Here is a 144,179-nt window from a genome sequence, read left to right as displayed (position 1 = left end):
AGGACTGCAGGTGGTGAAGATCAGAGTCGAAGAGTGTGATGCTGGAAAAGCACAGCCAGTCAGGCAATATCCAAGGAGCAGGAGAGTAGACATTCTGAGTATGAGCTCTTCATCAGGATTCCTGATGCTGCCTGACCAGCTGTGCTTTTCCAGCATCACAGTTTTTGAAACCAGCTGTCCAGCCAGATGAGCTAAGCAACTCCTTGGTTAATGCAGCTAATCACTGAAACATATTCACATGTGGATGCAGGTGTAATTTAATCACAGAGTTTAAGATTATTACACAAAAGAAAAAAAAATCAGCTGGAAAGATATCTCAAAGATCAAATAAAGTGACAAACTGTTTCCCCACACTATCTGTTACAGATACTCAATCCCAAAGAAATATTACTCATTTGTCAGTTTTTTTAACCTTTACTTAAGAAACACTTCCTCTTGAACTGCTGAGTCCTTTTATTTGATGATTCCTTTCGGAGTCCATTGGCATATTTTCTCATTGCCTCAATTTTTTTTTCAGTTCTAACAACTTGAAGATTTCTATAACGTTTTCCAATTTTGGAAACTCCACAGATGAGAATCCATTTCAGCTGAGGTGACTGCACCCCTGAATTGTTCTGGAAAATTTGGTTCCTCTGCAAGGAGAAAAACTGATCTCTTCTGAACTGACCTTTGGATTTGTCAAAATTAAAACTTTGAACTTTCTGCTCTGAAATAATTTCTTTAATGTGTTCTACCTATCTATCTATCTATTTATCTATCTATCAATGATAAATTCAAAGCTTTAAACAACTTATCCATTAATACTACAGGAGTCTGCATGGCATTTGTCTGAAGTCATAAGCCTTCTCAGAAATGATGCATTTAGGTCACTGAACTAATGACATTTAAAGAAATAACTTCACAAGACTAATCAGAACCCACTTCTTTTTTAAATGTCCAAAAATGGTAGTAATATATTATGAACATAGCCAGCAAGATGATTAGAGGGAGCCTTGCCTGTGATGTGTTTCCCCCAAACTCTCATTATGTGACGTCCATTGTATATATAAAACAACCTGTAACAAGCTGTCTTTAGAATTGAAATATTTAAACCCAAGAGATGACGTTTGAAAGACTTTCAGAGATTTAGAAGGGTTTTACCGCATCTGCTCTCACAAGCATACAAAGAAGAAATAAGAAAACATAAAAGAACATAACAAAAAGTTATGATTAGGAATTCATGTTTTTTTCCCCCTTAGTCTGAGTCCAGAAAATCAGTGTTCTTTTAAGGTTCTTTGGAGTTTGGATTCAGGTTGTGTTTAACTGAAGTTTCATAATTTCTTCAAGTTGCAGACTGGGTTCAATTTTCCAGCAATAACTGCAATTTTCAGAGAACTAAACTTCAAAGAGGTGTTGGACTTGAGCCTGGAGCATGGTTTTCTGCAGGTTGTCTTGATGTTAACAGAAGACAAGATTTTTACCAAACTGATGCAGGATTTAGAAAGTTTACAATTAAATCTTATCTCAGAAACCCAAAATCTGAGGTCATATGACTATCCCTTTAATGATAGTAGACAAACAGGAGGCTGGAAGACTACAGTAAGCCAGGCAGCATCAGAGATTGGAGAAGTCAACTGTTCAGGTATAACTTTGGACCAGATGTGGGGGGAGGGGTGGTGGGAGAGTAGCAGATTGCTGAGGTAGTGATAGGTGAACCCAGGTACTGGGTACGGCCTAGTTGTTCCTTGGGAGAGATGAATCCAGTTGGTAGCTGGAAGGAAGGGTCAGTAGATGGGATGGAAGGGAAGAGGCAGAGTTGCAAAGGGAGCTGGAGGATGGATGGGAAGGTTATTTGAAATTGAAGAACTCATTATTAAGTACTCCGGGCTGTAGGCTGCCCAGACGGAAGATAAAGTGTTGTTCCTTCAGTTTGCGGTCTGAAGGTGGAAGAATTGGGAAAACAGGATGGAGTTTTTGCAGGACACAGGGTGGGCGGAGGTATAGTCCAGGTAGCTATGGAACTCTGTGGGTGTATAGTAAATGTCAGTAAACTATCACTAGACATGGAAATGGAGAGGTCAAGAAAAGGGAATGGGGTGTCTGAGCTAGACCAAGTGATTTTGAGGACAGTTGGATTGTTAACGAAGTTGACGAACTGCTCCAGTTCAGCCTGGGTGTAGGATGCAGCACCAATGCAGTCATCAGTGTAACGGAGGAAGAATTGGGAAACATTTCCGGTGTACGTACTGAAGACTGTTCGACATAACTGACAAAGGGCCCATGCAAGTGCCCATGGCCACCCTTTGGATTGAGAGAAAGTGGGACGAAATGAAGGAAAGGTTATTCAGGGTGAGAACTAATTTGGCAAGGCGTAGGAATGTATTGGTTGGGGAGAACCAGATGGTCTGATGAGGCTGTCATTGTGGGGTATGGATGTGTATAAGGACTGCACATCCATAGTGAAGATGAAGTGCTGGAGGCCAGGGAACTGGAGATTTCTGAAGAGGTGGAAGGCATGGTTTGTGTTCCGGATGTAGGTGGGAAGCCCTTGGACCAAGGGGGAGAGAATAGAGTCAAGATAGGAGGAAATGAGTTTGGTGAGGCAGGAACATGCAGAGATGATGAGTTGGTCGTGATAGTTGGGCTTCTGGATCTTGGGGAGCAGGTAGAACTGGGCAGTGTGGGGCTGGGGGACTATGAGATTAGAGACAGTGGAGGGAAGATCACAAGAAGTGATGAGGTCATGGACAGTGTGGGAGTTGGTGGCTTGATGGGCCATGGTGGGGTCATGTTCAAGGGGGGAGATAGGTCATGGTATTGGAGAGTTGGTATTCGGCCTCTGCAAGATAGAGGTCCGTCGTCCAGACTGCTTTGTCAGCAGGCTTGATGGTGAAATGAGGATTGGTGCAGAAGGAAGGGAGCACTGCATGTTCAGAGGAGATGATGTTGGAGGGGGTGAAGGGGTGTGGAGAAATGGAGTTGGTTAATATTTCAACGGCAGTCAGCAATAAGGAGGTCTTGGGCTGGGAAGAGGTTGGGAGGGGGTGTCAAAGAAGATGCGGAAGGTTGGAGGGTGAAGCAGTCCTCGGAGGATTGTTGGGAGTCTTTATCAAAGTGGAAAGCACAGACACAGAGGAAGAAGAGCTCCACGTCATGGTGGGCACAGGACTTGATGAGGTGGGGGCAGAGGGACACAAACATGAGCCCTTTCCTGAGGATATATCATTCAACCTCAGAGGGTCGGAGGTCGGTGGGGAGAGGGTGTGGTGAATATGCAGAAAGGCTCAAGGATGGGATTTTGGGGGTGGGGGGGTTCTCAAGGAGGATAAAGAAGGAGAGGGGGAAGGACGATAGCATGTGATTGGTGAGGGTTGGACACTGTGTTGGGACTGGAAATAATTGTGGGAGGGAAAGGAGAGTGGGAGGGAAAGGAGAGTGGGAGGGTGGTGGGCTGGGGGGTGGGTTGGAGGATAGTGTGAGGGGAGTGGGCAGATGAGGTAGAGAGGAGGGAGGTGAGGTGGAGGGGTAGCATAATTTGTGATGATGGACAGATGAGGAGGGAGAGGTATACTGGCTAGCTGCAGGTGGATAGTATGACCCAGATGTGACCGAGGGGATCGGAGTCCTTGTATTGTTTGGCCAGTGGGTGGAGTCCCCTCGGCTACCAAGTGGATTCATCCCTCCCATCTGTCAACCAGGTCATACCCACTACCTGTGTTCACCTGATATTACCTCACTATTACCCTACTCTCCCCAGCCCACCCTCCCTTTCATTATCTGTAGCTCCCCCTCCCCTCAAATCTGGTCCTGAAGAAGGGTTATACTTGAAACATCAACTTCTCCACCTCCTGATGCTGCCTGTTTTGCTGAGTTCTTCCAGCCTCCTGTTTGTCTACTTTGGATTCAAGCATCTGCAGTTTTGTTTTGTCTCATCCCCTTAATGGTAAGATACTTTAGCTAACAAGGCAATTTCTATGTGTCTAATTTAAAAACAATTGTTGAATGAGATAATTTTTAGGTCATTAGCTCCACTTCAGGTATAAGAGCAGCACACAATACCCTTGAAGCTTTCAGAGACAGATGAGCACCACAGGGATGAGAGTCCATTTCCTTCCACTCCAACTCCATTTTTACATTAGTTCCCTCCTCTTTTCCTCCCCTACCCTATATTTGTTATGGTTGCATCAGTCCTGATGATATTGCTTGATAATTGTTCTTTTATTATGAACCAAGAATGATTTGGTCATGGTAAATAAAATATCCCAGAGGTATGAAAGCATTCCTAAACAGAACAAATGAGAAAAGAAAAAAGCTGGGTCCTGAGGATCTTATGGCACAGTGGTAGTGTCCTTGCCACTGAGCTAGAAGGCTTGGATTCAAGTCTCATCTGCTTCACAGATCTGTCATACCTCCTCTGAATAGGCTGATTAAAAATGCCATGTTCTCTCCAACACCACTTCAGTTTAACCCGTCCCTCTTTCCCTTTCACTATTGTCGCAATGCCCCTGATACGCAGCACTTGTATTTTGTTAATTTATTTAGTGACATTGGTAATTTGGTGGTGGTTTCAATTTTTTCTTTAAAAAGCTGTGTTCTTCGTCAATGGGGACTTGACTTCTAGTCAGGGAGAGGGTGCAGAGGGAAAGATAGAAACTAGCATTTCTGCATAACTACAGGTTTACAATAAAAGCCCTGCAAATATTTTAAAGTCTTTTGCTGCCTAATTCAACATGTGAGTATCCGTGTGTTAAACATCGCCAGAAACTAATTGTTTTATGGATTTACACCTAAGGAGCCACATTTACTGCAGTCAGGAGTCAAGCAACAATGTACCCCAACCTAAAATCACATGGAGAGCTATAAGAAATGCACTCAATGAAACTCAATGAATATTGTGAATATTTCAACTCAATGAATATTGTGAATATTTCAACCTTCTGGAAACCAACGTTGTGACAGTAGATGTCTGCGAGTAACATTCAAATTTTAAACAGATTTAATGTTGAATTAGTTTTAATAAAATGGACTCGAATTATACCAAAGAAGGGATGGAATTTTGGACAAATTGAGTAAAAATTATCAGGCCACCATTGTAGGGGCAAAGGGCAGCTCCAGCTCATGATGAATTGGACAGGTGAACAACCCAAATCAGTGGAATACACAAAGAATTAGAATAGGAATTAGCTTTATTGTCATGTGTACTCAAGTACAAAAGTACAGGAGCATAATGAAAAGTTTACAAAGTCTCCCTGCATGGCGCCATCTTAAGTAAAAGTATATCATATCATTTAGAATCCCTACAGTGTGGAAACAAGCCATTCAACCCTACATGTCCACACCAACCCTCTGAAGAATAACGACCCAGACCCATTCCCCTACTACTCTACATTTACCCCTAACTAAGACACCTAACCTACACATCCCTGAATACCATGGGCAATTTTAGCATGGCTGATTCACCTAACTTGCACACCTTTGGACTGTGGGAGGAAACCTGAGCACCCATAGGAGACTCACACGGTCACAGGGAGAACGTGCAGACTCCAGTCAGACAGTCACCCAATCAAACCCAGGTCCCTGGCGCTGTGAGGCAGCAGTGCTAACCACTGAGCTACTGTGCTGCTTGTATCTAGGTACAAATCTTAGATACAAAACAGAGAAATAAAACAAAGGTACATGACCTGAGTTATTCATAGTATAAGTTATAAAAATAAGAAATAAAGTTAAAAAGATAAAATTACAGACTTTCTATAAATGGCCTCTCTAGGTCAGTACAGAGACAAAGGAAAAATTGTTAACAGATGGTGCTATTAACCTGAAGAAAAACTTTTGTGAAGAGCTACAGTTTTTTGCAGTAAACCACGAGGTAAAGCAGGCAGCACTGAGGGTTGAAGGTAGGACATCCATTGAAAAATGCCTTTCAGTTAAAAGCAAGGAATCTCTCATACCAATGATTTATGAGACATGTGGATACCTTCAAGGTTTTGTGTATTACATCACTGTGGATCCGGCAAAGAAATCAATGATTCAACATATACAAAGTACTAAAAGGAAAGCTCGAATGAGAAAATGATTGCCAGAATTATCAAAACTAGAAGTTGGATAGATGCCATCAGAGTAATAGCGAAGTTAAATGGAGGGCTAACAGTGTCCCTGGATCCCAAAGATTTGAATCAAGCAATCCAGAGGAATCACTACCCCATTCCAACACTGGTAGAGATCCAGCCTTCACTGGCACAGACAATAGTTTTCAGCAAGCTCAATGCCAGAAATAGCTATAGGAATGTGAAGCTGATCAAGAATTCTTCCCTCTTAATCACATTTAACAAATCCTTTGATCAATGCAAGTTCCTGCATTTTCCTTTTGGCTTGAAGTGAGATAGATCTGTTGTAGTAGAAAATACATAAGACCTCATGAGGATGTAAAGGAGTAATCAACATAGCTGAGGATATTCAGAACTATGGTGTAGATGATGGAGGTCATGACTATTATTGATATGAAACCATAGCAAGCAACAACAAAGCTCAGATATAGCTAAATAGAAAGATTTGCGGAATGGTGTGCATGCCAACTGAGACCACGAAACATCACAGCTATGTCTGAGATGAAAGCTCCAAGAAACAAGAAAGTTGAGAAGTTTCCTTGGTTTGATCCAGTGCACGAGCCTTTTCATGACTCATGCCAGAACACACAGAAACCTGCAACAGCTGATGACAGGAGCAATTGAGTACCAGTGCTCAGTGTCACAAGAGAGGAATTTCAATAATCACTCAGGATTAGTATGAAATGAGACAAGTCATATCTGTCAGAGAGAAATCTGTCACTCTGCAAGTTTGTTGTTATTCATTCACAGGATGACAGCTAACTAGCTAGGCCAGCATTTATTGTCCATTCCTAATTTCCCAGAGAACAGTTCAGAATCAATCACATTACAAGGGTCTGGAGTCACATGTAGGCCAGACCAGAGGACATTAGAGAACAAATGGGTTTTCTCCAACAATCTGAGTCATCATTGCACCCTTATTTTTTTGTATTTTTAGTTGAATTCAACATCCACCATCTGCCATAGCAGGATTTGAAACCAATCCCCAGAACATTACCTGGGTCTCTGGATTAACAATCCAGTGATAATACCACTAGGCCATCATCTCCTGTAGATATGTTTAAAAAAAAGAGGACTGGGTGATATCAGAAGAGGAAAATCTGATGAAATTTACATCCAAAGCTTAAACATCAGCTGAAACCAGAAATACCAACATAGTAACAGAGCAATTGGCAGCTGTGTATGGATTCCACACATAACACTGCCAGGAAAAGTTCATCGTGGAGAAAATGAGATTTAAAAATAAAATAAAGGTCCATCACCTAGTGAATGTAACACTGACGAAACTTCGCTGCATTGGAGGTAATAATACCAAAGATAAAGATGCTCTCTGTAGCAAGCAAGGGATGGCCTGATTACATATTATAAAAGGAGCCGACAATATGTCAATAATCGTCTAGTAGAGACAATCTCTCACCAGAAGATGCTGTCCTGGTACCTGGATTAGAGTTTATAAAACTAGGGGAGATCTTATAGAAACATACAGTTATGTAGGGAATAGATAAGATAGAAGCAGGAAGGATGTTTCCACTGGCAGGTGAAACTAGAACAAGAAGGGCATAACCTCAAACTTAGGGAAAGCAAATTTAGGACTGAGTTGAGGAGGAACATCTTCACCCAAAGGGTTGTGAATCTGTGGAATTCCCCGCCTAATAAAGTAGTTGAGGCTTCCTCATTGAATGTTTCTAAAGCTAAGATAGATACTTTTTTATATACAGTAGAGGAATTAAGGGTTGTGGTGAGAGGGTGGGTAAGTGGCGCTAAGACCACAAAAAGATCAGCCATGAACGTATTGAATGACAGAGCAGGCTCCTGCTCCTGGTTCTTATCTTCTTGGATTCAGAGTTCAATCAGATCCAAAATGATACAGAACAAGTTTCTTCAGGAGATATGTTGGGGGAGTTGATGGTAATCCAGTTTAGCAATCCAAAAACTCAGGCTAATGCTCTCGAGTCATGAGTTCACAATCCATTGTGACAGCTGGTGGAATTTGTATTTAATTAATTTAGAAAACTGGATATGAAAATCATCATCATCTGTTGTAAAAACCCATCTGGCTTACAAATGTTCTTTAAGGAATGAAATTTGCTGTGCCTAACTGGTCTGGTCTGCATGTAACTTCAGATCCATTGGAAGTAGTTGACTCCCAAATGGTATGTCCTCGTGAGCCAATTCAAGGGCAATTAAGGCATTGATGACAGATGCTGGCATTGCCAATGATGGTCACATTCCATGAGCTAAAAGTATGCCACATGGAATGGAGAAGGGTAAGCTCAAAGCCAGATCAGATGTGTACTGGATTGGCATCCACAAAGGCATTAAAGAATGGTGTTTACATGCAATATATGCCAGGAATGCACAGCAGAGAAATGATATTGACAGGGCTAGCCCTCAGGTCATGGCATACAGTGACAGCTGATTTATTCACATGCAGTCAAGAATAGGATCTTAACATTGCAAACCGAAAGAACGATGGAGGCTGTGAATCTGCGAGGAGTTCTGAGGAACGATCACCAAACCCGAAACATTAACTCTGATTTCTCTCCCAAGATGCTACCAGACATTGAGCTTTTCCAGCAGTTTCTGTCTTTGGTTTTAAATGTTGCAAACTAGATTCTAAGTTCCATTTATCCAAAAGGTGACATATTTGAGAGCTGTAACAATTATCTTTGTAATACAAGCTCTGTTCACTCTCTAAGACATTCCTGAATGTGTGACACTGAGATCTGATGCCCTGAATGGTTTGGGTCTAACATTGACTCATCATGACAGCATGCAAAGGAGACAGAGAGGTACCGAGAGACACATACAGTCAGTCAAGAGAACCCTCTCAAATAGTCAGGGACAAGGGAAGACTCAAATATTTTCTTGATGTCACTTTCTACATCTCTCAAGGCTGACATGAAATCACCTGCAAAATTGTTTCGAAAGGAAGAAAGTACCTCTGCTAAACAAAATGCTTCCTTCAAGTGACCCGGATCATATACGACAATAACTCACTGATGCACGGCTCGAATGAGTTTCATACTTCATAAAGCATGCCAAGTCACCACAGGAGTTACTGAATGGGCAAATTGTTCATATATAGAATCCAGTAATGAAAACCTGAAACCCAGCAAACATAACTTTAACGTCATATATTATTGAACTAAAACCAGTCACTAAATGAGAAGGAGTGAATTCCATGTTCAACTGGAAAATCAGAAAGATTGTCAACAAGGCTAATGGATCTCTAACCATAACATCACCACCATCACTCACAAGTGGTGCAACATTGATAATGTCACCAGCAAACGAAATATCAATCTTGATATCAGTTCCTATAGCACCAGTACCATCTTTCTCCACATCAGTATGCAGTTTTGCAATTCACCATAAAAAACAATGAATGTTCATACTATAGGAAGAAGGTACAACATCCTGCCATCTAAATGAATCTGTGAATAATAATTTAAGAAAAGAATACAAGCTATGATGGACTCTAAATGTTTTTAATCTCCTTTAGTTTAGATCATCCACATAAAGTTAATGATTAGACAGTTACAATGATAGAGGCATTTTAAAAAGGAACTGAAAGAAATATTGTTATGTTTTTCACAAAGAATTTATTCAAAAATTACTGCAGTCAGGTAATGAGCAGAAATGTATCAGTTCACCAGCCACACGGAGAGTTGTAAGAAGTACAATTGATGTGGTTCCAACATTTTGAGTTTAAGATGTGATTATTTCAAACTTCTGGGAATAAGAAGAGGTAACATCTAATGTCGGTGTGTTGGAGTCCATGTAAAATCCTGCACGTGCATGTTTGTGTGTACGTATGAGAAAGAGAGTGTCTGAGTTAATGTGCGTGTGTGTGTTTGTGAGATTGTGCTTGTGTGTCATTCACAACGAAGATTTTAACATCTGCGTATCATTTTCTTAATATATGAAGGTTCAGAAAAGAACAGGATTTCTTTCATTTCCACCTTAATGAAAGAGTAGACAGTACACCTACGCATTTTGTCATCATTTTATTTCAAGTCTGCAATTTCTTTAGTTTTTTTCATATCCTAATGTCTTCCCATAAAGAATTATTTATCCAAGAGAGACAAATATTTCAAAGATTTAGACAGGTTAGTAGATGTTAGATCATAAATGTAAAATCATTCAGGATATTTAAAATGTAGCTGAATGGTATAATAGGGAGGTTATATTTCTAAATGAATGAAAATGAATACCTCTGTAATTCTGGAAGACAGAGTAAAGGGGTTGATGTGGCAAAGTGAAATATCCAGACTGCACCCAGGCATTTGAGCAGCACACTCGTTCTCACAGCAATAGAAATGAGGAGATTACAACTGCTAGGCAGTAGTGTTCTTTCTTACATTGTGCTGTCTGATTTCTGATCAGATTGATCAATTTTAAACCATTCTATTCATTTCTAAACCATTTTGAGCATTTATCTTAACAAAATTAACTATTGAAAGATAGCAGAAAGGACGTCACTCAATTATTGAGAAAATTAGCAAGAGGCAAAGTCACTGGAAAGCTAGCAAAACTATTGGGAGGAGAAAATGTTGTGTCTAGATCCAAACTAGTCAAAGCAAGCCTTTCTTATTTCCAATTTCATTGTATTAACTGCAATTCCAAACAAAAATATGCAGGAATCTTTAATATATAATTGTAGAAATTGGTGCAAAGATGGCATCATCACTTATATCAATTAGGCCAAAACCATGAACAATTGTCACCTTGGTCTTTACCTCAGTAGTTGGCCTGGACAAATCTGGGTATGGTTCTACTGGTAATGTCTGCATTACAGAACTACACATGAGTAGCCATATTTCAAGAGCAAGTTGAGACTTTGCATTTTCATGATTTTTCAAGAAAGTAGAGCATCCCAGAAAAGTCTGAGTCTCACTAAAAGGATGGCTACACAGGAACCTTCCACGCAGCAACGGTTTGTAATTATGATGAATTTTTAATGTGGTTAATCCACGGGTGAATGCAAAAAATGAAATCCAAAATAATGGACATCAATCCAAAAGAATATCAGAATGGCTATTCAAAAAGCTGGTGAAATATTTGACCCTTAAATGGAGTTCATAAGGGAGGGAATTTCACAGCTTTGGGTCTAAATAAGTGTGGATGCACAAAAGACCAAAGACTAAAGAAATAACATTTTGGCATTGGGCAGGTTGGAGGGAGAGTTGTAACATTGGAAGAGGTTATGTAGAAATAATGGGAGATGCCATACAGGGATTTAAACATGAATAAAAATATTGAGGCATTTGATGACTACAAAACAGTGTAAGTCTTTGAGCTCAGTGACTCACTCTCACTTTGGTCTAGGTTAAAGTGAGCAGAGCTTTGGATGAACTGCAGTCTGCAATGATTGATGAAAGGAGAACTGAACAGGAGGACATTGACAGCATTGAGCCTGAAGGTGTCAAAGACACCTACTAATGCTTATGGAAGCAGGCAGCCTGAAATAGTGAGGAAATTGGCAATGTTCAGCGTTGGAGTTAGTCATTTATGATTTGAGTCAACACTTATCTACTGACATTTCATTATAAAAAGGGATTTGTGACAGTAGAATGTCTTCTTAATACACAGAGGTTCAGACAAAACAAAAACAATGTTTAATATTTATCATGCCCATCCAGGCACCCTATAAAAACAAATGATAATACATGTATATACTTCACCATCATGTTATTTTAAATTTACAGCATTCGCACTGTTTTGCTTCTTTCGCACCCTAATCTCTTCCCAAAGAAAATTCCCTACTTAACGAATGATAAATATTTTAAAGCAAAGACATTATAGTAAATCTAAAGTCATTAGGAATATTTAAAATGCAGCTGAATGGTATATTGGGAAGGTTTGAATACTAAATGGATGAACAATAATAGCTCTGTAATTACTTTAGTAAAACAATGGGCTGATTCAGCAATGTGACACTTTAAGACTGCACACAGGCATTTGGACAGCACACCTGGCTTTCATGTCAGTACATGTAATGACTGGGCAAAATGCACAGTATTATTCAGTTTTAAATAATTAGATTTTAAACCATCTGTCTCAGTTTGGAGAAGGAAATGGAATTGGTGATTCTGTTTGTCATCCTCATGGGTTTTAGGTGGTCATGAAAAGTAGAGACTGCTGGACATCAGGATGTTTCTATTAAACATTTTTCAAACTATTTACAATGTGAGGCTTAGCACAAGACTGAATACTGAACTGAGACTGGCTGTCATGTGGTCTTTTATTGATGATGTAAGCTGGCTGTTTACATGTTTAACATTAACCCTTTACCTTCATCTTCCCCAAGAATCTGCTTGTGTGTTATTTACATTGTCCTACATGTACTCCACAACTGCCGCGCCACCCCATGCCCGCTGGCTCACTCTTTGACACCACACAAATTTCTACCTGCATTTCTAGCTTACACCAGTAGCAACACCAGTCTCTCTGAGCTTGTTCTCAAATGTCCAAGAAACAGTGGAAGATTTATTGCTTCAGATTTTCAGTCAAAATCAATGGATGGATATTTTATGCCATGATTTTTCCCTCTTCCTTCTCCCGGAAGAAGGAGGGATCATCAATGTTCTCTCTGCTCATTACAATGAATTACTCACTTGATACAGTTTAATAGCATTTGAGATTCATGAATCTCAAATCATGACTACCATTTGGAATTCGGCACTCTGGCATGTATTTTGGAACACCCATGTATTTTGGCAGTGGGTTGAGTGAAAGGCCTTTTGGCATGGCCAGTCTTTCAATGCAGATCAATAAGTCACCCATGACACTGCTGTCTTCACCGCCTGAAGTGTTATTTGAGAGTGGGATTATTTAGAGAATGTTCTGGCCAATCTTTAAAGAAATTACCTTTTAAGAAGATAGTTGAGAACATTTCTCATTTGCTTTTTGAGTTCTTTGAATTTCTTTTGAACACTTTCTTTTTGGAGGTAAATATTTTGTCATCAATTAAATACAAGATTCTAATACATTTACGAAATTTATGTTTTCTTGTGCAGGACTTTCAACAGGAATGTGTGACTATGTATTAAATGTAATTGAATTTGTTTTTTAGAAATACTTGGTTCTGGTTTTGAACCTCATTAAACAAAATTTTTGTACCCTTGAGTGGGATCTTCACTAGTTCTTTGTGATTAAACCAAGTAATCATTGGTTTGTGGTCTGTTTCAATGATAAACCTTAGATTGAACACATAATATGAAAACTTCTCACACGTTTCTGTTGCTGCCAATGATTCCTTCTTAATTACTGCCTATCTTGCTCCATTTCATTCAATGACCTGGATACATAATAAACTGGTCTACATCTTCCATTGCCATGACAACAGATTAGAGCTCTGAATTAGTTACAGGCGTACTGAACTCTTAATTTCAACATACTTTTTTTAAAAAAATATGATGGTTACATTCAAAATATCATTGCAGAGAGATATTAAATGACTGTCTGGTTGACTCCTGTGTTGACCCATGGAATGTCACAGCTGTACAGCATAAGAGAAACTTGAAACAGGAAGACTAAAAAAAGGAAGTGACAACGAAGGACTGTATACCCAAAGTCTCTCACAACAGAAAGTCATCTCCTGCATACAAGGATGTGTTTTAACCTTTCAAGATATACAAAAAATAAGGGTTAAAAACCAACTACAACCCATGGTCTGTCTATGCAATTGGCCTGATGTAATAGTGTATAAACTACTATACTATGAAGTTTATCATTGAAAATAACTATTAAACACCTCTACCTTGCAGGTAAAGAAAGTGAAAAGTCACTTGAGGCACCATCAGCCAGCCACCATTGAAAGGAACTAAGACAAAATAATTTTAATTAACTAGCAAAACCACGAATCTCAGAATCAACTGCTCAATTACCAATATCAATTCAACAGAGACGATACACTAAACACTTGCATGTTCTAGAATCTATTCTTCAACAACAACTCTGATTCCTATATCTATTTTTAACTTCTTTCCTTTTTGAACTCCCTTCCTCTCCCTAACCTCTCAGTATGTATGCTGTGTTATTATTTCATCTTACACATTCTTTTACTGGATTACTAAATTCATCCTTTTGTTGACACAAGAAAACTTGATTAAATTTACTCCTTTTTAAAAGTGTGAATTCACTCAGCCTTGGGAGAAAGGGAAGGGATCCTTTCCAAATCAAACATGTTGTAATCAACTGAGGTGACAGATGAATGAAGAGGAGGAGTCAGTTCACCTCTCCTCGCAAACCCCCTCCCCCGACCCCAAACCCGGAACCATAATGTATTGGGGAATGTTGCCCGGACTAGTTGTTACACCATTTTACTGAATTTGAGGAAGTACAGCTCCTCATCCTGTTGATACATTTATTGCTACTCTGCTGGGTAGTTCTGGGTCAGTGTGAGCTAATATGTCTGGTGAAATTGCTTGTACCATTTATTTCATCCTTTCAAACGAGATTTGTAGATTTTCTTGCTAACATCATGCTTGGTCTTGTCTTGCCGTGATTCATTTTACTGTGTCAGACTAGTTAAGCACTTTCCTACCTGAGTCACCATTCTCACGAACCTTTGAAGTGCAAAGATGTTGTAAAGTGATGGAAAATCTTTGGTTGCTTTGGATTTTTCAGAGAAAGTGAGGACTGCAGAAGCTGGAGTATCAGAGTCAAAAAGTATGGCGCTAGAAAAGCACAACAGCCTTCTGCTCCTCGGATGCTGCCTGACCTGCTGTACTTTTCCAGCACCACACTTTTCAACTGGTATTTTTAGGCCAGATGCCTAATGCATGAATGATGTAATCTAAAAATTTGTTTGCAGGAACCCACATTTCTCGCAGAGTACACTTTACTTCTGACAAGCATCACAGCGCCGCTGTCTTCATGTTTTGTTATGGTCAAACTATGAAGGTAGGTAACCACTTCCATTCCTTTGGAGATATTGATCCCTATACTTTGAAAAATGTTGGGTGCTTATATAATGCTAAAAGGATAGGCAATTAAAACAGTATCTTCTAAATAGTTTGATGCATGTTGTCAGTACTATGGATTCTTTGTTCAGAGCTGGCTACCAGAAGACACTGTGGACAGCTATTCTGGTAAAAAGAGTCCTTTTTGCTTTTTCCAGTCTGTCATCCACAAACACCTTGAGCTAAATTTCTCTTTCTGCTTTAATGAGATCAATACAGATTCACAGTGACCCATTTACCTTTAATACTGAGACCATAACTGAATACCAATATGTTAGTTTTGCCACTGGTGAGATTAATCTTGATGCAGCAATTTCTCAATTTCTTCTTCAAAAATGGATATGGACCTTTCCTTGAGCTGAATAAGCACACTGGTTTGGAATCAAGCTTTTTTCCTTATACCCTAACCCAAACTAATTTTGGGCATTTTGCCATGAATCCTTTTGGATTTCCTTAAATGCATCCCAGTTCTGTGCCAGCTTTCCAACTTAATAGTGAACATCCTTGGTTTTGAATGAGTTGCAGTGTTTCCATGATTACTCTTCCTTTGTAATGAAATGTAACAGTCAACAGTCCCTTGACTTGGTGCTGGATGCCATTTGGTCCATAGAATCAATGGCAGATGGCTATTGTTTTAGTCACTTTCCTAAACCTCAAAGGACTGATTCAGTGTCCAACTTGATATTTGTTTTGTGTCCATTTACCATAATTTTGGCATAACAGTAATTTTCCTTGGATCCTGTAAACTCTCCCAGAAATATCACTTAGTGTTTTCAATTTCTCGAGGGCTTCACGTTTTGACCAAATTTTCTTTTTGTTTTTGAGTCTGACTAATGTTGCCAGGCAAGCAGCCTGTCTTAGCAACTGCACAGCCTTAGAACATTGAACACTGTAGCGCACTACAAACCCTATGGCCCTTGATGTTGTGCTGACCTGTGAAACCAATCTGAAATCTATCTAACCTACACTATTCCATTATCATCCATATGTTTATCCAATGACAATTTAAATGTTGGTGAGTCTATTACTGTTGCAGGTAGCATTCCACGTCCTTACTACTCTCAGGGTAAAGAACCTACCTCTGACATCTGTTCAATACTTATTACACCACATCAACTGCTTTACTCTCGTCCACCTGTTTGGTCACCTTCTCAAAGAACTCAATAAGGTTTGTGAGACACGATCTACCCCTCACAAAACTGTGTTGACTATCCTTAACCAAATTATTCCTTTCTAGACGATTATAAATCTTATCTCTTATAATTCTTTCCAACATTTTACCCACAACCGAAGTAAGGCTCACTGGTCTACAATTACCAGGGTTGGCTCTACTCCCCTTCTTGAACAAGGGAGCAACATTTGCTACTTCAGTTTTCTGGCACTATTCCTGGAGACAATGACGGTATAAAGATCAAAGCTAAAGGCTCTGCAATCTCGTCTCTAGCTTTCCAGAGAATCCTAGGATAAATCCCATCTGGCTCAGGGAATTTATCTATTTTCATACTTTCAAGAAATGCTAACACCTCTTCCTTATGTACCTTAATCCCATCTAGTCTAATAGCCTGTATCTCAGTATTCTCCTTGACAACAGTACCTTTGTCTTTTTGCCTTGACTGTTAAAAATATGATCATGGCTCTTCTAAGACACTGACTACAGTGCAATCCTGAATTAAGTTATTTTTTAACTTGCCACTTCAATACATGTCAAATGAAGCCAATAAAGAAATCTCTACTTTCCTGAGTAGAATCATAGAATCCCTACAGTGTGGAAGCAGGCCATTCAGCCCTACAAGTCAACACCGACATTGACCCTCTGACACCCACTCAGACCCACTCCCCTGCTACTCTAAATTTCCCCCTAGCATGGCCAATTCATCTAACCTGCACATCCTTGAACTGTGGGAGGAAACTGGAGCACCCAGAGGAAACCCACATAGACACTGAGAATGTGCAAACTCCACACAGTCATCCCAAGCAGGAATCGAACCCAGGTCCCTGGCACTGTGAGGCAGCAGTGCTAACACTGAGCCACAGTGCCACCCTACATGTTAAATTTTGTTCTATAATTGGACTTCCTCTATGGCTGAAATAACTATCAAAAATCCCAAGAGCAGCCTATTATGTCATAGTTTCTTCATTTATCACCCTGTCTCATTCATCTATAATGCTGCCAATTGCAGAAAAAAGTACTTATTCATTTCCACTGATAATCCTATGCGACACATTTCTGTAGCTGGTGATTAGTCAGAGACAGTTTCGCCTCTTCTCAGCTGAATGTGGGCTTTTCATGTGCTTGAGGCTGTCTGGTAAAGGGTAAAGTTTTCTCTAAGGCTTCTCTTCACGTGAGTTGCCTCCTGCACTGTCCTGTTCTCTCAATGATTCTTTTCAGTCCCATTCTTCCCATTGCTTTTTTCTCTTACATTGAGATTTGCATTCAGAGTTTTGCCTTTTCTGCAACTGGGTCGGTTGCTCAAAGCTGCCATCTGTCACCATTGTAGTGGGCTTTGGAGGGAAGTTGTGGCCCTTGGTCAAGGTCAATAGAGACTGCTGGGCACAAAGCTATTGGTAAATTTACCTTTCATGATACTATTTACAGGGCATGGCTTAGCTAGAGGCTGTATGCTGAATCATCTCTCTCCAGAAGATGTTGTCAAGTGATCTTTCACAACACTCATGATGTAGATTAATCATTTTCATATTTAGCATTAACCTTTTACACTATACCACTTCTCAAATCTCTGACTCCATATATTCTTTACATTGTCTGACAGCGATAAGGACAATGAGTTTGTGGTGGAGGCAGAAGACAATGGTTTAATGGAAGAAAACTATAGCTCATCCAAGCCTTCGCAAGCAGTTCCCCTTTACAGAGGCAATAAAATATTTGAGAGAGGTGGTGTAGCAGAGAATCATTCATGCCGAATCAGAAACTGGCCTACTGCTATTCGTCCATCTGACCATTCAGCTGGCAGTTCTGATGGGGTCTCAACAGCTTCTTACTAGATAAAGCCAGTTTAGAACATGCGTACACAGACAAATGATTTTTGTACTGTGTTTATGGAATCAAAAGGTTGTGCCCTGTTCACTTTCGAGTGTACATGGAACATAGAACATTAAACATTACAGCGTGGTACAAGCCCTTGATGGCGCGCCGACCTGTGAAACCAATCTGAAGTCCCAGAGATTAGATTAGATTACTTACAGTGTGGAAACAGACCCTTTGGCCCAACAAGTCCACACCGCCCCGCCGAAGTGCAACCCACCCATACCCCTACATCTACCCCTTACCTAACACTACTGGCAATTTAGCATGGCCAATTCACCTAACCTGCACATCTTTGGACTGTGGGAGGAAACCGGAGCACCCGGAGGAAACCCACGCAGACACGGGGAGAATGTGCAAACTCCACACAGTCAGTCGCCTGAGGCGGGAATTGAACCCAGGTCTCTGGCGCTGTGAGGCAGCAGTGCTAACCACTGTGCCACCGTGCCGCCCAAACAGTCCATCTAACCTACACTTTTCTATTCTTGTCCATCTGTTTATCCAGTGACCACTTTAACACCCTTAAAGTTGGTGAATCTACTACTGTTGCAGGCAGTGCATTCCATGCCCCACTACTTTCTGAGCTGAAAATGTGTTGCTGGAAAAGCGCAGCAGGTCAGGCAGTACCCAAGGAGCAGGAGAATCGACGTTTCGGGCATGAGCCCTTCTTCAGAAATGAGGAGAGTGTGCCAAGCAGGCTAAGATAAAAGGTAGGGAAGAGGGACTTGGGGGAGGGGCGCTGGAAATGCGATAGGTGGAAGGAGGTTGTGAGGGTGATAGGCTGGATTGGGGGTGGGGGTGGAGAGGTCAGGAAGAAGATTGCAGGTTAGGAAGGTGGTGCTGAGTTCGAGGGTTGGGACTGAGACAAGGTGGGGGGAGGGGAAATGAGGAAACTGGAGAAATCTGAGTTCATCCCTTGTGGTTGGAGGGTTCCAAGGCGGAAGATGAGGCGTTCTTCCTCCAGCCGTCATGTTGCTATGGTCTGGCGATGGAGGAGTCCAAGGACCTGCATGTCCTTGGTGGAGTGGGAGGGGGAGTTGAAGTGTTGAGCCACGGGGTGGTTGGGTTGGTTGGTCCAGGTGTCCCAGAGGTGTTCTCTGAAAAGTTCAGCAAGTAGGCAGCCTGTCTCTCCAATATAGAAGAGGCCACATCGGGTGCAGCGGATGCAGTAAATGCTGTGTGTGGAGGTGCAGGTGAATTTGTGGTGGATATGGAAGGATCCCTTGGGGCCTTGGAGGGAAGTAAGGGGGGAGGTGTAGGCGCAAGTTTTGCATTTCTTGCGGTTGCAGGGGAAGGTGCCTGGAGTAGAGGTCGGGTTGGTGGGTGGTGTGGACCTGACAAGGGAGTCACGGAGGGAGTGGTCTTTTCGGAACACTGATAGGGGAGGGGAGGGAAATATATCCCTGGTGGTGGGGTCCATTTGGAGATGGCGGAAATGACGACGGATGATACGATGTATATGGAGGTTGGTGGGGTGGTAGGTGAGGACCAGTGGGGTTCTGTCCTGGTGGTGATTGGAGAGGCGGGGCTCAAGAGCGGAGGAGCAGGAAGTGGAGGAGATGCGGTGGGGAGCATCGTTGATCACGTCTGGGGGGAAGTTGCCACTACTTTCTGAATCAAGAAATGCCCTCTAACACCTGTCCGATATCTATCACCCCTCAATTTAAAGCCATGTCTCATGCTAGCCATCACCATCCGAGGAAAAAGGCTCTCACTATACACTCGATCCAACCCTCTGATTATCTAATATGTCTCAATTACATCACCTCTAAATCATCTTCTCTCTAATGAAAACAGCCTCAAGTCCCTCAGCCTTTCCTTATAAGACTTTGCCTGCATTCCAGACAACAACTAGTAAATCTCTTCTGAACCCTTTCCAAAGCTTCTACATCCTTCCTATAATGCGGTGACCAAAACTGTTTGCAATACTCCAGATGCGGCCACACCAGAGTTTTGTACAGCTGCAGCATGACCTCATGGTTCCAAAATTTGATCCCTCTACTAATAAAAGCTACCACACTATATGCCTTCTTAATAACTCTATCAACCTGGGTGGCAACTGTCAGGGATCCATGTACATGGACACTGAGATCTCTCTATTCATCTACACTATCAAGAATTTTACCATTAGCCCAGTACTCTGTATTCCTGTTGCTCCTTTCAAAGTGAATCACCTCTCATTTTTCAGCATTAAACTCCATTTGCCACCTCTCAGCCCAGCTCTGCAGCTTATCTATGTTTTTCTGTAACCTACAACAACTTTGGCACTATCCACAACTCTACTGACCTTAGTGCCATTCATAAATTTACTAACCCATTCTTCTACACCCTCATGCAGGTCATTTATAAAAATGACAAAAAGCAGTGGCCCCAAAACTAATACTTGCAGTACACCACTAGTAACTGAACTCCAGGATGAACTTTTCGCATCAACCACCACCCTCTGTCTTCTTTCAGCTATCTAATTTCTGATCCAAACCTCTAAATCACCCTCAGTCCCATGCCTTCATATTTTGTGCAATAGCCTACCGTGGGGAACCTTTACAAAAGCCTTACTGAAATCCATATACACCAATCAACTGCTTTATCCTCATCCACCTGTTTGGTCACCTTCTCAAAGAACTCGATAAGATTTGTGAGGCATGACATATCCTTCACAAAACTGTGTTGATTATCCCTAATCAAATCATTCCTTTCTAGATAATTGTAAATCCTATCTCTTATAACCTTTTCCAACATTTTACCCACAACCGAAATAAGGGTCATTGGACTATAATTACCAGGATTGTCCCTACTCCCCTTCTTGAAAAACGGAACATTTGCTATCCTCCAGTCTTCTGGCACTATTCCTGTAGACAATAATGACTTAAAGATCAAAACCAAATGTTCTGGAATCTCCTCCCTGGCTTCTCAGAGAATGCTAGAATAAGTCCACCTGGCCCAGGGGACTTAACTATTTTCACACTTTTCAGAATTGCTAACACCTCCTCCTTGTGCATCTCAATCACATCTATCATGGTAAGCTGTATCTCAGTATTCTCCTCGTCAACGCTCTTTTTCCAGTGTGAATACTGACGAAACATATTCATTTAGCGCTTCCCCTATGTCCCCACACAACTTCCCACTACTATTCTTGATTGGCTCTAATCTTACTCTAGTCATTCTTTTATTCCTGATACACCTATAGAAAGCCTTAGGGTTTTCCAATCTTCCAATGACTTCTCATGTTCCCTGCTGGCTCTTCTTAGCTCTCTCTTTAGATCTTTCCTGGCTAACTTGTAACTCTCAAGTGCCCTAACTGAGCCTTTGTCTCATCCTAACAAAAGCCGCCTTCTTCCTCTTGACAATAGGAACGTCTTCACTAAACCACAGCTCCCTCGCTCAACAACTTCCTCACTGCCTGACAAGTACATACTTACCAAGAACATGCAGTAGCTATTCCTTGAATAAGCTCTACATTTCAATTGTGCCCATCCCCTGCAGTTTCCTTCCCTATCCTATGCATCCTCAATCTTGCCTAATTGCAGCATAATTGCATCTCCCCCAGCTATAACTCTTGCCCTGCAGTATATACCTATCCCTTTCCATCACTAAAGTGAAGATAACCGAATTGTGGTCACTGTCACCGAAGTGCCAAATCTAACACTTGGCCGGGTTCATTACCCAGAACCAAATCCAATGTGGCCTCGCCCCTTATTGGCCTATCTACATGCTGTGTCAGGAAACCCTCCTCCACACATTGGACAAAAATTGACCCATCAAAAGTACTTGAACTATAGTATTCCTAGTCAATATTTGGAAAGTTAGAGTCTCCCATAACAACTACTCTGTCATACTCGTTCCTATCAAGAGTCACCTTTGCTATCCTTTCCTCTACATCTCTGGAAATATTCATAGGCCTATGGAAAACTCCCAACAGGGTGACCTCTCCTTTTCCTTTTTCTCACCTCAGCCCATACTATCTCAGTTAACAAGTCCTCAAATGTCCTTTCTGCCACCGTAATGCTGTCCTTGATTAACAATGCCACGCTTTCCCCTCTTTTACAATCTTCTGCATTCTTACTGAAACATCTAAATCCCGGAACCTGCAACAACCATTCTTGTCCCTGCTCTATCCATGTCTTCAAGATGGCCACAACATCAAAATCCCATGTGCCAACCCATGCTGCAAGTTCACCCACCTTATTCCGGATGCTCCTGACATTGAAGTAGACACACTTCAAACCAACTTCTTGCTTGCCAGTGCCCTTTTGCAACCTTGAAACCTTATTTCTGACCTCAGCACTCTCAACCTCCTATATACTGGAACTACAATTTAGGTTTCCATCGCCCTGCTGAATTAGTTTAAACCATCCGGAATAGCAGTAACAAACTCGTCCCCACCCTCACCACACCCAGGATATTGGTACCCCTCTGGTTCAGGTGTTGACCATCCTGTTTGATGAAGTCCCACCTACCCCATACTGAGCCCCAATTATCCAGGTATCCAAAACCCTCCCTCCTGCCCCATCGCTGTAGCCATATGTTCAAATCCTCTCTCTCTGTATTCCACACCTTTCAAACATGTGGGATGGGCAACAAATCAGAAATAACAACTCTGTTTGTTCTAGCTTTAAGCTCCCACCCTCGCTCCCTGAATTTCTGCCTTAAATCCCCATCTCTCTTCCTACCTATGTCGTTGGTGCCTACGTGGACAATGACTTGGGCCAGCTCTCCCTCCCCCTCAAGAATCCTGAAAACACGATCAGATACACCATTGTAGCCTGGCACCTGGGAAGCAACACACCAACCGTGAGTGTCTCTCATTCCAACAGAACCTCCTACCTCACCCCCCCTAACTGTGGAGTCCCCAATGCTCCTCTACCCCCTCCCCTTCTGAGCAACACGGACAGACTCTGTGCCAGAGAGCTGTGTCCCATTGCTTACCCCTGGTAAGGTATTTCCCCCAACAGTATCCAAAATGCTATACTTATTGTTGAGGAGAATGGCCACAGGGGATCCCTGCACTGCCTGCCGGTTCATGTTCTGTTCCCTGAAGGTAACCCATCTACCTTCTTCTTGTACCTGAGGTGTGACTATCTTCCTGTAACTCCTCTCAATAACCCTCTCAAAGTTCATCCAGCTCCAGTTCATTAACATGGTGACCCTTACCTCTCACATTCTGCAGGAGGAACATTCAACTGCCCTAACCTCCATTCCCACTATTCTAAATTCCCAATGAGACTACAGAAAACTAAAAAAAAATAAAAACTAGTCACCTTACCAATCTAGTGCACAGAACCTTTTTTTTGGTTTTGAGGTGGTGGATGGGTGGGAGACACTACATTCTGGATTAGTGGTGCTGGAAAAGCACAGTAGTTCAGGCAGCATCTGAGGAGCATTACCTGGGAGACACTACATGAGAAGAGTTTCAGGTAAAGCAACCGCACAAATATGTAACCTCACTTACCCAGCAGTCCCGTGTTGGCTCCTGCTCAGCATGCATTCCACCTGTACATGAGGTAAATTTTTATACTTGAAATTTACCTTCTCGTCAGGCCCTGGTCCTTGCTGTTGCTCCTCCCACTGTAACCGCCGCCATTAAATGAAGACCACTGAACACACAAGCTGTGTAGTGCAGCTACTATAGGCTAAACGATCGCCCCTTGTGCTATAAAGTCGTATGAATTGAAAAAACTAATCTGCATGCCCAAGTTATACTTAAAAAGGGTGACGTGCATTTCATTTCAACAAACAATAATTTCAGATTGATGGAAACTGAAAGAACTGCTGTAAATCAGAAATAAAAATAAGAGATCGCTGGAAAAGCTCAGCAGGTCTGGCAACATTTGTGAAGAGAAATCAGCGTTAATGTTTTGGGTCCTTCCTCAGAACTTTAGGTTTATGGTCACCCGGCCTTTATGGGAGACAGCAACCTCCAAATAATCTTCCAGCTGAAGCAAAGTTTCCATCTTGAAAACCTGCAAATTAGTGCTGCCAGGAAGGTAACATAACCCCAGCCACCAGGCTTATGGTCCAAGTTCTAAAAGCCTACTTGAGAATGGATTCTCTCAAGGTCAACAAAGCTGAGAAAAAGATCAACAGAGAAGAGTTTACCAGCCCAGCACTGAATACCAATCCTGGACAAAGCATGGGATACACATTAAAGGACTCTCTGACAGGAATGTGGACATTGATGTCCCATGGGAAACCCATGTTGGGAATGTCTCCAACTGCCAAGTTAACAATACTGAATTCCAATCCATTGCAAACAGAGATCACAAGATCTGACGTAACAAACACATTCAAGGAAAGACTCAGCAAGGGTGCAAAGGACCCAAAATCCGACAAAGGCTGATTGCCAATGAGTACTTGACATGTGTCCCCCATATTTGCCAACTCCTGACAGTGCCCAAATCTTGTTCCCATCAGCTCGAATTACCATCAATATGTCAAACCCGAACTTCATGGAATCTGTGTTAGGATCTCTGACATGCCAACGGAAGGTACATAGAAATCACCATTAACCAGAAGCTACTACATCCAGCAAACTATAACCACTTTCCTAAACTTCTCAAACTAGTAACAACCAAATTTCTTATCCAGGGCATGTGAAGAATGTTCATTTTCTTTTGCACCCCTGAAAGTGAATCCCTCCTGGAAGAATATGGGCAAATTAAAGCTGTGACGATGGCACCTCCTTGAATTCATAGATGAAAGACCCATCTTTAGATGGCAGGAAACAGCAAAGAAGATAAACCGAAAGCACTGAAGCCAATTAACATGAAGCTCCTACACTGTCCAGGTGCAACAGCCAGACTAGCAGTCCAGATTTACAGAGTCATGTATGGCAGTAAAAGAGAACAGTCAGTCCATCAAGTTGATGTCAGCTTCTTGTGTAACAAATCCAGTCAGCCATCCTCCCTCACTTGATCCATTTAGTCCTGCAAATTTATTTATACATTCAAAAGTTTTTTAATTAACCTATTTTTCTTATCAACGTGCTCAGAGATGTGTCCATCCAATTTCTTTTTGAAGCCATTGATGCTTCCTATTTCCGCCACATCTGGGAATAAATTCCAGGTCATCACTCACTGCATAAAAATATTCTTCCTCACATTGCTCCGGTGTTTCGCACCCAAAACCTTAAATTGGTGACCTCCAAACCTTGTACAATCAACCAAATGGGAAGGGTATTTAAACCTTTTCCAATCTTGCAACTCTCTGTTTTATCTCCCATCAATCTCCTTTACTCCAAGGAGAACAACGTTGGGGTGAAAGGAGTAAATCTTTTCCAACCAAATGATGCACAATCTTCAGGGCCCGGAACCCAAGATGTGTGGCTCAGGGACTGAAGCTGTGTACGAGCAAACAGTGGCTGAAAAGTGGAACAAAAATAATCAGCACTTACAAGCAGTTTACTGAGAGGGTAGATATAAATATCAATTCTAATCCCCCTGTCCAGTATTGCTAACATAAGAAGGTATGAGTTTTATCACCCGTTGAGTGAGCTGACCAGATGCCCTCTTCGATAAAAGGCTCACCTTCAACTATTGTATCCCCTGGTCCAACATAGAATCCCTTCAGTATGGAAGCAGGCCATTTGGCCCTTTGAGTCCACACCAACCCTCTGAACAGCATCCCGTCCAGACCCACCTCCATTCCCTATAGGGATTTGCATTCCCCACAGCTAACCCACCTAAGCCTGCACATCCCTGGACACTATGGGCAATTTAGCATAGCAAATCCACCTAAACTGCACATCTTTGGACTGTTGGAGGAAATAGGAGCACCTGGAGGAAGTCCACACAGACAGAGGGAGAATGTGCAAACTCCACACAGTTGCCCAAGGTTGGAATCGAACCCAGGTCCCTGACACTGTGAGGCAGCAGTGCTAAGTACAGAACCACTGTGCCACCCCAATAAGCCTGATTCCAAACCCAGGTCTGCATACTGGGTAGCACGGTGGTTAGCACTGCTGCCTCACAGCGCCAGAGACCTGGGTTCAATTCCCGCCTCAAGCGACTGACTGTGTGGAGTTTGCACATTCTCCCCGTGTCTGTGTGGGTTTCCTCCGGGTGCTCCAGTTTCCTCCCACAGTCCAAAGATATGCAGGTCAGGTGAATTGGCTATGCTAAATTGCCTGTAGTGTTAGGTAAGGGATAGATGTAGGGGTATGGGTGGGTTGTGCTTCGGCAGGGCGGTGTGGACTTGTTGGGGCGAAGGGCCTGTTTCCACACTGTAAGTAATCTAATCTAAATCTAAACAAAAAAGGAACAGACATAAAACAGTCTATTGGATCTGTTCTGATGGACAACTAGATCTTGTATGGTATCTGTACTTATCACATCTGACGCATCTGCAGAGAAGTTGTTTGGCCAGGACACTCCAACTGGTCTCTCATTTCTCTTTTTGATGAGCGAATTCTAAGCTATGCTAACTATCTTGATGCTTGCAGACCAAAAGCCGTCTTGTAGTTTTTGTCTGGGTTATTTAGCCAGCCAACAGCTCTGCTACAGTCATAGCCAGTAGCAGCACTGTTGTTGTTACCAGCTGAGCCACACGGAGGCATGACTGACACTGTACAGAGTTGAAAAATGTGGTGCTGGAAAAACACAGCAGGCCAGGCAGCATCCGAGGAGCAGGAGAATCGACGTTTCAGGCATAGGCCCTTCTTCAGAATGAGGCTGGTGTTCCAAGCAAGCTGAGATAAAAGGTATGGGAGAGGGAATTTGGGGGAGGGGCGCTTGGAATACGATAGGTGGAAGGAGGTGAGGGTGAGGGTGACAGGCTGGAGAGGGGGTGGGGGCGGAGAGGTCGGGAAGAAGGTTGCAGGTCAAGAGGGCGGTGCTGAATCCAGGGGTTGGGACTGAGATAAGGTGGGGGGAGGGGAAATGAGGAAGCTGGAGAAATCTACATTCATCCTGTGTGGTTGGAGGGTTCCTAGGCAGAAGATGAGGCGCTCTTCCTCCAGGCGTCGTGTGGTCAGGGTCTGGCGATGGAGGAGGCCAAGGACCTGCATGTCCTTGGTGGAGTGGGAGGGGTAGTTAAAGTGTTCAGCCACGGGGCGGTTGGGTTGGTTGGTGCAGGTGTCCCAGAGGTGTTCCCTGAAACGTTCCACAAGTAGGCAGCCTGTCTCCCCAATGTAGAGAGGACCACATCGGGTGCAGCGGATACAGTAAATAATGTGTGCGGAGGTGCAGGTGAATTTGCGACAGATATGGAAGGATCCATTGGGGTCTTGGGGGGGGTTAAGGGGGGAGATGTGGGCGCAAGTTTTGCACTTCTTACGGTTGCAGGGGAAGGTGCCAGGAGTGGAGGTTGGGTTGGTGACAATGTGCAGACAAAACTATGTGAAAACTGACCCAGAGATAACCAGTCAGGCAAGACCTAAGCAGGTAACCCATCTGAAAGAATCATAGTTACCACGGTGGCACAGTGGTTAGTACTGCTGCCTCACAGTGCCAGAGACCCGGGTTCAATTCCCACCTCAGGCAACTGTCTATGCGGAGTTTGCACATTCTCCCCGTGTCTGCATGGGTTTCCTCCGGGTGCTCTGATTTCCTCCCACAGTCCAAAAATGTGCAGGTTAGGTGAATTGGCCATGCTATATGCCCGTAGTGTTAGGTGAAGGGATAAATGTCGGGGGATGGGTCTGGGTGGGTTGCTCTTCGGAGGGTCGGTGTGGACTTGTTGGGCCGAAGGGTCTGTTTCCACACTAAGTAATTTAATCTAATCTTGTCAAATGAGTGAAAGTGCCAGAGAAGTCTTTTTGTAAATGGGACACTGTAATTTATAAATGCCACCCCCTGCTGGTAGTTTCTGGATCATGCAACGGGTTGGCAGGAGTATGCCTAAAGTACCACAATAAGAGCAGCATTGAATTTTCTAGCCATCTGTTCATTTCAAATCTCACCAAGGGACATGTCACTTCCCAAACAGCAGCTCAAAATTCCATTTGTGAGTTCACTGATGTTCTTCACAAGAAAACAATGCAGCTTATCCAGTTTACCATGAACTCACATGTGTAAGGTGCCCCGGCTGTCAGATCTACTGCCAGCGCTGGGTTCCCTCAAGTACAAGGGACCATTGATTGCACATGAGACACTTAGAGCTCATCCAATCACATTCCTGAACAGAATGGGATTTTACTCTTAATGTCCAGCTCACTGGTGACCACAGACAGAAATTCCTGTAGGGTGTGTGCCCACCATCCAGGAAACTATCAGTTAGGTTCTACACCACTCCCAGGTTCCTCAATCATTCACTACCTGTACAATCTTCATTATTGGTTCATGGGCGCCAAGAGTATCCCCCAGAGACATGGCTAACGACCCTGGAATGTAACTCCCAGACTAATGTCAAATAGGGCGACAACACTGCCCATGTATCCACTAGGGCCATCACTGAAAAGACAGTTGGTCTTTTGAAGCTCTGACTGTAGGGTCAGGGAGGAAATGAGGAGAAAGGGATTCTGATGGAGAGAATGGGTGAGACAGCAGTATTGTCACTAGCAATTCACAGGCACAGGCTAATGCTCTGAGGATGTGGGTTTGAGTGCCATCCCAGCTGATGGTGAAATTTGAATGAATGAACATCTGGAATTAAAAGGTAGCCTTTGTAGCTATATAATCATTGTTATAAAAACCCATCTGGTTCACCATTGGCCTGCATGTGACTTGAGATTCACAGCAATGTGATTGACTCTTAACTATCCTCTGAAATAGCCTCAGCAAACCACTCATTTCAAGGGGCAATTAGGAATGCTGGCCCACCCAGTGCCACCTGATTCCCATGAATACAGTTTAAAAATGATAACGAAGGAGTCAATGATGATGTTCAGCATTTTCAGGATGCCAGGGCTGAGATGAGATAAATCAGAGAGGCACAAGAGAACCTGGTAGCGACTGGATTTGAGAGCAAATAATGTCATATTAACATATGTCACTAATCAGAACTATGCGTAGTTATGGTGTCAGATGTTTTTGCCCTAAAGGGATTGCATGCTTTATCCCTTTCAGGTATTAAGATACCTTATTTGTAATTAATTATAAGTTAATTTATTTCTCTGGCAAGAATAACTTCCTGTTCAGATTCCTGTATGGAGTTATGCCAGATTATTTGGACGGTGCATTCAAACCTCAGATTGCAAGCGTCATTCATATGTTCTGAGATGCAAAGGGTTAAACTCTGCTGATTGACTTCTGAAACCTGAACATTTAGCTGAAGTTTCCATCTAACAGAGGGCTGCAGGAAGTGATAGCTTCAGCATTGTTTGCACAGCTCATGGTACACATGGTAGAATGCATACTGATTCGTATTCCTCAAAAGTAGTTTCAACATAAAGATAAATTGTCAAAAGCCTTAACAGATTGAAGAATCCTCATGACTGCCTTACAACAGGCTGTCTGTGCATCAAGTATCAGGTTGGATAGAAGATTGGCATCTGTGCGCCAAAGGTAATATGAATGTTATCTAATATTTTCTTACATACCCCTATGCCTTGGTGGCACATCAGCAGCTGGACCTAAGGAAGGCCGCTGATTCCTTTGTCTGCTTGCTCCAGATTACTTAGATGGGCATCGTTAGGTTGTCCAGAGCCTGGAGAGCTCTGACATGCAATGCGTCTCTTGCAACCTCTTCAACCTGAGTTGATGGAGGAGTTTGAGTTCCTGACAGAGAAGGATGGCACCTCTGCAGTGCTGAGATGACAATCCTTCAGCGCTTACCTGTTGCTCCTGCTCCTGCTCAGTGCACATTGGCATCTCCTTCACCATGTGAAGGATGATATCCCTGGAGTGAGGTCAAGGTCCCTTGGCCTCCTCTCACCCAACCAATGAATGAATTTGGCCGTAGTTCGAGTGAAGGTCCCTGCATATATCCAACAGCTACTGAATGATCTGATGGACCTGGCTTTTCAGAGGCCCCCACTGGTTTCGTGGAGGCAGCTGTGAGCTCACACATTGGAATCGCTACATCAGATAAAACTGGGGTAAACTCCTCTGTGATTCGCTCCAGTCTATGCCTGATAGACTGGAGGTTACCTCATTTGCCAATGCATCTCCATCAACTCACTAAAGGCTGACTCCACAAGGACCTATTCTCCAGCAGACCTTGCCTATTTCTTCCTCCTCAAGCTACAGGCCTATGTCAGCGCTGTGCTCACGAGAATGTGGTGCTGAGCCTAGTGGGATAGATCACACAGAGGTGAGCGTTTGTGCACACGTGGACAGTAGAGAGGAAGGCTTTGAAGGTGTATCCTCTGAGGCCTGTGACTGTTCCTCCTCAAAGGTGTGATGTTGAGAATCATCACACTCAGTCAATCATTCATTTAGTGCACAGTACTGAGTACTGGATGAAGGCTTTGCCTCTGGATGGCCATAGATATCAAATCTTCCCTTCAGCATAGTTGCATTCCTGTTGGTCTCCTGTTGGCTCAGTCATCTGCTCCCCAAAGGTGCTCAGAACCTTATGTCAGACATCTCTCCCCCGCCTGAATAAACTCCTTCCTTATTTTGGCGCGTGTGCACGTTCTTTTCCTGCAGAAAGAAAGCAGCATTAGATGACAAGTGACATTGAATTATGGTCACTTTGCCTGTGTTAATAGATGGAAACATAGGAATTAGGAGCAATTCAGCCCTTTGAGCCCACATGACCATAAATGATCTTATCCTGATCTCAACTCCATTTTCCTACCTGCTCCCCATAGCCCTTTAACGTGCTTGTCATCAGAAGCAAATCTATTTCTTTATTGAATCCCTTGATTGATTCTGCCTCCACTGCACTCTGAGGCAGTGAGCTCCATAGGCTCTCAACCATCTGAGAGAAGGTTGAAAACAAAACACGCTGGAAATCACCGTGAGTCAGGCAGTGTCCATGAAGAGAAAGCCAGCTTATGTTTTGAGTCAAGATGACTCAGAGAAGTGGTTTCTCCTCATCTTAGTTTTGAACCACCGCCTCTCACTCTACATCTATGATCTCTTAATTGCGATTATCTCCCAATAGAGAAATTCTGTTCAATATTCACGTTATCAGTTCCCTTTAACATTTTATATACTTCGGTCAGAACACTCCCACCTCACTTTATTCCAGCAAGTTCCAGACCAAACTATTCAACTGCTCCTCATACAACAGCCCTTCCAATCCTGATGAACCTCCTGCAAACTACTGCAATACCACCACGTCCTTCCTCAAGTAAGGGGACAAAAGCTGCAAAAAGGGAGGTTGTTGAGGAGGTTTTGTCTACAGAGTCAGTATGGGTGGAAGCCAGAAACAGGAAAGGAGCAGTCACTTTATTTGAAGTTTTCTACAGGCCCCCCCATTAGCAACAGAGACATGGAGGAGCAGACTGGGAGGCAGAGTTTGGATAGGTACAGAAGGATCAGGGTTGTTGTCATGGGTCACTTTAACTTCCTCAATATTGATTGGAACCTCCTTAGTTCAAATAGTTTGGGTGGAGCAGTTTTTGTTAGGTGTGTCCAGGAAGGGTTAATGATGTAATATGTTGATAGACTGACTAGAGGGGAGGCCATATTGGATTTGGTGCTTGGCAACAAACCATGCTGAGTGTCAGATCTCTTGGTGGATGAGCATTTCGATGATAGTAATCACAACCTCCTGTCCTTTACTACACTCATGGAGAGGGATAGGAGTAGATGGTATGGGAAAGTATTTAATTGAGGGAGGGGGAATTACAATGCTATCAGGTAGGAACAAGGGGAGTTAATATGGGAACAAATGTTCTCAGGGAAATGCACAACAGAAATGTGGAGGTTGCTTAGGAAGCACTTGCTGATAGCTCTGGACAGGTTTGTCCTGCTGAGGCAAACAAAGGATGAAAGGTTGAAAGAACCCTGGGTGATAAGGGATGTGGAACATCTAGTCAAGAGGAAGAAGGACACTTACTTAAAGTTGAGGAGGCAAGGAACATACAGAGCTGATGTCAATTTCTTTCAAGGTATTTTGTAAATGACGTTCATTTTGCTTGTTGGTTGTATGCAATGGTTGTAAACACATTAATGGAAAGCAGGCCATAACACCAGTGCTTCACCGGAGGCTCACTGATAATGTTACATAGTGTGGTATTGAAATGTCTGAAAATGAACCTTCCAGCTCAGCGACCAAACTGAAGGAACTGAAGAATGGACTTTGGAGACCTATAAGGGGGCATGAAAAAGCTTTGGCGGGTAGGATTAAGGAAAACCCTAAGGCATTCTACACTTTCTTGGGGAACAAGAGGATAGCCATAGTGAGGGTAGGGCCGATCATGGATAGCGGAGGGAACTTACCCCTGGAGTCGGAGGAAGTGCGGGAGGTCCTTCATGAATACTTTACTTCAGTATTCATTACTGAGAGGGATCTTGATGTGTCTGAGGACAGCGTGAAACAGACTGATATGATAACACAGGTTGATGTTAGGAAGGAGGATATGCTCAAAAGTTTGAAAACAAGGATAGATGAATTGCCTGGGCCAGACAAGATATGCCCTAGGTTAATACAGGAAGCAAGGGAAGAGATTGCAGTGCCTTTGGTGATGATCTTTGTGTCCTCACTATCCACAGGAGTAGTGCCAGATGATTGGAAGGTGGTAAATGTTATCATCTTGTTCAAGAAAGGGGATAGAGATATCATGAGAATTACAGACCAGTCAGTCTTATATCAGTGATGGGCAAGTTATTGGGGAGGAGTCTGAGAGGTAGGATTTATTGAGTTTGGAGAAGATTTATAGCTCAGATTGAAGTTCTGGATTTAAGTTTGATCACTGAGCTGGAAGGTTCATTTTCAGACATTTCAACGCCACACTGTGTAACACTATCAGTGAGCCTCCGGTGAAGCACGGGTGTTATGGCCTGTTTTCTATTAATGTGTTTACAACTATTGTATACAAATATACAACCAACAAGCAAAATGAACGTCATTTCCAAAATACCTTGTAAGAACTATCACAAACACTACATTGGATAAACAGGCAGACAATTAGCCACCAGGATACATGAATATCAACTAGCCACAAAAAGACATGACCCACTATCACTAGTATCCTTACATACAGATGAGGAAGGACACCACTTTGACTGGGACAACAAGTACATTCTAGGACAGGCGAAACAAAGACATGCACAAGAATTCTTAGAGGCATGGCATTATAACCAGAACACCCACATTACACACATTGATTTAGACCCTAGCGAGCTTTCCTTGAAAAAAAGAACTGGAAATGACATCACCCACCTTAAGAAACCAAGACCAATAAATAGAGAGATGGGACCTACCACCAGTGCTTCACCAGAGACTCTTATTAATATTACCTAGTATGGTGACAAAATGTCTGAAAACAAACCTTCAAACTCAGTGAACTGACTTACATACGTATCATCAACCTGAGCTACAAATCTCAAAAATCACTAACACATTTCAAATTCTATAGCCTTTACTGGAAAATGCTCCAGATCCAAAATTGACATCAGTACCTCCTCCCTCACTGACTTAACTCATAGTTAACTACAAGTGTCACCAACCAAAACCTGGTAATTGAATTGGATAGTGAATTCCTAGGTTCCAAGCTTACATGGAAAATCTCGATAATTCTGAAACTTTCAAGGTTGGGGTCTAGCGAAGCTGTGGCCCACTTGCTCTACAAATGGAACATGAGAAACATCTTAAATTGTGCCTGTGGCCATCCAAGTCAGACTGTCACCCACACACTAAACTCAGTCTTGAGAGATAAATTCTTGGTGACATCACAACCATTCGCATTGTGACAGCTGAAGCCGTTGAATGGATTGTTAACCTCAACATTGATTTATAATTGCTTCCCCACCCATAAAATAAACAAAACTTGGCATTCTGGCTGACTGATAGGCCAGCCTTTACTCACATTTCTAAGTTCACCTGCTTTGCTTAAGCAGCAAACAATACAGATGAGGCACTTTGACTTGATATGAATTCACATTGCTCTAAAATATTATAAAATCCAAATCAATTGGTTCCATTTTCTTTGCTAAATTTTTATCCTCCCCTTTTTTCCGAAAGGCATTGTCTGTTTGCTGGGTTACAATTCCACAAATGCTGGCAGCTCAACACATTTCATGTGTTGGTTAACAGAGTGGCTATTGGCACACTTAAGAGTCAGAGTCATAGAGTTGTACAGCACGGAAACAGACCCTTCAGTCCAACCATTTGAGTCGACCAAATATTCTAAACTGACCTAATCCCATTTGCCAGCATCTGGCCCATATCACTAAATCCTTCCTATTCAGAATTGAATGCAGTATTCCAAAAGTGCAAGGAAAGTAATACCTGAGCCTGAACCTATACTCAGTTGACACTCAAGATTTGCTGGATATGGGTTGCTGAAATCAATTAACCTAGCAGAGAGCAGGCATTAATACCTGGCAATCCCTGCTCTCTATGGCTCAATAACTAACAGAGTCTTCTTTATCATCTTAATTCATTTTTAAAATGTGTTATATTTGTAATGTAGTTTGTGCATTATACAATATGGCACACAGTCCCATGTACCAGTGTGTAAGTAGTCTACACAATGAATGAAAGGCAAGGTACTGCAGGAGCTTATGGAAGCTTCAACGGTTACTTTTTTAAGATTAGATTCTCTACAGTGTGGAAACAGGCCCTTTGGCCCAACTAGTCCACACCAACCCTCTGAAGAGTAACCCACCCAGACCCATTCCCCCTAACTAATACACCTAACTCTATGGGCAATTTCGCATGACCAATTCACCTAATCTGCACATTTTTGGACTGTGGGAGGAAACCAGCGCAAACACGGGGAGAATGTGCAAACTCCACACAGTCACCCGAGGCTGGAATCGAACCCGGGTCCCTGGCGCTGTGAGGCAGCAGTGCTAACCACTGAGCCTTACAACGTGTATCCTGTGATATATTATTATTAAACACTTACATCTTTCATAATTGTACCTCACTAAGGAATTATATTAAATTCAATGTTCAGATATCATAATAAAGCATCGCCATGAAATGATTTTTTTGTTTGTTTTTTTATGAATATCAAATCTTGCAAATTCTTCTCAGAGGTGTAAATTCTAAAGTGATGACCAATGCCTAAAGCAATAAGAACCAGTATCAGCACATTTATCTTTTAGTCAACATGTTCAGACAAAGTATGACACACTTCTCGGGCAGGTGGGACATGTACCTGGATTTTCTTGCCCAGAGATAGGGACACTACCAGAATGCTCTTCTAATATTTTCGTGCAAATGTTCCTAAAGATATATGACAACAACTGCTGATAGTGAGAATTATTGAAGCATTAATCCTCAGTATGAGTGTAGATATATTTTAATCGAGTATGTTTTGAGACACCTCTGGAGCAGGTAAAATTTGAACCAGAGATTCCTGGGATACTACAATAGAACCACAAAACTCTTATGCTTGACAAAGGTTTCGTTTAGCTAATGGTCCTCACATAGACTATACAGTGTAAGATGTCATTGTCTGGTTTACTGTATAACTCACCAATGATCGGAAGCCTACTGTAAGAGGGGTGGGACTGACTAACAGGTTTTTGATATTGAACCATCTGTGTGAAGTTTTCCACCTGCCAATCACTTGACAACCAATATGGAAGTTTCATTTTCAGCCAGATGATGGCACCAGTTGATCACAGACAAACTGCAGCTATTTGGAATTCAACTAATGGAGTGTTGGAACTTTTTGTAAAATTCAAGTAAATCTAGTCAGTTTCCTGGAAGACACTCTGAATCACAGAATTATTAAGGAGTATAAGGCAACCAGTTAGCCCATTGTGCCTGCACTGGTTCTATGACCTGGTGCCAATCTCCTGCCTTTTCACTCTATGGCTACTCACCATCCAATGCCCTCTTGAACCAGGCAGTGCATTCCATATCCAAACTATGCAAATATTTTAAATCATTTTTTTCTCACATCACATTTGCTTTGTTTGCCCATCACTTGAAATCTACAGAACGTTACAGAGCAGTAAAGGCCCTCCAGCCCTCAATGATGCGCCGACCTGTGAAACCAATCTGAAGCCCATCTATCCTACCATTAGCCCAGTACTCTGACTTCCTGTTACCCCTTCCAAAGTGAATCACCTTATACTTTTCTGCATTAAACTCCATTTGCCACCTTTCAGCCCAGCTCTGCAGCTTAGTTATGTCCCTCTGTAAACTACAACATCCTTCAGCACTATTCACAACTCTACCAAACATTGTGTTATTCGCAAATTTACTAACCCTTCCTTCTACACCCTTATCCAGGTCATTTATAAAAATGACAAACAGCAGTGGCCCCAAAACAGATTCTTGCGATATATCTGTGGTAACTGAATTCCAGGATGAACATTTCCCATCAACCACCACCTTCTGTCTTCTTTCAGTTAGCCAATTTCTGATCCAAACCGCTAAATCACCCTCAATCCCATGCCTCCGCATTTTGTGCAATAACCTACCTTGGGGAACCTTATCAAATACCTTACTGAAATCAAAATACACCACATCAACTGCTTTACCCTCATTCACCTGTTTGGGCACCTTCTCAAAGAAAAGTGCTCTCATTCTTTTATATTTATGAGCAGGAACAGTTTTTCCTTAGCTTCTCTGGCTAGCCCACTCATGAGTTTGAAGTCATTTATCAAATCTCCTCTCATGGTTCTGCTCTCCAAGGAGAACAGTCCCAAAACTCCCAAACACCACGCTTTCCTCTGTTTCAGAAATGTATCTACATGTCCCTTTAGAAACGGAATCTTTACCTCAACTATTTCCTATTTCAACTACCCTGAATGTACAATAAAGTTGATCATTTTTTGCAAAACTGTATGATTCAATAGCAAAAGCTAACACTTGACTCTTTTATTTCACTGATGTGCTTTCCCTTTGATCCAAAGATACATCTACAACTGTTGATTGACAGGGCTTCATTTGGCATGTGACCACTTGTCAAGATCATGAACAGCAAAAATGTGCAGTTGTAGCCAAATTCAGAAGTTCTTTTAATGATATATGCTGAAACTGTGACATGAAACACAATTATTTAACACTTGAATTTTCAGAATACATTGGTATTGCTGCATACTCATGATGACCAATTAAAGTATACAGCCTTGGAATAGATTCTGGATTAGAGTGGTGCTGGAAAAGCACAGCAGTTCAGGCAGCATCAGAGGAGCAGGAAAATAGACATTTCGGGCAAAAGCCCTTCATCAGGAATAAAGGCAGAGTGCCTGAAGGGTGGAGAGACAAATGAGAGGAGGGTAGGGGTGGGGAGAAAGTAGCATAGAGTACAATAGGTGAGTGGGGGTGGGGATGGAGGTGATAAGTCAAGGAGGAGGGTAGGGAAAGGTAGCATTCCTGTGCTTTTTCTTTGTCAAAGGTTATTAGAGGTGAGTGGGAATGTGGAACTGTGACAACAATCAGAGCAGCCATCATTTTTTGAGCGGTGGAACATATCCAAATGGCCTACTCCTACTCCTAATTTGTATGTTCATATGTTTGTACATACATTTGTAATAGGTCATACATGCAATTCCATGTCAAGGAAGTAAAATAATGTGTATGAGAGTTAGGAAAGAGAATTCAAAGTCAGAAATACATTACAGCATTTTTTCATATATTTAAGTGTCTCAAAGAGTCTCAATTATTTTGGGATGACAGTGGTTAGAATTACATACCATAATATTCCACAAAAAAAGATGAATTCTCAGTCTGTGTAGTTAATGGGCCAAAAAGCTTTCATCATCCAAATCATTTCCTGCCAGTTCTACTTGTGTCCAGGCCTCAGTCCCCAGTATGCTACTGAATAGACAATTGAGTGGAATATTTACTCATAGCCGATCCCATTACTCCAAGGCTATATTTTTGTGTCGAACCCCGGGAAAGATGTATCATAAAGTATGACAAAAAAATAGTCTGCCATGCATTTACAATGACAAGAGCAGAAAGGGCACAGTCTGACAGCACAAAGTGAAACAGCTTGTTGAAGTGTCCATGAAGACATAAGGGCCATATGTTTTCCTTTTGCACCATAACAATTTTGTGATTCTGTGCACAGTTCACATATAATCTGTACAATAAATTGGTATACTCATTGGCCTGTTGAAATTTCATAGTTTTTTTACTTGTTAAATTAGTGACATTGTTTTCTAACTTGATCAATTCATTGTAATACCTTTGTCTCATCAGTTGGAGATCTATGTGGCTGCACATGTCTCTGACTAAACAGAAGAGTGTTACCAAATAGCACAGACTTCTCATCGGCAGAACCAACCAACAGTAGCTAACCAATGGTGGAAGTTACTTTTATTCTTTCATGGGACTTCAGCATCACTGGCAAGGCCAGCATTTGGTTGTCCACTCCTAAGCTGCCTTGAACTGTGTTGTTTGTGAGGCTATTTCTGAGGACAGTTTAGAGTCACACGTAGGCCAAACCAGGTAAGGCCATTAATAAACCAGACTATCCTTGCTCCAGACTTCCACTCTGAACCATGAACAAATCCAGAGAACAAATTCCATGTGACTTCTGTTCAATGGACGGAAGTCTAGAGTCGTAGAGACGTACAGCATGGAAACAAATAGTTTGGTCCAACACGTCCAGCTAGTCCTGTTCGCTATCATTTGGCCCATATCACGCAAAACCCTTCCTATTCATGTACCCATCCAGATGCCTTTTAAATGCTGTAATTGTACCAGCTTCCACCACTTCCTCTGGCAGCTCATACTATACATGTACCACTGTCTGAAAAAGTTGCCCCTCAGGTCCCTTTTAAATCTTATCACTCTCACGTTAAAGGGATATAATTATTCTATGCCAGCAATGTAAAATAGAATTGTGGATAATATGTGGTTAATTTTTCACCAAATCTGTTTTCATTCAACTATTAACTTGCAAAGTATCACCAAGGTTTTAAAATTTCAAATCAGGCATATGTGGAAGTCAAACTAGGAGGTGAATCTCCATAGTTCAAACTAACGTACTGTGAGTTTCATTGAAAACAAGATCAGGCACAGTGAGAAGGCAGTCACTGATTTGCTACGAGTATGTTTTAGGTTGTTGGCATTGGCCAATTTACCCCAAGATGTATTTGGGGTAAACAAGATGCCATTTGTAGAAGCCATCTTGTGGGAGAAATTGGCATATTGGTTAGTTGCTGGACCAGTAAAGAAATGGTCTGGGCTAAATGGCCTGGCAACATAACTTTAAATCTTGCCATGGCAGCCAGTAGGATTTAGATTCAACTGATAGATGTAAAATAAAATGTGAGTCTCATTGATAATGATCATGAATGTCTTGGATTGTTGGAAACGCCCTCCTGGTGTCCTCTTCACTGATTTCATATATGCAACAATGTGGTTGAATCTGAACTGCCCTTGAAATGGTGTTTCATGCCCCTCAGTTATATCAAAACCACTACAGGAGAAAGCACAGTGCACCTATACCGTATGCACTGAGACCAGGAGGCAGCACACCACCACTTTCTCAAGAGAAATTCAGAATCAAGCATAAATGGTGGCCTTGCTATTTGATACTACAATGGAGAGCTTTGCTGTTCCTCTTCAACAGAACACCTCAATGTTTTCCAAACAGTTTAGGCTTTAATATCTTATCTGAAAGACTGAAACTCTGGGAGCACAGTGCTGCCTCAGTTCTGCGTTGCAGTGCCATATTATGTTCAAGTTTCAAAGGAATGCAATCAGCTATAGATTAGCATTCTTTGGCCTGATGTCTTTCCCACTTTGCACTTCCCTATGTGGTGTGAATGAAACAGGGAATTAAGTAAGCTAGGGTGAGCTTACAAGCTTCTCTACTTCATGAGTGCGTTTCATGCTTCAAAATGTTATAGGGAACTTCAGAACAAGAAGATGGTCCTTTTGTGTGTGTGGTTTTTTTTTGAGCAAATTTGACATTGTGAAATATGCCAAAACACTTCCTAATTTTGTAGCAGAACTGAATATGAGTTAGAGTTGAGGGTTAGATCTGATGACACAGAGTGGTCTAAGTAATGAACTTTAAGATGACCTTTGAAATGTGGCATAGATGTAGGTCGAGGAAAGAAATTCCAGATTATGTGAAGATGAGGGTTCTGTCAACAATCCTGGAGAATGAGGAGGGAGACCTGGTAGCACTTTTCTCTGCTACATGAAAAGAACATCAGTCCTCAGCAAAGGACTCACGTTCATCCCCCTCCGTCCACGCATCAATGAATTTAATACACGCCGTGATGTCGAACAATTCTTCCGTCGCCTCAGCCTCCGAGCTTACTTTCACAATCAGGACTCCCGCCCACCTTCCGAGGACCCCTTCGCCCACCTCCAACACACTGCATCCACCTGGACACCCCGCACTGGCCTATTACCTGCCCTTGACCTCTTCATTTCCAACTGCCGCCGGGACATTAACCGCCTCAACCTGTCTACTTCCCTCCCCCACTCCAACCTCTCACCCTCACAATGCGCAGTCCTCCAATCCCTCTACTCCAATCCCAACCTCACCATCAAGCCAGCGGATAAAGGGGGCGCAGTGGTAGTCTGGCGCACTGACCTCTACACCGCTGAAGCCAAATGTCAACTGGAGGACACCTCTTCCTACTGCCCCCTCGACCATGACCCCACCCGCCATCACCAAACCATCATCTCCCAGACCATACAGAACCTCATCACCTCAGGAGATCTCCCATCCACAGCTTCCAACCTCATAGTCCGGGAACCCCGCACTGCCCGGTTCTACCTCCTTCCCAAGATCCACAAGCCTGACCACCCTGGCCGACTCATTTTCTCAGCATGCTCCTGCCCCACTGAACTCATCTCTAACTACCTCGACACTGTCCTATCCCCCCTAGTCCAGGAACTGCCACATACCTTCGAGACACCACCCACGCCCTCCACCTCCTCCAAGACTTCCGTTTCCCTGGCCCCCAACGCCTCATCTTCACCATGGATATCCAATCCCTCTACACCTCCATCCGCCATGACCAGGGCCTCCAAGCCCTCCATTTTTTCCTCTCCAGACGTCCCCAACAGTACCCTTCCACCGACACTCTCATTCGTTTGGCCGAACTGGTCCTCACACTTAACAATTTCTCCTTTGAATCCTCCCACTTCCTCCAGACCAAAGGGGTAGCCATGGGCACACGTATGGGCCCCAGCTATGCCTGTCTCTTTGTTGGCTATGTAGAGCAGTTGATCTTCCATAATTACACTGGCACCACTCCCCACGTCTTCCTCCGCTACATCGATGACTGCATTGGCGCCACCTCGTGCTCCCGCAAGGAGGTTGAGCAATTCATCAACTTCACCAACACATTCCACCCTGACCTTAAATTTACCTGGACCATCTCTGACACCTCACTCCCCTTCCTGGACCTCTCCATCTCCATTAATGACGACCGACTTGACACTGACATTTTTTACAAACCCACCGACTCCCACAGCTACCGGGATTACACCTCTTCTCACGCTACTTCTTGCAAAAATGCCATCCCGTATTCCCAATTCCTCTGCCTCCGCCGGATCTGCTCCCAGGAGGACCAGTTCCATCACAGAACACACCAGATGGCCTCCTTCTTTAGAGACCGCAATTTCCCTTCCTATGTGGTTAAAGATGCCCTCCAACGCATCTCGTCTACATCCCGCACCTCCACCCTCAGACCCCACCCTTCCAATCGTAACAACGACAGAATGCCCCTGGTGCTCACCTTCCACCCTACCAACCTTCGCATAAACCAAATCACCCGCCAACATTTCCACCACCTCCAAACAGATCCCACTACCAGGGATATATTTGCCTCCCCACCCCTTTCCGCCTTCCGCAAAGACCGTTCCCTCCGTGACTACCTGGTCAGGTCCACGCCCCCCTACAACCCACCCTCCCATCCTGGCACTTTCCCCTGCCACCGCAGGAACTGTAAAACCTATGCCCACACCTCCTCCCTCACCTCTATCCAAGGCCCAAAAGGAGCCTTCCACATCCATCAAAGTTTTACCTGCACATCCACTAATATCATTTATTGTATCCGTTGTTCCCGATGCGGTCTCCTCTACAGTGGGGAGACTGGGCGCCTCCTAGCAGAGCGCTTTAGGGAACATCTCCGGGACACCCGCACCAATCAACCACACCGCCCCGTGGCCCAACATTTCAACTCCCCCTCCCACTCTGCGGAGGACATGGAGGTCCTGGGCCTCCTTCACCGCCGCTCCCTCACCACCAGACGCCTGGAGAAAGAACGCCTCGTCTTCCATCTCGGAACACTTCAACCCCAGGGCATCAATGTGGACTTCAACAGCTTCCTCATTTCCCCTTCCCCCACCTCACTCTAGTACTAAACTTCCAGCTCAGTAACTGTCCCCATGACTTCTCCGGACTTGTCCTACCTGCCTTTCTTCTTTTCCACTTATCCACTCCACCCTCTCCTCCTTGACCTATCACCTTCATCCCCTCCCCCACTCACCCATTGTACTCTATGCTACTTTCTCCACACCCCCACCCTCCTCTAGTTTATCTCTCCACGCTTCAGGCTCACTGCCTTTATTCCTAATGAAGGGCTTTTGCCCAAAACGTCAATTTCGAAGCTACTTGGATGCTGCCTGAACTGCTGTGCTCTTCCAGCACCACTAATCCAGAATCAGATTATGTGTTACATAGACAACAGACCAATGAGAAACAAATTACTTTTGTCAACCTCTTAACAGTTTTTGTTAATATTTCACTTCAACAACAAATAAGACACTGGTGAAGTTAAGCGGCACTAGCAGATACCAACTTTCAGCAGTCTGCCGAAGGTTTCATTAATAACTTGCATGTGCTCTCTGAATCTTGCAACTATGAAAATTTACAATGAGTTCATTGGTGACAACATTGTCATTGATTTCTTCTATAAATTAATCATTAAAATTCTTCAATCAACTCTGAAAAAGAAGTTCAAACAACAATGGGTATAGAATTTCTGAAATTCTTCAAGAAGCATTATACAAAAAAGGTTCCACTTAATTCAGTGCATTTTACAGAGAGTGCTGACTACTTAGAGTACAATAGAGCATTTGACAAGAGACGCTAAATGTCTTTTCTGAAAGATGAACATGACAATGTGAAATCCTAATGCTACAGAATAGTGTCACAGATATGGTTCCCAAACTCTACATCAGCAAAGACAAAACTATCCAACCTTACTCCTACAATGTAAACATTGTAGGAAAAGAGATGATTTTTCAAAGACGTGGCACATTCTGAAGAACATACTAAGCATGAAAGTAAATGGTGTCTAAGCTGATATATGTGTTCACATCTTGGAACTGAATCTTGAATAACAAGTCAATATTGCAATGAGATGATTTCTTTACATGAGGAAAGCCCACTATAAATAAACAACAGTACTCTTTTCTCAAAGAGGTAAAACCATTAACGCAAAATGTCATTATTAATAAACAATTTAACTTGTTCATATGTTCTTGCAGTTACATCAATACAAGTACTACTCATTCAGGCCATATATAAGGCTGCCAGATTGATTAAATCTTTGATCTAATGGAAACCCACATGTATATCTAAAAAAAATCTAATACCTAACTAAAAGACTTACCAACTTCACCTCAAGTGTTTCTGTACTTAGTCATAGAATTTCCTTCTCCACCTATCACCATTGATGCATAAAGTCAAAAAATGGGGAGAAATATAGACATAAGGGAAAACAAATGAGAGGTAGATATTATAAAACGAAGTAACCTAAGTAATTCACATGAGAATGCGTAAAAAGGTAATCCAATGTTGATGACAGATGGAAAAACTGTGGGGAAGTGTGTTATGTAAGGGTTTTAGGATCCTTGAGGAATCTCATGATTATGTCATGAAGTTGCTTCCTGCATAGTACCATTTCAGCAGAGTGAGATAGAAAGTGGATATATCATAGATGGAAGATCAATAGAGCTCATATAACAATATTTTAACAATGTCAAAATAAGGTTACAACCTGGTGGATCTCAGACTGCCATGTATAGTTGAATATAGTGCTAACATGCAATAATAGAGTTTTACAAAACCATACACTTTAAGAGACTTCATGACTTTGCCTTCTCCTGGAGCAGTCTGTCTTCAGTCCAAACTCTTACATATGGCCATAATACTACATAACAAAAGAGAAATATTAAAACTATAAGTGCCTTATCCTCAAGTACAAATACGAGTTAAATAACTTTTTAAAATTATTTATGGAACAAGCTTCCACCACATTTATAGCTAAAATATTCCAGAACACATCAGCTCAGAGTAGGAATGATTTCTTGATCTGAGATTAGTGCCATTGATTTTAAATTTAAGGGAAAATCCTTACTCTATTATAAATTCCTTATTGTCTGGAAAATCTCTTCAGTCATATATTAATCTTTTCTGTTCCAGGAATGTTAGTGTTTAACTTATCAACCTCCACTATAGTTAAAGCACCTCACTCACAATGATGCCTCAGTAAATCTTCTCTGTTCCCTAACTGAGGATTTTGTTTGTTTATCGAACTCTATATTTTTAAATGCAGCCCGTGTAAGTTTGTATGCTAGTTTGGCCTAACTTCCTAACTTTTCATTTTAACTTTCAAGCAAACAGCCCTATTAATTATTTGATTTTTTCAAAAAATGGTCTTAATCACGGTCATTACTAATTTCAATCGGTTGTGACAAAATAGTAACATTACAACGTGCTTCCAAATGGATTCAGTAAACAAAACTATCAAGATGATCAGACAGTTACTGGTGTGATGACTGTTATTGATGTCTTTAAGTACAGTTAAAGAGAACAATTTAAAATGAACATTTTGAACAGCTGAGTATGCAGTGTTTGCATGTTACATACAGTAAGTCACAGTAACAAATGATGTGGATTCTACTTTAATACTGTTCTTAGGCACATGAATCAATTCACAAACTTTATTTTTTTGAAATACGCATTCATTAGGCTATTTATTCCTAACTCATCTTGTGCATGAATACAGCCCACAGCAATATCTTTTAAGCAGATTACTGATGAATTGATCTTTGGTTCAGTTGCGCTGGGTAAGGTGGGAATGTTGGTCAAGATATTGAGAGAACTCCCTGTGTCTCAACTGTCTAAACCACTTGGACAGATAGAAATGGAATAACTCAGCTAACATCAGGTCAGAAAGCCAGCTCATTCCGAACAACATTGCAGCTCTGCTTCAATGGAATACAAAATGAGGTGAGATTATTGTGTAATTTTCTATGTTGATTTGACAGTCCTGCAGGCTAGGAAACTCCCCAGTCAACCCCACAGAACAGGAAATAGTGTGAAAAATTAGCTCTTTGAAGTAAACACAAACATTATAATTCTGCAATAAAAATAGGATATTCTGGAAGTATTTGACTAGTCAAGCACAGTTTATGGAGAGAAAAATAAAGATAACAGCCTGAATTAAATAGCTGGGTTAGGGTCGACACATCCTGGCAGAAAGGTGGAGTTAATCCTGCAACAGCAATTTTTATAAGTCCTGATGGACTTTTTCTGAGTAAGAGAAAGTGAGGATCGCAGATGCTGGAGATCAGAATCGAAGAGTGTGGTGCTAGAAAAGCACAGCTGGTCAGGCAGCATCTGAGGAGCAGGACAGTCAATATCTAAAGCATTAGCTCTTCATCAGGATTCCTGATGAAAAGCTTATGCTTGAAACACTGATTGTCCCACAGACTTTTTGTAAGTGTCAACCTGGCTACTCACTTGGCTGCCTGCAATTGTGACTCCCATTCCTTTCAGGATGGAGGTCACCGTGCTCCCTCCACCCCAATCCAAAAGAGTTGGCAGCCAATTGGAGGGCCAATAAATCTTCAGTCTCAGCAGCGCCATCAGAAGTAGTGGCCACTGCAGCAGACCAGGATCAGCAACTGTAAAGGAAGCCCTAAAGTGAAGGAAAATTGATTGATTAAGCAGGACCTAGCCAGGGGCTGTTTCTTTATGGAGGATAAGGCAAGGGGCGGTCTCTTTCAGAAAGGGGGGACCTTTCTGTTCAGAGGACCCTTCATGGGCTGAAAGTGCCCAAGCAGGAGGATGTTATTAATCCTACTGTGCAGGAGAAACACCAACTTCACAATTTCCCCATGTAGTGTCAGCCCTGTGATACCAGCACTATTGGGGTACTGCCCTTCAGTACCATAAACTGGCTAATTACAGATCTCCATTGGCCTCCTGACCAGAAAGTAATTCTAGACTTCCCCGTCCCTAACTTAATCAAGAGGCACCACACTCCAGCACCTTCCTTCCTGGACCCCCAGTGCCTCCCAACATGTTCCTGGAAGTGAGGTGGGTATTAAATTCCAACTGCTTCAGATTGAAAGTTGGAGGTGTAACATCTACAAGATATACTGTAATAACACAATGAGCCTCCAACAACAACTTTGTAATGCAACCCAGAAGAATGGCAGCAGTTAAATGCAAAAACCATCACTTGCAAATTCCCATCCAAGCCGCTCACCATCCTGATTTGGAACTATGTCGCTGTTCCTTCACTATCACCGAGTCAAAACCTAGATTTCCTTCCAAATTCCACGGTGGGTATACTTAAGGACGAGAGCTCATTAGCACCTTCTCAAAATTCATTCCTGGACTTACCAGCAACATCTGCATTCCATCTATAAAAAGTAAACAATTTGCTGAGAAAAAAAATTACCAATGCACATGTTTTTGATGAGTGAACCACACTTGTGCATTTGATTTAGATGTGAAATTACTGTGGCAGTGCTCAAAGTATTGGTAGCTTAGCGATTGTCTCAATAATCTGAAATTTGTCACACGCTGAATTCATTGAGATTCTGATATCTGTCATTTCTGACCATTTCTAAAACCAATGCCAACTGTGAGCAACTTTTTATCTCTTATGAATAGAAGCAACGATCAAAATGGAATTGATCTGCTAAAATTAACTAAGTATTCCTTTACTTTATCTTTTTCATCTGATTCCAGTATTTATCATTTATCATTTATCTTAGACAGTTAAATTTCATTTACTATGTTCTTTAACACAGTAAAATGCTTCAAAGAGTTTTGTAGTGAGGAGCTAGAAATCCATAGTCAGAACTTAAGACATGACCTTTGATGGTAAAATACAGATAGAAGTAGGCAATTTTGGTGATGGTGATGAACTGATTGAGAGGTTTGAAATTCAGGTTGGATAACTACCCTGCAAGCCATCAGGGGGCATCTAGCGATATAAGGGGATTTTCATCATTTAATTGGGCATTTGTCTCCTTACTGTTTGTAGAGTTCATTTTCCCTCACAATGCAACAATATTTTATTGACCAAAGCAATTAGGACCTACTACTAAGCCAAGAAGGGCATGAAAGAAATTAGAATTGTCTTTTTACCACATTTCTAATAATAGGCAACTTTCATCATTCCAGTTTCTTCCACACTTTGGAAAGTGCCGAACTGCCAACTTGCCTGGCAAAAAGGTATCCTGATTGAGTTGCCACCTTAAGAGAGCAGCTTCAAGTTGCATGAATTTACTCTGTCAATTATCATGCAATCAAATGTCCAAAATGCCAGAGCAAACTTTATGGTGTCTTAAGAGATGTTAAAATCTTCAAAGGTTTAACCAGAGTCAGTAAACTTAAAAGTATTCATCAGCAATCTTAAGTTCTATCACCCTAGGACCTAAGGCACTATCCTTAGGGATCTAGTATTTGACTCAAGTGAAAAATTACTAGTCTTCAGAAATTGCTTTGCGATTGACTCTGGAAATTGTTAATAAACAAAGATGCAGCAAACATAATGGAGACAAAGATGGAATTCAACATTTGCTATAATCTTAAACAACGCTGATAATTACAATGAATTGTTCTAATTGCCTCCGAAGACGGATGGTTGAACCCAGGTACCGTGGTGGGAAGCTTCCCAGGAAACATTGATCATTTATATTCATTTGAACAAGGTTGATTCCAGTACCAGTGTTTATGCTGCATAGTCATACACCAACAAATCATTCCAATTAATGCATGGGAATTTAAATGACTAAATTGTTAAGAATGTGCTTAGATCATCCATGCACAATATGTAAATACTTGCAGTATCTGAAGGCACGTCATTATTTTTAAGGTTACTGATCAATCAGTTGATCACCATTATAAATGCTAAGGAAGAAACTCACACAATCCTGAATATAAATAATTTCAGTACAGATTTATGCACGCCATTCTTTGAGATTATCTTATTTCTCATGTGACTAGTTTCTGACTTCCGCTGGTAGACTTTTTCTTGAGCAAAAAGGATCAAGAAAAGGAACAAACATAATCACATCATTGACCTCCCTCTAGTGAGTACCTAAGAAAAACAATGGGCAGGTTAGAGGCAAGAGAAAAGATAGAACTTGCAACAATCAACATCTATGGGGAAATTAGGATTGAGGACAGTCAAGTCCCATGGGTCCAGTGGCCCACATCCTAGGGTATCAAAGGAAGTAGCAGAGGAGATAGTGGATCCATTGGTTAAAATATTCCAAAATATTCCCGCCTCAGGCGACTGACTGTGTGGAGTTTGCACGTTCTCCCCGTGTCTGCGTGGGTTTCCTCCGGGTGCTCCGGTTTCCTCCCACAGTCCAAAGATGTGCAGGTCAGGTGAATTGGCCATGCTAAATTGCCCGTAGTGTTAGGTAAGGGGTAGATGTAGATGTAGGGGTATGGGTGGGTTACGCTTCGGCGGGGCGGTGTGGACTTGTTGGGCCGAAGGGCCTGTTTCCACACTGTAAGTAATCTAATCTAATCTAAAATTCCCTGGACACAGGAAAGATTCCACTGGATTGGAAAATGGCTAATGAAATGCCTTTATTCAAAAAAGGGAGGGATGCAATATGTTAGAAATTAGTTAGTTTGACATTTGTTGTTGGGAAAGTATTAGAATAAGTCATCAAGGAAGCAGTATCAGAACATTTGGAAAGTCAAAACACTATCCATCAGAGCTAGCATGGTTTTATGAAGGGTAAATCATGTTTGACTCATTTGTTAGCATTCTTCAAAGATGTAACAAGCAAAGTAGATAATGGAGATCCTGTAGATGTAATATATCTGGACGTCTGAAAGGCATTTGATAATGTTCAGCACAAAAGGTTAATTTACAAGGTTGGATAATATGGGATTAGGGGTAATTTATTAGTTTGGATAGATGACCAGCTGATGGACAAAACAGAGAGAGTCAGGATAATTTTATTTTTCTGGATGGCAAGATGTAACTAATGGGGTGCCAAAGAGTTCAATCCTTAGATCACAGTTATTTATGACTTTGATACAGAGATAGAAGGCTCTATAGCCAAATTTGCAGACAACCCAAGAATAGGTAAGACGATAAATTGCAATGAGAAGAAAAGAACCTTAGAAATGAATATATATAGATTAGGAGAGTGGACTACAATATGGCAAATGGAGTTTAACATGGATAAGTGTGAGGTCATGCATTTGGGTCAAATAAATTGGAAAACAACCTATTCTCTTAATGGGGAGAGACTTTGAGGTGCTCTGGTGCAAAGGGATCTAGGTGTATTCGTTCATGAGTTACAGACAACTAGCATGCAGGTACAGCAGATAAGAAAGACAGCAACTGGAATGTTGGCGTGTTTGGCTAAAGGAATGGAATACAAAGGCAAGGAAGTATTGCTGCCATTATACAAGGTATTGGTGAGACCACACCTGGAGTATCAAGTGCAGTTTTGGTCCCCTTATTTGAGTAAAAATGTAGTGGTATCGGAGGCAGTTCAGGAGGTTCACTAAATTGATCCCAGAGATGAGGGGTTTGTCATGTGAAGAGAGATTAAACAATTTAGGCTTATATTCTCTCGAATTTAGAAGAATGAGGGGAGATAGAATTTAAGCATTCAAGATGATAAAAGGTATGGATAAAATAGACGTGGAGCAGTTGCTTCCTCTGGTGGGGCATTCTAGGATTAGATTCCCTACAGCATGGAAAAAGGCCCTTCGGCCCAACAAGTCCATAGCAACCCTCTGAAGAGTAACCTACCCAGACCTATTTCCCTGACTCATGCACCTAACACTATGGGCAATTTAGCATGGCCAATTCACCTGAATTGAATATCTTTGGACTGTGGGAGGAAACCTGAGCACCCGCAGGAAACCCATGCAGACAGGGGGAGAATATGCAAATTCCACAGTCAGTCACCGAAGGCTGGAATCGAACCTGTGACCCTGGTGCTGTGAGGCAGCTGTGCTAACCACTGAGCCACCGTGCTGCCCCATGAGAGGTCATAGTCTTAGGCGAAGGTGTAGCAAATTTAAAACAGAGTTGAGGAGAAACTACTTCTCCCAAAGGGTTGTAAATCTGTGAAATTTGTTACCCCAAAGTGCAGTGGATACTGGGACAGTGAGTAAGTTTAAGGAGGAGCTAGACAGATTTTTAATTGGTACTGGGTTGAAGGGAAATGGAGAGAAGGCAGGAAAATGGGGGTGAGGAGTATATCAGCCATGATCAAATGGCGGAGCAGGCTTAATGGGCCAACTGGCTTAATTCTGCTCCTATATCTTATGAAAAACAGAGAAGAATATTAAATTCTGACAGAGGGAAATTACGGGGGAAGGGCCGCAAAGAGATACAGAAAACAACAGAGACAGACAGCAAGACACACATAACTGGGGAGAATGAGAGACAAGCTTAAAGCAAGGGAGAAAGTGGTATGGAGAGACACACCTACCAACAGAAAGAGATGGAGACAGAGAAAGAACAAGGAGAAGCATAAAAGAAATAGTATGGCAGAGTATGCAGGAAAGTGAGCCAGGTATAAAGAGAGGAAGGGAATGCCAGAGGAAGGGGAACAGACACCAGAAGGATTGGTAGAGGAAGGGGAAGGGGAAGGGGAACAGACACCAGAAGGATTGGTAGAGGACACCAGAGAGAAGGACAGTTGAAATGGATCAAGAGAGGGTGGAGAGAATGTTATAAAGTGATAAAGTTATAAAGTGAGACACAGCATTGCTCAACAGTTCCCGTATCCAGGTGGAGGTGTTGGATGGAGGCAACAGGGGTGGTAGGGTAGTGAAGGATTGTTAGATAACGTGGTGTAATCTTCAAAGTTTGACATTGAATCGCATGAGGAGGTTAATGGAAATGATCAAACATACACTCAAAGTCAGGCTTTAGGCAACATCTTAAAAGGGAGGGATAGAGATAACAAAGCTTACACTTTAAGGAAAGGGATTCCATAGCTTAGGCACAGCAGCCACTGGCTGCACAATTAAAATTAGGAATGCTCAAGAGACCAGAGTTAGAAGAGCCAGATTATAGGATTGTACGATTACAGGAAGTTAGAGGTGGGATGGGACAACAGAAGGATTTTGAAGCAATGATGAGAATTCGAATTATTGAGGTTTTGATTGATTGAGAGCCAATGTACTGGAGCATAGCTGTCTTGAATGAATGGGACTTGATGGAAGTATGATATAGACAGGATATGGTCTAGAGGCACTAAGTGGATGAATGAGGGTTTCAACAAGAGATAGCCGAAGTAGAGGCCAAATTGGGAGATGTTATGGAGGTGCCTGGATTTGGTGATGGAGCAAGTTTGTGTTTGGAGGAGAGTCTGGAGGTGTCACCTATGATATCAAAATTGCTCAGGAGAAGGGTAGAATTGTTTGGAGGTATTGGCGTTAGGGATCAAATGCAATATCTTCAATCTTCCCAATATTCAAAATATTTCTGTTCATTCAAAAAAAATGTCAGATAGGATGGGTGCCAAGATTAAAGGGAAGCAATAGTTATGTTGAGTTAGGTATTGTTATGAACCAAATGTGGCACATTAATCCAGTTTTGAATTATGTCATAAAAAGGCAGGATATAGATGGAAAAAAAAGGGGCCTGGAAAAAGCTGAGGTAAAAGAGAGGTAAGAGAAGCTATGACTATGACTTGATGGACTGGAATGCAACCAAATGAGTGCAGTCCCACTCATTTGGCCAGTGGAGGACAGGCATTTAAGGAGGGTGAAGCAATCAACCGTTCGACAACTAAAATGAGGAAGAATAAATTACCATGAACACAGTCACCTTGCATGTGATTGCGCCATCTCATAAGGCTCATTTCAATTGCTGCAATGGCAGAAACCAAATTAGATACAATGCCATGGGAAATGTAGGCACGGATTTCAGAGCAATAACTAGTTTGAGGAACTTGGGGAAAGAAAAAGACAGGCTGCAGATAGGGAAGTAGGATGCGAGTCAGAAAGGTTTAAAGTTGATTTCCAGGAGATGGTTAGTGATGGAGATGTGTGGCACGGTGGCTCAGTGGTTAGCACTGCTGCCTCACAGCATCAGGGTCCCAGGTTCAATTCCAGCCTCGGGCGACTGTGTGGAGTTTGCACGTTCTCCCAGTGTCTGCGTGGGTTTCCTCCAGGTGCTCCAATTTCCTCCCACAGTCCAAAGATCTGCAGGTCAGGTCAATTGGCCATGTTAAACTGCCCATAGTGTGAGGTGCATGAGTCAGAGGGAAATGGGTCTGGGTGGGTTACTCTTCAGAGGGTGGGTGTGGACTGGTTGGGCCAAAGGGCCTGCTTCCACAGTCGGGAATCTAATGTAAGAAAAAGTAATGAAGATAAACTTGAAGAGAAAAGAAACAGGACTTACGGAGAGGAAACCATTAATTATATATGAAAACATGGAGGCTAGGAAGGAGCACTATTATTCCAATAGATTCCACTTGCTTGGACAAATTTATATTTCTGTGCCATTTTTCAAAATTTGGGTTCCAATGGTCCTTTTAAAGATTGTTTTTGAATGGGAAAACTGCATGTATGAAATATCCTTTTTTTCTAAAATATGTCTACAACAAGGGCAAAATGCTCACTAGCTATTTAAATTGACGAAAATTATTTCAGGTTGTCTTCAGGATATCTAAAGAGCCGAGAAATCCAGAAGGCCAGAACATTTAGATTGCCAGACCCCAAATATTTACATGCGTGTGCCCATAAAACAGAGCAAACATACAAACCTCTAGCACCTTTTATTACATATAATTTAATATGATTCACTCTGGCAAATTGGTTAGAACATATTTTGAGAATTATGCAAAATATGGCAAGATTGTACATGGACCTTTGCGTAGATGTGCAATGTTTTTACATTCAAATCAAAAATCATTATGTTTAAAATTACGACAATATCATTTTACAATTTAAATCCACGAAAGCACCAGAATCAAAAACAATAGGGCACAGATATGGAGTGATTTGCAAACGTAAGTGGAAGCATTCTTTTCACATTAAGTTCATGTATAGAATGCACTGCCTGGGAGTGTGGTGAACGCAGAGTCAATTGGAACATTCAAGACAGCATTGGAGATTATTTGAAAAGAACCAATGCATAAGGGGATAGGGAAAAGGCAGGAGAACACACTAACAACCATATTCAAGGCTGAGATAGTCAGGTTTTTAAATCAGTATGGGAATCAAGAGTTATTGAATAAAGACAGGAAAGTGGAGTTCAGGACTACCACATCGGCCATGATCTCATCGAACAGTGGAGCAGACGCAATGGGCTGATTGGGCTACTTCTGTTCCTATGCTTTATGGTTTTATGGCATATTGCTATTAGTTCAGATACGATGAGCTGAATGGCCTCCTCTGTGCACTAACAGTTCTGTGGTCAATCACAACAAGTTTGCAAGGCCATTAAAAAAAAGCAAACCAAGCAGAAGGTTGACTTTTAAAGAGACAGCATTGAAAAGAAGGGAAGTTATATTAACTTTGGTTTTCTACTATTGTGCAGTTCTGCTCATCAAATTACAAAAAGTATTTAGAGGCAGTGATTTACAAATATGACACCAGAAACAGCAGGGTACACATTGTACATCAGGAAAGGATTGACAGTCTGAGTGTCTTGAAAAATAAGGTGGCTGGGGAATGATCAAATAGAGGTCTTCAAAATTATGCAACTTTGAGAGTGTGGATATAGACAGAATAGGTTCCCTCATGGGAGAGCACAACTAAAGGCCATTGGAGTACGCATCAATAACTAACAAGCGATTCAGAGAAGCTTTTGCACAAAAAGAGAGTGGCAAAAATGTGGAACATGCTACCATGTGGAAGGCACGAAACGAAAAGTAATGATACAATTAAGGAAAAACTAGAAAGGAATGGATAATTATTTACAATGGTAGATTCAGACAACAAAAGGCTGGGGGTAGATTGGAGTGGAGAATAAACACCAAACTGGATTAGCTGGGCTGAATGGCCTGTTTCTGTCCCATCCATCCTATATAATTGCATGCAGAGGAAACACAGTCTGATTATACTGAAATATACCCTGCTAGAAAGCTAATTCAACCCTGCTGCCAAGATTGTCACGCACTTTGAATTTAAAATAAAGTCCAAATATTCTTTGCACATTTAAAAATCAAATCTTTAATGACAACTTTGTTCTTAAGAAAATAGAATTTGTCTACAGAGATTGTTTAGTAAATCTAGTCATGATCTTTGATTGCATGAAAGCATATAGTCTGTATGCCAAAAAGCTGATAATACAAAAAGAAAAAGTATAAAATTTAAGATTATTATATGGCCGTTATGTCCACAGTTGGAAGACCGCAAGAAGTAATGCTCTTACAAACTTACAACACGCGTTATAATAAATCCAGAATGGTTTGAAACATTTAGATTATTGTGTAGTTATGAATCTCAGTAACATTAAACACTGCTGCTTTTGGATTTTCTTTGTTCCAATTAAAGTTGTACTCAGTCCAGATTTGTCTGCCAGAATTATATACATTTCTACGGGGCTGACAAATTTAAACACAGATCAGGAATGACTTGCAAGAAATGCACACAAAAATCACAATATTTCACAAATGCAAATGTTAAAGGGTACATCTCCTTTCACTACAAATGCTCTTGGTATTATTGAATATTTTACAAAAGGTTCTGCAAGTTTAGCACCTTTGCAACCATTTTGGGCCAATTTTGAAAGTCAAGTATAAACTCCCATTGGAAATAAGCAATTTCTTGAAAACTATAGAGAGGTAATATTAAATTTGTGCATATTTATGCAGAATGTTTCAGAAATGGCATTAAAATATATCCAGCGACATAAATGTGTCAGGATGATAACAATCAGTAACTCAAATAAATGTTCTCAAGTCAAATGCTTTAGAAACTGATCTACTATCTGTATTACAGTTAATCTTTTAAACCAAAAAGGATAGGAAATCTCTGATTAGCGCCAGACATACCAAGAAAAGTGCACATGCCCTTTTGGCATGAGTGTTAATATATATCAGATATCCTGCCATGTTGTGGAAATTTAAATATTTCATGTGTATTTACAAGGGTTAATTTGCAAAGTGCAATTCAAAGCAGCAAAGTCTAACTTTTGTTTTTACAGCCATTTTACTCTATGACTACCGTATGTACACATTCTGTACATGTGGTATACATTCAATATCCTTAAACTGGTGATATAATTTACATGTTATAACAAACCTATATGTATGAATTTTAAAAATGATTAAAGCATTACAAAAAAGAAAATGGAACTGTATGAGTCAAATACTTCCTAGCAACATAATATTACATAGGTGAAGTTGAAATTCAGCTGTAGGCAACTTCCTTAGTAACAGAGCCCATCTCAGTGCACCAGTGTCTAACATTCTGAATCTACATTATTCTCACAGAGGAAAGGAAGCTGCACACCTCAATAAGACTGATAGTTCGCTTGAAAGGAAGTGAGTAAGAGTTTCTGTCTCAGGAGTAGGTTGTGGATCAGTTTATATTGCACCATTTCTGATAAGAGTTTATGTTGCCTTTGAAAGCAGCAGAAATTCAAAGATCCACATACAGTATATAAAGTTCATCTTCTCCCACACACATGGTCTTCAATGCAGATCAATAGTTAATACTTCATCTTGCTCTGCTGGTACTTTTGTTTGCGCACACAACGGGGACAAGACAAGACCCCAGCCTTGCAATCCTTGTGGAAGACGGTCTTGCATTCTTTACACCTGAGCAGTGGAAGGAATAATTAGGTAAGTTGTGGGACTGTCAATTAACTGCAAATACCTTCTGCACTGAACATGCTAATTTTTCTTCTTTTGCGAGTGATACTTTTCAGTACAATCACTAGTAACGGAAATAAAACTGGAGTTTGAACAGATCTCCCAAGAGCCGTAGCTTACTTTCAAAAACCATTATACTTTCGTTCAATGTCAAATATAAAATTAGTTCATCTAATATTGAATCTTCTGGTGCCTGCCTCAATCACCAATACATCCTAACCATCCGAAACTTTTTAGCTATGAAGGTGTAGGATCAAGAAAAATAAACAAATACAAAGAACATGGGAAGTCACACAATATGAGTGGGCTTGGTGAACAATTCATTTCTGCTCAGCTGATATAGATGGAAAGACACCACCGCATTAGTTAGAGTAGAGGGGGCAGAAATACTTCACTTTTTATAAGGATGGTTAAGATATAGGGTTAAGTAGGAAATACATTCAGTAGTAAATCAAGAAGAAAAATTAAAAAGTCATGTGTGTAATGGAATTAATAACTCAACAGAACGGAATGAAAAAATGGAAACTAAAGTAATATGGAGTGAAGTTTTAAAAGTACAGCAATTGCCAATATCTTATAAAAAGCCTGATGATTCATTTGACATAAAAGCCTTTATATACTGAAAACTGAGTTCCAATGTCAATCTGAGCTTTTCTATACAGAGGAGAAGGAATGGCACTGCATAGCATGTGGTTCATTATTAAACAAAATGAGAAGCTTGACATATGTAATTTCTAAAAATGCATGTCTCTAGGAGTACAGTTCCAAGTTCAATCCAAATTGAGGGGATGCAAATCTTTTGATAAGGTTACTGAGTTAAATATTTCTAATACATTTCTCATTCATCATTGATACAAAACTACCAAGAATCAAACACTTAACATGAATAGTCAAACTCAAACTATGAAGCATCAAAAACTGTCATTTGAGCTTTAAAGGAGTAATTTTGACACAATTAGGCTAAAGCACACTTATTGAACAGAATGGACATACAGTTTTATTCTGCGTCTAACTGCACTAACTTTTCACTACTTGTTAAAACATTCAACTGAAATCTGCCTGGGGAACCCAATATACTGATTCATCATTCATTCTTTCTGTTGACAGGTCAACACTACTCATAAAATAAGCCCAAATTTCTGAAAGACTGGCACAGCGTCTTAACTACATCACCAAGTGGCCTTCAGAGACGATGCAATCAACTTGCTGCACAACTTTCCAACTATGTTCTCGATGATGCTCCCAAATGGTTAGAAAAGACAAACCCAAATCAAACTCCAGTACAGCAGCAAAAGCTTCAGGAGCTGACATTTTCCCAGCAAAAGTCCTCAAGGCTGGAAGTCAATTTTTGGTCAAGAAATTCAATGAACTCTTTCAGTTCACGTGGGAACAAGGAACTGTCCCAGAGAATATAGAGGCCTCCATTATCAGCCGGTACAATTAGAGAAAGAACTCAATCTTTCTCAATTACAGAAAGAACTCAAGAAACAATCTTGTGGCAAGCATAGAGAAATCTCATGCCTCTTCATCATGAACAACATCTTTGCCAGAATACAGGTGAATCACCTGGTACAACATTGCAACCAGCAACCACTGCCAGAGGGAGTGCTATTTCAGAAAAGATTGAGGAATGAACATATGGCGTTTGTAGTTACAACAGTTCCAAAAGAAATGCTAAGCCAGAAAACCCCCCTCTACATAACCCTGGTTGACCTGACCAAAGATTTTGACACAAATCAGTCACATGATCCTTTGAAGATAACACAAATTCATCATTAAAGGTTCAAAAGCTTCACGATGCCATGCTTCTGAGGATCCTGGATGGTGTGGAATCTTTTGACTGATTCCAGTGTGAGGGAATCTGTATTGTTGCGTTGGTCAATTGCGGGGGGCAAAGACAACTGCTTCTTGTATGCTGGAGCTGCTTAGGTGCAGAGTGTAGAGTGGAGTCAAAAAGTGATGGTGGCCGGTCATCAGTGCTTATGTGGCATGTTGCCAGCACTGACACAATGTGGAACATGGCAAGGAGATGGGCTGCGTATGCTGGGTTTTCAGATCTTGTTTTGCCAGCTACAAGGATTAACAGCATATCTGTGTGGCGAGATGCTGCAAATAAATGACTACAGGACCAGCGCTGAGTAAACGTAATCCCATATGACAGTCAGGGGCTGAACAAGTATGAATTCAAGTGCTGTCAATAGCTGTGTGTGTAGCTGGGGCTCTGAGATGCCTTGGGGCCATTGGTCATTTCCGGCATCCAAGAACTGAGGTTCAGGGAGGCACAACAGAAGTACTGGGTCATGCAGCTGGGAAAGCATGGGTTGTGCCACTGGTTGATTACAGAATTTCAACTTTGTGAATCCAGTGAGACTCTGTCTTAGGAAAACAGACTGAGCAACTGGGAGGTGAGCTGTCATCAGAGCAGTCAGATTTCAGAGTGGATTTTGAAGAAAAATTAGAAGCTATATTCTTGAAAGCAGAAGACAAAGTTTTGAAGGGTTTTTTGTGATTCAGTGATGACTGAAATTTATTAGCAAATTCTGGATTAGTGGTGCTGGAAGAGCACAGCAGTTCAGGCAGCATCCAAGGACCTTCGAAATCAATGTTTGGGGCAAAAGCCCTTCATCAGGAATAAAGGCAGTGAGCCTGAAGCATGGAGAGATAAGCTAGAGGAGGGTGGGGGTGGGGAGAAAGTAGCATAGAGTACAATGGGTGAGTGGGGGAGGGGATGAAGGTGATAGGTCAGGGAGGAGAGGGTGGAGTGGATAGGTGGAAAAGGAGATAGGCAGGTAGGACAAGTCATGGGGACAGTGCTGAGCTGGAAGTTTGGAACGAGGGTGAGGTGGGGGAAGGGGAAATGAGGAAACTGTTGAAGTCCATATTGATGCCCTGGGGTTGAAGTGTTCCGAGGCGGAAGATGAGGCGTTCTTCCTCCAGGCATCTGGTGGTGAGGGAGTGGCGGTGAAGGAGGCCCAGGACCTCCATGTACTCGGCAGAGGGGGAGTTGAAATGTTGGGCCACGGGGTGGTGTGGTTAATTGGTGTGGGTGTCCTGGAGATGTTCCCTAAAGCGCTCTGCTAGGAGGCGCCCAGTCTCCCCAATGTAGAGGAGACCTCATCGGGAGCAAGGGATACAATAAATGATATTAGGGGATGTGCAAGTAAACCTTTGATGGATGTGGAAGGCTCCTTTAGGGCCATGGATAGAGGTGACGGAGGAGGTGTGGGCGCAGGTTTTACAGTTCCTGTGGTGGCAGGGGAAAGTGCCAGGATTGGAGGGTGGGTTGTAGGGGGGCGTGGACCTGACCAGGTAGTCACGGAGGGAACAGTCTTTGCGGAAGGCGGAAAGGGGTGGGGAGGGAAATATATTCCTGGTGGTGGGGTCTGTTGGAGTTAGCGGAAATGTCAGCAGATGATTTGGTTTATGCGAAGGTTGGTAAGGTGGAAGGTGAGCACCAGGGGCGTTCTGTCCTTGTTATGGTTGGAGGGGTGGGGTCTGAGGGTGGAGGTGTGGGATGTGAACGAGATGCATTGGAGGGCCTATCTCCTTTTCCACGAATCCACTCCACCCTCTCCTCCCTGACCTATCACCTTCATCCCCTCCCCCACTCACCCATTGTACTCTATGCTACTTTCTCCACACCCCCACCCTCCTCTAGCTTATCTCTCCACACTTCAAGCTCACTGCCTTTATTCCTGATGAAGAGCTTTTGCCTGAAACGTCGATTTCGAAGCTCCTTGGATGCTGCCTGAACTGCTGCGCTCTTCCAGCACCACTAATCCAGTATTTGCTTTCCAGCATCTGCAGTCATTGTTTTTACCAAAGTATAGCCTTTGGCAGACTTTGACCATCAGTCGGAGGATGAAGGGTTGCAAATCCAGCAAACTGAAACTTGATACAGGATTGTTGAACCTTCTGCTACCAAGTTAAAAAACAGAACTGCCTCCTTCAAATGGAAGCACACATCAGAAGCAGAGAAAAATGGGAGAAAACCGAGTCAGTAACATATTCAATTATATGCAATATCCTGTCCTGTTTGCACAGGATCTTCCAGGTACAAATTAGCCTCAGCAGTCATCTGCATAACCACTGGAATCCAATATCTACACCAGCTGAAAATCATGGCTACCTTCACCTCAAAAAGGACAAATAAGAATTGAGGAATAAGTAGACTGAAAACATGAATTCAAATTCCAACACTGAACTTGATGGATTCAAATTCATTTAATTAATTAAAGCTAAAAAGAAAGGTATTAGAAATGATAGCCATAGCATCACTAGATTGTCACAAGAGGTCACCCTTTTTATCATGGTGTATGGCATTGTCATGCCAAATGGGATATATTCAGAACAGAACCACTAATTCAAAACTGAACAACTACGAGAACTCGATGGGCATTTAATAGCAGCGCATGGTCCAGCGTATCTCCCATTCTATCCCTATCATAAATTGAAGGATCAACCCTGATTCAAGGTGAAATATTGGACAGCATGCCAGGGCAGTACCAGGCATACCTTAAAAATGAGTTAATCGACCTTGTGAAGCTATACCACAGGACTATATGTGGGTAACATTAAGAAATTCCTTAACCAATGGATCAGATCAAAGCTTTGCCATCCTGTCATATCTAATCATGAGCAAAGTGCTTAATTAAATAACTAACATTGGAATATTCTCATTCTGAGTAATGGCAGAGCCCTGAGAGCATTATCAACCAGAAGTTCCAAGTGGATGATCTATCTTGACCTTTCATGGAGTTCCATAGTCACAGATGCTAGTTTTCAGTCAATTCCACATGATACAAGAAATTGCTGAGTGCAATGGACAGCAAAGACTATGGCGCACTGATGTCTTCACCATTGTGATTGGTGTGCTATGTTCCAGAGCAGCAATATCCTAGCCTAAATGATCTAGTAGAACTTCGACAATAACATCTACATGATCAAGTGGAAAAATGCCCAGCTATGTCCAAAACAGGGCAGATTTGTCACTGCACAATACCGCCCTCAACAGTCCACTCTCAATGACCAAAGCAATGAAAGGTGTTGTTGACAGTTCTATCAAGGTCATTTATTCACCAATAATCTGCTCAGATTGAGTTCTACCAAGTGTACTCTGCTCCAGAGCCAAAATGAACCAACAACTGCAAGCCTGTAAACTTACTTCCTTTAATTAGTAGCATTTTAGTTTCCACAAATGCAGCTGCATCTTATATACTTTTCCATATTGTGTTAGTTCTCAGGCATGAAGTAAATCTATCATGACAACAGTTTATATATAATAGCAAGGTCATTTCTGCTTACCTTGAGGTTGTTTCAAACTCAAAAGGAAAGATAATGTCATTGCTATTGCAGAGCTGGCAGATGAAACCACGTTGAGTGCAAAGGTCACACATATAAACATGATTTGTGGCATATTGGATGGTATGCTGCAAGAATGCTTCATATACTCCATGTGCTGTCTGCAACAGAAAAGAAACATTGGACATTGAAGTAATAATATTTGTTTTTAATATGGACAGTTTGTGGCAGGCTCACATCCAAGAACTGTCTAATAGAACAGAGTAATGGGCGCATTAGTGGCAGCCCCATTTATGGATCATTCTGGAAGGAATAATTATTAATTCAACCTGATGACACATCTCATAGTCGCAAAAGGCTGAAAAAAGCACAAAGCTTGGGTTTTCTTTTAGAAAATCCAATTTGTTAATGACATCCTTCAAAATGTTGTGCTCACCCTTTCTCTTTCCTCCCAAAACCCCTTGGTCCTCACTTTCCACACCATCAGCATTCAAAAGACCATAAGCCATCATTTTTAGCAGGATGGCATCACCAGACATATATTCCCCTCCCTTGCTGGTATTCTGCAGGGACCATTCCCTCTGGGACGCATTGGTCCATTCACAGCAGCTCCCCACAGTCCTGCCCTTTTACTTCCTCCTATCCAAGGCTGCAGACCCATCTTTCAGATGGAATATCAGACAGCATGCCAGAGCAGTGCCAGGCATACCTTAAAAATGAGTTAATTGACCTTGTGAAGCTATACCACAGGACTATATGTGGGCAACATTAACTCATAATTTCATCTCCACCACAATGGGAAAACAAACTGCAGGTTGGGCAACTGCTTTGCGAAACACCTACGCGTCCACAGAAATGGCTCCAACCTTCCAGTTGCCTGTCACTTCAACACAGCACCATGCTATCTGATCAACATTTCTGTCTTGGGCCTGCTGCAGTGCCCCAGTGAGGCCCATTGCAGGCTGGAAGCACAGCATCGCATTTTCTGCTTGGGGAACCTGCAGCCTTCAGAACTGAACAGCAAGTTCAACAATTTCAGGGCCTGAACCGCATTTTCCACATCCTTTACCCATCCCCATACCCAGGCCTTGTCATCACATGGACTGCTTCCAGCAAAGCCAGCCCATTTTCAGCTACTTATAGTCCTCTTTATCAGCTTTACTCCTTTTCTGGAATAGGAACATGCATTCCTTTGTTGGCCTAAATGTTTTTCTCTCCATCTGGGTTCTGTGCCCTCCCAATTTTCTCACTTTTCTACTACCTCCCCACCCCATTTTCTGCACTTTCTCCGAGCTATTACTAGTTCAGATGAAGGGTCAGTGGACCAGAAACATTGACTCTGCTTTCTCTGCACAGATACGAGCAGACTTGCTGAGTTTCTCCAGCAATTACTGATTTTGTTTCAGACTTTGAGAATCCAGACTTGTTTGTTTTATTTTAAGCCAAGAAATCGTATGTTTTATTCTTTGCTCCTTCATCGACTTGTACACATATACACCCACAACCCTCGAGAAAGTCTGTTCAAATTGAAGGCCCTCATTAACCAATTAAGAAAGGAATGAGAAGTTAATGATAGCAAACAAAAAATCAATTAATTAGAGCAGAGTGCATCCAAAGTATCCCACTATTGGCTAAATGTCAGCTGATCCTCCCTCATGATCAGTTCCAGGTGAATGACTGTGCCTGCAAGAAACGATACTGTCTGCATCCTACATCTGCTGCCCTCACATTCCTACCTGCCTCGCTCATGAATAGCAAAATGAATAAAGGTTCAGCCATTGCCAATAGTCAAGTCTCTTCTGGAGAGAGAGTTCCTCTACTTTCTCCAGAAATGAGGGAAGCTTTGAATTAAATTGTATGCTTAAGTTTACAAATGGGATGTGCACCCTCAAATCTGACTCCGGTGTGAAATTGTTAACTTTGAGTCAAATCAATATCTGTATTAACTTGCAATCATTTGGAAAGTTGATAATCTTTGACAGAACTCCACACACAAATTTCTTACACATAGGAACCTCGATTATCCGAATACCAATTATCCAAAAATGATCTCCAGATCCTGACAGAAACATTACAAAGATGTGTTTCCAACAGTGATCGCGACTTTTGTTTACAGTGATTAAGTAGGCACCGTCTCCAAATCACTGACCTCCCGTCCTCTCTCTCTCCCCACACTTTTCCTCGAGTTCTACACAGGGTTGTACCCTAAACCCCCCTCCCCCAGATAATCTCCAACATTGTCCTGTACAGGGCAAATGTGGAATCTGTCAAAACATTGCAGTAAAAAACTGCACACGCGCGCTATTTGGAGACTCACCCCACAAAGGCAGCAGCAGTCTTGTTGGTGTCCAGGCCGGCTGGCCCAGGAGAGGTGTGGTGTTGACGGGGGTGGGGAGGACAGTGTTGGACGAGGTTTGGGGGGTGGAGTTGAACAGGGTTGGGGGGTCCGGCGTTCAGGGCGGGCGGGGGTGACATGGGGGGGGGGGGGGCGGGGGCTTGCACGCTTTGTGCTGGGGGCGGGGTCAGCATTGGACCGGGTTGGGGGGCGGGCAGTGTTGGAAAGGTGTGGCCAGGGGCGATGTTGGGGGCAGGGTCTTACGCACTGTGCTGCTGCAGTGTCCTGAACGGGGGAGCAGACTTTAAAAACTCCGAGCCCCAGAGGAAAGGCATTTAAATCGATTAACCAAATAATTGATTATCGGAACGAAATAGTGCCCACCCATCTCGTTCGGATAAACGAGGTTCACTTGCACATGATAATAAATCTGACATCTACTTCATCAAGATCAGCACGATACTTGGTACTAAATTCTTGACTGCGAATAAAATAATATTTAATAAGCATGCAGGCTTCAGCTGTGTTTATTAATGGGACATTAAGTACAAGAGTTGGCAATTGCATTGCCATTGCAATTCACATTTCTATTCAACTTTCAAATGAATGAACATCATGTGAAATCATAACTTTCACTGTTGGATTAAAAAATGCAACTCTCCTTCTGCAATGTAAAACAGAATGTCTAAAAATGAGAGATCTAAATGCTTATTTCTATTCAGCAAGACATTAAAAATTGACTTGCCATTTTAGACAGAAGAATAGAAGGAGAATATAGTAAATGATATGTCCCATATATGAGGCAGTAATGAAGGGATATTGAAATAACATCTCCTTTGCCCTCATTATCTATCGACTGCATATGAAGCACAAGGTCAGAGTACTGTTGTGAAACCTAATTTGGGCAGTTTGGTAGCTCAGTCATAAGCTATGCTGCCTCAGAACACCATGGTCCTGGGTTCGATTCCATCCTTGGGTGGAGTGTGCGTGTTTTCTGTGTGGGTTTCTGAGAGATGATCTGGCTCTGTTCCACAGTCAAAAGACGTGCAGGTTAGATGGATTGGCCATTGTAAACTGCTCTGTAGTGTCTCAGGGTGTGCAGGTAAGGTGGGTTAGCCATGGTAAAAATAGGGTTACTGAGATAGGATTGCATTTATAAGTGTTCTCGATGGGCTGAATGATCTCTTTCTACACTATGGGGATTTTATGGTTTTATGATTTAATCTATACTTTATCTATTCATACTGATTGAATATCATACTAAACAAAAAGTTACACATCTCACACCGCACAAGATAAACAAAGAATAGGATGCCAGACTCTCTCACCTGTTGAAGATCAGAAACGCTGTACAAATCAGGTGACTCCAGGAGATACTTCTTTTGCTCTAACCTGAAAGAGATAAGAAGTGTTGGTTGTTTCATACAAGTAACATCAGACTCTGCTATGGAGAAGAAAAAAGTATCTGAAAAGACAGACAGATTGCTTAAGCTGTCAAATTTAATGTGACCATTAGATTTTATGATTCAGTAGCATTTGCAGAACAATCCTGAGTTAATGTGGTTCTGTTCGCCGAGCTGGGAATTTGTGTTGCAGACATCCTCAGTGCTTGGGAGCCTCCTGTGAAGCGCTTCTGTGATCTTTCCTCCGGCATTTGTAGTGGTTTGAATCTGCCGCTTCCGGTTGTCAGTTTCAGCTGTCAGTTGCAGTGGTCGGTATATTGGGTCCAGATCGATGTGCTTATTGATTGAATCTGTGGATGAGTGCCATGCCTCTAGGAATTCCCTGGCTGTTCTCTGTTTGGCTTGTCCTATAATAGTAGTATTGTCCCAGTCGAATTCATGTTGCTTGTCATCTGCGTGTGTGGCTACTAAGGATAGCTGGTCATATCGATTCGTGGCTAGTTGGTGTTCATGGATGCGGATCGTTAAGCTGTCTTCCTGTTTGTCCTATGTAGTGTTTTGTGCAGTGCTTGCATGGGATTTTGTACACTACATTGGTTTTGCTCATACTGGGTATCGGGTCCTTTGTTCTGGTGAGTTGTCGTCTGAGAGTGGCTGTTGGTTTGTGTGCTGTTATGAGTCCTCGTGGTCGCAGTAGTCTGGCTGTCAGTTCGGAAATGCTCTTGATGTATGGTAGTGTGGCTAGTCCTTTGGGTTGTGGCATGTCCTCGTTCCGTTGTCTTTCTATTAGGCATCCGTTGATGAAATTGTGGGGATATCAGTTTTTGGCGAATACATTGTATAGGTGTTTTTCTTCCTCTTTTTTGCAGTTCTGGTGTACTGCAGTGTGTTGTGGCTCTTTTGAATACTGTGTTAATGCAACTTCTTTTGTGTGTTGGGGTGGTTGCTTTCGTAGTTTACTTAGGCGGTTGGCACAGGATTTCCATTTCCTGGCTTGTCTTAGCGTCTCTCGCCTGTAGGTGTTCAAAGTTTGTGAGAAGATTTGCCACAGGACCAGCCACACTACCATACATCAAGAGCATTCCGAACTGATAGCCAGACTACTGTGACCACTAGGACTCATAACAGCACACAAACCAACAGCCACTCTCAGACGACAACTCACCAGAACGAAGGACCCGATACCCAGCATGAGCAAAACCAATGTAGTGTACAAAATCCTATGCAAGCACTGTACAAAACACTACATAGGACAAACAGGAAGACAGCTAACGATCCGCATCCATGAACACCAACTAGCCACGAATCGATACGACCAGCTATCCTTAGTAGCCCCACACGCAGATGACAAGCAACATGAATTCAACTGGGACAACACTACTATTATAGGACAAGCCAAACAGAGAACAGCCAGGGAATTCCTAGAGGCATGGCACTCATCCACAGATTCAATCAATAAGCACAACGATCTGGACCCAATATACCAACCACTGCAACTGACAGCTGGAACTGACAACCAGAAGCGGCAGATCCAAACCACTACAAATGCCGGAGGAAAGAACACAGAAGCGCTTCACAGGAGGCTCCCAAGCACTGAGGATGTCACCTAGACAGGGGACGAAACGTCTGCAATACAAATTCCCAGTGCGGCGAACAGAACCACAACAAAGAGCACCCGAGCTACAAATCTTCTCACAAACTTTGAAGTCCTGAGTTAATTTAACAACCAATTTAATATAATGAGTTGAGCTTGTAATGCCTTTATAAATGATTGTGAAACTGTCGGTGCTCAGTTGTTATAACTGTGAAACTGAGAACAATTTCTAGTATTTCTGCATATGTGGTTAATACAGATATATAGAGGTTGGTGTCAGTGATTTCTTGTACCTCTGTAAGGACGTACAAGGTCCATGGAGCAAAACAGTAAAAATAACTTGAACGAATGTGAATGCCCCAGGTTTGCACAAACATCAGTGTACTAATGACCAGAGGGTCATGTATTGAAAATTTTGATTGAGGGATAGACAATTTGACAGCTCATTAGATCTACTATTTTTCAAACTGTGCAAAGGGCAACTTTGCATCAATTAGATCACGCAGACCTACCATTTCATTTCGAAGATGGCATCTCTTATTCTTCAGTATGACCCAAAACAATGTTTATTGCAAATCAACATAAATGTAAGTTAGATTAGATTAGATTAGATTAGATTACTTACAGTGTGGAAACAGGCCCTTCGGCCCAACAAGTCCACACCGCCCCGCCGAAGCGTAACCCACCCATACCCCTACATCTACATCTACATCTACCCCTTACCTCACACTACGGACAATTTAGCATGGCCAATTCACCTGACCTGCACATCTTTGGAGTGTGGGAGGAAACCGGAGCACCCGGAGGAAACCCACGCAGACACGGGGAGAACGTGCAAACTCCACACAGTCAGTCGCCTGAGGCGGGAATTGAACCCGGGTCTCAGGCGCTGTGAGGCAGCAGTGCTAACCACTGTGCCACCGTGCCGCCCACTTGAACAGAGTTCAACTTATAGAAACACATTCAACTTTAGGCAAATAGTATCTATTACATCCACATGTGATCAACTGCAAACATTGTTTCAATATCAGAATCGATTCAGGGTAACATTATAACAAACTGACCAAACATAGCAAATCTGTAAAGTTCAAGCTATTTCATGCTTAAGCACAAATAACTATTAAACACATTTCCTTTGATTGTAAAAATTGGGCAAAAATTGGACTTTATTTAACATAACACTTTGCAACTAGTGAATGAAACTAAAAGCAGCGATCCTCACTTTCTGTAGAATTCCTGGACTGCACCACTCCGACATGTAAGGAGATAGTCTTCCAACAGCTTCAAACGCTTTCTACTCTTGCGGGCCTGGGCCATCTGCTCAATATACTGGTACAGACTTGCATTTATCAGATTAATATCAATGAATGGTTCATTTTGAATCTGCTGCAGGAATTTTACAGCTACGTTGGAAACCTTTGTTAGAAAAAAAGAGAAAATTTTAAGTAGTGATAGACACTTAACTTATTGCTCTGTATTCAAAAACAGCATTTTCTTTAAGTAGTTTATGGCTTTTACAGATTTTGTGCTACTCCATTGTTATAATAAAATTCCAAGTAATTTTAATACTGTTACTGCGTTTTCCTATTTATCATATGGCTATTTATCACATGACTATCCATCATCGAAGTTTTGAAGTTTTCCAAAGATGATTGAGGAAATTTAAAAAATCAATTTCCAAGTATTAGAAGTGTTCAACAGATAGATACAGTTCTAATTCACCATACTTTTAAAATATCTTGCATTACACAGCTCACCACTTCATTATCAGGGCAACCACAGATAAAAAACAAATGCCATCTTGGCAGCCCCAATTTTTATTTTATCAGCTCACAAAAAAACCCTTTCCCTTTAAGACATTGAAAGCACCCGACACTTACCAACACATTTTCCAAATACCATACTTGTGGGATCACAACTTAAAGCACATTTTACAATGGCCAATCAACACCTCAGTGCACCTCCATCCCACAATACAAGTAGGGCTGGGGGGTGGGGGGGGGGGTTGATGTTGGCACCATACATATCCCATTTCACCCTCCATTGCATACAAAGAAAGACCCCCTCCTGAACTTGGGGATGGAAAGGTGCATTGCAGCATTAATTAAAGATAGGCAACATCAAACACAGCTTACTCACCCCCTTTTTCACCAGGTCCCAGTTATGGATCATTCTGGAAGGGATAATTATTAGTGTATCCTGATGACACATCTCACAGTAGTAAAGGCTGGAATAAGCACAAAGCTTGGGTTTCCCAAAAGAAAACCCAATTTGCTGATTACATCCTTCAAAATAAAAAAAGTTAAAAAAATAAAGATTATTTTGCCCAGTAAAAATAATTTCCTGTCATGACAGGACATGATTCTGTATTCCAACAAAAACACAAGAACAAATTCTCCTTTTGCCATGTCTGGAGGACGTTTGATGACCTGACCGCAGGGAATTCAAGGAAATCAAGTGAAGAGACATATGTGTTCTTAACAGAGACTGCCCAATTTGACACACGTTAACTTAATTAGATGGCATTTCGGTGATTCCCTTAGAATCAATCATCTCCTTCCAATTTGATTTCTGACATTCTAGTATGTGTTTTGTGTTTTTTTTTCCTTTTTATTCTATAATCAATTTATGACCATTTGTGCAAAATAATGAAGAAGAGCTTTCACATTCCCTTTCAAAGATGTTTAAATATGGTGTGCTATGCTTGTTTTTTTTGCTGTGATTTTCTTAAAACTAGCATAAAAGTTCAAACAGTTTTAAGCACAAATTACAATCTACACAACTCCAGCATGTTGCACAAGTTTAAAAATATTGCCCTGGAATCAGTACCAACATCAAATTAACTGCTCTATTAACTTCAGATCTTTAAGAAGGCTGTTAAAAAAAATTGCATTCCTGAGTGCAAAGACACTAATACCCAGGTTTTAATAGATTTCAAACATTTTAAATGTACAGAAAACTGACTACTGTACATTAATATAGCTGGGAAATGGTTATATGCGCTTTTTGTAGCAATATTATTTCAAATCAGGTTATTCTGAGGTACTGGAGGAAACATCAAAGAGATGGCTAATGGGATGCTCTTAATTTTCCAAACTTCTGTCAATGTGAGAACAGTTTCATCAGACCAGAAGGTACCAAATATAACACCTCTATTCAGGCAAGTGGAATACAAGAAATTACTGGCAGTTAGCTTGGTATCCTGTCACAAATCATTAAGATTATAACTATGCACTTAGGAAAACCCAAGTTGGTTTGGTTTTGTGAAAAGGAGATCTTGTTTAAACAATTTATTGGAGCTCTTTGAAGGAATAACATAAGTTGTAGATAAAAGGGGAGGCCGTAAATGTCTTATATTTGGATTTCAAGATGACAATTAATAAAATGCCACATTAAAGTTTTTGCAGAAAATAAAAATGCATTATGTAGTTTTGCTCAGGCTCCTTGGTGCCATACTCAGTCAAATGCGGCTTGATATTAAGGGCAATGACTCTCACTTCTGGAAAATCAGTTCTTTTTTCTCAAGCTTGAACCAAGGAGTAAAGAGGTCAGGAGCCAAGTGGCCCTACTGGGACCCAAACTGGGCGTCAGTAAACAGGTACTGCTTGATTGCATTGTTTTTGACACTTTCTATCACTACCGATAAACAAAAGTAGACTGATGGGGTGCTAATTTGCCAGATTGGATTTATCCTGCTGTGTGTGTGTGGAGGACATATCTGGGCAATTTTCCACATTGTGGGATAGATGCCAGTGCTGTAGCTGTAATGGAATAACTTGGCCATGTGTATGGTAAGTTCTGAAACACAAGACTTCAGTACTGTTGCCAAAATATTGTCAGCCTCTAACTATTTCTGCATATTACTTTGACCGAAGACGGCTGAAGACTGGTATCTGTGACGCTAAGGGTACATGGAGGCGGCTGAGATGGATCATCCACTCAGAGCTGCTGGCTGAGAACTGTTGCAAATGTTTCAGTCTTGTCTTGTATATTGATTAGCTTAGCATCCCGCTCATTAAGGATGGGTACATTTGTGGGGCTACTATGCCTGTTTATCTCCTACTTAAAATAGTATCTGATCATTCGTTTGATAAAATTTCCATTCTAAATCATGAATTTTAAAAGTTAAAAATCATTAAAGCATCTATAACATTATAATCAATGCAGGCAGATAGAACATTTTGATCTACTTTTTATGATCTGTCTTTGTTCAGGTACAATTACTTCCTTCCCAATATTAGCTAAAATAGGTCATAAACAATGATTAAACCAGGGGGAGTTACAAAACATATGTCAGATTCACAATTGCAGACTCGTTCACAGATAACCTCGAATTTTCTGAAAATTGAAAGCTTTTTGTTTCGAGAAAATATCAACAAATCTGCTTTCCAACGCACAGACTATAAATTACTAAAGGACTCAATACTACACAGACTGCATTAATGAAATACGAGTAACTACGCTGTTGTTTCACAGTTTTCTAATCCAGTTTCATTTAATATCATGAGCATCTGTTCATACTGACAGGACTCACCACAAAATGAGTTTAAATAATCTCATTCTTCTGCAGAGTAGCGGTAATTTCACAGCAAGAATATGTGAGATTGCATACAATTGCCCCTGATTACCAATGCTGTGGAGAACTAGATGGAAACAGACCAAACCAGTTTCTGTGAGACCCTTTAAATTAGTGAACAGAAGAGATTTTATATTCAGTCAGATTGCTTTGATTGAAACCTGGGCCCTGGAGGTAAAAGGAAGAGTATCTATACCTGGTCAGCCATCCAGACCTTTTGAGAATTTACATTTAGACCAAAAGAGGTCAACAATATCATACCTGCACATCGAAACTCTTGTGCGTCCAACCCTTTCTCCACAGGAACAACAGTTAAGCACTGCAGCAGATTGATGTGCTCATCCAAGCCAAGCTCCCTAAGTCTTCGCTCATTCTTCTCAACGGTCACATTTGCTGCCAAGGCATCTTCTTCCGCTTCCAAAAAAGATGAAAGAACTGCACGAATTAGTTCCCGCCATGATTTTGCCTCGGCTGCACTTTCTGCTCGAAGCCTCAAAGTGATTTTTGATGTGATTAATTTAAAGTAAGCCGGGCTACCAAGTGCAGTATCAGGTATAATGTCTCTAAAGGTCTCAATTCTGTAGCTGTTGCATAGAATTTTCTGTTGGCCCTGAAACTGAAAACATTTCAGTGTTTCCAACGACAAAGAAAAAATATACGGTGTCCACGATTTTTCTGTTAATTGATAAAGTACAGATTCCTTAATTGCATCCAATTGAGGCTCAGCGTCAGAACTCCAGTTAAACACTTGCTGGAAGCCATTCTCTTTCTCATTGTTTGACTGTTCAGCAGATTGAGTACATGGGCTAGACACATGTGATTTCTCACTCACTGAATTATCTGCATACATTGATTCTTGTTTTGGAGTTTGATGAGGCCGGCACTTTACTAAAGCTTCCCGAATCCGGTCAATCCAGTCATCAGCTTCGTCTTGGGATGGTGCGCGCAGATACAATCTTTTGCCAGCAAAAACCAACTCAAACCTCCCATCTGTGTGGGCAGGTCCAACTGATTCACATCTTAATAAAGAGCAGTTGTCATAGCAATTGCGGTCATCATCATTTTGGTACAGTCGGAACTCAAATGGTGACAATTCACAATAATACTCCTTCCAAATGCCAACGTGGCCTCGCCTCTCTAGGTTACCCAGTTTCAGAAGTCCTCGAAATGGGTTTGAAATGCCTGTTTGAAGACAATAACTCCACATAATCAAGAGTAAAGCCAAATACTGCCATGCTGCCAAATCTATTAATAAACATCCTGTAGCATTACGGGACTACATTTGGCATCAGAATAATAGATTTCAAATTCTCTGATAGCCTTTTGGATAAATTTATTACCAATGCTGTGGAGAACTAGATGGAAACAGACCAAACCAGTTTCTGTGAGACCCTTTAAATTAGTGAACAGAAGAGATTTTATATTCAGTCAGATTGCTTTGATGTGATAACATGATTCACATTCAAATGGAGGCACACAGCTGAGGTGTTATAGAGCTGCTGACACTTAAAGAATCAGCTTTAAAGACAGCATGAATCAGCTCTAGATCTGTGATGGCGTTCTTGTCTGAATCAGGAAGCTGTAGGTTCAAGTCCCATTCCAGAGTCTCAAGTGCATAACTCAGGCTGACATATCAGTGTAGTATTTATGGACAGCTGCCCTGTCAGACTGCCTACCAGATGAGTTGTAAAATCAAGCCCTTATCCACCTGAAAGACTTCACATCACTATTCAAGAAGCAGCAGGGCAACTTTCCCAGATATCCCATGTTTCAACCACAGCAGTTTCCTTCCAACTTTTCAGATTATGTGCTGGATTCAATTGTTTAGAGTCTTGTAAACAAACGTTGTGTCCCTGCAATCAGCAGTGGACTTTCACAACAAAGAAGTGAAATTACCTGGCTATTGCATAAAACATTTGTCAGACTGGTCACCAAGCACCTTCTCTTACCTTTCTGACTGAAACTGAAAACCCTTACAACAAAGCAATTCAGCAAGCCAACAGTTTACTTGATGTTAAATACATCAAAGAACAGTTTTAACAATATTTCTATTGCTCACTATTTTATGAAACAAGCATGTACACTTTCAAGTTATTATGGGGTCAGATTTCACTGTCAGGATAGCTGGTACTTCTTGTTACAAGCTTGTTTTCTTGCTCTGTCTAGCATATCTCTCCTAATTGCTCTTACACAAGTATGAGTACATCAGCGAACAAGCATCAATGGGCCTTGCCCTTATGTTTGGATATAGGGTAACCAACCTTCTGAACTTCCAATCAAAAATTATCATGCTCACTAAAATGCTTTTCATTGATTCAAGAATTTTCCTATTTGACTGCCTTGCTAAACACCATCACAATAGCACAACTGGAAACTAGGAGACATGCAGAAAAATGTTCCATGATTATTTGATCAGATATTATGTTTATTCAACAGTTCAAGTCACCATGGTCTCTAACCATAATTTAATATCTGCTGGCTAATACCAAGAGAAATTTATGTTGTCTCTCTTTTGGAGCTCCCTGCTTTCATAACAAAACCTCTACCATTTAGTAGAATTTCAAATCATAACATATGCCAAAAAAAAAGTAGTGATTGGATTAGGAAGTGATTATAAAAGTGTCATATCCTGCAATATCTAGCGGCAAACCAGCTTACCTGCCTTTCGGCGATGAGTCACTTTAAAAGATGAATCCCCCTGACCGTGTTTACGCTGAGAGAAATTGGATGCTGAGTGTCCGTGTGTGTTCAGCTGGAAGCTACTTTCATTCATAGGTCTTGAGCTTACTGAACTTTCAGATGAACTTTCCCTTGTGCTTTTTGAGAGCACTTCTCTCTGAGATGGTTTGCAGATGTCATCGTCTGATATCCAGCTATTTTGTTTCTGAAACCAGAAGGTTCATGTTTACAATGAATCAAGTGACATGTATGTAGCACAGGTCCAGCAGTTATTTCAGCATTAGACACTGGAAATGGCACCATATTGAAAGTTTTACAATTTATTAAAATTAAGTGCAAAGTTCCAATCACAAACCCATTGATACAGTTGATTAAAAAATACATTTAAAAAAGCATTGAAACAAAGTTAACAAAAACAATGTTGCAAATTTAAGAAACAAAGATGTTTTCAAAGAAAGCTTCACTATTTGTACAGCTTCATCAAGCTTAAATATGACTAAGTACAAACTTGAGCATACAATCATTGATGTACAGCATGGAAACAGATTCTACGGTCCAACTTGTCCATGCCGACCAGATATCCTAACCTGATCTAGTCCTATCTTCCAACACTTAGTTGTTAAGTACTTGAGCATCTTCAACATTGAATCTTATCCAAGTATAAAGATCTGCCCTCACCACCTCGTATCCAATAGAAGTATTTGATAAGAATTTACTTGTAAATTTCTGATTCATAGAAGCCAGAAAAAAAAAAGAGAATTGTGAAGAAATACAAACATAAATTACAATTTATGTTCATTCAATATCTCATTCAAGGACCAAAGTATTTGATGCAAGAAGGTGCTTATAAACAGTTTGGTTCTTTACATTTACAGTCCCACAGCTGAAAACTTTTAGGAAACTCTTAGAGAAAAAAAAATCAGATGAGGAGATTTGCTATGTTTGGTGAAAATATCAATGACATTGAGGATTCTCTGGCTACTGGTTCAAATGGAGCAACGTAATGCCCCAGAAATCATTCAAAAGGAGACTGACAATTTGGATTGAAGATTTAATTTTAAAAAATCAATGTGATCTAGACCCATTTCAAGTGTGGCATAATGCTAACTAAACACTATTTTAAGACAGGAAATAGAGAAAGTTACAAGATACTACACGATGTAATCAGAAATTAACAGGAAAAAATCTTTAGTATTTTAAGTACAGAGCAGATTAATTTGATGACAATTTCTCCACCTCTTCATTCCCATGTGCACATCCACTGTTATCAGAAAAAAAACTGATGTATCTCAAGTTGTTGTAGGAGCCTGCTCAATTAATGCCTCCTCTTGTGCACTATAAGCACAGGGAAGAGATGAAAGACCCTCTCCCAATTTTATTTGTATTGCTGTCATTTCACTCTCTCTGCTCCAAATGAGAATTGCTCACAACCAACTCCTAATACCCACAGTCTCTATATGGGGCTTTGATTTTCCAAAAGGGATAAATACATGTGTTGTAACACACATCAGTAGTACAGCAACACCATTAGTCGAACTGCATAACTGGAATACTGCAAAGCAATCAATAAGAAGTTAGTGAAGGAGTTAGTAAAATTATTTTCTCTCAAAGCAGGACAGATTTGTTGTGAAATTTGGCACAGGCCAAATTGAAGCATTCAACAACAAAAAACTCACATGATTGTCTCCTGGTTCAGTCAACTGACTGCTGAGCGTGCTCAATATTTCCACTTTATCCGTGCCACAAGTTATTTCTCCCACAACAGAAACCTGCTCTGCCACTTCTGTGTAATTTTGGTTGCTTTTTACTTCCTGTTCTTGACATGCTACAGATTGTGAATGTCTTGTAAAGTTCACATGGGTCAATTCTTTAGCATGACCAGTGTTTAGCACCTCATCAGCAAGTGGAGCGGTGATCTTGGTATCACTTTCATTCACAGGTACTGGACACTGCAAAGTTGAAACACGAATACAGCGTGGTGGTGAGGATTCAACTCGTGAATGGCTTGCTGTTGCCTTTGGATTAGTCTCCCCATTGCATGTATGCAAGTTTACCACTTGTTCATCTGACAGAGCATTAGTTAAAATAATCTCTTCTGGAGGCTTTGAGGGCAACTCCAACTGTAGCTCAGAAATATCAAAATTGTGCTCTATGGAAACTGGTGTTTGGTCTCCTCTGAGTTCATCTGGCACCCTTTAAATAAACAGAATAATTATCAGCAAGCTAGTTATCAAGAAACCAAAAGGATGCATACAAACAGGCCAAAGCAAACCTGAGAAATCTCTGGTTATCAGCTAAAGATAGGAAATGCTGAATGCACATCAGTAATTAATGCTTTTATTGAGTACAAAGCAAAATTTAGAAAAATAAACAAAAGGAGAGAACAGAACAAAAGAACTCAAAAGGACAATAGCTCCTAAAATTATTTCAGGTACTATAACATATAATAGTACTTGGATAGTGAGGAGATTAGAGACTTCTAAAAAGTCTTCCAGAAAACGTTATATTTTATCAACCTACTGGAATGCTTTTGAGCAAGTTACTGAGTAGTAGGAGTGTGATGTAAGCAGTTTTTTTTTTACACTGTGTGTATGGATTATCAAATGTTTTAAACAATGAGTCATGCAATGGGTGGAGTTCTGAGGGACTGGCGAGCAAACTTCAGTAGGAATTTAAAATGTAGAGAGGCAGAACTTTGTTATTAGTTTCAAAGTGGTTCAGTCTGGGTTACTATGGAGAGTAAATACAACAGTATTAGGTAAGGATGCAAACATACTTTTTGAAAGTACTTGCTTAAATTATTTGAATTATATCAATTGACCGTTTAGAAATTAACAGGCATTTACTAAACTAAAACACTGAAATTTATTTCAGCTCTGTAGTTTAAATTCTGTTCACTAAAAGGTCACAAAGAGCAATGGGTAGCAAAGTCTCACACAACATCCTCAAACATTACTAACATATTTTCAAAGGAAGTGTCATTTTTGTGCAGCATTTCTCTGATGTTTTAGCATTGATGGCAATATATTGAAAACGGGCCAACACTTAAAATTAACCATTCAATTGTTTTCTAGTTTACATCCCTAGTATTAGGACAATCACAAATCTTTTTCCATACATGCTGCCAGACTTGGGATTTTCTGTTTCCAATTCACCATTTGCAGTATTACAGTTTTATTACCAGTGTTACAATTTTGCTCTTTGCATTGTTTGTCAATGATTTCAAAGAATGCATTTGACTAACTGACCACAGATTTACAGATGAGGGAGATCTCTTGATATTTGGACCTCATATAAAAAAAGAATAGATTAAAAACAGCTCTACATCTGATGAGGAAATGGATTTATGATGGTCAAATGATCCTAACTTCGTATTACATACCAGAGTAGAACTCTGGCCAACTACGTGCAAACCATGTAGGATTGTGAATTTAAGCTTGTTAAATCAGTAGAATTGAGTGTGCTTCACACAAAAAAAAATGCACAAGGATATAAAATATACAAAAGACAAACAGATATAAAACAAAAACCACTGTCCTTGTACCATGGTAGGTCTCATCTGGAATAATGATGGGCCTCTTATAATGGGAGGTCGCAGATCAAACAAAGCCTTAAATTGTAGCCAGTAGACTGATTTAGTTGAATTTAAAGCACCTTTGTCAACTGGATGGCTTTACTGGTATTTTGCAAACTAGCTTCAAGATACTGAAGTTATTAAAAATAGGTCCATATGGATTGGTTACAAGTTAAATAAATCAGAAAGGACAAGAAAACCTGTATACCCATTACCCAAGTCTGAAATTAAAACAAATGTTAGTTCAAGGGGTGTGAAAGGGCATAATTTCAAAGATTCATTGACCTTTACAACAAGCTGCCATGAAAGGGAGTTCTATTTGGGTGCATATTTCATAAAAGAGCTGGACAGATTCCTAACTGTATCTGACATCACAACAAAACATAGATGGAGTACATATTGTAATGTGGGGTGTTTCCTGGCAGTCATTATCCAGAACTTATTCAATCACCCACAGGATTCAAACAGGTCAAAGAGGAACAAGTACTGGAGGGGACAGGTCTGTCACTGTATAACACTGGGGTACAGTACTGGTGGGGACAGGTCTGTCGCTGTATAACGCTGAGGTACAGTACTGGTGGGGACAGGTCTGTCACTGTATAACACTGGGGTACAGTCTGGGTGGGAACAGGCCTGTCACTGTATAACACTGGGGCACAGTACTGGTGGAGAGAGGGATATCCTTGCAGAACACTGGCAAGTAACATTCATGACACACCAGGTAGCAAGCAATGACCATCTCCAACAAACTATAATCTAACCACAGTCCTATCACCTTCATGGGTTAATATTATCCCGAAACTCAGTTAGACTTGCCATATCAACACAAGTGGCTGCAAGAGCAGGTCAGAAGTGAGAAATACTGCAGGGAGTATCTCACTTCCTCACAAAGGCAATCCACCATCGACAAGGATTGTGTCACTGCACATGGATTGCAGTGGTTCAAGATAGCAGCTCATCCCCACCTTCTCAAGGGAGCAATCAGGGATGGACAATTAATATTGGCCCAGTCAGCGATGCCCATATAATGTTAGGGAATGAAAAATATCCCATAACCTTGGCATCGCGAGTGACCGTCTAAATCCATCTTCAATGCGAGGAGGGGGGGGGGGGGGGGAAAAGGGTGGTTTCTGCCTCTCCCACCCCTCACAGACATCATGTTCCAGACTCCCACCACCCTCTGGGTGAAAACGTTTCCCCTCACGTCCCCCTCGAAAGGTCCTGCTCCTTCCCTGAAACGGATGCCCCCCCCACCCCGGTCACTGATCCCTCCACCAAGGCGGTAACATTCGTTCCTGTCTATCTAAGCCCACCCCCATCATTTTATTCATCTCAGGTCACACCTCCCCCCCCCCCCCCCCCCTCCTCCCCTCCCCCCTCCACCTCCCCAAGACTCCTCTGCTCTAAGGAAAGTGACCCCAGTCTGTCCGATCTCTCTCCATCACTGAAACTCTCCAGCCCCGAGTAACACCCTGGAAATTCCCTCTGCCTCCTCTCCCAATGCTATCCCGTTCAGATCGTGTGCATTTGGGAACTGCACACAGTATTGTAGCTGTGAGCTCACCAACAGTTCCTTCTCCTTGCTCTGAAAAGCTGTGCCTCAGCTTAGAAAAGCAAATGTCCCATATACCTTCGCAGCCACTTTATCGACCAGTCCAAATACCTTAAGGGACCACTGGATAATGTCGGGGTCAATACTGCGGGTTGTGCAAATCCCCAGGCCCATTTCATTGAGCCTCCTGCACACAGCATCTCACACACAGTGAGCCTCCTGCACACAGCATCTCACACACAGTGAGCCTCCTGTATTCGGTATCTCACACACTGAGCTTCCTGTATTCAGTAACTAATGCGGAAGAATGGGATTATGGGAGACATAGCAGTTTGGATCAGTAATTGGTTTGCTGAAAGAAAACAGCGGGTTGTAGTTGATGGAACATTATCATCTAGGTGTCCAGTTACTAGCGGCATACCGCAATGGTTGGTGTTGGGTCCACTGCTGTTCGTCATTTTTATAAATGACCTGAATAACAGCGTAGAAGGGTGGGTTAGTAAATTTGCGGATGACACTAAGGTCGGTGGAGTTGTGGATAGTGACGAAGGATGCAGCAGTAGGTTACAGAGAGACATAGATAAGCTGCGAGTTGGGCTGAGAGGTGGCAAATGGAGTTTAATGTGGACAAGTGTGAGGTGATTCACTTTGGTTGGAGTAACCGGAATGCAAAGTACTGGGCTAATGGTAAGATTATTGGTAGTGTAGATGAGCAGAGAGATCTCTGTGTCCATGTACACAGATCCCTGACAGTTGCCACCCAGGTTGACAGGATTGTTAAGGCGGCATACAGTGTTTTAGCTTTTATTAATAGAGGGATTGAGTTCTGGAACCAGGAGGTTATGCTACAGCTGTACAAAACTCTGGTGCGGCCGCACTTGGAGTATTGTGTACAGGTCTGGTTACCGCATTATGTGGAAGCTTTGGAAAGGATGCAGAGGAGATTTACCAGGATGTTGCCTGGGTATGGAGGGAAGGTCTTATGAGGAAAGGCTGAGGGACTTGAGGCTGTTCTCATTAGAGAGAAGGTTGAGAGGTGAATTAATAGAGACATACAAGATAATCAGAGGGTTAGATAGGGTGGACAGGGAGAGCCTTTTTCCAAGTATGGGGACGGCAAACACGAGGGGACGCAACTTTAAACTGAGGGGAGATAGGTATAAGACAGATGTCAGAGATAGTTTCTTTACTCAGAGTAGTAAGGGTTTGGAATGCTTTGCCTGCATCGGTAGTAGATTCGCCAAGTTTAAGTGCACTTAAGTCGTCATTGGACAAGCATACGGACGTACATGGAATAGTGTAGGTTAGATGGGCTTCAGATTAGTATGACAGGGCGGCGCAACATCGAGGGCTGAAGGGCCTGTACTGCGCTGTTATGTTCTATGTCTATGTCTATATTCAGCTAGTCTTCACCAATCTGGTACTTTTGTAATGTATAACATGTCTCGTCAGGTACTAGTGTTACAAGTTTTCTAGCTTTTGCCCATAGCTCACCCACGATCTTCATTTCTGATGCTCTTTGCAGCAAACAGATTCTAGTTGCAATAATTTCTAAATTGCAAACAGCTGTTGTAAAGAAACAAATTCTCATTTAAGATGTGGCATTTTGCCCTGGTTACAATATTTTAAAAACATTTTCCTCCCCTGAAGGCACTATCTACATTTGGACTGTTTTTCTAGATTTCAATAGCATTTTGACATCTTGGCTAGTAGCTTGTTTGCAGCTTCTCACCTCTGTATTGGAAAGTAATGGGTTTGAGCTCCATATCACACTTCAAGCTCCTAACCTAGGCGTAATATCTAGTATAGTCTTGACCAATTGAGGCACTACTGAAGATACTTGTCTTTTGGTTCTCCCTTTTGTTCTTCTGAATAACAATCACTAAAATTAATACTTGCATAAACAATGATCTGGTCAGCATCACACTTCTGCTTGTGGGGCCTTGCTATGTACAAACTGGCTACCGAAATTCTTAAAATTATGACAGTGACTACACTCCAAAGTACTTTTCATTGGTGCATAAGACTTCTGGGGGGTCCTATGGTGATGAAAGACACAATATATGTAAGATATTGCATTTATAAGATGCCACTTTGTTACTATGTAATGGTAATTAGATCACTTATTTTTACAGTTGATCATTGCATGGCCTTTTTTTAAAATTGATCATTCATAGGATGTGATTATTGCTGTCTGGGCAAGGATTTCTTGTTGATCCCTAATGGCCCTTGAGAAGATGATGCACAGCTTCCTTCTTGAACTCCTGCAGTCAACGTGGTGCAGGTACACCCTTAGTGTTGTAACCGTTTCTGTGGCCTGAACATTATTTGTCGCTGATATCCAAACCCGACAGTAGCCGGGGTATGGATTATCCTGGCACTCCTTTTTTTTTAAAACAAGAAATGTAACATTTACAAGTCTTTAATCCTCAGGGATCATCTCTATTTGAGGAGAATGGAAGATTTTGGCCACAACTCCATTAGTTCCACTCTTACTTCCCTCAATATTCTCATCTGTCCTAGTAACTACTCAATTTAAGTACTGGCAACTTTTCTAATACCCCTTTGTCAATTTCAATCCATCCAGCATCTCAACAAGCTCATCTTTCACAAGACTTTGGTAGCATTTTCTTCTTTAGCAAAGACAGATACAAATTGTACATTTCATATGTCCATCACACCTCTTGCTTTGATGTATAAATCCCCCTTTTGGTATTTAATCTGTTCCACTCTTCTTTTTATTTTTGTTTAACTATTTATATATCTATGGAGGACTTTTGGATTCCCTTTTAATTAGCTGCCAGTCTCTTCACAAATTCTCTTTGCTGCATATTTCTTTCCTTACTTCCCATCTATTCTTTTAAAGAAAATCAAGGCATTCTATTACCTTTTATAGATATTTTTGATCAACCTGTTCAGACATGTTATGACACAGCTCTGGAACAGGTGGGATGCGAAACATTTGGCCCAGAGGTAGGGACTATAATTCATATTTTCCCCATCTCCTCAATGGTATTCAAACCCATATCCTCAGAACATTAACTGGGGTTCTGGATTACTCATTCAAAGACATTACCATTATACCAATACCTCCCCACTGGCTTCCTCTCAAATTTTTATATCCATCTGGTTCTCCTTTCTAAGCTACTCAGGACTTCTTTTCAGCTCAGACTAGTTACTGAACACAAATAACTGCTTCTCTCATGTGAGAGGACTCTTCTATCTGAATGAATCTCCACAATGTCCAACTTCTGGATTGTTCTGACTGTGTTACTGGACTCCTGTCACTATACAATGGCAGTTTTATTTCCTCTCACCTACACTTCTTTTGCATAAGTCCTCATTTATTTGCTTACAAACAAATCTCCAGATGCCCTGTCACTTCTCACAGAACAAATCTAAAATTAAAAGTTTAAAAAAAAAGTATTCCTCTTCAGAAAATAAAATTATAACTTCAAGGATGAGATGTTTATACCTGTTCGGAATATCAGAGATTTCTCAGGGAATATGCTACGTAATGGTAGTGTTTATGTCCCCATTCATTATTTTGTGATGTTATACAGAATGTTTTCTTTAAGTTTAAAAGGCATAGTGCTCAAACTGACAGCATAAGATAGGAAACAGTTACAGAAAGAGGCAGTCACATGATATATTTTAAGCACCATCGCTGGAAATCTGATGTCTAGGTGTCTGATGAAATCTGCGAACTAATGTTACCAGCACAATCTTATAACATCAACCCCATCTCAGAATCATAGCTCTTTAACAGAACCCATATTGACTTCATAAAATTGTTTCAAAGATTATGGGAGAACCTATCAAAACAAAATGCGAAAATTACAGATCACAGTCAAAAACAATTTCTTAAAATGCAAGGAGTCCTTAAAATTAATACTCACTCTTGTAGAGATTTGTTGGAGCTTTCTGCACTTGCAATACCCTTATCTGTGTCACATGACCACAACTCTTCTGTGGCTTGATCAGGGCTCTTCATTCCATTTGACTGAAGGAGACTATCAGAGCTCAGACTGGATGATAGTTGGGATGATCCAGTTGTTTCCAAACTTAGATTAGACGATGTAAGTTTTAGTTTTCCTGAGATGTGACTGCTGTGTGCAGTCGTGGAACCAGAATGAATTACATCAACGATATCAGAACCAGAGGACTGAGAAACTGAATCCCAAGATCCTCTCCTTCTGCCTTCAGAAAAGTCAGGCAATGAGTGTTCCAGTAACTCTGATGCTGGACATAAACCTGCCAATGCCAGGGGAGTTGTAGTCCATTCATTTAGCACAGCTGATTTATAAGACAGTGCAAAAGAAAGAGATGATAGACCTTGCAGATAGCTCAATAAAACTTCGCTGTCCTCTGAATCAAGCAGTAAGGCTACAGGGTGATAGAAGTCACACAAGTTGTCCTTTTCACGGAATAGAGACACTAGATAACATTCCATCAGGCCATCATTCAGTGCAAGCCTGACCCATGCTCGGCATCGTCCAATGTCAGTGTTAATAAAGTTCAAATGCTCCAGTTCAGTCACAACATTTCTGAAAGATTTTTAAACAAATTGAGAATCAGTACTCAAGATATTTTTTAGACAATTGTGTCGAATGAAGCAACTCGAAATGTATCCCAACATGAATAAGTGCAATACTCAGATAGTTCATAAAAACTACTTTTAAAACCCAACTGTTCCACTGTATGCTTTAACCTGGTTTCATTGATAGCAACACCTCTTTGCATTCCAATCAATGAGCCACGAATTGCAATTAGCCACAGGCAATAAAGCACCCTGATCCACCATAGGCAATGTCACAAGTGAACCCAATACTCACTCCTCTAGTTTCAAACAAACTGAAAACACCTTTTCAGCTTATTGACAGTACATGTGCAGAACATGAATAGTAAAACCAAATGTGCACCATCTTGCATTCAATAATAATGCTCTCAGAACTAACGAAACCACAGAACCAAACCATGTGCATCTTAAGCATTTTTGCCAATTGCGACTTTCAGGTCAGAATGAGGGGCTTGACTCCACTGAAGAGAGGTTTGTCTTTTGAGTTGATATTCAGCAGTTCAGGCTTATACTCTATAGAGTTTAGAGATCTAATTGAGATATACAAGATACTAAAGGAGTTTGATTAAGTAGGCGTAGAGAAGAGGTTTCCTCTTGTTAATGAGAGATCATAATGTTAGAATAAGGGGTTTCAGATTTAAAATAGAGATGAGACGAATTTTCTTCTCTCAAAAGGTTGTGAACCTGTGGAATTCACTCCTCTGGAGTGGTTGATCGGACAATAAGTAAATTTAGGGTGGAGATAGTCAGATTTTTAATTAATAATTGGTTGAACAATTCTGGAAAGCACGTGGCAAAGCAGAGTTGAGGCTGGGAAGAGATCAGCTGTGATCATATTGAAGAACAGAGTTGGCTCGAGGGGCTGAACTGCCTACTCCTGCTCCTAGTTCTCATTGTAATTACAATGTAATAGGACTTCATAAAATATACAGCACAGAAACAGGCCATTCAGATTAAACACAATCTATTTATGCTTGACTCAAGCTTTCTTTCATCTTTCCTCATCAAATCTACTATTGTAACCATCGATTCCCTCCTAGCTCAATGCCTGCCCTCCTTCCTCTTCAATGCATCCATTCACTTCAACTACTCTCTGTGGTAGCGGGTTCCACATTCTTTCTAGTGGGGGGGGGGAGAAAGAAGAGAAATGTCTTTTGTATTCCTTATTGCACAACTTGTGGACTATCTTAAATTGACTGTTTCTCATGCCAAATGTTCACACACAGCAACAGTATGCAAAGATTGAGAACAGCAAATAACTACTTCTTTTGGTATTGAGGTTTAATGTGTAGATACAGCATCCTGAACTGCCTCAACTCTAAAGCATATAAATTAGGTTAAATTATCCAGTGCTCAAAATAAAATAATAGAAGAAGAAAAACAAAATCAAATATACAGCACAGTAACACACAAACATATGAATTAAGATTAGGAGCAAGCCATTTGGATCACAAACTAACTTCAAATTCCTTCTAAATCCACCCTGTCAAGCCCTCTCAAGATTGTGTTTCAACCAAGTAATCTTGTAATCTCCCAAACTCCAACAGTTACGAGCCTGTCTTCTTCTTATCATTACCTGCCGCTTTTAGGTATTAGCCTAATAGATCTTCTTTAAACTACTTCCAATGCATTTACATCCTTCACTGAACAAGTCCAATACTGTAAACAATATTCCAGAGTTCTTTACGACTGATGCATAATTCAATACAAAAGTAAGTAAATTGACTTCATAAGGAACAATAACATTTTATTAGTTTTCCCAATTACTTGCTTTACTTGCATACTAATTTCCTGCAATTCATGCACGAGGAGACCCAGATCCCTCTGTATCTCAGTTCTTCAATATCTCACCAATTAGATCACGTTTTTTGTTCTTCTTGCCAAAAAATATGCAAATTCACATTTTCTTACATTACCTTTCATTTGTCAGACTTTTTCCCATTCACCTAACCTATCCATATCCACTTGTAAAAGGGACATAAAGAAGCTACAACTTAATTTTCTAACACTAAACAAGATACGAGAGAAAGCTTTATAGCTGTCAGTGAAGCAATATTGCACTCAGTGAACAGTACTTCAGAACAATATTTCTCACCCTAACCAGTATTCACACCAGTGCAAAACGGTATTTGATGGGTACATCATATGGTAACTGCATCGGACATTTCAGCCAAGCCTGATCCTCTCCTCACTCTATTCCACACACGGGCATTTCATCATTACGACACATCTGGATAGCAGTAACAGGATAGGTCAGAGTCAGCATGGATTTATGAAGGGGAAATCATGCTTAACTAATCTTCTGGAATTTTTTGAGGATGTAACTCTGAAGATGGACATGGGAGATCCAGTGGATGCAGTGTACCTGGACTTTCAGAAAACCTTTGATAAAGTCCCACATAGGAGGTTAGTGAGCAAAATTAGGGCGCATGGTATTGGGGGCAAAGTACTGACTTGGATTGAAAATTGGTTGGCTGACAGGAAACAAAGAGTAGTGATTAACGGCTCCCTTTCGGAATGGCAGGCGGTGACCAGTGGGGTACCGCAGCTTTTTACAATATATATACATATATTAATGATATAGAAGATGGTATTAATAGTAACATTAGCAAATTTGCTGATGATACAAAGCTGGGTGGCAGGGTGAAATGTGAGGAGGATGTTAGGAGATTACAGGGTAACCTGGACAGGTTAGGTGAGTGGACAGATGCATGGCGGATGCAGTTTAATGTGGATAAATGTATAGTTATCCACTTTGGTGGCAAGAACAGGAAGGCAGATTACTACCTAAATGGAGTCAAGTTAGGTAAAGGGGCAGTACAATGAGATCTAGGTGTTCTTGCACACCACTCAATGAAGGCAAGCATGCAGGTACAGCAGGTAGTGAAGAAAGCTAATAGCATGCTGGCCTTCATAACAAGAGGGATTGAGTATAGAAGCAAAGAGGTTCTTCTGCAGCTGTACAGGGCCCTGGTGAGACTGCACCTGGAATATTGTGTGCATTTCTGGTCTCCAAATTTCAGGAAAGACATTCTGGCTATTGAGGAAGTGCAACGTAGGTTCACGAGGTCAATTCCTGGAATGGCGGGACTACCTTACGCAGAAAGATTGGAGCGACTGGGCTTGTATTTCCTTGGGTTTAGAAGACTGAGAGGGGATCTGATTGAGACGTATTAGATTATTAAAGGATTGGACACTCTGGAGGCAGGAAACATGTTTCTGCTAATGGGTGAGTCCCGAACCAGAGGACACAGCTTAAAAATAAGAGGTAGGCCACTTAGGATAGAGATGAGGAGAAACTTCTTCACCCAGAGTGTAGTGGCTGTGTGGAATGCTCTGCCCTAGAAGGCAGTGGAGGCCCAGTCTCTGGATTTGTTTAAGAAAAACTTGGATAGAGCTCTCAAGGATAGTGGAATCAAAAGTTATGGAGATAAGGCAGGAACAGGATACTGACTGAGGATGATCAGCCATGATCATAACGAATGGTGGTGCAGGCTCAAAGGGCAGAATGGCCTACTTCCGCACCTATTCTCTCTATTGTCTATCAGCAGGAGCCACTGGCTAATAATCTGTAACTACAAACTTAATTAGCCTACTAGACCAGGATAAGCATAGTATCCCAGTCAGAGTTCACCAAACTCAGCTCAAACCAGGAAATGACTCTGGGGTGTACTAGTCTGCATAATTTACTGGTGGTGACAGGCTTTAGGACAAGTGAATGATAATTTTAGCCACAAAGCTTCAAAGAACTAAATATTTGTTAGGATTCTGAAGCCTTGTGACCAGAATATAGAAGTATATAGTATAGATTTCCAATAAGCTTTATTCAGCAAATAGATGTGCAGGTTTTATGTTACAAATATTTGTTATCAGCAAACAAATGGCATAAGTTTGTAATTAATTTAATATGAATGAAAAGATGTGATGTGGAAGAGAGATGAAAGGGCATGTAAGTTATGGAAGGGTGTTTGTAACAAATCCCAAGTACTATATATCTAACTGCCACATTCATGTCAGAATGAAGAATCTATGGATTTCAAATGGAATTCCAGTCATAATAATCTGACTCTCCTGCTAGTGAATCTGTCACTACACAAAATGCATGAGTGGGCTTAAACACATGTGTTTGTGATGGGAGTAAGTGGGGATAAGATTTGGCAAGTGCAAACAAGAATTCAAAAATAGCTAACAAAAGGAGCATTAATACATATGCAGTTCTTACAAGGCACAACTGATTGTTTAAGCAGATGAACGAAAATTATTAGAAGGCAGTTTGTTTCGCTTACTGATGGCAATTTGCAGTGAGAAATCCCCATAAATTGGCATCAAATACCTTGGAAAATAATTGGGTTGACAGCACTGATTGGTAAATATATAATTTTTCTAACAGTGCAAAAATCAAATGACTAAGTATGTGGACAATTTTTAATGGACAAAATGTTAAAGAGTCAACTTCTACATGGCTAATATTTCTGAGGAGTTTACTTCCAAACCACGCATCCTGCCCAGCACATCAAATGAGACGCTCAACAGAATCCAAAAACTAATGGAGAGAAGCGATGCCACCCGAATAATCATTGGTGGTTTCTCTATTTTTATTAAGGAAGCTGTCCCACCTCCCCAACACACCCAACGAAGGAAATGATATGCTGTTAGAGCATGTTTGGTATGCTTTCTTTTATCGGTCAGAGTATTGAGTACAGGAGTTGGGAGGTCATGTTGCCGCTGTACAGGACATTGGTTAGGCCACTGTTGGAATACTGCGTGCAATTCTGGTTTCCTTCCTAATGGAAAGATGTTGTGAAACTTGAAAGGGTTCAGAAAAGATTTACAAGGATGCTGCCAGGATTGGAGGATTTGAGCTGCAAGGGCTGTTTTCCCTGGAGCAAGGGAGACTGAGGGGTGACTGAGGGGTTTACAAAATTATGAGGGGCAAGGATAGGGTAAATAGGCAAAGTCTTTTCCCTGGGGTGGGGGAGTCCAGAACTAGAGGGCATAGGTTTAGGGTGAGAGGAGAAAGATATAAAAGAGACCAAAGGGGCAACTTTTTCACACAGAGGAAGGAAGTGTTGAAGGCTGGCACAATTGCATCATTTAAGAGGTATTTGGATGGGTATACGAATAGGAAAGGTTTGGAGGGATATGGGCCAGGTGCTGGCAGGTGGGACTAGACTGGGTTGGGATATCTGGTCAGCATGGACAGGTTGGACCGAAGGGTCTGTTTCCATGTTGTACATCTCTATGACTCTATGTCATGCTGATACTCCCGAACTCTTTATCGAGGTCTTGGTGCAGCAAGATGGTACTCAGTCAGCATTTATATGGGCTTGATTGCCTGAACGTCTTCTCACCTTCTCAGGAAAGCCAAGACGATGATGAAGGACTTAAAGATCAGACGTTCATTTTACTTCATGTTTGGTCTGGAAGTCAGCCTCTGGATCCTGTCTTCAGGACCACTGCTTATGTTCTTTTACCTCTGAACTGTCAGTTTCTCACCATCCTCCCAGCCCCCCAAAAATCAAAACTGATCTACATTCTTCCTGTCTTAATTGATAGGGAGGAACTGAAGACAATACAGTAACTGTAATTTTTGTGTTTTGGGCTGGTGTTTTAACTGGAGAGATTATACTTCTATTCTGAATTTGTTTAAATTTTGATCCCCAAAAAGCTAGGGTGAAACTTTATTTTACAGGTTATTAGGGGCAAATATTCTCAGTTGATTTTACCACAATATTTTATGACTTTTCCATTTGTGTATCTGGCAATACAAACTATAGAAGTAACATTACATAGCTTGTTATCAGAGTAATCCTACAGAATTGATCAGTGTTCTGCGATCAAAAAAATGTACAAATGCAAAAATTCATCACGTAAAATTAACTTCCAAGTTTAGGAAATGCGGCGATATGGTAGGAAATCAATTAATTCTCCAAAACTACACAAACATACCGGTGAGTGACTGTTTTAAGCAGAGTCCAAAAGACTGGCTCTGGAAGAGGTACTCTATTTCGTCCTCGTTTTCCTCCATCTGTTTTGACATACTTTGATTTCAAGCCGTGCACAAACACCGACTCCAAGACAGAGCACAGAACATTTGCATCACTGTCATCACTGGTAACCACATCATCCGAGTTTACGTAACGTTTCTGTAAGCACTTCAGAGAACTTGCCAGTTTCTTCTTTATCCGCTGTGAGGAATAGTAGATATTTAAGTGTCCACATTTATATTAAATAAATCCCTACTTCACAAAATCATAGACAAACAGAAAAGAAAAAGGTCAATGACTCCTGAGTTTAGGAACTGACATTACTGATTCACATAGCTTATCCACTGACCTGGTACTACAAAAGTGGCCTGAAATGACACTGTACAATAATTTCCACAAAATCAAACCTGCACCAAAAAAACAATCTACATATGAACGTGAGATTCAGACCTAGAAAACGTACATACTCCTGAGAACTTCCTTATCCTTCAGAACCTCATTCTCCACAATATTTCACCAGTCAATCAGCTTAATTACTGTCATGCCCACCTGTAATGACGCTGAACACAATTTGTTTTTCCCTCCCCCATCTGCCTCCTGGACTACAATCACATACTGATCTGGAATGTTTTGCAAATTTGGCATCCTGGTTTACTTTGAACTGAGCTTTCAATATTGCATCAAACTTCAACATAATGAGCACCTACCTCTACCTCTGAATGATCATCCAACTCCACGAATCAGCTGACAACTCCTTGTCCACACTTCAACAGTCCAACACTCATCCAGCTGGACTCTCATTTTCCAGCTCTACAAAAATTAACTCACCCAAACTTCTCTTGCTTATATTCAATATCTTAACTAGTCATGTGCCTAACATTACCAGGCTTGCTGACCTACACTGAAGGAATTCAGAGATTGATAATCAATTTAAAGACTTATTTTCATGTTTATATCTAATGATGGTGTCGCAATTCCCTCCACCTCTAAAATCTCTTACAATCTATACAAAATTCAGTTCCTTGTACTCCAGCAATTTATACATTTCCCTCCCCCTTTGCCTAATCACTGCTTACCATGCCTTCAGAATTTTAGACAACAAACTCTACAACTATCTCTCTAAACCTTTTTGCTTGCTAATCTTTAAATCCCTACTAAAACCTATATATTTAAATCATACTTATAGCCATGTCTCCTAATAGCTCATTTTTAGGGTCAATAACATTTTTGTCTGATTAAACCTCTGTGAACCACCTTAAGTCATAGACTCATTTAACATGGAAACAGACCCTTCAGTCCACACCAACCATGCTCCCAAACTAAACTAGTCCCACCTACCTCTACTGGGCCCATATCCCTCCAAATCTTGTCTAGAGATGAACTTATCCAAATGTCTTTTAGACACTGTACTGCATCCACTACTTTCTCTTCACTTCATTCCACACACAAACAACTCTCTGGGCAAAACAGTTGCCCCTCATGTCATTTTAAACATTTCTCCTGCCATCTTAAAAATATGCCCCTAATTTTGAACTCCCACCCTATGGAATGAACCCTTGTCTAGGCCCCTCAAGACTTTATACACCTCAACCTTTTCATCTGAAAGTATACGTCTACCTTAAATAAATGCAAACTGATGTTGGACACTCCAAAACTAGTGATCAATCTGAGGAGTCCTTAACTCCAACATATGTAAATATAGCCACAAAATGCCACTCCAAATATATTTCATTTGTGTAGAAAGTAGGTTTCACTTGTGTCATTCAGGTAAGTTTTGACTTCAATAAGTATTCTATGAATGACAACTGTGCGATTATTTACTGAATGATACATTTTTACTTCACAAAACTGAACTTTACCGAAGACAATGCAAAAGCAGAAGCAAAACCTCTATTTTTGAGTTGTCAGTTATATTACTGTTATGCTTCCACTCACCTGTTTAACTTCCCTGTCCGCAAATAGGTTTTCTGACGTGTGCGTAGAAATCATTGTGCACACTCACATGACACCTTTAGATGGAAGAATGAAGAAGCAGTTAAAGAAAAATATCATAACTAAAATAACAAACAAGCAAAGCTTGACAAATCAGAATTTTATTTTTTATGTGCTCATGGAATCTGGGCGCCACTGGGAAGGCTAGCATCTATTGCTCATTCCTAAGTGCCCTTGGAACTGAGTGGCTTGCTGGATCACTTCAGCAGTTAAGTGCTGAGGGTCTGGATTCACATATTTGCCAGACTTCAGAAAGATGACAGGGCACTAGTGAACCAGATGGGCTTTTCCTACAATCGACAGTGGTTTCAGGATTATTGTTGGACTCTTGATTCCAAATTTTTCTTAAATTCAAATTCTAACATTTACCATGGTGGAACTTGAAGTCAGGTTCCCAGAACATTAATAATCTAGCAATAATACCACTAGGCCATTGTCTCCATCCATTGTTTTCCTCAGATGATACAGTAGTGATACAGAGTAATGCCAGCAGCATGGGTTCAATTCCTGCATTGGCTGAGGTTACAATGAAAGTTCTGCTATCTCAACCTTGTTTCACGGTTGACCCTCAGGTTAAATCACCAGTCCTCCCCTTCGCCCCTCCCTCTCCCAGACCAGTGAGCCTGACATCAGTGGTGGCCATCGTGTTGGAGGGAATCCTGAGGGACAAGATGTACATGTATTTGGAAAGGCAAGGACTGATTAGGGATAGTCAACATGGCTTTATGCGTGGGGAATCATGTCTCACAAACTTGATTGAGTTTTTTGAAAAAGTTACAAAGAGGATTGATGAGGGCAGAGTGGTAGACGTGATCTGTAGGGACTTCAGTAAGGCATTTGACAAGGTTCCCCATGGGACACTGGTTAGCAAGGTTAGATCTCATGGAATACAGAGAGAACAGGCCGTTTGGATACAGAACTGGCTCAAAGGTAGAAGACAGAGAGTGGTGATGAAGGGTTGTTTTTCAGACTGGACGTCTGCGACCATTGGAGTGCCACAAGGATTGGTGCTGGGTCCACTACTTTGTGTCATTTATATAAATGATTTGGTTGTGAGTTTAAGAGGTACAGTTACTAAGTTTGCAGATGACACCAACATTGGAAGTGAAGTGGACAGTGAAGGTTACCTCAGATTACAATTAGATCTTGATTAGATGAGCCAATGGGCTGAGGAGTGGCAGATGGAGTTTAGTTTCGATAAATAAGAGGTGGTGCATTTTGGGAAAGCAAATCTTAACAGGGCTTATACATTTAATGGTAAGGTCCGAGGGAGTGTTGCTGAACAAAGAGACCTTGCAACGCAGGTTCATAGCTCCTTGAAAGAGTGTCGCAGGTAGATAGGATAGTGAAGGCAGGTTTGGTAGGCTTTCCTTTATTGGTCAGAGTATTGAGTACAGGAGTTGGGAAGTCATGTTGTGGCTGTACAGGACATTGGTTAGGCTACTTTTGGAATACTGCGTGGAATTCTGGTCTCCTTCCTATCGGAAAGATGTTGTGAAACTTCAAAGGGCTCAGAAAAGATTTACAAGGATGCTGCCAGGGTTGGAGGATTTGAGCTGTAGGGAGAGGTTAAATAAACTAGGGCTGTTTGCCCTGGAGCATCAGAGGTTGAGGGGTGACCTTACAAAGAATTATAAAATAAAGAGGGGCACGGATAGAGTAAATAAACAAGGTCTTTTCCCTGGTGTGGGGGAGGACATAGGTTTAGGGTGAGAGGGGAAAGATATAAAAGAGACCTAAGGTGCAACATTTTAATGCAGAGGGTGACGCACGTGTGGAATGGGCTGCCAGAGGAAGTGGTGGAGGCTAGTACAATTGCAACATTTAAAAGGCATCTGGATAAGTATATGAACAGGAAGGGTTGGGAGGGATATGGGCCAGGTGCTGGCAGGTAGGACTAGTTCGGGTTGGGATATCTGGTCGGCAGGGACGAGTTGGGCTGAAGGGTCTATTTCTGTTGAACATCTCTATGACTGTTTGAGGAGGAACATTACACTAAGTGAAAGTAGAAACAGTAAATATAAAGCTCCTATAACATGCATGACCATGGAGCTAGGTGGAGACAATAAAGAAATGAAACTAGTGTTGGTACATATGCACATATACCTCCTGCTCTCTCTGTAAAGAATTTAAACTTCTTAAGCTACAATGACACGATTCAGCAACAATGCAAAAATCTTTCTAATTCAATTGCAAGGCAGCAATAGCAAGATTTCTGCATCAGCCTGAAATGTTCATGGTTTTTTCTCTCTCAATCAACCTCAGTGTTTCCAGTATTTTTTATTTCCATGATGGGTTAGCTTACATTTTTACCTCTATCAGTTGACTCCAGATTTTAAAGGCAGGCTTACAATTAACATTGATATTCTGTTGCAAACAGGGGCAATAATCTATGCATGGAAACTTGGGCCACCTTTTTGATCAAATCGCTGTTAAAGATCCCAGGGCACCATTCAAAGTGGTGTGGCCTTATCAACATTACTCTATCAATCTCACGCAACAGCTACCAAAACAAACTGGCTAAATGTTACAAAGAGTAATGTGGAATTGTTTCCTCTCCCCCCCACCTCAGTTGAAACAAAACACTCAGACACAGTATAGCTTTACCTCCTTCATCTTTATTCTGGGCCCTGAAGGGAGAGAGAATGATCGCCCATGTACACAGAGACACAAGTTCTCAGTCTTCTCTAGAATAGTAGTTTGTTAATGAATTATATAGCCATTTTACAGGGAGGAGCATCCAGATAAGACAACATACATTTTGACCGGGTGACTATTATTATCTGCGAGCAACAGTAAAGATTAAGGCATCTGCTGTTACACAATGAATGTTCTTAACCATAACTGGCTTCACATAATGAGCATTTTTCACCTTGTTAAACTGACCTTACATACTAAATGCTTTCAGTATTGTTAAATGGCTCTACATAATGAATGCTTTTCCACCTTGTTAACCCATTACCCTTGCAGTTAACAATGGGGTGCTGGAGTCATGCTCAGCTGAACCTCTTGTTTTACAAGAGGGAACACTCAGAACTTAACTCTCTCCCTATCTACTCATACAACTTCTCAGAATGGCTGTGACATTTACAGCTCAAATTCCATCACAAGAAATTATTTCTGCTCGAAATACTCTGAGTTACTGAGCTCCTATCATATTGTTGGTATCATTGAGCAGAATGTGCTATGTCATCTAACCGGTTTGGTCTTAATTTATCAAAATATCTGTTAAATATCTATCCAAAAAATATTGTATTTCTAATCTAGAGAGAAAAAACTCCTTAATAATCATAAATTAGGCAACTAGTTCAGTTGTGGGTAAGGTGTTGGCAAAGGTTATAAGAGATAGGATTTACAATCATCTATAAAGGAATAAGTTGATTAGGGATAGTCAACACAGTTTTATGAAGGGTAGGTCGTGTCTCACAAACCTTATTGAGTTCTTCTGACCAAACAGGTGGATGAAGGTAAAGTGGTTGATGTGATTTGGATAGATTTCAGTAAGGCATTTAATAATGTTCCCCATGGTATGCTATTGCACAAAATACAGAGGCATGGGATTGAGGTTGATTTGGCAGTTTGGATCAGAAACTGGCTAGCTGAAATAAGACATAGGGTAGCGATTGAAGGGAGACATTCATCCTAGGGTTCAATTACGAGTGGTCTACCGCAAGGAACTGTTTTGGGGCTGTTTGTCATTTTTATAAGTGACCTGGATGAGGGCATAGAAGGGTGGGTTAGTAAATTTGCGGATGACACTAAGGTCGGTGGAGTTGTGGATAGTGCCGAAGAATGTTGCAGATTACAGAGGGACCTGGATAAGCTGCAGAGCTGAGCTGAGGTGTAGCAAATGGAGTTTAATGCAGAAAAGTATGAAGTGATTCACTTTGGAAGCAACAGGAATCCAGAGTAATGGGCTATTAGTAATTTTCTTGGTAGTGTACATGAGCAGAAAGGTCTTGGCGTCCGTGTGCATAGATCCCTGAAAGTTGCCACCCCGGTTGATAGGGCTGTTAAGATGGCTTATGGTGTATTGGCCTTTATTGGTCGAGGGATTAAGTTTCAAAGCAATGACGTCATGTTATGGCTGTACAAAGCTCTGGTGCGGACGCACTTGGGAGTATTGCATGCAGTTCTGATCACCATATTATAGGAAGGATGTGGAAGCTTTGGAAAGGATTCAGAAGAGATTTACTAGGATGTTGCCTGAAATGGAAGGAAGATTTTATGAGGAAAGGCTGAGGGACTAGAGGCTGTTTTCGTTAGAGAGAAGAAGGTTGAGAGGTGACTTAATTGAGACACATAACATAATTAGACGGTTGAATAGAGTGGTCAGTGAGAGCCTTTTTTCTCAGATGGTGATGGCCAGCACAAGAGGACATAGCTTTAAATTGAGGGGTGATGGATATCGGACTGATGTCAGAGGTGGTTTTTTTACTCAGAAGGCAGTAGGGGCATGGAATGGCCTGCTTGCAACATTCGTAGAGTCGCCAACATTTAAATGCTCTTTGGAGAAACACATTGATGAAAATGGAATAATTTAGGTTGGATGGGCTTCAGATTGGTTTCACAGGTCAGTGCAACATTGAGGGCCTGTAATGCACTGTAACATTTATGTTCTATGGTCTAATAGCATATGCATGCATTTGAAGAGAAACAAATACTGCAAAAAGCAATTAAGTTTCCGTTCAGGATTTACTGAGTGGGCACATTAACCTGAAGAGAAGAGACTCAATGGACCAATGTGCAAATCACACTGAACTGAATGCTGTACATGACACAACCTGGCATTGCAAGTAGTTGGGCAGTGTCCTTATTGTCCAACAAGTCATAACAGAAAGACTAGTTAACCCTTCAGCAGATTGAAAGAATGAATGAAGTCTAGCATAATATGGAGGCTATCAAGAAATTTTCATTCCCCATGTTCTAACAAAACCATTTCCACACTATTAAAGAAATCCACATATTTCAACTGCACTTCTCAGCTCCAATATATTTATCAAATATTCCCCTTTAGCCTTGTAGCTTCTTTGTAGTCCCACACGTCCTGTCATGGCTTTTGCCATCATATCATAATGAGGAAAAATGAGGAGGCAGCCCCTAAAAAAAATTCTGCCCTTAAGGGTATTAGATCCAAGCTTATAGCATTAGTCTGCACCTGATTTTAGCCATCTATCCAACTCAGTTAACCTGGCCCCAAATCTTTAACTAAGCAACCAAAATGTGGAAAATACAATGATGTGGAGATACTGAGATGTTAAAGGATTAATTTGCTCTGCTGACATGCAAGAAATTGGATGTCCCGGGGATGTGTTTTTCTGTCTTGCAGGCAAGATGTGACAGTCTAATCATAATTTGTAAATACTGTTTTAAGGAATAATCTAATCACTTTATATTGTATTTGGGTGGTATGTGACTATGGGGTAAGTGGCAGGGGTTGGTGTCTTGCATGCATGACTCTCTGTAATGTAAAATCCTGTATAAAGCGAGGATGGTCCCTTGTTCAGGGAACCTCGCTTGACACGCTCTACAAGCGTCATGAAGAATGCTGAGTGATCCTCCAAAAGCTTGTACTTGCTGAAATAAATCGTGACCTCTTCACAGAAGTTGGCATGTAAGAATCTCAAGATGGGAACCTAACTATACTGTTAACTGAAGTTCAACTTTACTGCATTAAACAGGGTTACAGTTTAATCATATAGTATGCTCAAAGAAATAAATGCTTCAGGGTACAGTTCAGACTCCAGATACTTGAACACAAAATCAAGACTGATGTTTTAGTCCAGTGCTGACAGTGTGTTGGAGAGTGGTGTAATTTTTCACACATGATGCTAACTGCCTTCTCAGGTGGACTATACCACTTCCTATATCACTATATCAAAGAACAGGGTGCTTTATTACTTTACCCAATAACCACCCCCTAAGCAATGAACATTACATATTGTTATTCTGGACATAATCACACTGTGGGATCATGTTGTATTCAAACTGACTGAGATGCTTTCTACATTACAACAGGGGTTACCCTTCAAAATTAAAAACAATTGGCCGTGGAGCATTTTGGACTGTCCTGTTAGCTTACAAAGTGCTATATAAATCAAAGTGTTTTTTTAAAGTTGTTCAGATTTATGACAATACCTGTGCTATATATAGCAAACACAAACACCTATGGGTGCATCTGAAGAACATAATGATACAAAGCACATTCCGTGTGGCACCATCACAAACAACTGACTCATCATAACGTTTTTCAATGCTGTTACAAAGAGAACAACTTTGATTGCAGCACTGATCACAGCAGCAAGGAAGTGGTCACTGCAACAGAAACCTCAATAGGAACAAGTCAACAACTGATTATGGAGAGTGTTCTATAAACTGGATAACCAAACCGTAAGTAAATTCATGTCCGTGACAAGAGGAATGCAAGCCAACTAGACAGATTTCACTGCGGGAAGGAATCTGATGGCACCTATCATTACTTAAACCTGTCGCTACATTTTACCATTTCAAAACAAAATTGTCCAACAAGTTATAGCAAGCATGAAGTGATGACGACAGGGCAAAGAAAACATGGCTTCATTTTACAGAACAACCAGATTTTAAAGATTGGGAAATGAACTCTGGAAAAATTGAGAAATTGAAGGAATTCATTGTCAAATCAAGTGTGAAACAGTGTATTGAACATAAAAAAAGAAAAACTAACGTCTAAAAAGCTTCCCCAAGAATTTGAAACTTAAATCAATGAAACTCCAAATACCAAATGAACTGCGGATGCTGGAAATCAGAAACAAAAACAGAAATGGCTGAAAAAGTTCAGCAGGTCTGGTAGCACATGTGGACAGAAATCAGTATTAACGTTTCGGGTCCAAGAAAGGGTCACTGGAACTGAAACTTTAACTCTTATTTCTCTCCACAGATACTGCCAGATCTTCTGAGCTTTTCCAGTAATTTCTGTTTTTGCTTCCAAAGTGTAATAGCTACCCTGGAGAGGCTGACTAGAAGTAACTAATAATTCAAAAAGATGAAATGCTGTTTCTACTACCCTATAAAGCAGCTTAGTTTGCATCCACTTCATGACATTCAATGGATGTCAATGGTGAGCCAAACAGCAAAGTACCATTTTGTGGAATTGTGTAGCTTGGACAAGAAAGCTTGGATACGCATTCTTAACATTTTCCCCCTCAACTGCAGCCAATTTACCATTTGCACTGTAATTAAAACAAATGCCATCGTTTTGACAGTAAATTTTAACAATAATAAAGTTATAGACGAAAAGTACATTTACTCAGAAGAACCATAAAGTTGGTATCATGGTTCTTGGAAAAAGTACTGTCTCTACTAACCCACTCAGTTTCGTTCAGCAAGAAACAGAAAATATATGAACAATAGAAAATGTAAGGAACTCGAATAAAAACAACACAAGGCCCTAACCAACAGAAACTCTTAGACAGAAAATTAAGGTCAAGTTGTTCTTCCAAATTATCCCTGAAATCGAAGACGCTCTTTTACCACATTATTGTCTCTCTGACTTAGAAAGCAAGCACTATCAACCAGGAAAACAGACACATAAAACATTAATGTTCAGTAAGGCAGCAAAATTAGGGCAGTAGGTGGGGTCGCTTTAATGACCTTTTGTCATCTTTTCATCTTAAAGACTAATGCTCACTTGTACTCTTGCAACTTTTATTCTTACTGATGTATATTTTTCACAAATCCTAACTGCTCATGGCAAGAGAAATGCTAGCTAAAGAATATATACTTACGTCTTGAAAGGCTAACTTCTGAAACACAGCTCACTTGCCAAATTAGGCAAGTTATTCTCCTAAAATAATGATCACAAAAGAACTATAATATACTCCAGTGACAGTCATAATCTTGTGTTATTTTCTACTATTTCATTCAATTAGAGTAACAGAGAAATGCCTTTACTCAGACTTGCTGCAAAATCATAAGGCATTGCGGAAGACCGTCAACGATCAGACTATTCGACCTGCCTGTATCAAACGTAAATAACCAAGACATCTGAAAATGACACAGCCCCCTTATCATTGCCGACATACCTGCTTAAAAAGCAGATAACTTTTTCTAATAATTTCAAAGATTTTTAGGGAATTTTGCATGACTATCAAGTATCTTTTAAGTGCACATGATTCGAGAAAAGAAGCACCAGTTTCCAATATACACTTCCTCCAACGCTCAACTAAACTTTTCAGGAGTCGCTCAAGCTAACTTTTGAGCAATCAAATTTACAGAAAACTAGCAAATTTACTTTTGGAGTGCAACTTCCTCTGCAAGACTAGCACATCAAGAATCAATTCCACTAAAAATAAAAAAAACAGAAATGGTCAATCTTTAATTCAGAGCACATAAATAATACCATTACTTGCCCAAGGCAGTTGAAATAAGTTTGATAATGGATGTCATGTTTAAGCTGTACTGGAACTTGACTAAAATAGCCAAGAATCTCTCAGATAATTTGGAATACAACAACTGATTAGCAGTGAAGGGCATTTTAAATTTAGCATTTCTGTAACTTCATATTTTAGATTTTTGTCAGAAATCTCATTTTGCTGTGAGGACAGATATTTGTAATGTTCAGAAGGGTTTTGACCTAGCAAGACTGGAAGCCAGTATTCTCGTTCAGAGGCAGGGACAACCATCATGCCATAAGAGCTCTAACACAAGCCAGGCAAGGCTTCAGGAGAGATACTTTCAATCAACCCATTCTGATATGTCACAACACACATCAGGGGCAGGTGGAATTTGAACCTTGGCCTGCTGACTAAAGGGTAGAAATACTATTGGGTCGAAATACTTTTGGGGCGATTTTCCCTCATTATGTAAATGACAAAAAATAGAGGACCCAGCACCAATCCTTGTGGTCACAGGCCTCCAGTCTGAAAAACAACCCTCCACCACCACTGTCTTCTGCCTTTGAGCGAATTCTGTATCCAAATGGCTAGTTCTCCCTTTATTCCGTGACACCAAACCTTGCTAACCAGTCTCCCATGGGAACCTTGTTGAACGCCTTACTGAAGTCCATATGGATCACATCTACTGCTCTGCCCTCATCAATCCTCTTTGCTACTTCCTCAAAAGACTCAATCAAGATTGTGAGACATGATTTCCCACGCACAAAGCCATGTTGACTATCCCTAATCAGTCTTGTCTTTCCAAATACAAATACATCCTGTCCCTCAGGATTCCCTCCAACAACTTGCCCACCAACGTCAGGCTCACTGGTCTATAGTTCCCTGGCTTGTCCTTACCACCCTTCTTAAACAGTGACACCACACTAGCCAACCTCCAGTCCTCTGGCACCTCACCAGTGACTATGGATGATGCAAATATCTCAGCAAGAGGCCCAGCAATCACTTCTCTAGCTTCCCACAGAGTTCTAGGGTACATCTGATCATGTCCTGTGGATTTATTCACCTTTATGCATTTCAAGACATCCAGCACTTCCTCCTCTGTAGTATGGACATTTTGCAAGGTGTCACCATCTATTTCGCTACTTTCTATATCTTCCATTTCTTTTCCACAGTAAATACTGATGCAAAATACTTAGTGCACTAATCAACCTAAACCCTGAAAATGGGGAGACCGTCACTTCACTCCAGGGATTTCCACTCACTGAATAAAAATCATACATTCAAAAGGAAGAAAGATTGGAAGAGGCTTGAATGAGGCATAAATACTGGGATAGATTGGCTGGAATGAAAAGTTTGTTTATGTGCCATACACAAATTAATTCTGTATGGAATTAAAATTGGGGATGTGCATGAGACAATTATCACAGGAAAGGAGATATATCAGAAGGTTGCAAGGCTGAAGGGATGGGCTTGAGTGCTGTAGGGGATACAGAAATAGCGACTGAACAAAGTTTTGTGACGGATATGAAAGGATGCTAATTTGAACATCAAAGAGTTGCACAGCTGGGAGCAAATACAGGAACGAAGGATAAGTCAGATTTAGTATGAGTTAGGGCACAGACAGCGGAGTTTTAAATTCTCAAGTTTGTGGTGAAAGAGTTAAGAGAATAGCCTATGAACGGTCAAGATACAAGTATTCAAAGACACGGATCAGGGTCTCAACAACAAATGAACTGAAGATGAAGAAAATTGGTTCCTGGAGATCAGAATATTAGAAGTAGAAATATATTGAATGATAGTGAAAATGTATAGTTGGGAGCTCATCCATGGAAATATAATGCCTGAGTTATGAATAGCTTGGTTAAACTTCAGACATTGCCAGGGAGATGGATGGAATCAGCAATTAGGAAACAAAGCAATTAGGAGGGTCGGTGTGGACTTGTTGTGCCAAAGGGCCTGTTTCCACACTGTAAGTAACCGAACCTAATCAAAGCTGGTGGTGCAAATCAAAAACAATAGCTTTGATCATTCCATATTTCATAAATGGAAGTTTCTGCTTATCTAGTACTGGATGTTAGATGCAGAGTCTAATAGAAAGATGGAGGAGAGATTGAGATATGTTATTGGAGTAGAGTTGCAAACGTAGATGTGGAAACAGATTGACTCAGCTGTGCAACAGCGGAGAGGTATAGTAGGAGGATGGTGGTCAACACTAGCAAAGGCTTTCGACAGGTTGAGAATGACAAGGAGGACAACTTATCATTAGTCATATTGTATGTAATTTATGACTGATGAAAATCATTTCATTATGGTGACATCATAGAAGCAAGGAAACTGTGTCAATCCTGTCTGCTTCCTGATTGGAAATGAGAGTAGATTGTTGCTTTATATCACTATTAAATTGCAAAAGTTCACTTCCTGTACAATTTAAGCAGAGTGTAAGCATTTAATCATTTGAATATCCTACACAGCAGCCGTTCTTTCCAGTTATGTAGGAATTAACACCATGAAAAACTGATCCGCACAAGTCATTTCCACATTATAGAATCCCAACAGGACAGATCGAGGTCAACTGGCCCAACAAGTCTGCACTAACCCCTCCAATGAACATCCCATATAGGCCTATACCTCCAATTCATCCCTATTACCTCATATTTACCATGGCTAATACACCAACCCACACATCCTTGGTCTCTATGGGGCAGTTTAGCATGGCCAATCCACCTTACCTGCAAACCTTTTGTGGGAGGAAACCCACACAGCATGTGGAGAATGTGTAAACTCCACACAATAATCAACCCAAGTTCTTGGTACGGTGAGGTAGTAGTACTAAACACTCTACCACTGCGTTGCACATATCTTTCTTACCCATTAGGTAACATTAAAACCAATTTGTGTTGGTACAGATTTTAGCTTGACTGTAAACTTATCTGCCAATGTTGCACTGTGATTCAACTATCTGTGGCAGCCTTGCAGTGAATTCCCAAAATTCAGTCATTTAGAGCCACCTGAAATTTTATGTAACCAAGGTCAGAGCCCATTGGGGTGATGTATTGGCATAGGTAGAATACTGGATAGCTAATAAGAAAGACAGAGCCAGGATAAATGAATCATTTTCAGTTTATGTGACGAATGGAGTACCCTAGGGATCAATGCTGGAGCTCAACTTTTTACATTCTGCTCATTAAGAGGATATAAAATATCTGCAACAGGGTATAGATAAACAACAAAAAAAATTCAGATGGAAAATAATGCGGGAAAACGTGAGGTTTTCCTCTTTAGCAGGAAGCATATAAAAGTAGAATTACTTAAGTCAAGAGAAAACAGCAGAAAGTTGCAGTATAAAGGATCGGAATACACATGAATCTCAAAATTAGCTCGCACATACAGCACATACTTAGGGAGGTGAATGGAATATTGCCTTTATTATAAAAAAAGTTGGAACATACAAGTAGTGAAATCTTGTTTTATACAGGACACTGGTGACACTGTACTTGGATTCTTGTATGATTTGATCTCCTTATATGAGGATTTGGCTACATTGGAAGCAGTTACTAGAAGGTTCACTGAGCTGGTTCCCGGATTGAAGGGTTTGAAGTTGAGCATGTGGTATCTACACTGATTGAACAATAGAAGAATAACAAATATTATTGAAATGCAAGGTTCTGAGGAGGCTTGAAAGCAAAGCTATTGAAAAAATGTGCCTTTTCATAGAAGACTCTAGAACTAAGAGATGAAAATAAGTGTTCAAAACTAAGCAGTTTTCTATTTAAGACAGATGAAAAAGAACTTCTTTAATAACAGGGTTATTAAATGCTTGGAATTCTCTTCCCCAGAAAGAAATGGAGGCTGATTCAATGACTATATTCAAGCTGGAATTAGACAGACTTTTGTTTGACAATGGAGTCAAGAGTTATAAAACGACAGACAGGAAAATGCAGGAAAACATAACGAATGCCAGAATCAGATCAGTTCAGTAGGCCAAATGGTCTACTTCTTATGATCTTACGACCTTACAAGCAAGGCAATAGAAGAAAAACAGAAATTTAAAAAACTCAATTTATTTCACTTCAGTTTAAAAATAAGTAAAACAAAATTAAAATAAAAGCATAATTTCGGGGGAATAAGCAGAGAATAAAAATAGAACTCTTTTTTACATCTGAACTAGCACTTTTGTGCTTATTTAGTACATTGCCATTAACACTACATAATAAAAACACTCCCTACTGATCGAATATAATTTTTATCCTTGCTGATGTGTAACAAAAGCGAAAAACTCACTAAACAAATTGGCCTAAAAGTCAAATTCCTAACTTGAATTTTAAAATCCTCTAAATGAAAACAGAAGGCAATGCTTAACCCAGTACTTTGTGACCATGAACAAAAACATCAGGCAATTTTGATTATAGTACAAAAGGTCCCAAGCTGACAGCAACCATAACTCAAAAATTTAAACATTAACCATTCAAAAGGACAGACTAAGAGTTTGACTTAATGAACAACATATTTTTTCACCTTAATATAAAACAAAGAACTGCAGATGCTGGAGTTCTGAAAAAAAAATGCAATGCTGGAAAAACTCTGGCAGCATCTGGGGAGTGAAAACAGATTTAGCATTGAGTGCAGTAACCCATCATGAGAATGTTTTTCTCTCACTTTTGCAACCAAACTTGCTGAGTTTCTCCAACATTCCATTCTTGTTTCCATGTCTCTTTTATAATTTTATTGGCCAATGAGCTTTCTGCTCTCCTGAAATATTATCAACTTGCTCAGGTACAGATCCACATGAGGTCTTGCAAAAGTTGCCCCTCCCCTAATGAAGCATCTGTGACCTGTTTGACTGCAGGTAGTTATACATACTCAGTCTTTCCAATGGAGTTTATTATAGACCAATGAAGAAAACATATCTTTTCTCGAATACAAGGCCACTAAGGCCAATTATGACAGTTATTCTATGAAATCAACAAACATAGCAATTCATGGTTCCAGTAAGAGTAATAGGACCATGCAGATTCATCATCTGTCGTGGTGTCAAGCAATAGAGAAATCTCAACAAAGCAGCATTCATAATTCTTTTCTGCCAACTTTTCAGCATTTTAATGTAGTTGAATTTTTTTTAAAAATCAAGAGTTTAACAAACAAAATTGAAACTATTACACTGTCCAGAATTTTGCTCATTACGAGGTGGAGTTTAACATGAAAGCTCCAACTATCAAAAGTAAACTGAATGTGAGAGGGGAAAAATTTAGAAGGGACCTAAGGGGCAACTTTTTCATGTAAAGAGTGGTGCATATATGGAATGAGCTGCCAGAGGAAGAGGTGGAGGCTGGTACGGTTGCAACATTTAAAAGGCATCTGAACGGGTATATGAATAGGATGTATTTAGAGGAATATGGGCCAAGTGCTGGCCGTAGGACTAGATTAGGTTAGGATATCTGGTCAGCATGGACAAGTTGGACCGAAGGGTCTGTTTCCACACTGTACATCTCTATGACTCTAAGAGCTTAAGTTAAAATAAGAGTACTGAGAGTCAGAGTCATAATACTGCAACTTAGAAATTAGAAATATCCCCAAAGAATAAGAATTGACAAAACATTACTGTTGAGAAACTTTGAAGTGAGTGCCTGATTAGATTAGCCAAAACATTGCAAACAGGGGGTATAGTACAAGGTTTCATTTACAAAACCAACATCTCATCCCTATTCCTGTTACGTTTATGCCCAAGGTTACTGGATCTTAGAGTGGATCCCTTTCACTTTGGAGTGAAAGATACAGAAACCTCTGAGAGTCATCCGTCTGAGGAGAATTCCAAGCTCACTTGTCCCAGTGCCCATTAACACTGTCAGCTCCTTCCAACAACCGTAAACCTCCTCCTCTAGCCCTTAGCTCGGCTCCCTGTGCTATATTTTCTATCCTTACCCTCACAGGTTCGAAGCTTTCAGACCCTCAGGCTCCTGTTATCAGCGTCGAGCCCAAACTGACAATCCAACCATATAAACACCCTCCTCCCAAGGACTCCGCCAGTATCCCAGGCCGCACCGCGAGAACAAGTTTCCTCCTCCTCGGGAGTCCGTCAATATCCCAGCGCGCACCGCGAAAACAACTTTCCTCCTCCCAAGGACTCCACCTGTATCCCAGTGTGCATCGCGAGAACGATTTTCGTCGTCGTTCTCCTCCCCCTCGGGACTCCGCCTGTATCCCGGCGTGCATCGCGAGAAACGGCCTTCATTCAGACCCCTTCCCGGGAAGTGGCCTCCACCTAGCGCCAGACTGCAGCAACTAAATCTTTGATCAATCCCTCCTCCTAACACACGTGTCCATATCGCTGTTCTCAGAGTCTGAAATAATCAATTTTTACTTTCCAAATATTGGCGCTTCGTCAAGTTCTGATGTGGCCTTTATGTACCTCTTGGAGAAGTTTTTTCTACATCATGTTTGGTGCGATTAGGCTGAATCCACCTCGACAGCACCATCTTCCACTGAGTTGTCCTCCCTCTGTGATAGGTAATTTTGCCGTATGAATACTTGTGATTGCCATGTCTTATCAGGCTAGGTCAATTGTAGCAGAAACAATCCGTAACGCCAAGTCTTTTCGCTATTGCCATTTCCCATTTGACACAATTTTGGTGATGTTACATTCTTTAAACCTAGGTTTTGTATCTCTTGTAACTGAGCTATGGCATCTACCAGCACCATTTTTGTTCATCACTTTGTGAGAAACAGAACTCACAAATCAATCAGCCTGAGACAAAGCCTTGGAAACAAGAATAATTTATTACAGCCTTGCAAGGACTGGACGCTTCTGCAATCAAGCAGAAATGCGCGCCAAAACAGAACCTGTTAGCTTTTTTGTTCAGTTTACAAGTTGAGGAATCACGCCTCCCTTTTCCCATCCTATCATAAGCCGATTACCTCACTTGTTAGTTATTTTCTTATCTGGCCATCCTGACAATGTCCTTGTCTGCATTCTTTGTTCCTTGTTTGTTAAAGCTTGTTCTTTTATCCAGTTTCTCTTATCATACTATAAGCTTTATTGTGAAATGCCCCTGCTGCTTTTTTTTGTGGTCAGCTACAACACTCTAAAGTTATTTCCTAGCTTAAAACTATTTTCTTTAAAAGACCCTCTATATTCATTAAAGTCTTAGCCTTAAGTATGCTACATGCTACAAGAATTCCGCGACCGTTTGGATAATGTTCCCCTTCCCTTCCCCACCTGCAAAAACAACATTTCTAATCTCCCACAATTCCTCCGTTTTCTTTTTCTCTAACTGTTGTTTTTGCACATATGAAGTCTCCTTTAATTCATTTTCTTATGTTCTGCCCTCTTAGCCTTTTGACGATGACGTTCACAATCTCACATTTTACATTTGTGTTGTTTGTCCCTCAAACTCTAGAAGCATCCTTTGACTTTCTCTTTGTTGCGTATCACCTGCGGATTGTAAAAGCATCTGATGATTTATTTGGGTTCCCTCCACAAGGGATGTCATCAGTCGGCTCATTACCCATTTTAGGACATTGAACCCTACCACCAGACCCACTAATATCAATAATCCATAGATAGCTAGATTGACTAACCACCTTCCCCAACCAGTCAATCCCCAATTCTCCCATTCCCATCCTTTTTCATTCCGGTACCGATTACCAGCCTCCCTTATCTTGGCGATTTTGTCTCGCACATGTTTGGAGATATCAGTAATGTTAGAGGAGACCGCAGGTATGCACGTACAACATTCCTCTCCAATTAGTGCACAGGTACCACCCTTCTCTGCTAGAATATAATCCAGAGCCATCCTGTTCGGAAGGGCCGTTAGCCTAGTGGCAATCATTTTGGTCGTTATGGCTACTACTTGGGATTGGGTTTCGGCCAACGCATCAGCAGTATTGTTGGCCAACTCTTCCATGGAAGCTACCAACTTTTGTATTTCTACTCCTGCTCGAGCGGTCCCATACATAGGTATCAAAGTCCAGAGGAGGCGATCCCCCTTTGGTTACTTCCCGGGTTTCCCGCCTTCCTCCCTGTTTATTCCGAGGTAGTTTTGGGGCTCTCTTTAACAGCCTCAATTGGGAATTATATAGGTGAGGTAGCAGCAGCCACTCCAGCCTTTCTGGTTTTGGGGTAGTGTCTGAACTGGATGGTCCCAGCACCCATTCCCATTACATCTGCCACTCCAAACGTACTTCTCGCCGGGGATAAATGGGTCGACCTTTAAGCTACACACCCAATATATCCCATTCAATACTTGGGGAATGGTTGTGGGAGTGGCTTGGCTGGTGCAGACACAAGATGATTTTCCTAATCGGAAGAGCAGAAACAAGTGGTATTTACTACTCCTTCCAGTGGGGAAACTCTAAGGCCACCGATAGGACACAGAGTTTTTCGGGTTGGTTGAGGGAACCATCCCGCAAAGTTATAATTACCCCTTTCAAAGCTTCAAGGTGTATCATTTGAGCCCGAGTCAAATTATTGTACATCATACACTTCTCTTTTGGTAAGTTGTATTACCGTGAGAGGAATTCCGGATTCCCCATGGTGTGGGATCCCAGCACATACCCAACAGTCGATATGCCCCTTTAGTTTAGCATAATTCTGACATAAAGCGGTAAAATTATTTTTCCCGCCCTTCCTTGGCAGCTAGCGCCAATATTACCGTGACAATATAAAGCTGACCACTCATTTCAGCTCACAACTCTGTCTATTCCCTAACCCTTTAAGTACCAGGGAGGAGTGAGTCCATGAAACACTTACAATTGTTTTGGGATACAATTTTTTTAACCAATACTTAATAGTCTCTTATCTCAGTCCAATCTTTTTTTTTAGCTTGATTTTCAGAGGGTTGTCTGTAGGATGTGCTTGCCACTCTGCCAGAGGGGAAGGAGCGTCCACCGGGCCCTTAACACGAGTGTGATGACTCCACCCTTTTTCAGCAGTTCGGACGGCTGTTTCAGTAGTCAGGAGGGTTAGGAATTGTCCCTCCCAGCTTGGGTGCAGTTTGGTATCTTTCCAGGTCTTTATCAGAACCCAATCACCCAGTTGTATTTGATGCGCGGCGAACTCAAGTGGTGGTGTCTGGGTCAACAGACCCTTCTTCCTAAGGACAGACAAAGAAGAGCCGAGTGCCACAATATAGTTCTTTAAAAACTTATCATTGAACTCTACAGTTGGTAATTCCCCTCTTCCACCCGAGAAAGGTAATCCAAACATGATCTCAAAAGGAGAGAGGCCTATATCACGTCTAGGCGCAGTCCTAATGCGTAGCAATGCGATAGGTAAACATTTTGTCCGTGGTAATCGTATCTCTAGGACTAGCTTAGACAATTGCTTCTTTAAGGTTTGATTCATTCGTTCCACCGTCCAGAGGAAGGCAGGTGCCAAGGAGTGTGGAATTCCCAAGAGATCTCTAATCCCGTCATTACTTCTTGTAGGATCTTAGAGGTAAAATGGCTACCTTGGTCTGAATCTATACTTTCCACCACTCCATATCAAGGAATTATATGTTGTAAAAGAGTTTTCACTACTCCCTTCAAGGTAGCTGAGGACATTGGAAATGCCTCCACCAGTTCGGTGATCCATCAGGACTAATATTTACTTTTGTTTCCCACTGCGAGCAATTCTGTGTAATCTACCTGTATTCTTTGAAAAGGTCTTACCCCAGGGTTTCTTCCACCTCTTGGCCCCCCCCCCCACCGCCTTGTTACTTTCTTATTAATCTTTTGGCAAGTCGGTCATCCTGCGCATACCTGCTTGGCTAATGTGTATATCCCTTTACATCCATACTTCCTTATCACTATGTCACACATAGCTTGGGAGCCCCAGTGACTGCCTTGGTGCAAGGTGGTTAGGATGTTTCTCATAACTGGTTTACTTAAAATCTCCCTTCCATCCGGGAGGATCCATCTTCCTTGGGTTGTCTTAACCATCGTTTCAGTTACTGCACCCCAATGTTTAAGCCCAGCAATATAATCAAATCCCTACCTAATAGATTACTTCCAATGTCAGGAATATATAGTAATTGTCCTATCACTTCCTCATCATTTCTTCTAATTAGGGTTGGTTCAAAAATAGGCACCAAGAATTCCTCGCCTTTTACTCCAGAAACTCTGAGATTCTTGTTATTCAATTTAACATCGGTAAGTCTAAACCTTAAGGATGATCGTGCCGCTCCTGTGTCCACCAAAAATACTGTCTCCTCCCCTTCAGGTCCCACCTTTAAATTTATCAACGGTTCCCGGTGGGTCTCAGGAGGAAGGAACCCCTGACTCCCCTAATCTTCATCTAAAGTCATTAGGGAAACAACTTCCCTTTCTCGTGCTAATTCGGGGTATTACCGTTTAATATGCCCAAATTACCCGCAATAGTAACACCCTGCCTGTTGCCTCCTTTCCCGGGTGTCCGACCTTTGTCTTTCATGTCTTCCCCTACCCTTCCTGTTATCCCCTGATCCCATTCTCATTTTTGTTATTTCTTCTACTGCCGCCACCATCATTTTGGCTTTCTGTTTCTGCTTCTTGTCTTCCCTTTTCACATACACTTTCTGTACCTCACATAACAGTTCTTCCATCTGTCTTTCACTCCATCCATCTAATTTCTGTAATTTATTTTGTATGTCCGGCCATGATTTAGTTATAAACTGGACCTTTAAGAGTCCCAGTGCTATCTGATTATCGGGATCCATTCCCGAATACTTCCTTGTGGCCTCCTTGAGCCTTTTAAGAAATGCAGACAGGGTTTCATCCTTCTCGTCTCATACTTCAAAGGCCTTAACAAAGTTTTGTGATCTAGGTGCTGTGGGAGATTAGAAATGTTGTTTTTGCAGGTGGGGAAGGGAAGGGGAACATTATCTAAACGGTCGTGGAATTCTTGTAGCATGTAGCATACTTAAGGCTAAGACTTTAATGAATATAGAGGGTCTTTTAAAGAAAATCATTTTCAGCGAGGAAATAACTTTATAGTGTTGTAGCTGACCACAAAAAGAAGCAGCAGGGGCATTTCACAATAAAGCTTATAGTATGATAAGAGAAACTGGATAAAAGAACAAGCGGTAACAAACAAGGAACAAAGAATGCAGACAAGGACATTGTCAGGATGGCCAGATAAGAACATAACTAACAAGTGAGGTAATCGGCTTATGATAGGATGGGAAAAGGGAGGCGTGATTCCTCAACTTGTACACTGAATAAGAAAGCTAACAAGTTCTGTTTTGGCACACATTTCTGCTTGATTGCAGAAGTATCTGGTCCTTACAAGGCTGTAATAAATTGTTCTTGTTTCCAAGGCTTTGTCTCAGGCTGACTGATTTGTGAGTGAGTTCTGTTTCTCACAATTTGGGGGCCTCGTTCTGGGATCCAAAACTCCGACTGCTCGACACTCTTGGGACAACGAAGGAGGTGCACCTCACCGATTTCGGTGATCTCCCACTCCCTTGCTTGTCATTCGCAGTTTGGGCGAGTACGATCCAGACTGGGAGACCCTGGAAACAAGGCGGGCAGATGCGGCGGGTTCGGTCGGGCAACTCTTATGCACAAGACCTGGGTAGGGAAAAGTGTTAAAGGATATATCCGAGCGACTGGGGGCAGCAGTATTTGCTGCAGGAATTGCCGCGGGACAGGGCACACTGAAATGACCAGGTAACCCTGTGCACAGACCAAGGTAAGAAGAGACCTTTAAGGATTGTCTTGGTGATCGGGACGTACGCAAGTATGGGGAATTGGCGATATATAAAATTAAGCATATGACAATGGAAAACAGCCCATGTCAGAAGGGCTAGTAGCTGAAGGGCTACTGAGGGTGCACTTTCTAACTAACTTATGGCCAGACGTCCAGAAAAATATTCAAAAGCTAGAGGAGTCGTTGCAGGAAGCTCAATTTGAGACATGGTGTCTGTGTGTGTGTGTGTGTGTGTGTGTGTGTGTGTGTGTGTGTGTGTGTGTGAGAGAGAGAATTAGCCCTTTGTGATTCGGTTTGAACGCACATTTGTTTGTTGGTGATCGAATGTTTGTGCTTTGTTCCCTGGAGCTTAAGATCCGGGACTGTTTTGAATCTGATTTCTACTATGGAAATTTTAACATGATTTCATTTAAGATTTTACAGATTATGAAATAAAATGTTAACTCCTGTTCTTTTTACAGGTTATGACTGCCTTACTATCAGTTTCTAACTAATCTCTTTTATCTTTACATAAAAGTGATTTATGGAGAACAGTTGAAGTCTAAAAAAAAAGCACATAATTGGTCAGATTAATCGGACAAGTAAGGTGTCTCGTCAGGACCCTGAAGGGGGTGTGGAAGAAGGTGACACCGGACCTCGTTAAGATTAATTAAATTAGCAACAATGGGAGGCACGGGGCATTGCCTGTGTAACGATAGATCTGTAAATAACGTTAAAGGGGAATATATTCCGCCCGACAGTCCTTTGGGGAAAATGTTGGGTAATTGGGAACACAACTCCCGGACGTGGGAGAAAGATAAAGCAAAAATGATAAACTTGTTGTTTTGTCTGGACTAGAGAAAGTATTAAGGCGGTAAAAACAATGACTGCAGATGCTGGAAACCAGATTCTGGATTAGTGGTGCTGGAAGAGCACAGCCGTTCAGGCAGCATCCAAGGAGCTTCGAAATCGATGTTTCGGGCAAAAGCCCTTCATCAGGAATAAAGGCAGTGAGCCTGAAGCGTGGAGAGATAAGCTAGAGGAGGGTGGGGGTGGAGAGAAAGTAGCATAGAGTACAATGGGTGAGTGGGGAAGGGGATGAAGGTGATAGGTCAGGGAGGAGAGGGTGGAGTGGATAGGTGGAAAAGGAGATAGGCAGGTAGGACAAGTCCGGACAAGTCATGGGGACAGTTACTGAGCTGGAAGTTTAGAACTAGGGTGAAGTGGGGGAAGGAGAAATGAGGAAACTGTTGAAGTCCACATTGATGCCCTGGGGTTGAAGTGTTCCGAGGCGGAAGATGAGGCGTTCTTCCTCCAGGCCTCTGGTGGTGAGGGAGCGGCGGTGAAGGAGGCCCAAGACCTCCATGTCCTGGGCAGAGTGGGAGGGGGAATTGAAATGTTGGGCCACGGGGCGGTGTGGTTGATTGTTTTGGTGCGGGTGTCCCAGAGATGTTCCCTAAAGCGCTCTGCTAGGAGGCGTCCAGTCTCCCCAATGTAGAGGAGACAGCATCGGGAGCAAAGGATACAATAAATGATATTAGTGGATGTGCAAGTAAAACTTTGATGGATGTGGAAGGCTCCTTTAGGGCCTTGGATAGAGGTGAGGGAGGAGGTGTGGGCGCAGGTTTTACAGTTCCTACGGTGGCAGGGGAAAGTGCCAGGATGGGAGGGTGGGTTGTAAGGGGACGTGGACTTGACCAGGTAGTCACGGAGGGAACGGTCTTTGCGGAAGGTGGAAAGGGGTGTGGAGGGAAATATATTCCTGGTGGTGGGGTCTGTTTGGAGGTGGCGGAAATGTGGGCGGATGATTTGGTTTATGCGAAGGTTGGTAGGGTGGAAGGTGAGCACCAGGGGCGTTCTGTCGTTGTTACGGTTGGAGGGGTGGGGTCTGAGGGCAGAGGTGCGGGATGTAGACGAGATGCGTTGGAGGGCATCTTTAACCACATGGGAAGGGAAGTTGCAGTCTCTAAAGAAGGAGGCCATCTGGTGTGTTCTGTGGTGGAACTGGTCCTCCTGGGAGCAGATACGGCAGAGGTGGAGGAATTGGGAATACGGGATGGCATTTTTGCAAGAGGTAGGGTGTGCCTGGTTTTTTTTTGGCCCAAATATGGATCCGATGAAGATTGGCTGTGTCAAGATTCTCATATATACGTCAATCGGAAAGAAACATACAGTCAAGAAGATTCAGAATATGCGGCTTATTGAATAGGGAGCGTGGGAGTAAAATTATGTCCCATGAATATGGAGGAATCAGGGAAACAAAAAAGAAAAAGGGCAGCCACAATGGGATCCCTTAACATCTTTGCCGCCGCCATATACTACTCCCTGGAACGAGCCTACAGCTCCTGAAGTAGAACCGAGTCCAGACACAGAAAGGACTCTGAACTAAAAGATGCAGAACTTAGGGGGCTCAGAATCACTCGAGCCACCACACGTAAAGGAGGGGCAGAGATAATGGAAAATGTAAAATTATGTCCCTTACGAGAGGTTCCAATTGGGGAAGGTACAATTGGGTATGTAAGCGCTCCCTTAACTAGCAGTGAAGTTAGGGCCATTAAAAAGGAAATGAAAAGTTTAACAGAGGACCCGGTTGGACTAGCAAAACAATTAGATCAATTCCTAGGGCCTAATTTATATACCTGGGGATGGCAATTTTAGGAACGTTATTTTCAGGGGAAGAACGAGGTATGATTAGGAGAGCGGCTTTATAGGAATGGGAAAAGAAGCACCCAGTTGGGGAAGAAGGGGCCGCAGCAGAACAGAAATTCCCAAATGTTGACCCTTATTGGGAAAATAATGACAGAGAAGATAGGGAGTCAATGCGGGAATTACGAGAAATGGTAATATTAGGAATTAAAGAAGCGGCACCTAGATCACAAAACTTTGTTAAGCCCTTTGAAGTATGACAAGAGAAGGATGAAACCCCTTCTGCATTTCTTAAAAGGCTCAAGGAGGCCACAAGGAAGTATTCGGGAATGGATCCCGATAATCAGAAAGCACAGGGACTCTTAAAGGTCCAGTTTGTAACTAAATCATGGCCGGACATACAAAAGAAATTACAGAAATTAGATGGATGGAGTGAAAGACAGATGGAAGAACTGTTATGTGAGGCACAGAAAGTGTATGTGAAAAGGGAAGACAAGAAGCAGAAACAGAAAGCCAAAATGATGGTGGTGGCAGTAGAAGAAATAACAAAAATGAGAATGGGATCAGGGGATAACAGGAAGGCTAGGGGAAGACAAAGATCGGACACCTGGGAAAGGAGGCAACAGGCAGGGTGTTACCATTGCGGGAAAGTGGGGCATTTTAAACGGTAATACCCCGAATTAGCACGAGAAAGGGAAGCCGTTTCCCTAATGACTTTAGATGAAGATTAGGGGAGTCAGGGGTTCCTTCCTCCTGAGACCCACTGGGAACCCTTGATAGATTTAAAGGTGGGACCTGAAGGGGAGGAGGCAGTATTTTTGGTGGACACGGGAATGGCACGATCATCCTTAAGTTTTAGACTTACCGATGTTAAATTGAATAACAAGAATCTCAGGGTTTCCGGAGTAAAAGGCGAGGAATTCTTGGTGCCTATTTTTGAACCAACCCTAATTAGAAGAAATGATGAGGAAGTGATAGGACAATTACTATATATTCCTGACATTGGAAGTAATCGATTAGGTAGGGATTTGATTATATTGCTGGGCTTAAACATTGGGGTGCAGTAACTGAAACGATGGTTAAGACAACCCGAGGAAGATGGATCCTCCCGGATGGAAGGGAGATTTTAAGTAAACCAGTTATGAGAAACATCCTAACCACCTTGCACCAAGGCAGTCACTGGGACTCCCAAGCTATGTGTGACATAGTGTTAAAGAATTACGGACGTAAAGGGATATACACATTAGCCAAGCAGGTATGACCAGATTGCCCGATTTGCCAAAAGATTAATAAGAAAGTAACAAGGCGGGGGGGGGGGGGGCGGTGGGGGAGCGGGGGAGGTGGAAGAAACCCTGGGGTAAGACCTTTTCAAAGAATACAGGTAGATTACACAGACTTACCCCCAGTAGGGAAACAAAAGTACTTATTAGTCCTAATGGATCACCGAACTGGTGGAGGCATTTCCAATGTCCTCAGCTACCTTGAAGGGAGTAGTGAAAACTCTTTTAGAACATATAATTCCTTGATATGGAGTGGTGGAAAGTATAGATTCAGACCAAGGTAGCCATTTTACCTCTAAGATCCTACAAGAAGTAATGGCAGGATTAGAGATCTCTTGGGAATTCCACACTCCTTGGTACCCACCTTCCCCTGGACAGGTGGAACGAATGAATCAAATCTTAAAGAAGCAATTGTCTTAGCTAGTCCTAGAGATACGATTACCATGGACAAAATGTTTACTTATCGCATTGCTACGCATTAGGACTGCGCCTAGACATGATATAGGCCTCCCTCCTTTTGAGATCATGTTTGGATTACCTTTCTCGGGTGGAAGAGGGGAATTACCAACTGTAGAGTTCAATGATAAGTTTTTAAAGAACTATATTGTGGCACTCGACTTTCCTTTGTCTGTCCTTAGGAAGAAGGGTCTGTTGACCCAGACACCTCCACTTGAGTTTGCCGTACATCAAATACAACTGGGTGATTGGGTCCTGATAAAGACCTGGAAAGATACCAAACTGCACCCAAGCTGGGAGGGACCGTTCCTAATCCTGCTGACTACTGAAACAGCCGGCCGAACTGCTGAAAAAGGGTGGAGTCGTCACACTCGTGTTAAGGGCCCGGTGGACACTCCTTCCCCTCTGGCAGAGTGGCAAGCACATCCTACAGACAACCCTCTGAAAATCAAGCTAATAAGAAAAGAATAGACTGAGATAAAAGACTATTAAGTATTGGTTAAAAAAATTGTATCCTAAAACAATTGTAAGTGTTGCATGGACTCAGTCCTCCCTGGTACATAAAGGGTTAGGGAATAGACAGTTAGGGTTGTGAGCTGAAATGAGTGGTCAGCTTTATATTGTCACGATAATATTGGCGCTAGCTGCCAAGTGGGGTGGGAAAAATAATTTTACTGCTTTATGTCAGAATTATGCTAAACTAAAGGGGCATACCGACTGTTGGGTATGTGCTGAGATCCCACACCATGGGGAATCTGGAATTCCTCTCACGGTAATACCACTTACCAAAAGAGAAGTGTATGACGTACAACAATTTGACTTGGGCTCAAATGATACAACTTGAAGATTTGAAAGGGGTAGTTATAACTTTGCGGGATGGTTCCCTTGACCAGCCCGGAAAACTCTGGGTGCTGTCAATGGTCTTAGAGTTTCCCACCAAAAGGAGCAGTAGATACCACTTGTTTCTGTAATCAGAATGATACCACACCCTTCCGATTAGGAAGATCATCTTGTGTCTACACCAGCCAAGCCACTCCCACAACCATTCCCCAAGTATTGAATGGGACATATTGGGTGGGTGGCTTAAAGGTCGACCCATTTATCCCCGGCGAGAAGTACGTTTGGAGTGGCGGATGTAATGGGAATGGGTGCTGGGACCATCCAGTTCAGACACTACCCCAAAACCAGAAAGGCTGGAGTGGCTGCTGCTACCTCACCTATATAATTCCCACTTGAGGCTGTTAAAGAGAGCCCCAAAAATACCTCGGAATAAACAGGGAGGAAGGCGGGAAACCCGGGAAGTAACCAAAGGGGGATCGCCTCCTCTGGACTTTGATACCTATGTATGGGACCGCTCGAGCAGGAGTAGAAATACAAAAGTTGGTAGCTTCCATGGAAGAGTTGGCCAACAATACTGCCGATGCGTTGTTCGAAACCCAATCCCAAGTAGTAGCCATAACGACCAAAATGATTGCCACTAGGCTAACGGCCCTTCCGAACAGGATGGCTCTGGATTATATTCTAGCAGAGAAGGGTGGTACCTGTGCACTAATTGGAGAGGAATGTTGTACGTGCATACCTGCGGTCTCCTCTAACATTACTGATATCTCCAAACATGTGCGAGACAAAATCGCCAAGATAAGGGAGGCTGGTAATCGGTACCGGAATGAAAAAGGATGGGAATGGGAGAATTGGGGATTGACTGGTTGGGGAAGGTGGTTAGTCAATCTAGCTATCTATGGATTATTGATATTAGTGGGTCTGGTGGTAGGGTTCAATGTCCTAAAATGGGTAATGAGCCGACTGATGACATCCCTTGTGGAGGGAACCCAAATAAATCATCAGATGCTTTTACAATCCGCAGGTGATACGCAACAAAGAGAAAGTCAAAGGATGCTTCTAGAGTTTGAGGGACAAACAACACAAATGTAAAATGTGAGATTGTGAACGTCATCGTCAAAAGGCTAAGAGGGCAGAACATAAGAAAATGAATTAAAGGAGACTTCATATGTGCAAAAACAACAGTTAGAGAAAAAGAAAACGGAGGAATTGTGGGAGATTAGAAATGTTGTTTTTGCAGGTGGGGAAGGGAAGGGGAACATTATCCAAACGGTCGCGGAATTCTTGTAGCATGTAGCATACTTAAGGCTAAGACTTTAATGAATATAGAGGGTCTTTTAAAGAAAATAGTTTTAAGCTAGGAAATAACTTTATAGTGTTGTAGCTGACCACAAAAAGAAGCAGCAGGGGCATTTCACAATAAAGCTTATAGTATGATAAGAGAAACTGGATAAAAGAACAAGCTTTAACAAACAAGGAACAAAGAATGCAGACAAGGACATTGTCAGGATGGCCAGATAAGAAAATAACTAACAAGTGAGGTAATCGGCTTATGATAGGATGGGAAAAGGGAGGCGTGACTCCGCAACTTGTAAACTGAATAAGAAAGCTAACAGGTTCTGTTTTGGCGCGCATTTCTGCTTGATTGCAGAAGCGTCCAGTCCTTGCAAGGCTGTAATAAATTGTTCTTGTTTCCAAGGCTTTATTGTGAAATGCCCCTGCTGCTTCTTTTTGTGGTCAACTACAACACTCTAAAGTTATTTCCTTGCTTAAAACTATTTTCTTTAAAAAACCCTCTATATTCATTAAAGTCTGGGCCTTAAGTATGCTACATGCTACATGGCACAAGAATTCCACGACCATTTGTATAATGTTCTCCTTCCCTTCCCCCCACTACACCCCCTCACCCAGCTGCAAAAACAACATTCCTAATCTCCACACTTGTTTCTCAGAGTGGAATCATAACTGCAGCCTCAAAAGCCACTCAGTTTTGTTGGTGTTCTGTGTATAGTTTGTACATTTGCTCTGGAGTGCAATGATCTTTCTCCCACAGCAATTTGTACAGAATGTCACATCCATACACTGCTGCTAAATATTGGCATTTCTCGTCTCTAATTGATGTCAGAGTTTTAGGTGTGAATGCTAGCGATCTTCCCTTCTGTACTAAGGCTGCTCCTCGTCCTTCTGTGGAAGTACCTACTGAAAAGCAACAGATTTCCTTTTGTTGTTACAATAGGCTTGTCCGCTGTCCTACTGTTTTGAAATTGTTGAATTCCCTCTGATGTGACACTAAGCACTGGTACTCGATGTCTTTTTTCATCAGCTTTCATCTCTTGGAACTTCCATCTCCAAGATAACTGACATTTTCAGAACACTGCATACCAAGGTGCTAACATTCTGTCACATTTGCAATGTACTTCTCTGTGATTAGCTTGCTCTGTGTTTTTCTAGTTCTCTCCATGGCTTCATGTATATGGTGACCATGATCTTTGTATCTACGCCGTATATTTGGATATCATCGGCAATGCTAATAGCTCCTTTACATTCTCTGTATGCCTCATCTATTTTCTACTGACCTTTGGCTGACAATAAGGGAAAGAGGTAGTTGCAGTAAATCTTACTAGCTGCAACTCATTCACTTGGCTTTGAATATTATCATTCATCACAATGGAATTTACAAAATCTATAGACTGTGTGAGCCTAGCAATCAATTTCTAGCTTGTGATCAGAGGACCATTTGCAATGGACACATTACTTTCAATCCTCACTATCATTTATTCACTTCATGATGTACTGAGGTAAGCTGCATTGAGGATGTTTTGAGCTGTAGAATCTCCGTCCCCTGTGTGTCTTTCGCATGATATTGGTCAGTTGCAGAGCATTGGGTAAACAGTTGCAACTATTCTGGAATGATCTTCTGGTTTAGTCTGAGCAGAATGATGTTACTCTGTACTCTGGTATAGAGCTTCTGCTTCATATTATTGGTTGTGAGCTTATTTCTCACCCTCCTTCTGATATGTTTGGTTATAGGATTTTATTTTTCCTTTGAAAATGTCACATCCAGACATTTCATGTAACTGGTTTCTATATCTTTTGTGTTCACAAACTCATTGTCATCTCCCAGCGTTCAGGGATGTTTAATTTCTCATTCACCCTATTGCATTGTCTCTGATAATTTGATTACAATCTTCTTTTCCCCATGACTGTGTTTTCACGAGATGATTAATATGTGGGATGTATTTATAACTGTAGACTTATAGTCATCCATTCTTTGTCTGACATGCATTCTTTTGCTGCTGATTCACTCATCAGTCCTGCTGCCTTTCTTGAGATTTAACCAGTTGTTTGGGTAATTGGCATTTTCTTCTGTGTATTCGTGGCTACTAGTGCTGGGGCTGTGCGTATAGCTTGTGATATCGTGAGATTTTCCATTCCAATTAACTCTTTTTGTATTTCACGGTGTGAAATATCCCAAGTGAGCCATTGTATTCACTTTTCATCTGTTTCCTTGAATTTATATTATTTGGTTGCATTTTTCAGTATTAGTAAGAAATTGTGAACAGGCTCAACTGCATTCTGCCTCGGGCTCTGAAATCCCTTTTGGTCATAGAATCCCTACAATGTGGAAACAGGCCATTCGACCCATTAAGTCTTCACTGACCCACCGAAGAGCATCCCACACAGAACCATGCCTCTACGCTATTGCTGTAACCCTGCATTTCCCAAGACTAATCCACTGAGCCTGCACATCCCTGGATAGTATGCACAATTTAACATGGGCGATCCACCTTGGCTGCAAACCTTTGGACTGTGGCGGAAACCAGAACATCGAGAAGAAATTTCACACAGACAGTCACCTCAGGCTGGAATCATCAGCACTGCTGCCTTACAACACCAGGGATGAACACATGTCCCTGGTGCTGTGAGGCAGCAGTACTGATGATTGCTGGTACAGTAATGGTGCCAACATGCCATCATCTTCCCCAAGTATATGTGTAAGTTGATTCTTTCCTGAAACACTCAGTATTTTCAATAGGAATGTTAAATGAAATCATCTGGTGTAGGATTGCTCTTGACACTAGGTACTAGAATAGCTCACTCAAGTGTGACACATATTGCATAGGCTGTCAGCAGTACCAGATGAAACAGCTTGTTCTAAGGTGACTGTGCTAATTTTAAGTGTTAAAATAGGTAACAGTCTACTGCATTGTTTATTGATAACCCAATTATCCTCCCTTCACTGTGTTGCTTTATTATAGGGAAATCCAATGTAACCATCAACATTAAGTATCATACCTTTCCCTGCAGTTGTTTCCCATACTGTTTCCCTGACAGAAACAGAAAAAGTGCAAAACCTGCAGGATCCTTGACATTGAAACTGATCAACAGATGAAGAGATGGATAAATAATGTAGATTTTAAAAATTACAGGACCTATACTGGATAGGTGGCATAACTGCACAATGAAAAGCACTTGTATAAATACATCTTCCTTTATAAGATTGATAACTGGTCAAGGGTAGTCATGCTAAAGCTTGGCAGGGAGTCTATCCAGAGAATTCAACAAGTGCTGAAAAAGTTAAGTTTTTTTTAAAAAGTTTGTTCAGGAAAACAACTGAATTGTACTTTCAAGACAAAACTATGGAAATTTGCCATTCTTTTAGACTTGCACAAGTTTTCTGACTGATGATACAAATATTGGTAGGAGGGCTTGAACAGTACATGTATCAATTCTGAGTAAGGGTCACTCGACCCGAAATGTTAACTCTGATTTTGCTCCACAGATGCTGCCAGACCTGCTGAGCTTTTCCAGCAATATCTATTTTTGTTTTGAACATGTATCAGCCATCTGGACTTGTACTGGTCAAATAACGGGTCATCGAATAATGCATTGCACCAACAAGAAAATGCTGTGAACCTACTCTAGCTCCACTGGCCACCATTTGGCTCATAATCTTGAATGTTACGATATTTCAAGTGCTTATCCCCTCTGTAGCAGAGAGATATCAAAGAGGAATCTCAAGCTGTGTGTTCAGCAGTACCATTGATCTTTATTGGAGTTCTTTTACCACACGTGCAGGAGATGCCAGAGACTGCTGTCAATCTGGCTTTCATGTGGGGCCCAGTTGCACCGTCTTAATAACAGTTCAGATCAGAGGTCAATGACACTCTGATTACTCCCATGAGATGCTGCATTTTTATATATTTAGCGCCACAATAATTACATGCAACATTGGCATTGTTCATTCCCCCTTAATCTATACATCCAATCCTGTGAAACACCTCATCAATGATGGACACCCCTACAGACAATCCCTAGGTTCCCTGTGATCTCATGATGTTTACGAAGCATTGTTATCATCAGGCACTGGGATCTTACAATGTGCCCCATTAATTTACATTCCAAAGTTAATGGTTATACGCTCTTTCAGACATTTCCCAGCCTTGCTTATCTCTTAGGACTGCTCAAAATCCGTTATTCATTGCTATCCCTGTTAAACTCAGTTATTCATCTTGTATTTCCTACTGTTCTAATCACAGACGATACAAATGGATGTTAATTCCTACTAATTGCTTTAAGATTTGTAATATTAGTTATACAGTTAATTATGTACAAAGTTGTATGGTTATATCTACTGTTAGAATTCTTCAGCAGTTACTTTCTCTCCATGTTATACTTGCCAATCACTTAACGACCTTTTAAATTCTGTTATACACTTTACTAACCTAATTACTAGACATACAGAAGGATATTAATTTTTACTAATTGGTATAAAATTTGTAATATCAGTTCCAATAAAATTATATGGTTAGACCAAGTGTTAGAATTCTTTAGCCATGGGGCTGTGAGCAGCTTCTGTCCCACCTGCCCTTAGAAGGTTAGGTAAATATTGCCCCTCTACCTTGTAGGTGCACTATATCTCATTCTAGTCACATACTGTCTTCTAAGATGAAATTTACTGATCCTACACTAACTCTTTTACCTAATAAGACAGCATCTATTTCATTAATAAGACTAAAACTCAATCACTTTCACTGCTCAATGAACTTGACTGATTTCCCAGGTTTTTCGAGAAATAATCGCATCCTTACCATTTTTATCATTTTGTTATTGTGTAATCATACTTTTCCTTTAATGCTTGCTACAAGTTTCAGGCAGTCTGTTCTTAACATCTCTTATCAGACTGACTGTTACAGACATCTGCAGCTGTTGTTTTTGTAGAACTTTGTATATTAATTTGTAAGATTCTTTGTTCAAAATAGACCCTGTTACCTGAGGTTATCTCTGTTCAAAGCCACCATTCTGCGAACTTAAGGCATCATTTTCATGCTGGATCAAGCAGGCTAATTCTGTTATTAGAGCCATATTTATGCCAACAGGTGGCTATATTTTGCCACCTCTGACCAGGGGCTACACCAACACCCTCCAAGTACTTGGAATCATAGAGTCATAGTATTGTACAGCATGGAAACAGGCCCTTTGGTCCAGTCGTCCATGCCGACCAGATATCCTAAATTATTCTGCTTCCATTTGCCAGCATTTGGTTTACATCCCTCTAAACCCTTCCTATTCCTTTACCCATCCAGATGCGTTTTAAATGTTGTTATTGTACCAGCCTTCACCACTCCTCTGGCAGTTTGTTCTGTACATGCACCCCCCTTAATGTGAAAAAGTTGCACCTTAAGTCCCTATTAAATCTTTCTCCTCTCACCATTAACCTGTGCCCTCCAGTTTTGGATTCCCTCACCCCGGGGAAACTACCTTGGGTTATTCATCTTATCCATGCCCCTCATGATTTTATAAACTTCTATTAAGGTCATCTCTGAGCTTCTAATGTCCGGGAAAATAGCTTCAGCGGATTCTCACGTGCTGAGTGCTGCTGCTAGTCTCCTGAATGGGGAGCAGATTTTAAAATTCCGAGCCTCAGAGGAAAGGCATTAATCAATTAACCAAATAATCGATTATCCGAACAAAATAGTGCCCGCCCATCTTGTTCAGATAATCGAGTTTCCAGTGTATTCCAAAAGTGACCTAACCGGTGTCTTGTACAGGTGCAACATGACTTCCCAACTCCTGTACTCAATGCACTGACTTGGAAAGGCAAGAATACCAAATGTCTTCTTCACTACCCCCTCTACCTCAAACCACACTTTCAACGAACTATGAACCTCCACTCCAAGGTCTTGTTTGGCAACACTCCCCAGGACCTTACGATTAAGTGTATAGGTCCTGCCCTGATTTGCCTTTCCAAAATGCAGTACCTCTCCTTTTGAAAGTTTTGAGGTTTCCTACTTCAACTACCCTGCATTCCAGGTTCCCTCCACCCTTGATGTTCCTGATAACCAGGGAGTTCAAAATTGGGGTCATAGTTTAATGATACACGATAGGCCATTTATGACTGAAGCAAGAGAAATTTCTTCACCCAGAGAGTGGTGAGCCTGTGGAATTCTCTGCAAGAGAGGTTGAGGCCAAAAGGTTGAATGTTTTCAAGAAGGAGTTAGATATGAATCTTCTGGCTAAAGGGTATGGGGAGAAAATGAGAACAAGGTACTGAGGTGAATGATCAGCCAAAATCATATTGAATGGCACTCTAGAATCCTACACCTATTCACTGTGTTCTATGTATCAATTTTCCTCTCAATTTTCTTTGTTCCAAGGAGAACCATTCCTGCTATTCCAACCTAACTTGGTAACTAAAATCTCCTGGCCCTGGGACTATTCTAGTAACTGTTTTCTGCATCCTGTCAGGCACCCACATATCCTTCCCTAAAAGTGTAATGATTTTATTTTTGCTGATAAAAAAGAAATAAAACAAAACACTTCTGATGAAAAGTTATGATCCAATATATTGGCCAGAATCTTTCATTATGTAGTATAGTTTTGGCACAGATATGAAAATAGGTATAATGTCTGCTCAGGGACAGATTGGCTGCTTGCACAACTATATGCTTCTCAACGCCTTATATTTGTATGCCCATGTAACTTGGCTATTTTTGCAGGAAGGGTGTGCAGGACATCACACCCCAACCAGCCTTCCATTTTTAGCTAGCTTACTTGACTCATAGGCATTGTATTCCAGCCTCCCTCCCTCGTTCATCCTCGGTGTCCTGTGCAACTTAGACAACACCAAATGTCAATCATGGTCCAGTATGGACAAATGCCCCTCAAAGTGGACAAAGCAGCAGTTACTCATGCCAACTTTCAGCATGCGCAGTTCCTTGCCAGCCTTTTGTATTCAGTCTGAATACGGAAGTCCCATATGTCTGCTCCTATTCCTCCCTCTCATTAGAATAATCAAATAAGGATCTGAACTTTGTGCCCTGCTTCTCCAATGGGTCCAACCCTCACTGCTTTCCCATATTGGGGATGGCTCATCATGCCCATTTTGGACTCCCATGTTGGTACATTCTGAAGGAGAGCTCAAGTCCAGCCTCGGCACATCTTCACCATGCTTATAGCTTTCTCCAATCGTAAAAGCTGTTCTATGGCAGTTGCCATAACCCTTGGAGCCTCATTGGTTGGATTTCTGACAAGTATTAAGACCATGACATGTTGGAATAGAAGCAGGCCTTTCAGCCCATCAAGTCTGCTCCACCATTCAATGAGATTGTGGCTGATCTCTTCCTATCTTTTCCCCATAACCCTCAATACTCTTCCTGATTTAAAAAGCTATCTTATTCTTAAAAATACTTAATGATACTGGTTCTGCAACCATCTGCAGTAAAGAATTTCACTATCCTCTGGGAGAAGAAAATGCTCCTTGTGGGCAGCCTGGTAGCTCAGTGGTTAGCACTGAATCCTCACAGCACCAGGGTCCAGAGTTCAATTCCAGCCTCGGGCAACTGTCTGTATGGACTTTGCACATTCTCCCAGTGTCTCCGTGGGTTTGCTCCAGTTTCCTCCCACAGTCCAAAGGTGTGCAGGTCAGGTGAATTGGCCATGCTAAATTGCCCATAGTGTTAAGTCCATTAGTCAGAGGGAAATGGGTCTGGGTGGGTTACTCTTCGGAGGGTCGGTGTGAACTTGTTGGGCCGAAGATCCTCTTTCCGCACTGTTGGGAATCTAATCTAATCTTTGATTCAAGCTGTTGACGCCTTACTCTGAGACTACATTCTCCCATAAGAGGAAGCAACATTTTTGCATTTACCATCTCACAATCCAAATAATATTACAGTTTTTAATAACAGCCCCTCTCATTTAACTGAACTCCAATCAGTAAAGGTCCAATTTATTCAACCTTTTCTCATAAGGAAATCTCTCCACACCTCGGATCAATCTTGTGGTTCTGTTCTGGACTGCCACTACATACAGGGGAAAGAAGCAAAGCCAACCCCAAACCTCACCATTCAACCAGTTTTCAGGGAGGTGAGGACAAACTTCAAGTCTCACTATCAGTCAAAGATAACAGCAACAAACAGAGAAGACGTGCAATCAAATGAGAAACAGTGCATAGAACAGAGTCCCAATATTGCTATATAAAAAAAAACACCTGACACCCATCCGCACCATATACTGATCAGACTGTCCTTGGCTAACCTTTCTGCAGGACAGTCGTCGGCTTTCTGGTCTCTGGCCACCCTGCGTACTGACCGACCCTCCCCAGGTCCACTTTCTTCCAGGCTGGCCATCGACCACCCAGCTCCCAGTCGCCTCGTGTACTGACCAGACTATCCCAAACTTTCCTACAAGCCGGCTGTTGGTCTTCCAGTCTCCGGCCACTCTGCGTACTGACTGACCCTCCCCAGCCCACTTTTCTCTGGGATGGACTTCGGCCACCAGCTCCCGGTCACCCTGCATACTAACCAAACCACCCTGACCTGCTTTTCTACAGTCAGGCTGTTGGCTTTCCAGCTCCTGGCCACCCGCATACTGACTGACCCTTTCCCCTGGCCAGCATTCCTATGGATTGGCCATCAGCTGTCCAGCTCCCAGCCTCCCTATGTACTGACCAGTCCTCCCCCGGTCAGCCGCCTGGCTCAGCTTCCCTGCATACTGACCGGCCTGCCCTATACTAGCTTTCCTATGAGGATGCTATCAGTTGCCTGGCCCTGCCCACCCCACGCACTGACAGGCCCCTCCTGGCCTGCTTTCCTCCTGGCCAGTCATCAACCGTCGGGCCCCCAGCCAGCCCGTGTACTGGCTGCCCCGCCCTTGACCAGCTATTCTACAGGCTCGCTGTCCGCTCCCTAGCCCCCAGTCACCTTACATATTAACAGACCCCTCCAGCCGGCTTTTCCCCAAGTTGGTCATTGACTCTCTAGCTCCCAGCCAACCCACGTACTGACTAGCCCACTCTGGCCCACACGCTAAACACAGTTAATTAATTGTAAACACACATACATTAACAGGAATTCACAAAATCCTCACAAGGCAGAGTTCATGCCAAATGCACACAGATGTTTAGTCTTTACAGAGGCCTAGTCACCCACAAAGTGCCAGGTGTACCCATACAGGAACAGCTCATCTGGAAAGTTGTATTTTTTCACAAGGGTTCAGTCCAAACACCAAAAAAGTGAAAACACTTTCAAAAACAAAGAAAACCAGGGTGCAAGAGCTAAGCCCTACTTCAAAAATCAACACAATCTTTTTCTATATGTAAAACAGAAAAGAGTAACACCGGCTGTACCCAGCCAGTGAAACAACAGTTCTCTAATGAGAACTGAAACACATTGATTATGTAAATCAGGCAGTTTAAAAATCAATCCTCAAAAGAAAAAAGGAATACCAGTTAACAGGCAGTAAATCAGGCAGTTTAGGAATCAGGCTTCCCCCACAAAAAAATTAGAAACCAACAGCAGCAGTAACAGTACAGAGTCAGTCCCCCAAACTGAGGAGATTCTAAATCTGTTTCTTTTTTATAGTTATTTTATCCTGGCTTTTTAAAATTTTTTTTTAAACAATACAGTTTATAAAACAATTAACATTAACAGGTAGGGAGGAGGGACTTGGGGGAGGGGCATTGGGATTACGATAGGTGGAAGGAGGTTAAGGTGAGGGTGATAGGCCGGAGAGGGGGCGGGGGCGGAGAGGTCGGGAAGAAGATTGCGGCTCAAGAAGGCGGTGCTGAGTCTGAGGGTTGGGACTGAGAAAAGGTTGGGGGAGGGGAAATGAGAAAGCTGGAGAAATCTGCATTCATCCCTTGTGCTTGGAGGGTTCCTAGGTGGAAGATAAGGTGCTCTTCCTCCAGGTGTCATGTTGCTATGGTCTGGCGATGGAGGAGGCCAAGGACCTGCATGTCCTTGGCAGACTGGGAGGGGACAGCCCACTTTAACTCCCCTTCCCACTCCGCCAAGGACATGCAGGTCCTTGGCCTCCTCCATTGTCAGACCATAGCAACACGATGCCTGGAGGAAGAGCGCCTTAACTTCCGCCTGGGAACCCAAGCACATGGGATGAATGCAGATTTCTCCAGCTTTCTCATTTCCCCTCCCCCCACCTTTTCTCAGTCCCAACCCTCAGACTCAGCACCGCCTTCTTGAGCCGCAATCTTCTTCCCGACCTCTCCGCCCCCACCCCCTCTCCGGCCTATCACCCTCACCTTAACCTCCTTCCACCTATCGTATTCCCAACGCCCCTCCCCCCCCTACCTTTTATCTTAGCCTGCTTGGCACACCCTCCTCATTCCTGAAGAAGGGCTTATACCCGAAACATTGATTCTCCTGCTCCTTTGATGCTGCCTGACCTGCTGCGCTTTTCCAGCAACACCTTTTTAAGCTCTGATCTCCAGCATCTGCAGTCTCACTTTCTCCTAATTAACATTAACAGCTGTATACAGAGAAACAGCACTTTACAAGGGAGAGGAGCGGCAAAACCAGGCCCCAAATCCTACTGTTCAACCAGTTTTCAGGGAAAGGAGGACAAACCTCAAATCCCACTTTCAATCAGCACAAAAGAAGCAGTAAAAAAATACATACAAGACAGTCCATTATTATAAGAAACAATGTGTAGAACACAGACCCACCCCACTCCCAGCAAGCCCCCTGTCCCTCCCACTTTGAGGCCACTCAAAGGCAGCCCGTCCCCTATACCCCATTCGGCTCTCGATCCGCCCCGACACACCTTCCAGCCACCTCTAGCTCAGCCCGTCCTGTTTCCCCAAACTCCCATCCCCACCCCAGGACAACAGCAATCAGGACGGCCTACCTGCCTTCAGACTTCCCTTACCGCCTTTCGCACCTTCTGGCCACTTCTAGGACAACCTGCCCCAGTACCTTCCCAGGGTGACAGTGTTGAGGACAGCCTACCCGCCTTCTAGCTCTCGGTCTGCCCCTACATACCATCTAGCTCTTGCCCTCCCCAACGGACCATCCGACCAATGGACTGCCCTGACACACCTCCCCTGGGACAAAGGCTCACAGGGCAGCCCACAAGCCTTCTGGATCTCAGCCTGCCCCTATGCACCTTCTGCTCCCAGCTGCTCTAACACACCTTCTGACCACCTCTAGGACAGCCCATCTCAATTACCCCTTCTCAGGACAACAGGACTCAGGACCTACCCACCTTCCAGCTCTCAGGGCAACTGGCATCAGAATGGCCTACCTACCTCCACCTTTTGGGACATCTACCCACCTTCAGGTTCACCGGACGGCCTACCCACCCTCTGGCTCTCAGGGTGACAGCTTTCAGGACAACTTATGATCATCCCAGTTCGTAGAGAGTCCTGCTAGACCCAGGGACACAAGACAGTGTAAGTGATAAACCCAAAAAAACTACAAGACAGTCAATTACCAAAACAAAAACAGTCCTTTCTGGTACACAGAATCTATTACCATAAACAGTTCTCTTCAAAATATAGAGTCCATTCCCAGGAACCGAGTCCACTCCAGTATACAAAGTGCCTTGTCAGAAATAGAGTCCACTAAAACTGCAGAGTCCATTGCTATAAACAGAGTCCACAACCGAGGGCAGAGTTCGCAGCAAATGTAGACCCCACAGCACACAAGTGTTCAGTCTCCAGAGATTCCTGGCCCATTCTTGGAGAACCAGGCCCACTCACAGGAACACTGTACTTTTTTTTTCTTAAGGACGGTATCGCGTCACCAAGTCTCCTTTTATCTACACATGCATAGTACTTGACACTGACCCAGTTCCCTCAGAGCCAGCTCTTAGAGTGAACAGAACCTCGGATACTCCTGTTTCTTTTTTCTCCCACACTACCTGCAGTAGTGCTTATTATTTTTTCTCCAGCACCCATGTTGTGTGTGTGCAGGTGTGAGACACAGTGAAAGACAGAAGGTGCACGAATCTTTATTTAATTTCCACCACCAGGAAGAAAAGAAACACCCAAATGGCCAGTGACAAGCAGTGCCCTTCTCAACAACTGGCAATGCTGTATGGTTCAGCAGTGAAGGGGAGGGTAGGGATTAAATCAAAAGAGAGTTAGATGGGGAAATAATGTACTCCATTCCCTGCGGTGCCCACCTCTCCCTGAACGGCTCAAGGGTGTTGGGAGACACTACATGGTCCTTGTCCAGAGACACCCGGGCTCTGACATAACTGCGGAAGAGGGGCAGGCAGACAGCCCTAACAACCCACTCCATAGCCTGCTGCCTGGACCGGTTTATGGCCATAAGGAGGTCTTCAGACTTGCCCTCCCCCCTCTGTACCGGGTGCCCAAAGGTCAGAAGCGTGGGACTGAAGTGCAACCAAAACAGAGAAGAAAGTTTTTTAGAAAATCAAAAAAAAGGAGCGCAAGTGCCCACACCCAATATATAGATGGTCCATGGACTCCACAGCATGAAAGAACAAGCAGTTGGGTGGGAGTCCATGAACAACCGCAATCTGCGTTTGCAGGGGACCGCTGCGTACAGCACTCTTCACTCCAGATCCCTGGGAGAAAGGGGGAGGACTCCCAAGTAGAGAGCCCTCCATTGGGGGTCTCCACCGCCCGGTGGTAAATGGGCACGCCAAGGCATGTCTGGGCGGTGGATGAGGGAGAAGAGGTGGATGGTGTGCAGCAGCAGTCCATACAGAGCTCACCGTGATACATCCCTAAAAAAGGGGCAACACTAAAAATTCCAGAGGAAGCTCAGATTGTGGGGCACAGATTCCTGGGGCAAGTACAGGACCTTGGGGACAATATGAAATTCCGTCCCGGCGGGGGGAGCGCAGACGGGATTCCACCGCATGCCTGAGCATCCTCCAACTGGTGCACTACGTTGGATCTGAGCACCACCATTTTAAGGGGTCGAATGGCAGTGGCCACAAACTGGACGTCTAGCACTGCCCTGCTCGCTATATCCTGTGGCAGCATCCATCCCAGATTCCCGCCACCCAGCACGTCCCCGACCCTGTTCGCCCTTTCTGCCACGGCCCTCCCCTCCGACAGCCACTCGAACTCGCAAGTACGGAGGTGCGGATTCCTGAGCAATGGCTCCCTGACGACAGCCGCTACTCATGCCGGAGGGTAGGCGCAACGTGATTCAACCATGTTCCAGACAGTGATCAGGTACTGGTAAAAGACAGGCAGCATCCTAATGGCAACCTCCAAACCGTCATGGTCAATGAACAGGAGCTGCGTGTCGTAGCTGAGGTTGTACAGAAAAAATACGTCGCCAGGGTGCACCACCCAGGAGGAGGCTCAACTTAAAGGTATCGCTGCAAGGTCTGAAGGCAGAAAGTTGCCACCTGGGTGCGAACACACACCAGCGACTGACTGTCCTGCTCAATAGGGAGACTCAGGATCTGCATAGCGACCCAGTGCGTCCTTTTGTCCCAGAAGAAGTGAACCAACGTTCTCTGGATGTCAACGACAAAACCAGGAGGAGGAACCAAAGGGACCAGCTGGTTTACGACCAACACTCGACTCCTGTAAGACAGCACTCTGAGCAGTCCTGTCCAGCGGCCTAGGTGAGACCTTGGCCTCCAACCCCTGCCAGTTGGCCGGCCAGGATTCCTTAGCTAGGCTGAGGTAGACCCCCAGGCAGGAGAGATGGGTGGTACTCCAGCTGAACCCCCATAACTTCTCCAGCAGAGAGTTCACCTGCCATAGACCGACCAGTAGTCTGGAACATTTGGCCCAGTTGATCCTGGCGGAAGACACTGCCGAGTACACCACCTGACACTCGCGCATCCTCCCCAGGTCAACCGGGTCGGTGAAAGTGAGCAGCATGTCGCCGGCGTAAGCCAAGAGGACCACCTCCGTGCCTGCATTGTGCAGCCCTGACAACCTCCTCCGCAAGAGGCACAGGAAAGGCTCCACACACAGGATATACAGCTGGCCAGACAAGAGGCAGCCTTGACATACTCCTCTCCCAAAGCGAAGGGGTGTGGTCAGGGACTCGTTGACTTTAACCAAACACTGTGCAGCGGTGTCAGATCCGGGCGACGAACTGCGTCCTGAACCCAAATGCCCGCAGAGTCCCAAGCAGATACTCATGATCGACTCTGTCAAATGCCTTCTCCTGGACAAGAGACAGGAAGACGCTTGACAGACCAGCCCATCGACAGAAATGGAACAGGTCCTGGACCAGATGGATGTTGTTGTGTATTCTCCGGCCAGGGACCACGTAGGACTGGTCCGGGTCAATCATGTCGGCCAGCACGGAAGCCAGGCAAGAAGACAACACCCTGGTGAAAATTTTGTAATCCATGCACAGCAGGGAGACCGGACGTCAGTTCTTTAAAGAACGAAGGTCTCCACTCTTCAGCAGCAGGACGATGACCACCCTACGCCAAGAAAGGGGCAGCTCTCTGGCATTTAAACACTCCCCCAGGACTAGTGCGTAGTTGCTCCCTAGGACATCCCAGAATGCCCTGAAGAACTCCACAGTCAACCTGTCCAGCCCCGGGGACTTGCCCCTCATGAACCGGTCCAGTGTGCTGGCCAGCTGCTCTAAACTGACGGGAGTATCAAGCCTTCTGGCTTCTGCCAGGCTGAGCTGCAGCTGGTCCTCCCACAGAACTCTGCGAGCATCCTCCGTAGATGGATCCGGGGAGAACAGAGCTGTGTAATAGTAGTGAATTTGGGCCCTGATACCCTCTGGATGAGAGACGAGGGACCAGTCATCGGCCAGCAGCACAAGGAACTGCTGACGGGTGCTGCACCTTTTTTCCAGCAATTAGTAGAAGGGGGAGCAGTGGTCCTGGTCCTGGAGGAGCTGGATCCATAACCTCATGTATGTGCCTCGCGACCCAGCGAGCTGCAGGTCTCAGAACACGGCTTTCTTTGCTTCGTGCACCCCGCGCAGGGCTGGGTCTATATCAGGCTGACCAAGATATGACCCCAGATCGAACACTTCCTTCTCCAACTTCTTGATCCTAGATTTCCATCTCTTTGTCAGCCCTTTCATGTACCCCTGACAGAAAACACGGACGTGAGCCTTGCCTACGTCCCACCAGAGCTTCAGGGAGGGGAGGCTTCCCCGCTTCCTTCTCCAACTGGCCCAGAACCAATGAAATGAGCCCCGGAATCGCTCATCCTCCAGCAGCCAGTTGTTAAAGTGCCAGTACGCAGACCCTAGCCGGGCGCCGACCGGAAGATGTTCCACCCACACCAGGTGATCGTCCATGCACAGCACCTGCTGCATGGAAGCTGCCGGAAAGCAGGAGGTGTATGCCCGTGAAACGTACAGGTGGTCGATTCTGGACGCATGACTCCAGGCCTCACAAAGGTGAAGGTGATAGAGTCAGGATGGAGATTCCGCCAGACGTCCACCAGGTCGAAGGACTTGGCCAAATCCCCCAACCTCCTCCCAGACGCTCAACCAAACCAGGCACTGCCATGGTCCCTGTCCTCGAGGACGCAGTTAAAGTTTCCCAAGGACACTGGAGGCGATATCTTATACAGTACAATGGAGGCGAGAGGAGTGGCCACAGCTCTGTAGAAGCACATTTGCTTCGGTCCAACTATGGGAGCATAGACAGGTGAAGCAAACAGCCTGGCACAGGTTCCCTAACCCCCAAGATCTCTGGCTGAAAATATGGGGCCAAAACGATAGCCACCGCACCAGATCTGAGGGTGAGGGGACTCATGTGGACCCCCCCCCCCCCCCACCTTGCCACTCCAGGTGGCTTCTTTTCCCAGGGGGGTGTGGGTTTCTTGCAGGAAGAATACCACATACTTCCTGTCCCAAAGGAACGAGAAGGTCTGGAATCTGCGCTGTGACTCCCTGCTGTCGTTGATGTTGAGGCTGGCTATAGTGGTCTTCATGTCAGCAGTATTCTGGATCAGAGTGGTGCTGGAAAAGCACAGCAATTCAGGCAGCATCAGAGGAGCAGGAAAATCGATGTTTCATTGTACAATACTGCTGACAAGGTAAAAACAATCACCACCAGTACAATTTAAACTATATACATTTACTGGGAGAATGAGGGAGGGGCACAAAAGTTTGAGGCACTTTTGAGGGGGGGGGAGGGCACCTGGGATTCAAAAACCTTGTTGGAGACGGACTCTGCATCATCCCCAGTGTTCACCACTGTGCCCGAACCCTCCTCTGGGAAGTCACCCTTGGCTACTGGCCCCTCCCCCACTGAGAGAGTGGGGGTTGGTTCAGCACCACCAGCTGGCCTCAAGCCCCCAGCAACCACACCCCCAGAGTCACCAGCGGTAACCCCCTCAGCGCACCCCTTCTTAGACTTCCAAGGTTAGGTCATCGGGTAGCGGAGGCTCGGGGCCCAGCTCTTCACCCGACATCAGGATGCCCGGCTCCTCAGGAAAAGGCCCTCCCCCAGGGCCAAGGCTCCCAGAAAAACACTGTCAGGGAGGGAGGAGTGAGGATAACACCATCCTCCCCTCTGCCATTCGATCACCCAGCAATGTTTAAAATACTACGGCCCACATTAGTTTCTATTTCATCCCGGGGGTTGGTGGAATGGCAGCAGAGAAGGGAGGTTCAGGCAGGTTAGGCCACGGTGCAGGACAGGCAGGAGATGCTGCAGGCTCATCCCCTGGGGAGAGTCATGCTGGTGTCACTATCCCTGGGAAGTCCCTCCTCTACAGGGGCAGCACCTCTTCCCCCAGAGAGAGCAGGGGTACTTTATGGGCACTCCCTTCCCAACCCACCTTGGTGATCTTGGGACCTGAGGCTCCTCCCCCCAGCCTCTCCAGGAACACTGTTGGCTGGGGGAAAGCAGGGAAAATAGCAAAGGCAGGGAGAGCCAGTTGTGGCACTTTCTGTCCTGCCCAGGGGATGTCAGGTGGTGGGGGGAGGGGGAGGGGCCCCGGCCCCGGCCCCGGCCCCGGCCCCGGCCCCACTTCCTGCTCAGAGAGACAGCAGCAGCAGAGTCCAAGGGTCAGAGTCTGTTTCTGGCTGGGTGGGGCAGGGCTCGAGAACCTCAGGGCCAGGTGTTGTAAGGTGGACCTCAGGCACAGGTTCCCCAGGGGTTGTTGCAGTGGGGCAGGTTCCAGTCATGGGGTCAGGGGGCATACATTCCCCAGAGATCGATGCCATGAGGTGGGCGTCAGTGACTGGGTCGGGGTACAGACATTCCAGGGTGGGTTTACAGGCACAGAATTGGGGGCATAGGGGTCAGGGTTCCCATCCCAGGAACAGAGTCCACTCCAGTATACAAAGTGCATTGTCAGAGATGGCGTCCACACCAAACTGCAGAGTCCGATGCCAAAAACAGAGTCCACAACAGAGGGCAGGGTTTACTCCTGAAGGCAGCAAATGCACACCCCACAGCACACAAGTGTTCAGTCTCCATAGAGTCCTGGCCCATCCTTGGAGAACCAGGCCCACTCACAGGAACACAGTATATTATAAAGGTGCAGGTTTGGTCCACTCCCAGAGTCAGGGTCTACTGCCAAACTCCAATTCGCAGCAAGTGCTCACCTCCCAGCACACATACACAGGTGTTCAGTTATTGCAGAGGTCGAGTTCTAGGGTCAGGCCGACCACAAGGAACAGCTCATCTGATAAAATATATTTTCTCACAAGGGGTCAGTCCAAACACCAAAAACACAGTAAAGACATACAAAAAACAAAGAAGACTAGAGTCCAAGGGCTAGGCCCTGCCACAAAATCAGCATTATCCTTTTCTCAAAGTAAAAGAGAAAAGAGTAACACACAGGTTATAACCAGCCAGTGAAACAACAATCCCCTAATGAGAACTGAGTTACACCTGAAACACATTGATTGTGTGGATCAGGCAATTTAGAAATCAGTCCTCACTTTTAAAAAAAGAATACCAGTTTACAAACTGGCTAAATAATTCAGCCAGTTCAGGAATCAGGTTTCCCCCCAAAAAGAAGCAGAAACCACCAACAACAGTAACACAGTGATTGTAGTACCAGCCAGCACAGAGATAATGCTCTAAACTGAGGTGACTCTAAATCTCCTGGTTATATTTTTGTTTCTTTTATTCTACACATTCTACTATTAATTTGCACATATTCCCAACTCCCTTTTGTAAATCTCATTGGCAAGCCAAGATAATATTCAGGCAAATGTGCTTGAACGCAGGAAGACTGCTAGGTACTAAGGTATGCATATAAGCACCTCAAATTGATCATGGTGCAATTTACTCCTGCTTCCAGTACTTTAGATACTGAGCAACCTGTAATTGCCTTCTATATTTTTTTTCCTAACTGTGGCCCAGCCAGCACAGAGTCAGTCCCCTAAACTAAGGATATTCTAAATCCCCGGTTTATTTTATTTCTCTTTTTTATCTCCCACAACTACACCCAACTGCGGTAGTGCTTATATTTTCCCCAACACCCATGTTGTGTGTGTGTGCAGGTGTGAGACAACAGATGTACAAATCTTTATTCAATTTCCACCACTAGGAAGAAAGGAAACACCCAAGTGGCCAGTGACAAGCAGTGTCCTTCTCAGAGGGCAATGCTGCGTGATCAAATAGTGAGGGAGAGGGCAGGAATCAAATCAAAATAGAGTTGGAGGGGAAAATAATAATAGACTCCACTCACTGCGGTGCCCACCTTTCCCTGAAAATCTCGAGGGTGTTAGTGGTCATCGCGTGCTCCTTCTCTAGGGGCACCCGGGCTCTGACATACCCACGGAAGAGGGACAGACAATCGGCCATAACAACCCCTCCATGGCCCACTGCCTGTTTATGGCCAGTTTGGCTAGGCCCAGGAGCAAACCCACAAGGAGGTCTTCTGACTTACCCTCACCCCCTCCACACCAGGTGCCCAAAGACCAGGAGCATGGGACTGAAGCGCAACCAAAAACAGAGAAGGTTTTTAAGGAAATCAAAAAAGGGAATGCAAGCGCCCACTCCCAATATATACATGGTTGATGGACTCCACAGAACAAGCAGTTTGGCTGCCGGTGTTGGCTAGATAACCTTCTGGGTGGGGCAGTTCTTCCTTATGTGCTCCATGTCGCGGCACAGGTGACATCGCACTCTGTCCGCCATCTAGAAGACACGGTAGGCCATGCCTTCATGGAGGAGGGTAAATGAGCCATCGGTTACTTCCTCCCAGGCCAGGCAAATAAACACCTGGTGCCAGAAGGAGTAAATGTGTTTGAGGGCAGGGTCCTTCAGACAGAGCAGGAGCGTTTGCACACCTGATTGGATTTCCTCTAGAGTTTGGAGATGGGGAGAAGGAGCTCACTGGCAATGAAGGGTGGGACATTGGAGATTACAACCCTCTGGGCCATGACCTCCAATGGGACAATGGGTGGGAATGTCCCAACCACAGTGAGTCCCCTCCGCACGGCCAGCTGAACCGCCTGCTTGGTCTTTAGGAAAAATGCAGCCTTCCCATACATCCGGGCTGCAGGGACGATCGCCAGTGGGCCGACCATACTAGCCATGGCCTCGATGGGGATAGGCTTGACTCCCAATTGTTTAGTGAGGTGCCTGAAGGTGGTCGGGGTTGCAGCCAGGGCTGAAGCAGCCAAGCCTAGGGCAGTGGCTACCCTGGCATAGATATGGTTGAGGCCGGCAGTCATGGTGCTCACCATGCTGTGCTGCTGGATGTTCTTCCAGATGGCCCAGGCAACAGCAGCAACAGTCTGTGGTGTTGTAGGGCCCCAAGCAGCAGCAGTGGAGTCAGGCCCTGGGCAACAGCAATAGCCTCAAGTCCAGAGGTGGGGCCCCAGGCAGCAGCAGCAGGAATTTTAAGTCTGGGGAAGGGGCCCAAGTTAAATCCCAGGCAACAGCACCTTTTGTCCAGGGGGCCCTGGGCGAGTCCCAGGCAGCAGCGATGGAGGCAGGCCCCAGGCAGCAGTGGTGGTCTTAGGTCCCTGGGGTGGGGGGGGATCCCAGAGTAAGTCCCAGGCAGAAGCAGCAAAGGTAGGCCCCAAGCAGCAGCAGTCTTAGGTCCATGGAGGGGGTGGTGGGGGGCAAGGCAAGTCCTAGGCAGCAGTAGAGGTGCAGGCAAGACCCAGGCTGCAGTGGCAGGAGCAGGCCCAGACTGAAGCAATATCAGTGGTGGTGGCTGCCTGTGCAGCTGAATGCAGCTCAAAAATAAAGAAAAACAAACAAAAAAGAAACTAGTATCTTCCCTCAACAAAAAAAAGGGGCGGGGGAAGACAAAGAAACTCTTCCCCTCCTCAGTACCAGCCAGCACAGACTCAGTGTTCTAAACTGAGGAGACTCTAAATCTCCTGGTTATTTTTTTTTTCCCAGGCAGCAGCAGGGAGGCAGGCCCCAAGCAGCACCAGGGAGAGTCCTTGCACATACACAGAGTCACAGTCACAAAATGATCCAATTTCTCCAGAAGGGAAGGAAACACTCGAGTGGCCAGTCACAACTCCAGGGTGTCGGTGGACACCGCGTGCTCCTTCTCCAAGGACACCCGGGCTCAATCTCCTGGTTATTATCAGTCAACCAGGGCTTTCCTGATTGTCCCAAGTTAACAACCCCAATCAAGAAACTCATAGTTAAAAGAGGTCAGTCTGGTCCCAATCACTACAAAGTTGGAATTGCTATCTCTTTCTATGTTGTCTTCGAATCTGAAGTAAGACTGCAAGGATTGCAGTCACATTGGTGTCCACGTCAGATATGCGAACAGATGATCTGTGGCAAAGGTCAGAAAGATAACGCAATTTTACTGAAGAAATTCCTGAACCCTCACAACCATCACAATGAATCCTTGCATTATGCCCTCACATTATGTGACAAGCTGGTCAAAATCCTGCCTTCATAAGGAGCTCTGAGAGATGTGACGCTATCCTCCTCCTTTGCACAAGCAAAGTTTCAAATACTGAACACAGTCCAACCCATGGACTGATGGCTCCACAATTGTCACCCTTGACTTCACTAAGGATTGCTCCCTTTTGATATTCAGACATGGCCATTTGCTTGAAGCAATATGATTGCAGCATAAGCTGCTGACCTGTCCTATAGGTGTTGATGTAGCCCAATGCCATGTAGAAACATGTCCCCTTATTTGACTGAGCAGTGTTCCTCACCATTACAAGTTTTGTGCCCCTCACATGGCACTAAAATCAATGTGAGCCAGAGAGGTTGTAACTGAGAATGAAGATCCTTTATGCCAATGAGGGCTGACTGGAAGGGTGTGTTGGTCTGAGAGCCGGCATGATGATGTGGTGAGGCTCTTGATTTGCTGTTGCTGATCTACCATGGATGAAAGGTTGAGGATTCTGGTAGCCATGGAGTATGAGAATGTTGTGAGGACAGAATTGAATTATGGCTAGAGCAAGCAATCAGTGACCTGCAACCACCAGTATCCATTCTGACATGCATATCACAAATTTGTTTGATTTCTTGAGGTAGGAGAAGAGAGTTGAGGTGGGCTATTAACGATATTGAAATAAAGTAGTCACCATTCAATGGTAAGATTCTAAAGTCACCAATTAAAGTTGAAGGGGAAATTTGGAAAAAATGTTCTGATATTTTCATTTTGCTGTATTTTCCCAACTTTCTTGATATTGCCCACATCACAAAGGAAAAATTCCACTCTATTTTTCAATCCTTTGTTGTTGCCTGGACTACTGAATATCTGTTTAATCTCACTGTAAGCCTAAAGGTTGATAGTAACACCTACACTAAATGCATAGAAATATATTATGCCCAGATATTGCAGCTATCCATTGGAGTCTGAGTGCCATTTATCTCACTGTTCAAGCATACAATTTTGTCAAAGTGAAATCTGTGGCAAATTTCTGCAGATTTTTATTATGAGTCATTGAATAGAAAATGAAACTGAATGCAGCATTTGATACCATGCCAAGCCAAAACAAATAGCATTTTTATGGGAAGGTTGAGAAGAACAGAATGTAATTTGACTGTCTGTTTTCATAGTATTCTCTGGGGAGGAGATCAACCTCCTACATGCGTGCAACTTATCAGTATTTATAAATTAATTATTCTGCATATTATGTATCACTGAGAAGAAGTTTCGCCTTGGTACTGATTCAAACGCCCAACATAACTGAGAAAGAAACTGGCGTGAGTTTTAAGTTTCTGCAGCTGATGTGAAATCAGCTCCATAAGGGTAACCCCATCACACAATCTTCACCCTGAAGTGCAGCTGCCTCCCTCAGGTTAATGATAAGATATGTTGCTTACTAGAACAAACAAGATGCTGAGGACAATTTTATTTCTTCAGCTGCTCTGTAGCCAAGAGTACACAGTATGCAGGCATTGAATCTAGGTTTGCCTCTTTAAAATGTCCATTTGCAATAACTATATGCAAGTATTCAACGATCTGATAGTATTAAGATAATGATTAAAATGAAACACTGATGCAGGAGATGAACAAAAATCACCTTGAAATTAAAAACGCAATAAGTGAAACACACACTAGTAAACACACATATCTCAAAAAGATAGTCTCCGAATTTACACTGAATGCTTTGTTCTTTTAATATTTATTTTACTTTGAACAAGTCAGGTAAAACTTTCATTTTACAGGAAATATTTTAACTTCTTTAACTGGTGTGGTTTGAAGTTAGTGTTCCCAAACAAACAGGGTCATAAATGATTCTTTTCAACTAAAGTAATTTGCAAAAGATTTAAAAGCAGCTTTTTGTAGAGATGTCATGCTTCAGTAAGCATAATTTTTAATTTGGAATATAAAATACATACACCTTATACACATACTGAACTAAATAAATTGGGATTAAATATAATTAAATATACTTACAATAAATTAACACAAATTATTTTGCTTTTTGGTTAGAGTCACAGTTTACATGAATACATGTTTGCTGGGTCCAATTGGAACATGCTTGCAGATAGCAATGTTACAGTAGATCCCAAGACTCTGCTCTTGGCATGGAGTCTCACTTGGCAGGAGCATAAATTGGCAAATTAGGAAGAATGTTGGTGTGCCTAATTTGCAATGTACTTTTTTGGCGGTCATTAATTTGAATTGTTTTCCCAAACGGGACTTCTGTGGATCAGGTGCTTACTTATCCAAAACTCCAATTCATTCTTTTGCCAGTGCCACAGTAGATCTTCCTTCTGTGTTAAGACCTTCAGAACACAGGGATAACTTTATTACTTCTTGGCCTTTGTGCACAGCAGGGCATTGCCTGTTGTCAAAGCATGTCACAATTGAACATGTGTTTCCCACAATCTCCGAATCGTTAAAGATATCTGCTAAAATTCTGGACTTATGCTGCCAGTGGATGAAAGTCAACAACAGGGCAGAAGTTTGTAAAAAAAAATCTTAATTCATTTCTTAATTCAAATTGATATTGCTATTATATCATTATTATTGACTAACATCAGAATATATTGTTTTAGAAGAGAAACAATCCTGTTGCAACCTTTGACAATATTTCCTTCATTAAATGCCAGCTTGGTGTAGCTTATCATTTCAATGGGTAGTGTGTCCTGTAAGAAAGTCCACTCTCTGCATTAGAATGAAGCTGACAGTCATAGAGTCATACAGCATGGAAACAGACCCTTCAGTCCAACCCGTCCATGCTGAGCAGATATCCCAACCCAATCTCGTCCTACCTGCTAGCGCCCGGCCCATATTCCTCCAAACCCTTCCTATTCATATACCCATCCAAATGCCTCTTAAATGTTGCAATTGTACCAGCCTCCACCACATCCTCTGGCTGCTCATTCCGTACACGTACCACCCTCTGCATGAAAAAGTTGTCCCTTAGGTCTCTTTTATATCTTTCCCCTCTCACCCTAAACCTATGCCCTCTAGTTCTGGACTCCCTGACCCCAGGGAAAAGACTTTGTCTATTTATCCTATCCATGCCCCTCATAATTTGGTAAACTTCTAAACCTCAGCCTCTGACACTCCAGGGAAAACAGCCCCAGCCTGTTCAGTCTCTCCCTGTAGCTCAAATCCTCCAACCTTGGCAACATCCTTGTAAATCTTTTCTGAACCCTTTCAAGTTTCACAACATCTTTCCAATAGGAAGGAGACCAGAATTGCACGCAATATTCCAACAGTGGCCTAGCCAATGTCCTATACAGCCGCAACATGACCTCCCAACTCCTGTACTCAATACTCTGACCAATAAAGGAAAGCATACTAAATGCCACCTTCACTATCCTACAAGATTTTGGAGCTCCACTGATTAAACATAAGGTGAGTCTCGAAGTTGACATTGTTTGCAGCTGCATCTAATATTTGTAACAATTGTAAGATTGGACAACATTTTTATCCATTTGGACAGCAAGGACACGAGGATTACACATAAGATGCAAGAGGTATTACAACCACTGACCTGCAACCCTTGATTTTCCATTTGTTTTAAAAAAATAAATGAATGGACAATTACAGATAGCACAGCCATGGATTATCAATGTACATTTCTTCTCTTGGTGATTCTAAATGTCATGAAACATATCTCTTTCTAAGACAAATTAAATAATGGAAAAGGCTCAGCAGATCTGGCAACATCTGTGGAGGAAAACGTCAAGTTAATGTAGGGATATGGTAACAGCATGGTTTGTTATTCACCTAGTGGTGGGTGGCACGGTGGCACAGTGGTTAGCACTGCTGCCTCACAGCGCCAGAGACCCGGGTTCAATTCCCGCCTCAGGCGACTGACTGTGTGGAGTTTGCACGTTCTCCCCGTGTCTGTGTGGGTTTCCTCCGGGTGCTCCGGTTTCCTCCCACAGTCCAAAGATGTGCAGGTCAGGTGAATTGGCCATGCTAAATTGCCCGTAGTGTTAGGTAAGGGGTAAATGTAGGAGTATGGGTGGGTTGTGCTTCGGCGGGGCAGTGTGTACTTGTTGGGCTGAAGGGCCTGTTTCCACACTGGTAAGTATTCTAATCTAACCTAGTGATCCAAAAGTCTATTTATTAGTAAGTTCAAAAAACACTTTAGAAGCTGTGGCATTTAAATTTAAATGAAGCTGCATTAGCAATGATTACCATTGTCATAAAAAGCCATCCAGTTCACTAAACTGTTCTAATACAATCTGATTTTAACATGATTCTACAGGGAGATCTTGAGGTACAAGGGGTAGGATCGATTCCTCATACATTGGGTCTTGCACAGGCTATAGTCCATGGAAAGTGTCCTCCTCACTTCAAGTGGCTACTAATCATCAGTTGTGATGCCAGACCATACGGATGTGGTTGACTCTTATCTATTCATATGGCATAGCCTAGGAAGCCATTCAATTGCAATGAAGAAGGCAGTTCAACCATACTTTCTTGTGGCCATAAGAATGGACAATAATTTCTAATTCTGCTAGCAATGTTCACATTCTGTGAAGGTAATGACCTTATATTGGAACTCCTGAACCTATTAATTCTATTTTTTTCTCTCTACAAATGCTACCTGAACATTAATTCACCAAAATGCCTAGCAGGTGACCACTAATGTGCCTAATAAGCACAAGGCCTGGTGAGCTTTCTGGGAAATGGGGGAATGCTGCATGTTTTGGCATTTGGCACCACACTTAGAAAACAGATTTCAAAAAAATATGAGCCATTAAATCTGTTTCTCATCACAGATGCTGCCTGAATTCCTGAGCATTTCCAACATTTTCTGCTGTTGTCTCTGCAGCAGTTTGCTTTTGCTTTTGGCATTTCAGATTAGTAAAATACCAGTAAAGAAGTGTTTTTAGTTCTAATTGTCAAATTAATGATACTTGCTTTTTAAAAGAACATATCAACAGCAGGATTTTACGCATGACATAATTACATTATTCCAGTAGGTTTATGGCTTTTTCCAAGTTTTTCCTGCTTTCATTGCGGATCATTTCCCAGGCACATCTATTGTACCCCTACAAAGAGAACAAGAATTAATACCTAGAAGAACAAATACTATAGTCACAGAATTAATTAACCAATGTAAAAGCTTTTAATCATTAGAAGGCTTGTTCCTGCTCAAAGTAGGATAAATTATACATATACCTTATTTTGCAGAAACGTTCTCAGCTTTTGGAAATATGTACGAATTCTTTTTCTCCCAA

General features: G+C 42.3%; 1 protein-coding gene across 1 annotated transcript; it reads right to left on the bottom strand.

Moving 5' to 3' along the window:
• Nucleotides 1–54,345: 54,345 nt before the first annotated feature.
• Nucleotides 54,346–106,177, bottom strand: plekhm1 (pleckstrin homology domain containing, family M (with RUN domain) member 1). Its single transcript, XM_072561795.1, has 12 exons — nucleotides 105,957–106,177; nucleotides 91,609–91,682; nucleotides 89,636–89,874; nucleotides 83,007–83,654; nucleotides 75,658–76,174; nucleotides 73,961–74,186; nucleotides 71,564–72,484; nucleotides 68,866–69,011; nucleotides 67,949–68,142; nucleotides 65,058–65,121; nucleotides 61,398–61,555; nucleotides 54,346–56,039 (listed from the first exon to the last, which is right to left on the bottom strand). Exons 2-12 carry the CDS (start codon nucleotides 91,660–91,662, stop codon nucleotides 55,931–55,933), a joined length of 3,276 nt encoding a protein of 1,091 aa, XP_072417896.1. The 5' UTR covers nucleotides 91,663–91,682; nucleotides 105,957–106,177; the 3' UTR covers nucleotides 54,346–55,930.
• Nucleotides 106,178–144,179: the final 38,002 nt, after the last annotated feature.

Source organism: Chiloscyllium punctatum, chromosome 42 (assembly GCF_047496795.1).
Source record: "Chiloscyllium punctatum isolate Juve2018m chromosome 42, sChiPun1.3, whole genome shotgun sequence".
Classification (NCBI taxonomy): domain Eukaryota; kingdom Metazoa; phylum Chordata; class Chondrichthyes; order Orectolobiformes; family Hemiscylliidae; genus Chiloscyllium; species Chiloscyllium punctatum.
Note: the sequence above shows the minus strand (reverse complement) of the source record. Positions and strands in the feature narration are given on the sequence as shown.

Coding starts and splice junctions, on each gene's coding strand:
- plekhm1 (XM_072561795.1), bottom strand. CDS start 91,662: ATGATTTCTACGCACACGTCAGAAAACCTATTTGCGGACAGGGAAGTT. Junction 89,875..91,608: donor CGGACAGGGAAGTTAAACAG/GTGAGTGGAAGC, acceptor TATTCCTCACAG/CGGATAAAGAAGAAACTGGC. Junction 76,175..83,006: donor TCCAACAAATCTCTACAAGA/GTGAGTATTAAT, acceptor GTTTATTTAAAG/GGTGCCAGATGAACTCAGAG.